General features: G+C 41.9%; 2 protein-coding genes across 8 annotated transcripts; both read right to left on the bottom strand.

The window, feature by feature from the left end:
- Nucleotides 1-69,622: 69,622 nt before the first annotated feature.
- VIP (vasoactive intestinal peptide) lies at nt 69,623-122,247 on the bottom strand. 7 transcript variants are annotated; one of them, XM_030556597.1, is made up of 7 exons: nt 122,133-122,247; nt 77,430-77,546; nt 75,156-75,299; nt 74,822-74,926; nt 72,626-72,757; nt 72,051-72,165; nt 69,623-70,460 (listed from the first exon to the last, which is right to left on the bottom strand). In XM_030556597.1, exons 1-7 carry the CDS (start codon nt 122,150-122,152, stop codon nt 70,452-70,454), a joined length of 642 nt encoding a protein of 213 aa, XP_030412457.1. In that variant the 5' UTR covers nt 122,153-122,247; the 3' UTR covers nt 69,623-70,451. The 7 variants fall into 7 exon arrangements, with proteins under 7 accessions (XP_030412457.1, XP_030412458.1, XP_030412460.1 ...); XM_030556598.1 differs by having other exon boundaries at nt 75,156-75,296; XM_030556600.1 differs by lacking the exon at nt 122,133-122,247 and adding an exon at nt 86,931-86,991.
- On the bottom strand, nt 99,790-121,234 carry MYCT1 (MYC target 1). The gene is made up of 2 exons (XM_030556604.1): nt 121,204-121,234; nt 99,790-101,869 (listed from the first exon to the last, which is right to left on the bottom strand). Exon 2 carries the CDS (start codon nt 101,862-101,864, stop codon nt 101,337-101,339), a length of 528 nt encoding a protein of 175 aa, XP_030412464.1. The 5' UTR covers nt 101,865-101,869; nt 121,204-121,234; the 3' UTR covers nt 99,790-101,336.
- Nucleotides 122,248-144,179: the final 21,932 nt, after the last annotated feature.

Below are 144,179 nucleotides of genomic sequence, written 5' to 3'. Positions count from 1 at the left end.
ATGCTAGTGAAAGACACCAGATTGACTAAAATCCTCTATTTTATGCACAGAACAACTATAATATGGAAAACATTCATATAATCTTCTCCACATTTTCACTTGCCTGGGAAAGACCACATGGACCGGTGATGGGGATTCAGTTTTCATGCCCATTCAATATTAGGTATTATGTTGACTCCGCTAACAATGGTGCCAATTAGTGGTAATTATGATGATGGAGTTTTCTGTAATATGGATGGGGAACTGGACTGAAAGGCTTTAGGACTATTACCCATTTGACTGAATGAATTATTCTGTAGCACATAATTACACAATAATTAATTATTTTTGTTCTTCTCTGTTCACGTGTGGTCTTTCAGGCTCCTTGGGCAAGCATGAATCCCTCAGTTTTATGGTCTTTCCATCAGAGATAATGATTCAGTGACCTGTTGTATGAGTTAGCTTTCTCCGAGCAAGTCTGAGAGGACATGTGGACACATGTTTCTAGCTGGCACTAATTGGCTTCACTGTTGTCAATCTCAGCAGAAAGGCCAACAGTTGAAAAGGAATGAAGAGATGGTCCTCCATGCTGTGATTTGAGATGTATTGATGGGGGAGTTTGCACTGCTGATATCCATTCTCTCCCTCTTTTTCAGACATACAGAGGGCCTCAGTTTTCAGGGCTGTCAGTATAGCAACTATGGGTATGTCTACACTACGGGATTATTCCGATTTTACATAAACCGGTTTTGTAAAACAGATTGTATAAAGTCGAGTGCATGCGGCCACACAAAGCACATTAATTTGGTGGTGTGCGTCCATGTACCGAGGCTAGCGTTGATTTCTGGAGCGTTGCACTGTGGGTAGTTATCCCATAGCTATCCCATAGTTCCCGCAGTCTCACCCGCCCATTGGAATTCTGGGCTGAGATCTCAATGCATGATGGTGCAAAAACAGTGTCACGGGTGATTCTGGGTAAATGTTGTCACTCAATCCTTCCTCGTGAAAGCAACGGCAGACAATCATTTCGCACCCTTTTTCCCCTGGTTTGCCCTGGCAGGCGCCATAGCATTGCAACCATGGAGCCTATTTTGCCTTTTGTCACTGTCACCGTATGTGTACTGGATGCTGCTGACAGAGGTGGTACTGCAGTGCTACACAGCAGCATTCATTTGCCTTTGCAAGGTAGCAGGGATGGTTACCATCCCTATTGCACTGTCTGCCATTGTAAATTGGCGATGAGATGACGGTTATCAATCATTTTGTACCGTTTGCAATTGGAAATTGGCGATGACAGTTATCAATCATTTTGTACTGTCTGCTGCTGTCATGGGTGCTCCTGGCTGGCCTCGTTGAGGTCAGCCGGGGGCGCATGGACAAAAATGGGAATGACTCCCCGGGTCATTCCCTTCTTTATGTTTTGTCTAAAAATAGACTCAGTCCTGCTTAGAATATGGGGCAAGTCTACTAGAGAGCCAGAGAGCACAACCACTTTGGGTCAGAGCCCCAGAGATCCTGAAGAAATGATGAGCTGCATGACATTCTAGGGGGTGCCCCTGCAACAACCCCACTCATTGCTTCCCTCCTCCCCCAACCTTCCTGGGCTACCATTGCAATGTCCCCCCATTTCTGTGATGAAGTAATAAAGAATGCAGGAATAAGAAACACTGACTTTTTAGCGAGATAAAACGAGGGGGAGGCAGCCTCCTGCTGCTATGATAGTCCAGGGAGTACAGAATCTTTTCTTTAGACACGAAAGGGAGCTGGGGGGGCTGATGGAGCTCAGGCTCCAGCTGCTATGATGAGGATGGTTACCTAGCATTTTGTACCGTCTGCCAGGAATGACTGGGAGTCATTCCCAATTTTACCCAGGTGCCCCCGGCTGACCTCACCGAGGCCAGCCAGGAGCACTCACGGGATGATGACGGTTTTCCACCGTTTTGTACCATCTGCCATCAGGAAAGGAAGAGGAGGGGATGCTGCTGTTCAGCGCATCAGCACCACATCTACCAGCAGCATGCAGTAGACATATGGTGACACTGAAAAATGGCAAGAAACGATTTTTTTCCCTTTTCTTTCATGAGGGGGACCGGGGAGTAAATTGACGAGCTATACCCTGAATCACCCCCGACAATGTTTTTGACCCTACAGGCATTGGGAGCTCAGCCAAGAATGCAAATGCTTTTTGGAGACTGCAGGGACTGTGGGATAGCTGGAGTCCTCAGTCCCCCCTCCCTCCCTCCATGAGCATCCATTTGATTCTTTGGCTTTCCGTTACGCTTGTCACACAGCACTATGCTGTGGACTCTGTATCATAGCCTGGAGATTTTTTTCAAATGCTTTGTCACTTCATCTTCTGTAACAGAGCTCTGATAGAACAGATTTGTCTCCCCATACAGCGATCGGATCCGGTATCTCCCGTATGGTCCATGCTGGAGCTGTTTTTGGATTTGGGACTGCAGGGCCACCCATGCTGATCAGAGCTCCACGCTGGGCAAACAGGAAATGAAATTCAAAAGTTCGCGGGGCTTTTCCTGTCTACCTGGCCAGTGCATCTGAGTCTAGATTGCTTTCCAGAGCGGTCACAATGGTGCACTGTGGGATACCGCCCAGAGGCCAATACCATCGATTTGCGGCCACACTAACCCTAATCCGACATGGCAATACTGATTTCAGCGCTACTCCTCTCGTCAGGGGGAGAGTACAGAAACAGGTTTAAAGAGCCCTTTATATCGATATAAAGGGCCTCGTTGTGTGGATGGGTGCAGGGTTAAATCAGTTTAAAGCTAAATTCGGTTTAAACACGTAGTGTAGACCACGCCTATGAACACATTCTTTTTTCTTACGTGAACTTCCTAGCCTTTCACAAGGGAGATGACTGCACAAAATGGCTCAAGGTGAGCAATTCTTGTTCCATTTCCTGCAGCACATTCCCACATACCCATTGTCGCTTTTTGTTGGCGTTTGAGATAATACATAAATGATATAAGGGAAAGCTGTTTTAAGTGTTATGCACGAAAAACTGTCTACTATCTCTCTGGTAGTTCTCCTTATTGGCCAGAGAGTTCTTACTTCCTGAACAATTTGGTCTAGATCATTTAAACTTAATTCACAAATGGCTGATAACTTAAGCATTGTTAGCACTTTAGCAGATTACCTGCAACTACACAATTTCAGTTCAGTGGTCAATATATCTATCCAGTCAATAGAACAGATTCCTTATTTTTAAACTTCAAAACTAAATTAATATGTATCTATCTCCTGTTCCACACAAGTTTGGGTGTTCTGTTTTTGGTTTGTGGGCAATTATTTGGAATTTGGATTGTTCTGGATGAGCAGCTTGTTTGAGCATGAATATAATTTGTTGTTTCAATCTTCTTTTTGTAGTTTTTCACCACAGCATGAGCAACAATGGATGATGTTTCATAAGTCTAAATACATACATTATTAGCTAATATTGTAATTACATTTTCCAGTTCTTGAGTCTCATACAATAGAATTCCAACTAATACTGAGACCGAGCAACAAAACAAAATAGACTGACACACAAGCTGCTATGAATCAATAAATGTGAAATGTAATCTATGTATTAGAACCAAAGAGCAGGGACATGAGAAAAGAAACTGTGCAGAGAGCTTCAGACACTAATAATGAGGAAATGTCATTGGCTTGTTTCCTTTGATAGTTATCAGTAGTTTTAGTTTAGGGAAGAGGCACAAAGAAAACGTATACCTGGTGAATGCAAATCCAACTAAGTCTATCTTCTCAGTTACATATGAAGTTATCCTCTCTGTCTGTTGACAGCTTTACCACCCTTTGACGGCAAAGCAGGGGTGCTGGAACTAGGGGTGCTGTTGCACTCCCTGGCTTGAAGTAGTAGCAACAAACACCAAATGTATAGTTGTTGTATCAACCAGGCAAGGTACTAACAAACTTCAACAGGACTTTATTTTTAAAGTGGAAACCTCTTTACCAAGCTGCTGCTGCACCCTCTGTAACTCTCACTCTTCCTCCTCAACTCCTCTTCCCTCCTTCCTGTTTCCTGTCTTTTCAGACTCCCAACAGCCAGTGCTCCCAGTTCTAATAATTACAAGCAACATCTAAACACCACGTTCCCTCCTCTCTTAAGAAACTCTCCTCTCCCAATTAAAATAAACATTGTTGTTCTAACCACAGGAAGAAATAGGAAACAAAACACTATACTATTGGCAGAAATATTACACTGAAAACACTGTAGATACTACATAACATAGTCTCTAGTCCAGACATGTGGTCGTCTGGGTCTAACAGGCCATCTCTCAAGCCCCAGTTCCAATGCAATGTCTTGTTCTGTTGATACTACGGTGAAGTCATCCAATGCAGACTGGGTGTTGACATAATCTCCTCTTGGTGCATAAGCAGGTGCAAGATAAGAAGCATTCCATACCCGCCCATCAGAAAGTCAATAGGTGTAAGGTCCCTTCTTCTCTATGATTTTAAGAGGAGCTGTGAATTTATGGTCCACTTTGAGTAAAATTCCAGGTTTTCATATTCTAACAAAGGAACCTCACTCAAACTGGTTCCTTAGCACCCCACCGCTTGTATGTGAAAGCCTTATACTTTGCTTGGTTCTGTTCAACTGTTTTTCTCACATCATCCTCGGTTGGGGCCTCAGGTCATGCCTTTAACAATCCAGCAATGTTCAGTTTAGTATTCATCTGTTTCCCATGCAGTAACTTTGCAGGTGATCTTTGCATTGTGGCATGTCGTGTAGCCCGATATGCTTGCAAGAAATCAGTAGTGAAGAATATCCACAATCGCCCTTCCAGTTTAGCCATTTGCAAACTCTGTTTCAAACTTCTGTTAAACCATTCTATTTCCCCTTTGGTTTGAGGGTAATATAGGGATGACCTTCTGTTTAAAATGTTCCTCACTGCTATAAAAGTTTCAAACTCCAGGGAAGTAAATTGACTACCATCATCTGAAACCAGTTCTTTGGGGTTACCTTCCCTGCTAAAAACTGAAGAGAGGAACTTAATTACTGTAGCAGAAGAAATTTGTGATGTAAACGCTACCCCAGGCCATTTACTGAAATAGTCTATTAAACTGATGGCATAATGACAGTCAATTGGAGCAGTATCAAAAGGTCCTACAATGTCAATCACCACTTTTTCCCATGCAGATTCAGGAAGAGGAATAGGCTGTAATGGAGGGGTATATGTCACTGCTGTCTTATCATGCATTTGGCAAGTGACACAGGAATTTATGAGTGCTTCAGTTTGAGAGTCCATCTCTGGCCACCAATACAGATCCCATAGTCGTTGTTTGGTTCCAAGCTGCTGCTGCACCCTCTGTAACTCTCACTGTGCCTGCTCAACTCCTCCCCTCTTCTTCCTGTTTCCTGTCCTTTCAAACTCCCTACAGCCAGTGCTCCCAGTTCTAATAATTACAAGCAGCATCTAAACGCCACAATGGTTACCATCATCAGCACCCCCATTATCAAAATTGTTCCAGCACCCCTACTTTGCCATCAAGAATAGTAGACTATTTCTTCTACTAGAATTATCCCAAGATAGAATATGAAAGAACCTTGAAGGTACACTAATATGATATAATGGAAGCTTTTCAATATCAAAGCACCTTTCTTGGGCTCCATTTTCCCTTTACAAAGTGCTGGAGAGAAGACAGTGAGCGTGGTACATGTAGATACTATTGACATAGACAGGTCAACAAATATGTGGACAAGAGTGATTCAGTAGATACAGTGTGCTTGGACTTTCCGAAAGCCTTTGACAAAGTCCTTCACCAAAGACTTTTAAGCAAAGTAAGCAGTCATGGGATAAGAGGTGCTCTCATGGATCAGCAACTGGTTAAAAGATAGGAAATGAAAAGCACAAATAAATGGTCAGCTTTCACAATGGAGAGAGGTAAAGAGTTGGTCCTCCAAGGATCTGCACTGGGACCAGTGCTGTTCAACATATTTAGAAATAATCTGGAAAAAACGTAAACAGTGAGGTGGCAAAATTTGCAGACAATACAAAATTACTCAAGATAGTTAAGTCCAAAGCACACTGCAAACTGCTGGAAAGGGATTTCACAAAATTGGGTGACTGGACAACAAAATGGCAGATGACATGCAAAGTAATGCACATTGGAAAATGTAATCCCAACTATACGTACAAAATGATGGGGTCTAAATTAGCTGTCACCACTCAAGAAAGAGATCTTGGAATCATTGTGGATAGTTCTCTAAAAACATGTGCTCAATGTGCAGTGGTAGTCAAAAAAGCTAACAGAATGTAAGGAACCTTTAGGAAATTGATAGATAATAAGACAGAAAATATGACAATGCTATAAATCCATGGTATGCCTACACTTTGAATATTGCATGTAGTTTGGTTGCACCATCTCAAAAAAGACATATTAAAATCAGAAAAGGTACACAGAAGATCAACAAAAATTATTAGGGGTGTGGAACAGCTTCCATATGAAAAAATATTAAAAAGACTGGGACTCTTCATCTTGGAAAAGAGATGAATAAGTGGGGACATGATAGAGGGCTATAAAATCATGAAAGGTATGGAGAAAGAAAATAAGCAAGTATTGTTTACCCCTTCACATAACATAAAAACCAGGGTCAGCTAATGAAATTAATAGGCAGCAGGTTTATAACAAACAAAGAGAGCACATTTTCACACAATGTACAGCCAATCTGTGGAACTCATTGCCAGGGAATGTGAATGTCAAAGTATAACTAGTTTTAAAAAAGATTTTGGAGAATAGGTCCATCAATGGTTATTAGCCAAGATGGCCAGGCACACCATTCCATGTCCTGAGTGTCCCTAAGTTTCTCACTGCCAGATACTGGCATGGGACAACAGGGGATGGAGCACTGTATGATTTCCCTGTTATGTTCATTCTCTCTGAAGGATCTGGCATTGGCCACTGTTGGAAGACAGGAGGAGACTAAACTAGCTGGACTATTGGTATAACTAGGGCCCTAGCAAATTCATGGCCATGAAAAACACGTCACGGACCATGAAATTTGGTCTTTTATATTCTTTTACCCTATACTATACAGATTTCATGGAGAAGACCAGCATTTCTCGTATTGGAAGTCCTGACCAAAAAGGGAGTTGTAGAGGGGTCACGAGGTTATTTTAGGTGGGTGGCAGTATTGCTACCTTTACTTCTGGGCTGCCTTCAGAGCTGGACAGCCAGAGAGTGGGAGCTGCTGACTGAGGGCCCAGCTCTGCAGGCAGCTGTGCAGAAGTAAAGGTGGAAATACCATACTATGCCATCCTTATTTCTGCACTGCTGCTGGTGGCAGCTCCTCCTTCAGAGCAGGGCTCCTGGCCAGCAGCTGCAACTCTCCAGCTTCCCAGCTTTGAAGGCAGCGCCGCCTCTGCCAGCAGCAGCAGCAGCACAGAAGTAAGGGTAGCAGTGCCTCAACCCCCCCTACAATAATCTTGTGAACTCCCACACAATTCTTTTTTGAGTCAGGATCCCTACAATTACAGCACCCTGAAATTTCAGATTTAAATAGCTGAAATCATGAAATTTACTATTTTTAAAATCCTGTGACTGTGAAATTGACCAAAATGTACCTTGAATTTGGTAGGACCTTAGATATGACCCAGTATGGCCATTCTTATGTTCTTTACATGTTCTAAGTTACTTCACCATGCCAACCCTTTTCATATGTCAGGCTACGTACTTCTCAGCTCCTGAAGCATACTTTCTATGGTAGTACAGGGCAGACTTGACCCTTTGGTTCAGGATGGCTCCAACAGAATTGTTCAAGTCATTTGACATTAAAATCATGTTCATTGCCTCTGTCATTTTCAAGCAATTTTCTGAATAATTTCCAATCTATTAAGACACAGGAAACTGCTACTTACCAAAGGTTGGATTCAGTGAATCCAAGAGCACCATCTAATTATTAACTTCCCTTATTAGCTAAAATGAAACCTGTTATGATACAACTACATCTTTGGTATGAGACAGTGAAGAAGATAGAAGGGTCAGTCATACGCACAGAATCAACATCTTTGCCTGAAGCACTTGTATAAAAATAAATTCTATTCTACAGAGATCAGTTATTATTTGCTTCTCAGTCATACAGTCTTTGCATGAGGGAAGAAAGGATAAAATGAGTATATAACTGTGCTGTATTGGACTTCACAGACTTTGCTCCCAAAAGTAATAGAATTATACAGAGAAATAAAAACCACATACACATAGGGCCCAAGTTTGAAGTATGCTATGTGAAACCCATTTGGCTGGATTTCCTCTATATCTGCAGCATGAAATGCATATTGATTCCATGACAGCTCCAAACACCTTTAACAACATCCATCCTGCAACCCTACAAAGCCCAACATCGATTCTATCTTCTTTCTTTGACAAACTTCTTTGCTGAATGAATACCAAAGGGTAGTCAGGTAAATCTGTAATCTCCCTTGTGAAGTATTAAAGGTGGTTAGCACTGGACTTCCTTTGTCCAATTTTAACTACCAGTACCCAGAACTGGAAAACTGAGCATCAGTCAATTTTCTTGCTCCATTCTCAAATATCATTATGTAGTCATGTTTTTTCTCGACTTCTGGTCTCATGGATTTAGGCATAGGCATGTGGAAGCTCAGAACCTCTGAAAAAAGATGCCACTCCTATTGAGGTGCCTAACTTAAGAAATTAAAGTTTAAAAATAATGGCCACAGATTTTAACTGGGATTGTGTTCTGCCAGTGTCTATCACTATTTAAATCAAGCTCAGCTTCATGACATATGAGTTTTTCATTGACTATCAGTCAATTTGTCCCAAACACTGTCTGGTTCCAAATCATTTCACCTATCTTGGTAAATACAGAGTCTTTAGGCAGCAGCTTTAGCTCAGTCACAAAAAACTGTCTTTGGGTTCATTTGGTTCTTTTACTTTGTTATAAAAGGTATGGTATGCAAACGCTTGGCCGGATATTAAGGTAGCATTTTCTTTAAAGCTATTGCAAATGTCCTCAGTTGTTGTTTTCTCTTCACTTACAATATCTTTCCAAGTATTATAAATGTAAATAAGTGTCTCTCTCCATTCAAGATTAGATGACTACATTTTTTTTTCTTCCTAATGCTTGGATTTCAGGGGATCTTTGCTGGAAATCTTCTCCTGCTCAGGAAGGTGCATGCTTGTTCAAGTTTAAGCTAGGCAGCTGGACTTCAGCCATCTCTGCAAGATTGGCCAGTTGTCCTTTCTCAGACTATTTCTGTACTTGGAGGGCTTCTGATATCATATGATGTTTTGGGTTGCTTGCATGAGTATAATCTCTAGACAGCAACTTTGCACCTAAGAAATTACTTAAAATGGTGTAGAGGCATGTATCTCTGCAATAATGGCTTTGGCTTTACCGCTGATTCCCCCGGATCTATTCTGGGCCCTGGGGAGGATTGGAATTGGACCCAGCAATCTATCTCCACTCTCTGGGGCAGAATTAAAGAAACATTCTGTGCTGTGTGGGGATGCTAGTGGAGAGTTTCTCCTCCAAAGCTCTTTCTACCAGGTTTTCCCAGCCCCTGGCAGCTGGTCTGACAGTAGCTGCCCGTGCACCCAATAGCACCCGAGACTCTTATTCCAAACACTGCAGCTCTGAAAGATGAAAGAGAGGATTCCTGTGGGTGTTAGAAGAAGTGCTACGCTTTTCTCACCTGATGTGCTTTTATGAGACCCTTACACAGGCTGAGCGACACTTACTTTAGGAGGATTGCTCACTTGCAGCTCAACTATGCCTAACGGGCACAGCCCCTGTGGTGGGGGTAGTGTGGAGTCACACTGTGACAGGAGGAGCACAAGGAAGCAGAATGTATTCCAGAGCTTCCTGGCACACACAGGTAACAGACCTGCTGCTACATTCCCTCATACTCATAGGGTGCAGCTCATTCCCAACATCCTCCACATGGTCAACCAGTGCAGCCGGCCATTGCATGGTAAAAAAGAGCCATGTCCTCCTCTTTCTTCTCTTTCTCACCCTCTCAGAGGCACTACAGAGTGAGCAGTCCCTGCACTCCCCTGAGCAAAGGCACTGCCATTGAGGCTGACTCATACACAGGCCATGCAAAGGCCCACCTTCTCTCTGGCAGGTCAGCCACAATATAGCCTTTGAGTAAGCACTGCTCATCATCAGACCATGCTGAAAAATCAGAAAAATTCCAAAGGCCTTTCTATAGCTTAGATAAATTACTCTTATGAATTTCTTTCCACATACAACTTATTTTATATACATTATTTATGTTGTTTGCTGGGACGGGCTGAAGTTTAGTGAGGATAAGCAAGTATGTAATGGGTAGGGCAGAAATGGGTAAATCGTCTCCACTGCCAGCAACATGGAAACCATTCTATTTTCTCTTTTTTTTACCTTCCTTAATATGCAGAGAAATCATGGAGAAGCCAGACAATTAGTTTGTGACATACAGCTGTAATCAGTGTATTTTTCAGTCACAGGGAGGTAAGGAGCACATTCAAACTCTGACATCTCAAAATTTGCACCCAGGTTGTTAAAGAACATACAAAATACCCTACTTTCCATTATGGCTTCAAAAAATTGTGCTTCGGAATCCTTTGGGTCTGTTCAGATAATAGGTTAAGAAATAATATAATACTAAAATTGTGTGTGTGTGTGTGTGTGTGTGTGTGTGTGTGTGTGTGTGTGTGTGTGTGTGTGTGTAAAATAAGCTCTTTGGGAGCAGTGACTATGGCTCCCTATGCATTTGCACAGAACCTAGCACATTTTAGCTCTTATTTTGTTTGGGTCTCTGGATGCTACGGTAATATGAATATTAAATAGTATGACATAGCCTGATTTTCAAGAGCGTCAGTACCATTTGCAAATCAGGACCAATACATTGTGAACTCAGGAATCCATTTTTTAGGTAGCTAAGACAATTCCAATTTTGCAATGTACACCTGATTAGCTATTTCTTGGCAGCTTGAGGTATCAGTGCTAACATATGTCTGTGTCCCAAGCTAGCTTAAGCTTGATAGAAAGATCTTTGCTTTACTGTTTATACTGTGAGCTAGTGAGAAATGGATCATTAAAGAGTTTATTTTCAGCAGCCAGACCAAGGAATGACGTTGGTGGATTGAGATATGACATACTGTAGCACCTTGATGAATCTCTAAGATTGTCTCTTAAAGAAAGATTGGAGGACCCATTTGTTCTAATGTCAAGAAGTAGATAAACCAAGGGGGAAAGGAAAGGAAATCATGAGATAAATTTAATTCAACTGTTGAAATAAGGCGAGTACAATGTGATGATTGTTATATTAGTGATTATACTGTTGTCAATTAAATTAGCAAGCGGCTCTGGCAGTGATGTTGGATGAAGTGGTGATGAGAAGTATCATTTGAACAGCAAGCAAGTAGCTTAAAGCAAATTATATAACAAGGGTTCTAGCATCTTGTCCAGGCAGTCCCATGTGAGATGAAAATTCAAGCTTTGTTTATAGATTAAAGGTGGTTTTGTTAACCATCTGAATTGTTGGGTAATTATCCAAAACAAAACAAGCCAGAGCCTGGCTCACCTTCCCTCAGAGCAATATTTGTGGGAGGTAGAAACAGCCATGAACATTCCCTGAAATCATTCTGGCAGAGGGATTAAAAAAAATGGGCACTTCCGATCCCTCCTCCATCCTCCTGGAATAGGAAGCATTTCCCAATTTATGAGAAGAGCCATGATATCTTTATTATCTATGCAAAACAAACAAGACTATGGTGTTTAAATTCTCATCTGAAAGGCCCATACACTGTAAGCTCCATGGTGTTCAATTTCTCTCTGAAGGTTATTAAAAAAATCATTACTTGTGTTCTCAGTCCCTGCATAAAGTGTGCGGTGCCGGGAGTGGGCAGGTGCTTAATTACTTCTGATCTTCATATTCAGGAACTTCTAAGAGTTACTGTTGACCTTGTGTGTGCATTATAAGAAGAACAGGTAAACAAGCAGACAGGAAAGCATATTTCATTGAACTGTACTATTAACATGTGGTCCAATCCGGCATCCATTAAGGTTAATGGAAAGACCTCAGTGACTTCAGTGGGAGCTGGAACAGGCCCTTAATGAACTACGCCCTTCGAGTTCAAGTAGTTGGTTACTAGACCTTCAAAACAAGATTTCCAAACTCTTTCCAAACTGAAAAACCGCACTTAGCAGAAAACCAGCAGGGAAGGTTGATAATCCAAGTGAGGTTTGTTAATCAAATTGTGTTGCAGCAGATAACAGAGTTGATGAAGCACAGTACATGACATAATTGTTTCAAATTACTGATATGATTGAACCAGAAAAGTAGCTATACACTTCTGCTGCTGGTCCATCCCAAATTAAAATACTGCTTCTAAAATATGTTATATTTCTAACATAAAAGACAGATTGTTTTACTTCTGCAAAACAAGCCATAGGAACACAGGGACTGACATACCATAACAGCCTCTGAATGTGGTCTATAACCACAGGGTAAGGTAGAATCCCTCCAATCTCAGTAATGCTTCTGGCATGGATAGAAAGCAAACGCTTCAGAGAGAGACTGAATGCCTACCCAGGTCTCAAAACTAGTGATATGCTGCCAGTATTTTAACCTATGGATCCCCCTGAAAGTTTCTACATAGTTGATGTTAAAGCCACTGTACCAGATACATGTGCTGCAAGTAAGGGGCTACAGAATTCATTCCATTTCCCCCTCTACCCAACAACTAGCCATCTTAAATCTAATCAAAGAGGGAGAAAATGCCACATAGGAAACAAACTTGGTAAGTTGCTCTCTCTATTTATGCTTGGCTCCTGAAAACTCTATTAAATATATTGATAGTACAGGACAAAGTTCAGCATGTACTATTTGAAGCAGGGCGTAGGAGAGAACCTGGATGTCTCTTACCCTGAGAATGTTTAGACAATGCCAGCCCTTTGGTACAATCTGGTCCATTCTGAAGGTAAAATAGTTACTCTTCAGACTTATTTTATAAGATCTAGAGATAAAAACATTTCTGCTAGGGAGATGGGGCGGACTGCACCAAAGACCCAGCCTCTCCTTCAGCTATGTGGCAGAATTTCAGTAAGGGAGCCCAGCAGGTCAGGGGGAAGGTTAGACCTCTAGATACACAGAATAAACTGATTGTTAAGTCAGTATTGAAATAACAGATTTTAATCAAATATAATAATAAAGCTGATTACAATTGTAGGAATAAATAACCTACCTATAAAATGGGGTTTAAATTGGACCCCAACTGACCCATGTTTCTACTTCATAAAAATGTTCCCTTATTAAATTGTGTTAGACGCTGGAGAGATTTCAGTGTCATGTAGTCTTGCTCACCTAAACCCAGAAGACTAGAATTATAGCTGCTGATTCCACAAGGGGCATGAGAGATGGAAGCTATATCACAAAGCGAAGAAAATGTTCCTTTGGCCTGGATTTATATAGAGTATATAAAGTAGTAAAATGCAGGAAATTTACCTCTTACTGGAAGTAATAACAAAGATTTGTTCAAAAGAGCTCCATAGTGGTAACTATGGGTTTGTTTGGTGTGCAATCAAATAAATCTGCCATAGGTTTATTCTACAAATAATTTAACTTTCCAGTTAAGATTCAGCTACATTCAGTCATTTTACCTGTTTTAGTTTACCATATCTAGAATATCAGGCTAGATGCACACTTTGGCTTTTTTGGACTGTTCCAGATATGAAAAAGGTGGCACTACCCCTATTTATCTACTTGGTTAGACTGGGCATATGTCCGCTTTTGCATCATCAAATTTTGCATGTGCAAAGTAGGCACAGTGTTCTGGTGTACTGAGCCAATTAGTTTTTAACAGCTTGATTCCTTGGTTTATCTTTAATATTCCAGGATTTAAACCTCATAGGCATTGCTGCAAGATGTCTTAAGAAAAAAGAGTATTTAAAGTAATAATTATATGTATCACTATTTGCTCTATGCTTTAGTCTTCCCTTTACAAATCCCATTTATGTACTCAGCACTGTAGACTGATTATTGCCCAAATCAAACTAATTGACCAATTAGCTGAAAGCAAAGGTAGATTAGACATTGTGAACATTGTGTAATTAGGTTTACTGTCAGTTAATCAACTAATAAAGATACAGTACATCCACCAAAGTATATCAGAGAAGGGGAATAAAATAGACTTGTCTCAAGAACAAATTGTTAAATATTGTTCCACCAAAAAGGAACTTTTTATTTTTTTTTGGAGGCGGGTGGCTTTGGTACTTGCTTTAAAGTAAAACTAATCCACAGGGCAACATAGAATTTACAGTACTTAGCTGTGGTGTAAAAACCTATTGGCTCTTTGGTTATTGAACAAAACACACAAATCTAGACTGTCTTGCTAAATTGCAGACTATTATGACAGATAATGTCTGGTGTGCTGATTGTATTCCACTCAGACTGCTCATTCCACTGTTCACCAGTTGGCAAGTATTGTGAAGGGCAGAAGGGGCATCTTTAAACCACTAATTGTTAGGATTGCTGAATGACAAGAATTGCAAGCAGTAAAGGGTGTATCTCAATAGCTTTGGAAGTTTGATTCAGTTAAGCCCTGAAAATCCTTGATGCTCATCAAAATCCTTTGAGCTTTCCTTTCCATCTCCCTCCCCCTTTCTCTCCTTCCTGTTCTTCACCTTTCCCCTGCCCTATCCCTTATAGCTTTTAGCAACTTGCAACAGCCCCCTCAAACTTTTTCTCCCCCACCTTATTTTTAGCAACAATGGTCCAAAAACTTGTTAGATCTAGTTGTCTGGCTGGGCTTGAGCCGATTGCGCCATTTGTATCATGCTCCCTCCCTCTTGGGCTTTCTTCTGCAAAGACATCACATTGTAGACCAGGTTTTTTAAAGGTATTTATGTGCCTAAAGATGTAGGTATATGCTTTTGAAAATTCTACTGGGCACCAAACTCCCACTGAAATATGGTTAATTGATGACGAAGGGTTCAGTCACTGAATAGGAGCCAAAAGGGCCCAGACCAACAGAGGATGAAATAAAAAATATTTCCCCGTGATAGGGTGCCTGAAACACCTGGGATCTTGTAATGTAGAGTTCCACAGCTGCCTGTGAGCTCATCATCAACATTCATTTCGGTGCATCAGAATTCTTTTCACTTTAGACCAGGGGTGGGCAAACTACCGCCCACATCTGGCCCGTGAGCTGTTTTAAGCCAGCCTGCAAGCTCCCACTGGGGAGCTGAGTCGGAGCCGCACTGCGCTGCTCGACCCCGCTCTGGCACTCCAGCCGGGGCACTGGGTTGGGGCAGCACCCAGAAGCCGCAGCATGGTCCCGCTCTGAGGGTCGTGGGATACTCCATGCATAGGAGCCAGAGGAGGGACATGCCACTGATTCTGGGGGGTGCTTGAGGTAAGCGCCATTTGGCGTCTGCCCCCCTGAGCCTCTCCCCACACCCCAATGCACTGCCCCAGCCCTGATCCCCCTCTCGCTCTCCAAACCCCTCAATCCCAGCATGGGCCACCCTACTGCACCCCAAACCTCTCATCCCCAGCCCCACCCCAGAGCCCGCACCCCCAGCCAGAACCCGCACCCCCTCCCAGCCCTGAGGCCCCTCCAAACCCCTTAGTCATAGCCCAGAGCACTCTCCTACACCCCAAACTCCTCATCCCCACCACCACCACCAAGCCCTCACCCCCTCCCACAGCTCTACCCCAATTGTGTGAGCATTCATGGCCCACCATACAATTTCTATTCCCCGATGTGGCCCTCAGGCCAAAAAGTTTGCCCACACCTGCTTTAGACAATGCCTATTTCATAGAATTTTCATCAGACTGGGGAAGGATGGAGTACATGCAAAGGCCAGATTGTTCCTTGGGAAAGATTTTCAAAGGCACATTTTAGTTAGGCATCCTGCTGAAAGTTGATGGGAATCTGCAGGAAGAGGTTTCAAGCATGCCTAATATAAGGGCCTAGACTCTTTCCTGTGCTCATGGGCACTTTGCACCAGCTTACTAGCACAAAGGGACTGTAAAGCCAATGGATTTTTTGATCTGTGGTGTCATCTGGGATGGGAGAATCTTCAGCTGCTCTCCAGCAGCACTCGCCAGCAATCCTGTGCAGGTGCATTACATCCTAATATATATATTGGCTGGCCAAGTGGCAGGATACCAGCCTGAGGCCCAAGTTCAAATCCCTGTTCTGCCACATACTTCTTGTGTGACCTTTGGTAAGCCACATTAGACCAGATATTTAAAGGTATTTAGGTGCTCAAGTTTGCAGATAGGTGCTTAATGGGATTTCCAAAAGCTTGTTAGGTGCCTAACTCCAATTAATGTCAATGGGATTTAGATGCCTATGCCCTTTTGAAAATCCCACTTGATGTCTAACTACTATTAAAAAGCTGGCCCCTAGTATCTCTGTACATCAGTTTTTCATCTAAAAAAAGGGGGAGGATAATACTTCTCTCCCTCCCAGGAGTGTTGTGAGGGAAAATACATTAAAGATTGTCAGGTGTTCAGATACTACAGCAGTGGGTACCATATAAGTACCTTAAATAGATCTGATCCTGAATGAACATCTATTCATTTTCTTTAGAAAGTTGGATTTTCTTAATCTACCTCCACTCAGAGTGTCATTTTGATGGACAAACCAATATCCTGACTGACTTTTGACCTCTTATCCATTTCATACCAAAGAGGAAAAAGAGAGAAAAAGATAGAAGGAAAGGAACTCTCTCATTCAATGTCATAAGAACATAAGAATGGGCCATACCTGGGTCAGACCAAAGGTTCATCTAGCCCAGTATCCTGTCTTTCAAAAGTGGCCAATGCCAGGTGCCCCAGAGGGTATGACACAACAGGTAATCATCAAATGATCCATTCCCTGTTGCTCAATCCCAGCTTCTGGCAAACAGAGGCTAGGAACACCATCCCTGCCCATCTTGGCTATTAGCCAAGATGGACCTATCCTCCATGAATTTATCTAGTTCTTTTTTTAACTCAGTTATAATCTTGGCCTACACAACATCCTCTGTCAAGTAGTTCCACAGGTTGACTGCATATTGTCTGAAAAAATACTTCCTTTGTTTGTTTTAAGTCTGCTGCTTCTTAATTTCACTTGGTGGCCCCTAGTTCTTGTGTTATGAGGAGTAAATAACACTTCCTTATTTACTTTCTCCACATCAGTCACAATTTTATAGACCTCTATCATATCCCCCCTTAGTCGTCTCTTTTCAAGCTGAAAAGTCCCAGTCTTATTAATCTCTCCTCATACGGCAGCTGTTTCATACCCTAATAATTTTTGTTGCCCTTTTCCAATTCCAATATATCTTTTTTGAGATGGGGCAATCACATCTGCATGCGGTATTCAAGATGTGCATGTACCATGGATTTATAGAGAGGCAATATGATATGTGCTACCTTATTATCTATCCTTTTCTTAATGATTCCCAACATTCTGTTTGCTTTTTTGACTGCTGCTGCACATTGGGTGGATGTTTTCAGAGAACTATCCACAATGACTCCAAGATCTCTTTCTTGAGAGGAAACAGCTAATTTAGGCCCCATCATTTTAACATCTATAGTTGGGATTATGTTTTCCCAATGTGCATTACTTTGCATTTATCAACACTGAATTTCATCTGCCATTTTGTTGCCAGGTCACCCAGTTTTGAGAGATCTTTTTGTAGCTCTTCTCAGTCTGCTTGGGACTTAACTATCTTGAATAGTTTTGTATCATCTGCAAATTTTGCCACCTCACAGTTTACCCCTTTTTCCAGATCATTTTTGAATATGTTGAACCCCAGTACAGACCCCTCGGGGACACCACTATTTACCTCTTTCCATTCTGGAAACTGATGATTTATTCCTGCCCTTTGTTTCCTATCTTTTAACCAGTTACCAACCCTTGAGAGGACCTTCCCTCTTATCCCATATCTAAATAGCCAGGTGTCACAAATCACATGGCAACACCTTGTATTGATGCTTTCAGCAACACACACTAATTGAAAAGGTTTATATTTTCCTTGCCAGTTCCATAGTCCTCACTGACTGTCAGGGCACTGTGTCTAGGGTGACCAGACAGCAAACGTGAAAAATCGGGACGGGAGTGGGGGGTAATAGGAGCCTATATAAGAAAAATACCCAAAATCAGGACTGTCATTATAAAATTGGGACATCTGGTCACCCTAGCTGTGTCCTGTATGTGAACTTCTATGTTCACACAGCTCAGCCACACACTTATATTCTGTGAATGCACAAAAGCAATCTTGGACACATCTGTGGAAGTCTGAAGTAAATTCTAAAAGTAATGTTATCTCTGTGCCAAGGCCTCTTTCCTCAAAGGTGAATTCTTGCCTATATTTAGTATCATTGGGCGATATCTGCAAATGTCACATACAGACCTTTTGATTCCACTAGACCACTTCAAATTTCATAGAAGGTAAATGATTGGCCAGACACGCCTCTCCATTTCATGACATCCAAAACAATCCATGCCCAATGCCCAGCTAGTAGTCTGAGCAAATATTTTCCAGTTTTGTTGTGCAAAGAGATTACCGGACTGTAGTTCAATAAACTCTTTACTCACCTTTTACAAATATAAAGGTCATTAGAGGGCTCACTTTTAAAGCTAAACAAAAAATTCCCAGTTCAAAGTAAAAAATTAATGCCATTGAGTGGAATTAATACATTAGCTAAAGTTATTCACCCTTTTTGGGCCCTCTCATCCCTCCTCTCTCAAACGTCCTAGATATAGGGGCAAGCTCCTCAGCTGGCACAAATTGTCACAGCTCCACTGAAGTGAATGGAACTATGTCAGCTTACAGCAGCTAAGGATCTATCCTATAATTATAGCTCACCAGGGGCCCAATCTTGTGAGGCACTGAACTCCTCAACTCCTATTGAACTCAGTGGATGTTAAGGGTGGCACAGCATGTCATAAACTCAAGCCCACAAAAAGAATAAACTTTGGATTTCTACATGAGAAACAGACTATTCCAATATTTCTGTTTTACATTTGCTAGCGCTCTCCCTGTACCACAACTCAGCACTGGTGCTCCTGTGAACCTATATCTTTCAGTGTATGAAGAATTGACATAGGAAATGTTATATCATGCTCTGGAAAGCCCAATCAACTGCAAGTCAGCTCATCATGAGGTCGTTCTTGGATTTAACAGTAGAACAAACAGTTGTTTTAAAGAAGGAAACAAACAGCACAACCAAAAAGCATGAGCTTAAATAGTTTCCTTGAGGGGGCCTGTATACAGGTGGCCTAAAGGGCAAGGAAGGAAATGGACGATTATAGAACATTGGTCTTTCTTCTCTTGTATATCTAAGCACATAAAGGTTGGGAGAATGGTAATGCTAAAGTCTGAGCTCTACTCTTCATCCGTAAGTCATGTGGGTTTCAAGTGCCTGCATTATAAACATCAGAGCCAAAACCCAGCTGGTGTAATTAATGTGCTTCATTGACTTCACAGGAACTAGTCTGAGTTCCACTCCACTAGCTAAGGCGTGCCTCACCAGTGACATATCATTGAACTGTTTCAAAAATCCCTAGCATTGATAGTCCATGTCATGTCCCCAGTTATTCAGTTGTAATGAAACATGGAAATTGTACATGAAACACAACATCCGCCTTTTGGAATATCATGCAGTGTCAACAGCACCATCAGTATCTGAGGAAATGAAATCTCCCACTGGTCTTGGGTTACTATTCTGCATTAACGCATTCTCTTGAGTCATTATTTGTGGTGATTTCTTGATTTCACTTTCCATGCAAAGGTCAGATTTTTTTAGGCTTTTGGTGCTATAAGAGAATCAAAAGGGACCCTGGGAAGCATCCATTCTCTTACTAGGTTGACCTTCGAATTTGTTATTTTAAAGTTTGCAAAAAATACCATTCGCCTTCTGATTTTATTGTTCTAGTTTTGAATGCAGTTTTGGATCTAGCCCTAGATGATGCATAAGGGAAAAGAGGGGGTGAAATGGTGACAAGAGGCTCAAAAGGGTTAATATAACTGACATTTTCACTTGAAAAAATGGGTGCACATTTTGACACCAGGAAGCAAACAACTTTCTGAACTTCCCTACACACCAAATATATTCACAAGGTGGTTTTTTCTTCCGTGAGAATCTGATAGTTAGGTGTAAAGTTGCAAATCTCACCAGGGTATATTGTCCGCTTTTCCTCTCCACATTGATCTTGGATGGTTCCTCAGACATGAAGGGTTTGGTCAAGCTCCCACTGAAGTCAATGGGAATTTTCCAATTAATTTCGATGGGATCTGGATCAGCTCATATTGAAGAGATATGATAGAGATTTAATTCTTCTCTGTTGACAGATGAAATATTTGTAGAAATGATTACAAACTGGTAGACTATTCTGAAAATAATCAGGGCATTCTCAATTCCACTATGAACTGATATGGCATGAAATTGGCTTATTCATAGATTTTAGGAACAGTAGGGACTATTAGATCATCTAGTCTGATATCCTGTATACCACAGGCCACCAGGACCAGATTAACATCTTGTGAGCCCCGATCCCCACTCCACCCATGCTCTGCCCTGAGGCCCTGCCTCCACTCAGCCTCTTTCCCCTGAGGCCCCACCCAGTGCTTGCATGGTGGGAGTGGGCAGAGAGGAGCAAGCAGCAGGTGGGGAGGAATGGGGTGGAGATGAGCAAGTGAGTGGGCTTGGTCTTGGGGCATGCAGTCAGAGTACAGAGTGGGTGGAGCTATAGTCTGGGCACTGGGACCCCTTCTGAGTGTGCGCCCAGCGTCATTGTAAACCCAGTTCTGCAGGCTATAGATTTTTACCAAGTTTACCCCTGAATTGAAACCAATAGCTTGTGTTTGACTAAAGCAGATCTTCCAGAAAGGCAATCAGTCTTGACCTGAAACATCAAAGAGATGGAGAATCCACCATTTCCTATTGTTCCAATGGTTAATCAAAATCACTGTTTAAAATTTGTGCCTAATTTCTAATTTCCTTTTGTCTAGCTTCAGCTTCCAGCCAGAGTTTAGTTAAGCCTTTCTCTGCTAGATTAAAAAGTCCTTTTGGCACCCAGTATTTTCTCCCCATAAAAGTCACTTTCCAATCCCCTTTTTGTTCAACTAAAAGGATTAAGTCTTAAGGATTTAAGGCATTTTCTCCAGCCCTCAAAGCATTTTCATGGCCCTTTTCTGAATCTTCTCCAGTTTCTCAACATCCTTGTTAAAAGTGGACACCAAAACTGCACACGGGGTTCCAGTATCAGTCTCACCAGTGCCATATACAGAGGTAAACATCACCATCTTATTCCTACTCACTAGTCCCCTGTTTAGACATATCAGGGTTCCATTAGCCCTTTTTGCCCAAACATCACACTGCAGCATTACAGTGCTAGAATATTAAGAAGAAAATAGGCAGAGTGGAAATCCAGGCATCAGAAACTCAACTCAAACTATTAAACATGAAAAGAAGCTGCCTAAACTAAATCTAATTTTGAGTGGTAATAATATCATCTTGCCCTTCTAATGCACCTTAAATCTAAGGATCTCAAAGTACTCTTTGGACAAAACATGGAAAGAAAACACTGTCAATGTTGTTCAGATCTTGTCCTTCTGTTGATAATACAACCTTACTCTTTATTATATTATTACTTGTGAACTCCTCTTTGGTTTGGTTGTTGAATTTAAATAATTTGTATTGAATAAGACTGATTTCCTAATTTACTTTTAAAACACATATTGGAAAAAATTGCATACTGAAAAATTATCTAAAAATTCCTAGTCATACTTGCGGGGGTGGCCTCCAAAGTAATAGGAACTTTGCATCTTTTCAGTTTTGCCTGAAAGTGATTTCTCAGGTATATTACAATTACTAACTATGCTATATTATGTTACACTTTATTTCTGTAGTGCTAATCACTGTGACAGCTAGTAATTTAAATTATAAAGATTAAACAAAAATACTCAGACTCGAACAGAATCTTGTTCCACAATATTTTCTAATCCATTGCATTCTAGAGTTGTCTTAAATATACATATAATTCTTTATATAGTCTATAGTGCATTGTCTTTTTTTTCTGATCTTCCTTGTAGTTTCCATAATGTAAGATTAATCTTCCCCATCAGATTAGTAGAAAAGTGAAGCAGTCACACTTTTATATAATTATAGTTTTGCCAAATCATCGTAATACCTATTTCACTTGCTAGAGCCAACAACAAATATTTGCAACCTTAAATTAAGGAGAAAAACTGGTAATATACCAAGCAAAGCTTATGTTTGCAATTTCAGCATTCATTTGGGATATCTTTTAAATGTCCTTCATCTGTAATTTATCCATCTATGTACTTATAACATTCCCATCACCATGGTACTGAGCACAGCTCTGTGGCGTTAAGAGCTGTGTGCTGCTCATGATCTTGTTGTTCATGGCTCAACTTCAGTGGGAATTGGATTAGGCCTTAAACAATTGATAATTATGTGAATGTTTTTATATGATTTTTTCTAGGATTACAGTAACATTATGAACATACATGGACCCTTCATATTTTTCTGCACTAGTCAGAAATTGTAAATGTGATTCTTTTATCTCAGATGGAATTTTCTGCTCAAGGTTTTTCAGAAGTAAGCATCTCATCCTTTCACAATAAAAGTAGAGTTCACTCTTTTTCATCCATCCCTGGATGAAGCAAGAAATTAACACTGAGCTAATATTGCCTGGGTGTTACTCAGCAGCAGAAATATCAACGAAAGTGGATTTATATTTCATTAGTCCTACTTTCTGGGCAATAACAACTCTCTGAAACAAGGATTGAAGCTATTGAATGCATAAATCAACCGCCGTTGTTACAGCTCCATTATATGAAGTAACAGCAAGAGTGTATGCAGTTCTTGAGAGCAGAACATAACAATTTCACAGAGCAAGTACACACGTTAAGAAACTATGCTCTAGGAAACCAATATGTTCGATGACACTTGAAAATGCAATGTGTGATACTGAGATCTAAATTATATCTTCCCACAGAGATACCCATGGCAGGAGTTGTGACCAGCCTCTCCAGTTCTTAGTGATCCATTGGGAAGGGAACCTCTAGTCCCCTAGTTGCACTACTTCTCTAGTCCTCACTTGTAAAAGTTTTTTTGCCAACTGGGTAGACACACTATCCATCTGCAACCTGCACCCTTCCCCCACCCCACACATCTGAAAGGGGTGTGCAGGTGTGGAGCCTGGGCTGATACAGCCCCTAGCAGCATTAACTTGAGTGCAGATATCTGCTTGAATAATCAACTGCCTCTTTAGGGAATAATTGAATGAGAGCAGCACCCTGCCTCCAGGCCCCTCTCTTCAGTTACACTCATAGAGCCCCACTGCATACAGTCACCGTGCAGCAGAAGGCAGAGTTTGCTCTGCAGCATTTTTGCCACTGGTGTTGATGCACAAGAACTCAGCTTGAGTTGCAGAACTGGCAATTAAATAAATCATCTTTCTACTTGTAACCTGAGCAAGTTAACTCTTGAAAGCAAACACAGGACTATGCTTCTCAGAATTACTCCTTGGCCTGTTCTTCTTACTCCGAGGTCATTTTCAGTGTCTCTCCTCAGTAAGAACACAGGGTGGCTGATAGCTAGAAAATGAATCAGAAGCCCTACTCTCCTCCTTCCCCATTCAAAGAGCTTGGTTTGTTTAGTCTATGCTTGCTCTTTATAAATATATCAGAGGGATTAATATTAGGGAGGGAGAGGAATTATTTAAGCTGAGTACCAGGGTAGATACAAGAACGAATGGGTATAAACTGGACACTAGGAAGTTTAGACTTGAAATTAGACAAAGGTTTCTAACCATTAGAGGAGTGAAGTTCTGGAACAGCCTCCCAAGGGGAGTAGTGGGGGCAAAAGACATATCTGGCTTTAAGATTAAGCTTGATAAATTTATGGAAGGGATGGTATGATGGGAGAGCCTAATTTTGGCAACTGATCTTTGATTATTGCCAGATAAGTATGCCCAGTGGTTGGTGATGGGATGTTGGATGGGATGGGATCTGAGTTACTGCAGATAATTCTTTTCTGAGTGCTGGCTGATGAGTCTTGCCCACATGCTCAGGGTTTAGCTGATCGCCATATTTGGGGTAGGGAGGGAATTTTCCTCCAGGGCAGATTGGCAGAGGCCCTGGAGGTTTTTCGCCTTCCCCTGCAGCGTGGGGCATGGGTCACTTGCTGGTGGATTCTCTGCAACTTGAGGTCTTAAAACCACAATTTGAAGACTTCAATAACTCAGGCATAGGTTAAGGGTTTGTTATAGAAGTGGATGGTAGGGTTCTGTGGCCTGCTTTGTGCAGGGGGTCGGAACTAGATGATCTCATTGGTCCCTTCTGACCCTAGAATCTATGATATGAATCTATGAATTATTAACTGTGTGTAAAGAGTTAAATCAGGCTCTTGTATCTAGTGGCCCACCTTCACTCACATTCTTACTTCAAGGTATCATGGGAATGTCCAGTCACCTGAAATGCCGATTTTTAGTTTGTCATTTATGGTACAAGTTTCTCCATGGATATGTAGGACAGGGATTCTCCAGTTTTGTCCTTCTGCAAAGAAAGATCCTCTCCTGGTCACTTCAGCTCTCAGCACCGCAATCTCCCACCATTTAGTTGTCAGAATATTTCACAAGCACTCCATTGTGGTCCAGAGGCTGCTAATATAAGGGAGTGTGTATCTCTTCATATATTTCACAAGCACTCCATTGTGGTCCAGAGGCTGCTAATATAAGGGAGTGTGTATCTCTTCATAAACCAAAAACTGCACATTCACTCATTTCTTTGAAGTATGCCCAATAGCCAGATCCATTTCTACACTGCAATGGCTGCTCTCATTAACAGCTATGACCTACTGTGTGACTGGTGCCTCTACTTACTGTCTCGTTGATACTATCATTTCTTAATGACTAGATTATCCTCTCATACCGCTGTAGTTCTGGTTATTTCAACAGAGTTGCACTGGTGTGAATAAGGAGAATCCAGAGGCTTTTTTGTTTCATTTTTTTACACATTTGTTCTTCTGCTTCTTATTTGGCAAGAATGTTTAGATTAAAAGCTGGTTCCAAAGCACCAACCATCTCCAAATCATATTTTCAAGGTGCAGCTTCTTTCTATTCAGTTTAGATTAGTATCGGGAGTAAGAAACACACTGATCTCCCTGTAGGGTGCTATGCCATAGGAGCAAACTATGGGAACAAAGTCAAGAGCTATGTTACCAGAAACCCTCTATCAGAATCGTTATCAACTTCACATAATGTATGCAGCAGAAACAGAAATTTCTTCATTCTACTCTCTCCAGTTAACAAAAATACAACTGCAGTGTTATGTATTAATGATAGCTAAATGGGCTATGTAGTGTAAAAGCAACTTTGAATTCTGTAGGCATAGAAAAATGCTGCTTTGGTTTCATGAAGCTGTTATTTCTACTACTTATTTCTTGTGAATACAAAATTAGTTTTAAAAGTGTTTTAATGAAAGCAATATTTAGAAGATTGATTTATTTTAAAAAGCATGCTATAAGTATAATAAAAACCTTAATCAGGAATAGAAACAACTTCACAAATTCATAACCAACTTGCTTTTGTAGATATTACATCATGGTGAGATGCAGGAGCCCAGCCTGAGTAGTCTGAGCACCTTCTTCCTCTGTACTATATACTTTGTAATATATAGTCCATGGAGAAAGACTTTTACACTAAATTATGGGAAGGGGAACCTCAATCATCTGGAGAAATGATGGTTTGATAATTATTTCTATGATAGCTCTGGCACCATCACAAGAAGAGATGAATGCTTTAGTAGGTAGGAAAGCCAGCATCCCTAATGCAAGATTAAGCCATTTGATTAAATGCTTACTGCAAGAAAGGAAATAATTAGGAGAGGAAATAGAAGCTTGTCATTTGGAGAGCATGAGAAGTTAGGGGAAGCTGTATGTTTGCTGGTAATTACAACAGATCTGAAGTCAAAGTTATGGAAGTCTAGCTTGTTTTTAACAGAGGTTGGGAAGAGCTTTGTGTGTATAAAGGATGTGTGCTTGCACCCTATGGGATTTCAGATCTAACGCTGACAACATCGAGAGCACTAGAAGCTTGCTGTTAATGGTGAACTGCAATGATAAAGTGAAAATTGAGTTAAGCATATATTTACATGGGGAATGATCCCACTCGCTAGATGGTGGGTCGGGGGCAAATGGCAAAAAAAAAATGTACAAGCTTGCCTTTTACTAAAATAATTCCCATCTTTGAAATCTTCTGGTACTTCCTGGTTTGCTGGAGCACATCCTAGAAAACAGCATTCCCTGGCATCCTAGTGAAAAGGGTTTGCAAATGAGACTTCAGCTAAGGTTGTTACAGAATAATGCATTCAGTGCCCAAATCTGGGCTTTACTCAGTTCTCCACATTAGCTTTGCCATTACCTAGTATTGCCAGTGCCTGAGATTTTAATTACAAGTCTCATAGATCTTTTGTTTTTCTTAAAGCCCCAGGTGCTGGAAACAAGAACTGCATGAGAATTTCAGCTTTTGTTTAAAAGCAAATACATTACTAGTCCTCTCAGATGTGGAGAAAAGCTTGAAATCATGAAGCAGTGCTCCCTGAGGCTCAGAAAGCAGACAGTAAAGAAAAGAAACCAACATTTACTATTGTTTTTTTAAATCTCATGATTTGTAGGGCTTGCCTTATGAAAGTTTGCAAAATCCCCAAGTGACAAATGGTATCATTTGTTGGGAAGAACTACTCTGTTTGCTGCAGCTGGTAAGAAGTGGTGACCAATGCTGCCAGAGAACCATATTAGAGAAATAAAAGGAGCATGAGAATGTTGTTACTGCTTCATTAGAAGGCAAGTAATGCAGGAAGCAGGCAGAATTGTAGGAAAGAGATTTTTATTGAGCATGCTGACAGACCTATGTCTGCCAAGAAGCAGCTTGACCAAGCTTGTACTCCTGAGTCCCTGGTGTCACACCAAACTGGGTGTCTTCTGGAATCTGACCCTTTTTCCTTCCATTTCCTACACATCGACACTACGAGTAGAGATTTCAAGAATTGCAAGGGGAACTCTTTTACAATATCAGTCAGTCCCCATTATCCATGATAGAAACTTGCTTTTGAGCTTTATCCAAATGCAATAAAAATGAATTTCCGTCTTCAAAGAGAGCAAAACTACATAGAACTGGCTGAGGGAAACGTTTGCCATTCAGAACGAGTCCACTTTTCAGTTCCTGTTCCAATGCTAATGCCATACTAGAATAATTTCTCCTCATTTTAACAAGTTTGATTCAGTTTTGATTATGCTGACCAAGGCACTGTCTGGTGGGGCAAGGGGAAATGTAATGCAGCCTCTGCTTGCATGGGATCCTACAGAGAATAGCCACAACTTGTTGCACTCTTCTAGGCCAAATCCTCAAAGGTGCAGCTGTTTCTTCTCCTAGTGAAGAGGACGGGAGGAGTATAATCAAACACGGAGGTGTAACTCATAATCCAAACAAGCTCCTCCCACTTTTGGATATAGGTAGGTTTGTACCCCAATGATTGTTCATACACTGATGGCTCAGTGCCCCAGTAAAGAAGCTGTTTATTTTAAGAGCAAAAGACAGCTATTGAGGCATTGTCTTGTGTTTGAAACTCAGTAAAGGAGTGGGTTCATTCAAGACAAGCTGTGGGCAAAATGTTGGGGTGCCAAAAGCTTAAACATGTAAGTCAGTAGATTGCAGAGACACATCAATTTGCATATATTTACACTAATTTACCTAATTTGAACAGAGATGCAGAGAGAAAAAGATAGATGAGGAGAAAGGTGTAGAAAAAGAGCAACATCAGCATTTCATTCTCTTCCTCCCATATTTTTAGAAGCCTCCTCTAGCTTGCAAGACTTGGGGATTCCTGGTGGTTTGTCCCTGTCTAGGCAGGATATTGCAGAGATGTGCCCTGCACTGTTCTCCTTGGCAAACTTGATTCCCTTTTCTGGGACGAAGGCAATGTTTGGAGTCCTCTCACTAACCCCCTACCAGTCTGGAGGTGGTGGGGATAGGGACAGGGCTTGAAGTCTCCTCATCTCCTTCCAACCCTGCAGGATTGTCTTGCACACACACACACACACACACATCTTCCTCAGACATTGTTTGAGCACTATTGTGTCTTTTTAAAAATTCATTTGTGTACAATTCTCAACATAGCTCTGCAGCTCTGGAACAATATACATTCCTTGGTGGCCAAAATAACACCCTCATATTCTTACTGATGTTAGCCAAATGTGCCCCCTGTTTCATCCAGAATTGTTAAATAGCATGAACCAAAACAGAAAAAAATAGCTCTTATTAAGCATGAAACAGGAAATGCAGAGCCAGCTCCAAAATTACTTCTGTAGCAAATATGAGGTCTTCCACCCATCTCCATACAAGATGTATAAGTACTTGAATTATGGTAAGATATAAGTGCCCCCAGAGACAGGAACTGTTCTTAAATAGTATGAGTCAGTTCAATTCTCTGCTAAACAGAGGCATCACGTTGTTTTATATTCTAATTTATACATTATACCTGTCAGACTTTCTGATATGAATATAATTATAGAGTTGTTGGCACCAATTCCAGCCCCTACAGTCATGAATAGGGGCTATCTACGGAGTTGCAAGGGCCTGCTGTAGGAGCAGTTAGAGCAAACATAAACAGCCCTGTGCCTTCCCCTCAGAAGCCCCAGCATATGGAATAAACCAGTGGTGGAAGGGGGTTGGAGTACATGTCCCTCTAGTTCTGAGTGCTCTGAGGATTTGGGACTGCTGCAAAGCACATAGACAACACTGAGAAGGCTATTGTGAGTCAGTGCAGTCCTCCGGGACCTATTTCACACACACACACACACACACACACACACACACACACACACACACACACACACACACACACACAAAATCCAGAGATAGCAAAGGTGGCATAAATAGAGCTGGTCAAATCAGGACACATTTTAATGAATATTCTTTTGAAAAATTGTCCTTTTTCTCATAAGAAAATGTTGAATTTCTCTCTAGGGTAAAGCTGTCTTTGCCCCCTATGCTACATCTCCCGGAGGCACAGCAAAAAAGATAGCCCTTGGCTTTTATCTTAACCAGTATACTCATGTAAAATATATCTTTGCTGTACTAGAAACAGCACTAAGAAAGTGGGCAGTTGTGTTATGCTGACGCTTCTGTGTGTGTTCAATGGCAGCATCTTCTAGAACACATTGCAATAATCTAATCTGGAGGTGATAAAAGACATGGATAACTGTGAGAAAGTCCATGTCTCATGGGAAATGTCCCATCTTAATGAAAAGATTGTGAAAACTTGCTCTTGGCTATTCTTGCTATTTGACTTTCAGTACCCCCAGATTTTAGACCTTCTTAAGAAAAGGCAAACAAGGTCCCTCTAGATATCAAGGACTAGAGCTGAGCAAACTCATTAGTTATTTGATTCAGTGACCAAACTGAAAAATCTGGGAGGAGGAAGGATAAATTTTAGGTTGACACAAAGTTTTTTTCAGGTCTTGGCAAAACATTCAACTGGAAATTATTTTTTTTTAAATAAGTCTAGCTAAATTTTGAAATGAAAATGCAACTTTCCTTTCAAAAATGTTGGAACTAAACATTTTGACTTTTGTGAAGAAGAGGGAAAAAAATTGGACAAAATTTGCCAAAATAGGGAGCAAATTCACAAATGGCTTCGGTCAACTTGAAACTAAATTTTTCAGCAAATAAGCCTTTTCTGAAATATTTTGTCCAGCTCTGTCAAGAACATATCCTGTTAGGTGTGACTATGCAGTACCAATGTTTTATCTTCATGCTGCCTTAAGCCAGTTTGTCTCAGGACACTGTATCTCTGCTGCTGACTGTGTGAGCTGCTGGTTTCTTATGCATACATATGATTATGTACATACATTCTAAGAGAAAGAAGGTGGGTGATGTAATATATTTTACTGTAGGATCAACTTCTGTGGAAGGGACAAGCTTGTCTCTCATATCCTGGGATCAACATATCTACAACAACAATGGTTAGTTTCACTCTATCCTTTCATGTTAATGTGTCTTCCTTTTCCATTCTATTATCCCTCAATTATCCTGTTTTCTATGCCTATCTCCTTCTGTATCTCTCTTCGCTCCTGTTCCTCTGTTTCACATTTCCCTACATATTTCTCTCAGTTCTCTGACAGCAGATCAGTCTGTTTTTCCATGTCCTCCCTCAGCCCCATTTCCTGTCAGATCAGTAATGTTATTTGACGGTGTCAATATTAACTCCATTGCCAATGGAGTTTCCAGGTGGGGAATTAAAACCAGGACAATTTGCGCATCACAACAAGATACACACTGTTAATATTATAAATATTTGCTAGGAGGTTTTCATATGAAGTTCTGACAAAAAACAATTGTCAAATCCAAACTTATCTAGTTAGAGTGCAAAAGTGAATTTACAATTAATCCCCCTCCTACACACATACCCCACTTCATTAAACACCTTCTCTTGGATTAAGGTCACCATGGTAGTCTGCTAACTTAACTGTGCTCAGGCTAGAACTATTGTTTTGTAGATTGCTTTTCTTTACTCACAGGAAGTTGGTTAGCGTGTGGGAGAGCTAATTGAAGAAGGATAGTCTGAGTGTGTCTCCTTAACAAGTATTCTGTATACACAATCTATGGTATAAAACATTCACAGACAAAACTGGATTTTAAAGCACATTCTCAAGGACTTTTACTGCTCTCAGGGGGGAAAATACCATAACAAATGGCGTCAACATTTGGCAGAGTAACAGTTAAAAATATTTGTCTGAAAGACTAACCTCAGTACCATATGTCACAGAATAGCTGATAGACTGTAGTTGTAAAGCCGTTAATAATTTCCCATTTCTCAGTGATGTAGGTACAATATATCTTTAGCAATGCTTCCTTGCAAGTCTCCAGCCTCTCCTGTAATGCTGTGCAGGTACATTAAATCTAATTATGTATTAATGTTCTCTTCCTGATCCAACATAAAGTCATTTGCTATAGAACCTTTGATTATTATTAATAGTAGCAGCATGGTAGCACTTAGGAACCCTAATTAAGGACCAGGACCGCATTGTGCAAACAGAGCAAAAAGACAGCCCCCCATCCCAAAAAGCTTACAATCTAACTTGTCTTCACTACCACGGAGATCAGTGCTGCTGCAATCGATGCAGCGGGTGTCAATTTAATGGTCTAGTGAAGACCCACTAAGTGGATGGGAGAGTGCTCTCCGGGTAATCCCGGTACTCCAGCTCCCCGAAAAGAGTAAGGGAAGTTGACTGGAGAGCGTTTCCCATCAACACAGTGTGGTGTAGACCCTGGGGTAAGTCGATCTAAGTGACACTATTATTCACGTAGCTGGAGTAGTGTAACTTAGGTCAACTTACCCCAGTAGCGAAGACAAGCCCTGAGTGTAAGAGGGGAGACAACAGAAGGAGACAGACAGGGAAGTACAAGGAAACGATTAGATATTTTGGTCAGCATGGTGTAGGCTGTGGTCTCAGCACACCAGCTTCCTAGCAGTTATCAAGTTTTGTGTATGGTCCATGGCAAAGGAGCATTTTAAGACAGAAAAAGCCATATGGGATCATTAAAGACCTGACCTGGTCAAACTCCATTATATAAATTAAAGCTTGGATAACTTCCTAGTAGAGCAGAAGAAGAAATAAAAAAAAAAAGGAGATTCTTATATATAAGGAAGGCCAGATAGTGACAGTTATATACCACCTGCCTAGAGCCATGCCTTCCCATGGGGAGCTCTGAAAGAGTCAGTGTCTTACTCTTCCTCTCATGCAACTGCACAAGGGCTAGTCATGGCTAGGCACAATGATTACAGTAAAAATTGTGGTGGCTCTGGGCTGCTGCTAAGAGACATAATCAGGAATTAGACTCAAAGACACCCACCCCTGCATGGCCTCCCTGGGTCACCACTGTAGTCACAGAGGTGAAAGCAGGGGCTATAAACCAGATACATCTGCTTTGGGATAGGGGAGGAGAGATGCAAGGAATGGGTGGAACTCCACCCCAGCACACCTCCTACAACAGTTGAATCTTTGTAGATCAGAAGTTAAATCTGCTGCTGGCCCTGGGACAAGTCGAGGAGCAGGAAAGGAATTCTTCCCAGGGCTCATCCTTGTGTGTGTAACAACCCAGAGCTTCCTCCCTGCTTCCAAGCACACTCTGCCATGTCCAGTCTTCTTTAAAACACTTATTTGCTTAAAACAGGCAAGGAAACAAACAGAGAACCATGTTTTAACTCCGTCCTTTGTCTCAGACTTCAAGTCACCTCTCCCAGGGGTCTCTAAAACTGGGAAGATCCCAGGAGCAAGAATGCCAGTAAGTTCTGCTCCCTTCCTGGAGCAGCAGCCCAGGGATGCTTCCCTGAGTACCTGGCCCCTTGTTCCAGGGACCCACCACTGGAGTCAAAACAGATCATCAGCTTCCTTTCCTCTAGCATAGCCCGTGCCCATTTTATGCCATTTATAGGCCCAGCCTAGTGCGCTTGAATTAGCTGGATTGGGCTCACCTGCTCTGACACAGGGGAGCTGGGCCTACCTTTGCTCACAGGGACCAGGTTCCCTGTGATGGGTGTATAATTACATACTGCTCCTTCTCGGCAATTTTGTTTTCCTCAGTTCAGCTGTGTTTTGTCATTTTCAATTCTAGCCCTATCTGTGCTTGAAATGGCAAACATAATTGTTTTTAATTGACCTTTGCACTTTTGATGATTAAACATCTAATCCCTTAAGGGCTAGTGCTTCAGGACAGGGCTCCAGATTTGTTGGACTAAAATCCCTGGAGGCCTGCAAACTTCACCTACCTATCTAGAAAGGTATTAGCATTATTACAATAGCACCTGGAGGACCCAACTATCTCAGGGCCCCATTGCGTCAAGATTGTACAGACACACAGTAAAAGATAGCCTTTGCCCCAGAAAGCTTCCAAATTTAGATTAAGCCAGGTTAGAACAAGTGCATGAAACAGCTAGGGCAGTAACTCTATATTTTAACCCTTCTCACCTTAACCCTTCCCTTCCTGTCCCCAGAGACTGGTAAGAGTTTACTAAGTTTACAAACATGTTTTCACTTTAACATTTTTTATTTGTTCTTTGTGCTGGAATATCTACTTTCCAAGTTATGCTTTTCTTGGTCTGTACAAAAAGAAGTCAAGGTTTAATATTGGTACTTTCATGTTTCTGACACCAAAGATTTACAGAACAAGACGAGGCATCTTTGGAGGTACAGTCAGGCCTGCAAAGATCCTGGTAAACACACCATAGGTAAAAAAGCTCCCTGAGACATCCTAAGCTCACAGTGAATGACAAATCTGAGTTTCTGTCCTTTTGGAAACCCCCAGAGCCATGATCTGACAAGTATGAGATTAGTTGTCATCTTTAAATCATGTCAGCCTGAGATCAAACAAGGCCCCTAATCTTGACAATTCCTTTAATATTTATCTCACGGTAGTTGCCAAGGTCAGTACCTGTAGCTCATGCATTTTCCTCTAACCCCTGAGACAGTAGCACAGGAAATTGCTAAATGGAAAAAAAAAATGGTTCCTTCAAACAAAGGGATGCTGGTCATAAAATATTACATTTTATATAGCATTTTCTGAGAGCTGCCCCCCATTGGAACAAAACTTAGTTGAAATTTGTGATTAAAGGAACAAAAATCTGAATCAAACTTGTCTAGAAACAGGACGTTTGAGTGACATCTAAACTCATTCTCTTCACCAGTCAAGCTCTCCCCCTCCCATCTTGTTTGAGGGGATAGATCTTTCATTCTTGTGGGTTCCACCCACTCCTCTGGGATTTAGAATAAGCCCTCCTCTTCCCTGGGGCCTCTGCCCCCTCAAAAGATCAAATAGGCCCTCCCCTTCCTAGCTAGCTAGTTAGTCAGCCAGCCAGTCAACCAGGCAATTGGAGCAAGCAGGTTCAGCTATATCATTAGAGAAATTAATGTAGAAAATAAGGGGTGAAATACTACTGGAAACCAATTCTGTTGGGGCCTACAACTGGGTCAAGCCAGTGTATGGGTGGTGGGAGGGAGAACAAAGAGTGGTAACTTCCTAATCCTCTATGGGTCACAGAGACACAAAGGATGGGGCAATATGACAATTGTGCTGGCGTAGCTTTCTGTCCCAGAAGTGCTGTCATAATGGAGATCCTTGTTCTGACTATTGGCCAGATGGTCTCCATTGCCACAGGGAGGAGTGTGCCCTAGGTGTAAAAGGCAGAGCTCCAGTGGTGACACCCAAGGCTGCCCACTGGCTGCCTAGCCACCATGACCATGATAAAGTCAGAGATGAGGCAAGAGTGAGGCCTTTTTTGCTTGCTCTACACCTGACACTTCTCCTATTTGTCCACTCACCTCTGCCATCTAGCACTGTCATTGGACAGTCAGGTTTCCCTGTGCTTTGTGCTCAGGTAGTCACAGCAGAGAAGATTTTATGAGTTTATTGACATCATGGGTGATAAAAATGTCTAAGTCATGTCACAGAGAGGTAGCCATGTTAGTCTGGAACTGTAAAAGCAGCGAAGAGTCCTGTGGCACCTTATAGACTAACAGACGTTTTGGAGCATGAGCTTTCGTGGGTGAATACCCACTTCATCAGATGCATGTAGTGGAAATTTCCAGGGGCAGGTATATATATGCAAGCAAGAAGCAGGCTAGAGATAACGAAGTTAGTTCTATCAGGGAGGATGAGGCCCTCTTCTAGCAGCTGAGATGTGAAAACCAAGGGAGGAGAAACTGGTTCTGTAGTTGGCAAGCCATTCAGAGTCTTTGTTTAATCCTGAACTGATGGTGCCATTCCTAATATCTGATTTATCTTTTTCCGTAGAGACTGTCCAGTTTGGCAGATGTACATAGCAGAGGGGCATTGCTGGCATATGATGGCGTATATTACATTGGTGGACGTGCAGGTGTCGCTGGTGTAGATATGTGGGCAGAGTTGGCATGAATTTTGCTGCTGCCCACATATCTACACCAGTGACACCATCACAGGACCTAACCAGATCAGTCACACCATCACTGGTTCATTCACTGCATGCTCACCAATGTAATATACGCCATCATATGCCAGCAATGCCCCTCTGCTATGTACATCAGCCAAACTGGACAGTCTCTACGGAAAAGGATAAATGGACACAAATCAGGTATTAGGAATGGCAATATACAAAAGCCTGTAGGAGAACACTTCAACCTCCCTGACCACACAACAGCAGATCTTAAGGTGGCCATCCTGAAGGAAAAAAACTTCAGGCCCAGACTTCAAAGAGAAACTGCTGAGCTTCAGTTCATCTGCAAATTTGACACCATCAGCTCAGAATTAAACAAAGACTGTGAATGGCTTGCCAACTACAAAACCAGTTTCTCCTCCCTTGGTTTTCACATCTCAGCTGCTAGAAGAGGTCCTCATCCTCCCTGACTGAGCTAACCTCATTATCTCTAGCCTGCTTCTTGCTTGCATATATATACCTGCCCCTGGAAATTTCCACTACATGCATCCGATGAAGTGGGTATTCACCCACAAAAGCTCATGCTCCAAAATGTCTGTTAGCCCTTAAGTTGCCACAGGACTCTTTGCTGCTTTTATAATTCACGTCACTATCAGAATGGTAGCGTCTTACACCTAATTTGTATTTATTTTCCTCAAGGGTAAGTGACAACCCAAGGTGCAAAGCAGTGGACAATGAGGCTCCTGTTCTGAAAACAGTTTGCAAGCGGGGTTTGATTCCTCCCCCACCATGCAGGGCCATGAAAATAAAAGCAACGATTGGCAGCACTTCAGCGGCAGCTCTACCGCCGATGCTTTATTCTTTGGTGGTACATCCTTCCCTCCGAGAGGGACTGAGGGACCCACCGCTGAATTGCCACAGAAGAACCAGACTTGCCGCCCCTTTCTGTTGGTCACCCCAAGCGCCTGCTTGCTGCGCTGGTGCCTGGAGTCAGCCTGCTCCCACCCTTTCAGCCTTTGACATTTGAGCTATTTTGATCAGACACACAGGTCATAATGCACATCTGCATTTCCTAATTGTGTGAGAGTGTGTCTCAGAATCAGTTCCTGGTGTGAATTCCTGAAGTGATTGATTTGAAATTTGTTTTCTACAAATAATCTGCTCAAAACTGTTTGTTTTAGTGAAAACTCCTGTCAGTAAATTCATTTGCTAGACTATGCACAGAAAGTGAACACAAACATGGGCCTGAATATGGTCAAAGTGAATTCATTTAAACATTTAAAAGGATGTTCATAGAACATCTATTTGGCAGTATTTGCCCAGCTCTACCCAAGAGTGAGGTGATGCATTATAAGAAGAAAGCAAAGAACATTAAAGGGCTCAACAGTTGAAGATAAATTCAACCAGCCAGCCAGGAGCTGCAGCTCAAAGAAGCTGTTACTCTACTTTTTCAAATTCACAAGAATTGAAGCAATGTATTTATTTAGACTTGCATTTTATTTAATGTGTTGTGCCTAACAGTTTAAATGTCCATAAATGTCTAGATTGTTGTTATTTAAATTCCTAGAGGCAAACTGTTATAGGTTCAGGGATCTTTTACTTCAATGAATGGGATCTCTGTGGGAACCGGAACAATCCCGAGGAGAATGAGGCTGGGCGAGAAAGGCGTATAATGCAGCTGCTCAGCCATCCAACCACTGGGTCTTGCATACCCTCAGAAGGGAGCAGGAATTTCATACAAATTAGTTCTCCACCAGACTGTGTGGATCCCAGTTTCTCTCTTTGTGGAGCGAGTGGCTGTACTTAGCTTCACCAATCCACGGACATGAGACAGAGAGAGGGAAATCTTGGGCTCAGCAGTGTAGCGAGAGTCCTCCAAGAATAAAGCATACTAGAAAAAGGATTTGTGGGGGGAGGGGCAATGGGGAACTCAGATGCCTCCTCTGCTTCATTTTCCAAAATGGATATGGAAGATATTTGTGCCTCATCTCAGTGCCTGGGGGGAAGGGCCACTCTGCTCTCTCACTGCTTTCCCAGCTGTGAATCAGCCAAGGACACCCTGCTACCCCCATGAAGGTATCACAGAAAAATCTATGGAAGATATTTGTGCCTCATCTCAGTGCCTGGGGGGAAGGGCCACTCTGCTCTCTCACTGCTTTCCCAGCTGTGAATCAGCCAAGGACACCCTGCTACCCCCATGAAGGTATCACAGAAAAATCTATGGAAGATATTTGTGCCTCATCTCAGTGCCTGGGGGGAAGGGCCACTCTGCTCTCTCACTGCTTTCCCAGCTGTGAATCAGCCAAGGACACCCTGCTACCCCCATGAAGGTATCACAGAAAAATCCATCTCCCTCCACAGTGAGGTCTTCACTCAGTGATATGTATGGCAGCAAGTCTAGGATTCCATGCCTGAAGGGAGAAGTGAAGTTTGGCAGTCACAGAGCAGCTCCACATTTTCAGCTACAGAAAAACAAAAGCTAGGTAGATACACAAAACACTACATTTCTTGTTGCACTAAGTTAGTATTGTATGAAACCCCCAGGCCTACTCTATGGCATGAATGGTGCATTACGTTGTCTACAAAGTCCTGTGCTTAAAACTCTCAATAGTTCTTTTTTTAGTAGAAAACTTAATTCTTCTTCTGATCTGAATTTCTGGAACATCTGCAGCTGACCTAAGTTATAGGCAGTATTCAGTTATTAGGAGGTGATGATGACCTGATTGTGGAGGTTTGTTGAATTCCTTTTGAGCAGAATAACTGTGACAAAATATGGTGGTGTTGTCATTTATCTCATTGTTTTGGAAGGATCATCAGGGAAAAAGCATGGGGGGGGGGATGAAATGAGATATTCCCAATATTGTCTTCGTTACATGAATCAGAACTGTGATCTGAAACTTCTGAGTTCTTCAACTGTTATAGTGTACTCAGTTATAAAAAAAAAAATTATCTGGCTGATTATACACCGTAGAAGGCAGTGTAGTAAGTTATATGAAAATAGCATAAATATTGTCATTATTCGAAACCTGCCTGTTTCTAATTCTATGTACAGTTTATAATTAGATTGTCCTCACAATATATTAATGTAAACTCTTGTCAAGTTTTGTGCATGTCTGATGAAGTTCAAATGTCTTTCGGGTGCAAATATTTGTCTTCAAATCTATTATTACAGTTAGCATTGTTGGACCATTGTTAACAGAAAGGCTAAGGATAGAATTGGCATTGGAGATTGGACTACCATTACATCTCTATAAGTAGTCTGCACCATGTCAGGATTATGGAATGTGGATAGAAAAATGTGAGAAAGTTTAAACTGAATTGCCACTGTCCAGAAAGGACTTCAGCCTCCAGATCAGGCCACTAAGCACTTATATGGGGATCTTGGACTGGAACGCTGGTTCTTCAGCCCCATAAATACAGGCCATGAACTACTTGAACTGAGGACTGAACTGTAAGTAGTAGTAATAATTTTTAGCTCTTACATAGCACTCTTCATCAGTAGATCTCAAAGTGTTGTACAAAGACAGTCAGTATCATTATTCCCTCTGTAAAATGGGAAAACTGAGGCAAAATGACTTGCCTAAGGCCATACAGGATGCCAGTAGCAGAAATGGAACCCAGGCCTCTAAAGTTCCAGTCTAGTGCTCTAACCACTAGAACCTCCCAGTAGTAATAGGAGAAGAAGGAGTCAGGGACTAGTGCTCTATGGCACCACCTAGAAGTGGTGAGAAGTTCTGTCCAGTCCCTAAGTATCTGTTAGCTCTAAGATTATGCCAGGAGTGGCTGATGTGAGCCACATCCAAGAACATTAAGAATAGAGGTCCAAAGGCTTCTATCAGCCACTCCTGGCACAGTCTTGGTGGAGCAAGACCAGCCACTACTGCACTAAGCTCCCTTAGGGAGCACTGTATGCAGCTACTTAACTTTAAAGTGGGACAGGGGGTCTCTGAAGAGGCTCTGGATGAAGAGAAGATCTGCAGTGTTTATTGACAGAAAAGCCAGCCCTGAATCCCATTTTTTCTTCCCTAAAAAAGCATGGAAGCAGGGTGTATAGCCCAGTAGGGAGCCCCACTAGCAGATGGCCAGATCCACACTGCGGATGAGGTAATATCTTTTATTGGACCAACTTCTTTTGGTGACAGAGACAAGCTTTTGAGCCACTCAGAGCTCTTCTTCAGATCTCCCAGCGGCACAGCGAAATGCAAGGTGGGAACATATTGTTTAGCATAAGTAGATAGTACATAGTGTAAGGGACCATTTTATAATGTACAGACCTCATATTTGCTACTACAGTGCATGGACATCTACAGATCAAGAGAAAAGGGGGAAAAACATGGACTAAGTCTCCAACTCTTTTCTGGCCCTTAGATCTGCGAAAATAGTACTTTAAACAAAAAGGGGACACTGGAATTAATGTGCCTAAGCATTTATGTATGAGCCCATGTGTTTTTGTTCCACTGATCTGACATACATAAGAATTGGGTTCAGAGTATCCACAAATATTTTTAGCCTAACCAATCAGTAATGTCATGACTACAACTTAACCGTTTGTCTCTCCCTTTTGGGGGGGAGTGTTCTGAAGTCTCGGTAATATTTTTTACTTCCATGTTTGGAGATGAAACTGTTTAGGTACTTCCTCATGTTTTTCAGTTCTTTACTCTGTTTGGCTATTGGATATGTCCACTCGAATGATTGTGGATGAGAAAGTGGACAGCTTGATTAATTGGAACAGTTTGAGCTATGGAATCTATGCAGTGAAAAAAAAACATATGCAATCATATCGTCAACCCATTCAAGGCCACTTTTTAAAAAGTAAACTAGTCTATAAACAACTTACATGTAACTGTTGTATTCATTAACCTAAACTCCATGTGGTGCACTTCTTCCTCCAACAGATTAAAAAAAGTTAGAGGGGTTGCCAAATATTAGACCTGCTTTGTAATGGCAAAACTGTCTGGCAAGTGAGTGAGTCAAATTCCTGTTTAGAAACATTGAGCTGGGATAGTCAGTTATTCATTCCTCTCTTGATTTTTACTAATGAAGTATTCACACCTGTTTCAAGTTGTTAACATAATAAGGGCCCAATCCTGCTCACACCGAAGTCAACAGCAAAGCTCCTATTAAGTTTATTGGGAGTGGAATTAGGCTCATAATCAAGCATACCGTAGAAAGGAAACAGGCATGATGACAGCTCCTAACTGATAGGATGATTAGCACATCTGTTCTGAACCATTAAAGTGATGTAAAGAAATTACCTTAGAGGCCACCTGCAGGACAGCAATTGCACACAATTACCATAGCATCATTATGAAAAGTTAATGTAGAAGAGAAGTGCTGTTGGAAACATAATCTCTGCGTTACATGATCTACTAAAGATGGGAACTGAGAAGTGTTGTCTGTGATGATTATGCAAGGGGTCCAGAGTGCATTGCCTTCATATGTCTTACATTCGTGGTGAAAGTGGGTAAGTACTGTGCAGTGGTACTGTATACCTCAGTGCTGGGTATCTAAAAATGGAAACTTTCTCACTCCACAGGCCAGGTACATTGCTGAGAAGATTCTGTGGATTGTGAGGGCTACATGGACTCCTAGTGTTGGGATTGAATGACTGCCATTTATTACAAAAGTCTCTTATCCTTTGACTCACAGCCATGGTCTACACGAGGCAGGATCGACCTAAGATACACAACTTCAGCTATGAGAAGAGAGTAGCTGAAGTTGATATATTTAGGTCTACTTACCGTGGTGTGTGCACAGTGCTGGGGGAGCGGCAGCATTGACTCATCGACTCCGCTTGTGCCTCTCGCGACGGTGGAGTACCAGAGTTGATGGGAGAATGCTCGGGGATCGATTTTATCACATCTACACTAGACACAATAAATCAATCCTTGATAGATCAATCATTACCCACTGATCTGGCAGGTAGTGTAGACGTACCCACAGTGTAGTAATGACCTGGGCTTAAGGAAAAGCCACTTGCCCAGCTACATAGACAAAGCAAAAATAAGGAAGCAAAGAGGGGGGGAAATGATGACACCCAAGAACAATTAATCCAAGAGAGCCAACAAAGAGTTTCTCCATAGCAGAGCCAGAAACTTGTATGGGCAAAAGCAAAACAGCTTTAAATATGTTTATGGAATTGGGACAGGGAGGAAAAACCTTTATTTATCCTACCCTAAGAAGAGGAACCCAACTCCATTGAGTCTTTACTTAAAGAATACTTAGATGCCATCATGAGAGGCATGTTAGAAATCTAATAGATAAGATTTGGAAACCGATCACATTAGGTGTGATATGATAAGTGGGAAAAAGATAAAACCGAAATGGTAAACAGGAACAGAGAGACCGGTTACAGGAATTAATGTGAAACTGGGGCCAATTTCCAATGGAGAGATATCAAAAAGGATTAATGTTGTAACTGTTTGATGGCCTTTGTGAAATCAAGTGGTGGTCGCAGCCCAGTTCCCAGGACAATATGGTCCACATCACTGAAAGCCACCACCACAGCTAACATCCTTACATGACTTCATTCTGGTATTTGAGGTGTCAGAAACAGTGGGAGTCCTACTGTAGACCACTCTCCAATGGCTTCCCTACTGCAGACAAGGATTAGATGGACATTAGAATGAGTTTTTAATAATCTTCTTACCCCCACAGGTGGTCTCTGCAAGTCAAGGTTCAGGCACATCATGGGACAGTGTGGTGGTGCTGTTTCCTAGGTTGTTCTTGCTATATAGCTTGAGAGGATTTCTGTCTATCTTTTGAAAGCACCAAGTTTTTAATTGCTCACTATTGAAATGAAGGCCCAAGGAGAACTAAATGCAAAAACAGAGTTCCGAGAAAGCTTAGTGTGAATGCAATACATGTTGGTGAGAAATACATATATGGGGATAATTTGTACATGGATTAGGAAGGCAATGAGCCAGAGTGTGAAATCAGTGAAGTCAATAACAAAACTCTCATTGACTTCAGTGGGACCAGGACTTCACCCTGCGTGTTAAAAGGAAAAAGAAGTGAACAGGAAATTTGTAATATTGGTCAGAAATCAGGATGCTGGACAGGAATATAGCCAGATAAAGTAGCAAATATAATAAAATAATAAAAGGAAACAGATACTTTATCAGTTATGTCATTTAGCTACACAAGCAAAAAGCCAGCCAAGAGTTCTGTGAAGCCACTGAGGGAAATACAGAAAGTGGGAAGTTGGTTAATGATGACGTTAGTATTGCTCTGAGCCTGAATAAATTCTCTGCCTTAGTCTTCATGAAAGAAGCCAAAGGTCACATTCTGGGGATTGGGATATTTTCCCAAGTGGGAGGGAAGGGAATGGAAGTGTTGAAAGACTTTGTGAGTACATCAAAGCAGAGAGGCAATTAGAGCTGATAAAAGTTCGGACAGAAGAGATACAGATAGAGATTTTATAACCTAGCAAAGGAGACTATTGTGGAGATTTAGTACCTAAAAACTAAAGAAGTATAGTACTTTCTGCACTGGAGTGCATAGGTATGGGTCAGTCATGCTGTGCAATTATTTTATTTAATTAATGTATTTATTTATTTATTGACACAGTGGGGCATGAGGAAGAGCCACTGTTATGTGAGTCAACGAGGCTAAGTGCAATATGATGAGGCAGTCTAATCAGCATAAAAGCTTATTGAAGTTGTCATCACAACATACCCTACAAAGGTTAGCACCTCTGCAGAATCAGGTGTGTTCCTGCTAAAAAATTAGCTTGCTAGCACATCATAATTCAGTGAGAGTTCTGATAGCAGTTTCTTTCTCCTTTACCATAGAATCATGACACAAATAATTGTATTATTATAATGTAAATAATTACACTAAAGATGACTTCAAAGGTAATTTGTTTACATCATTTTAGTTGTTTCATGCAGATGCAGTAAACAACATTCAATATAGTTAGATGCTGTCAGCTAAAGTGTCTACTCAAATGATTTCACCTAGATTTATCTGAATGTGAATACTATTTGTTTTTTATTAATGTAAATCAATGGCTAAGAGGATAGCCATAATGACAGCATGAAGGGGATAATGCTAGCATGTTTCAATATCGTACACTACATATTAAAATGGTCATAGACACTAAAAGACAAAGCTGAAGGAAATTAAGGGCCTGATTTAACATTCCCTGAAGTCAATGGGTGTCTTTCAGAAGGTGTTGGATCAGAATCTACACTGTTAGCAGATGCATCTGCCTCATCTGTAAAGCCTATTAATATGTGTTCCTCTTATTTTTCTGCCAGCAGCTAATATTCTTGATTCTCTTTGTAGCGAGGTGGTCACCTGCTCCTGCCCTGAAAGGGCTTGAAGCCAGCCCTGGGAGAGGGATGGGGCTGCGAGCTACCGGCTCGCTGAATGGGGAAGCAGCGGCAGTTTGGCCACACCCCAATCAGACTGCAGCTAGCCCTGTAAAAGCCAGTGAAGCTAGGCGCTGAGAGTCTCTCTCTAGCTGTTGAGGGAGATGAGCCTGGCTGCTAGGAGCTGAACAGAGCACCTAAAGTGGACCAGGGCTGGGGGAAGGCTAGAGGAGCTCCAGCCTGGAAAGGCTTCAGGCCTTGTTAAAGGTCAGAAAACAGGGGCGGCTCCAGGCCCCAGCACACCAAGCGCACGCTTGGGGCGGCAAGCCTCGGAGGGTGCTTTGCCAGCGCCACGAGGGCAGCAGGCAGGCTGCCTCCGGCAGCTTGCCTGCAGAGGATCCGCTGGTCCTGCGGCTTCAGAGAACCTCCCACAGGCAGGTCTGCCGAAGCCGCGGGACCAGCGGACCCTACGCAGGCAAACCGCCAGAGGCAGCCTACCTGCCGTGCTTGGGGCAGCAAAAGCCCTAGAGCCGCCCCTGCAGAAAAGGTACTGGGGTTGCAGAGGGGCAGTCCAAGGGTAGGCAGAGGCAGCAGGTCCAAACTCCCCCTTGCCTGTGATGAGTGGCATTTACACTGCAGTCTGCCCCAGTGAACAGGGGCTAGATTGAGACTGGAAGTAGCCATAGTCTGAGGCCAGGGAGGGGAGACCAAGATGTGGGGGGGGTACTGCCAGGGGGCAGCACCCCAGACTGAAAGGGGCACCAGGGTCCAGGAGGGACTTGGGCCCAGCAGCAAGTGGGACACTGGCCTGCAGAGGGTGCTCTGGAGACTGGTGAGCTAATTCCCTGGACGACTAGCAGGAGGCACCACAGGGATGAGTCCCACCCTATGACACTCTTGTGTTCCTTGTTCTGCATCCAGACTGGCAGGTAATTTTCAGTTAACAGAGTGCTAGCAAAGCTACAGAAGTATTGTCTTTTATTCAATAAAGAGACAAGCTTTAGTAAGCTGTCTAGAAATCTTGAGTTAAAATGTTTTGGCAGTAGGACACCTAGAACAACAGTGATCTCATAAAAACTTGAAGTAGTTATCTGAGTTTTAAAATATGATGAGATTATAAATTGGAGTGTTCAGTCTACAAAGATGATGGGAAGATATTATTGTAAAACCTAGTCTGGACTGCAAAACAAATGTTCTATTATATATTCTTCTGCATTGCCTATAAGATCACAGTAAAGGGTGGGAGGTCCCATATTCCAAACCTCTAAAAATCATGGCAATGAAAGGTAGGCTCAAGTCCAAAGAGGAAAGAAAATATATTGAATATAGAAGAATTCAATATCTGTGAAAGAAATCTTATTTGTAAATTGCAAGGAAGGTTCCAATTAGAGCTGAGCAAAATTGGTTATTTTATTTTATTTTTTGCTGTTTTGAATCAGGTGTTTTGGGGGTTGGTTTTTGTTTTGGGGGTGGATTTTGGCACAGAAAATAGCTGACTGTCAAAAGTTCCATTTCACAAAAAATATGCCTTTAAAATTTTACAAAATTGTGATCAAAATGGTAATTTAAAAAACCCAGTTTAGGAAAAATGAATGATTTATAGCAGGTTGGTTTTTTTTGTGGTTTTGAAAAGATACTTTAAAAACAATTTTGGGGGAAAAAACAAAAAATGGTTCCATTTTGAACACTTGGAAACAAAGGTCTAAATTTTTCACTTTTATTTATTTAAGCAGCTCTTATTTCATGCAATTTGTACTCCTTGGGTTTCATTGCTCTATAGAAAGGTATGTGTAGCAAAGTCGAGACTCACCAGTACGGCACCTCCTGCTGGTCATCTTGGGATTAGCTCTTTCCAGCCTTCAGAGTGCCGTGTACCAGCGGGTGTCTCACCTGCCTCAGGCCCCATGTCCCTCTTAGACCCTGGTGCCCTTTTCGTCAGGGTTCTGGCCCAGCAGTACCCCTACTCTCTGGGTCTCCCCTCCCAGGGGAACCCACCTTGCCTCTGTGGCTACTGCAGTCATCATCTAGCCGCCTTTCTCTGAGGCAGACTGCAGTCTGTAATGGCCACTCATCATTGGCAAGGGGTTATGACCAGCTGCCTCTGCCTATTCCCAAGCTACACCTCCCAGCCCCAGTACTCACATAGGCCTTTATTAAGGCCACCGCCTGGGCACTTGCCAGGCTGGAGCTCGCCAGCTCCTCTTCCCCTTCACTAGCACTGATCTGCTCCAGGTACCCTATTCCCAGCCAGCCAGATCCTTCTCTCACCACAGCTAGAGAGAGACTCCTACAGCTCCTGGCCCACAGCCCTCTTACTAGGGACAGCTGGGCCTTGACTGAGCTGGCCAGACCTGTGGTCAGCTACTCACTCAGCAGCTCTCACTACTTATCTCCTCCACAGCCCACTCCAGGGCTGTTTTTAACCCCTGTGCTGCAGAAGTGGGGGAGCCACCCCATACAGTGTGACACAGGCACATTGGTGTCAACTAGCAAAGGGTTCACTATTCTCTACAAGCAACTCACTATACCCAAGACACTACTTACATGATATTTATCCATAAAGGATAGCATGTGAGATCTCTACTGAAAACTTGTAACTTACTGATACTCAGTCAGTGAGAGACGTGTGTACAGGTAACATTTAAGGAATAATTTAACTATGCTAAAATTATTTCCTTGTGGTCTTGGATTGAAAGTGAGTCACCAGGGAATCATGTGTCTTCATGATAGCCCATACAAGCAGGAGGGAGTTGTCACCCCTTCCTGGCTATCCAGTTGCATAATGCATTGCTTAATTATCCACCGTTGCACAAACCCAGAAAAGTCAATGGAAAGACAAACTATAAACATTGAAACCACTTGCAAGTAACAGGAAGGGGATCATCGTATCTGTGAATAAACACAAAAGACTGATTAAGTATATCACAGGGTGGAGAGACAGACTCTGGATCCATTCACTGAGGAAGTATCTTGATGAGCAGAGATGCTTCATAAAAGACTGGTGTGACGTTACACCCCATATTCTTCATAGAAATATGATTATGATATTAATATGGTCTAACTAAGATACTTTGTGCGAGATGTGTCTTATAAAATATCATGGGAAAGGTTATAATTTGCTGAATGTGTTTATCCAATTTGTATGCATGTATCATTTTTGTATCTGAAGCTGGGAATATTGACCATGTCCTTGTATTTCAAATGTGCTATGTTGGATGAGGCCAAACAATGTTGGGGACTTATTGAAGAAATGCACACTAGCATAATGACCATCCCAGAAACACTGTGCAATAGAAACCTCCCAGAGACAGCTCTATACAATGGGAACTGTTTGCCCCAGATCATAGCAAAAAAACTTTCCAGCAAGTGGGGGGAAGATATAAAAGAGGGACAATGACAACATGAAGGGCCCTTACTCTCCCTACAGCAACATATCTGAAAACGCCTGAGGACCAAAGACTGAACTGTGAGAAGTGATGGTCCCAGGCTAAGATCAAAACCCAAAAGATTAATAATATGCTTAAAACTGTGCAGAATTTTGATATTTTCTGTTGGCAGATTTCATGTCAGATAATGTGGTTGTGGACCTTCACCTGCCCAGAGGCTGACTGAAGAATTTTATTACAATCTTTTTTTTAAGTGTCATGTCTAAAGCAGTTTTAATAAAAAATCTGTGTTGACTTCAGAGTTCTCCAAAGTAGTCAGATTTTTTTTTTAAATAAGTAACATTATTCATCAGTGATATGGTGGCAAAACAGAACTTACTCCCCCGCAGGAAAATTAGATGAAAAGTGAGCTTCATGATTCTCACAAAATCCCATGTCAATTAAGGCACGCATTTTTCAAAAAAGGATTTCCAGTATAGTTTTTAAATGCTAATGATTTCCAGATCCAGTATTTAATAAGTTTGAATCCAGCCCCTTTCCACAGTGACCAAAGATCATTGCCATCAAATTGTTATTCAGTGGCATACATTAAATGTTTTGATTGTCCCAGTCTAGCACTTGATGAACTGATGTGCATCACATTTACCATGAACTGCCCCTTTGATGGCACTTTCAACAGAGAAACTAGACTTGTGAATGGGCATGCAACAAACCTCGATACCGGCTCTGCCCACATATCTACACCAGTGACACCATCACAGGACCTAACCAGATCAGCCATACCATCACCGGTTAATTCACCTGCACGTCCACCAATGTAATATATGCCATCATGTGCCAGCAATGCCCCTCTGCTATGTACATCGGCCAAACTGGACAGTCCCTATCGAAAAGGATAAATGGACACAAATCAGATATTAGGAAAGTCAATATACAAAAACCTGTAGGAGAGCACTTCAACCTCCCTGGCCACACTCTAGCAGACCTTAAGGTGGCCATCCTGCAGCAAAAAAACTTCAGGACAAGACTTCAAAGAGAAACTACTGAGCTTCAGTTCATCTGCAAATTTGACACCATCAGCTCAGGATTGAACAAAGACTGTGAATGGCTTGCCAACTACAAAACCAGTTTCTCCTCCCTTGGTTTTCACACTTCAACTGCTAGAACAGGGCCTCATCCTCCCTGACTGAACTAACCTCATTATCTCTAGCTTGCCTGCATATATATACCTGCCCTTGGAAATTTCCACTACATACATCTGACGAAGTAGGTATTCACCCACGAAAGCTCATGCTCCAAAAAGTCTGTTAGTCTATAAGGTGCCACAGGATTCTTTGCTGCTTTTACAAAACTAACCTTGTTGCCCTGTAATAGAGTTTACAAACCCCACACTGAGCATAGGCAGAAGAGAGAGGAGATACTTCCCTGCTTACAGACAAACAGGGTGACCACACCCCAGCACACATGCCAGAACTGTCAGGTATGAAGGCATGGATGATGGACCCCCAGCTGAGACCAATAAGGAAAACAAGCCCAGCTATAAAAGGAAGGAGAACAGAGAGAGATGGGGAGGCAGAAAGGCCTGGGATAGTGGCAGGGAAACAGCCCTACACCAGGCTGCCTCGAAGAATCTGACAGGGAGACAAAGGAAGACTGCAAGCCCTGCAGTTGAAGGGCTGATTGATTTCTTTTAGGTTAAATTGATGGACTGGACTAATTTGTCATGAGCACAGGAAGACCAGTTATGAGGAAGCTGGGAGCTCTCTGCAGGGATTGCCTCTCAAGCAGTTAACACACCCATAAAAGACAGTCTTATATGAGGGTTGCACATTAATGAAGCCGTGCTGGGAAATAGCTGCCCACACTGTACCTCTTCTGTTGAAAAATAAGACTTCGCTCTGCAGGGATGTCTAACACTTTCTGTGAGCACTACATTTACCTAAGGGAATTAATTGATGAAATGAGCACTGACAAATGTAGCATTGATTCAGTTTCAGTTCAGTGTTGCTGCCATTATAGTTAACTTCTTGAAGTCTCACATAAGGTTTACTAACATCTGAGTCCTTTGTGTTTTTATACTTAAGTCATAATACATTTTCCCTCTATATTAACTCTCCTAAAGCATTTTATTCATGCTGTATCCAATCATAAGTCTTGTTTTTCCTAATATTTTGAGAAATCTAAGATGTCACTTATTCTTGCCCTTTTTGGCAATAGCTACATCTCACATCTGGCTTTCAACATCTACTGATAATTCCACTGTTTGCTTTTAATTAAAATTGTCAATCATTTAGCATATGCCATCAAAGTAAATGTTAAACTCTTAGCTGAAAAAAGTCCAGCTGGACTGTTAGTATGCCACAGTAAAATGGCATGTAAGTGTTGATATTTGTACAAGAAAAGGAGTGTTTTATTATTGAAGCAGACATTGTTGTTGGACCATTAATAAACAAATATTATACACTAGCATTAGATATCTGATGAAGACAGAAGGGAAGCCTGGGCTTATGGGATTTAGGAGATCTGTGTTCGATTCCTGGCTGTGCTACCAACTGCCGGAGTGTTTCAACTCAGTCACTGCACCTCAGTCCTCCATCTGTAAAATGGGGATAATATCTGCCTTACAGGGTGTAGTGAGAATACATTGAGGTTATGATACTATGTTGATGTGGACCATCTAAGTAACAGAAAGCAATGTTACCTCACCGCTTCCACAACTGAGACTATTCCCTGCACTCACTGTCATGGAGATAATCAGAGCTCCTTGTAGGATGTGGACAGTCTAGGAACCACTTCAAACAGTTTTTGCTGTAAAAATGTCACTAGTAGTCACACAGAATAGCTTTTGATTAAGATTTCATTTGGTATGAAGGAACCAAGTTACAATGTGGACCTTCCTTGGTATTAGACACATATTGGCTTAGGATTCATTCTGCATAATAATGGAGTTTCCCCAATTTACATGAATATTCTGGGCTCAAACAAGACTTTGATAAAAAGGTTTCTTCTACAAAGCAAGTTCTCTGCCTTTGAGGTGACAACTTTCTTTGTTGTTTTCTTACAATCCGAATTAACAAAACTTATTGCATAAAGTTTAATAAGCTTCTGCAAATGATTCCAGATAACACCTGGCTGGAAGGGAGTTCTATAAACTTACAAATAAACCGGTGGCACTTTTAGTTCCTTTGTACAAGCACAGCTCATGGATGAGAAGGAATTAGAGAATCCACAACAGGAAATCAGAAGTATCGCTATACCAAGTAAGATTAAAATGGAACATATTTATTACATGTCATCAATACGCCGTGCACCTCAGTTCAAAAGAAATAGCTGCAATTTCCTTATAGCTAGGACTTCCTTTTTGGACAATTTATTCATTTCATTTGGGGCAGGGTATGTACAAAAATAAGGTTTTCAGGGCTTTGCCTTTACTGTTCATGATATATATAATGTATATTAGATACATTACTCATTAAAGTACATACTACTGTAATGAGTAATATCTTTGTAATGTTCCCTGGTGTGTTTAAAGGTAGTACTGTTTCAAACAGCACAATGTTAAAGTGGACTAAGGAACCTTTAGTGCACAATAGCAGGATTTACACAGACCAATTAATGCACAACACATTAGTGTGCTTTAGAAATCATACTCACAAGCTCCACATTACAGGTCTGTCACATCTTATGCACATTTAACATGCGCAATTTCAGCTTTATGTGGTCGGCAAAAACAAACAAACAAAAAAGAGAAAAATAACAATTTTAATACTGTACTTGTAGTGCAGGCGCTTGTGCCCGCCATTCAACTCAATGCAATTTTGGCTATATGCGATTTTCGCTTTACGCACTAACCGCGGAACGGAACCCCCGTGTAAGATGAGACTCGCCTGTACTGCTTGTCCCATATAGAAAAGCCCTTTAATACAAGTAAACATACAAGTAAACATTTCCATTGGTTTTTCTATTGGACAACTCCCCCCTTCACCCCACTCCTCCACACCTTTTTGTAACAGAGTGTTTTGTCTGTATGTGTTGGTTAAAACAAAAAACAAACAGCTCTACTTATAGCTTAGGGATGCCTTCTGACTGCATAGTAACCTGTGTCCATTTGTCCTGGGTTGTATCTGGAGGGTGCCCCCTTGGGGTGAAGGTGAGCACTCCTCTGACCCCAGATATCCTCCTCTGGCTGCAGGAGCCACCGAAGTACAGAGTGCAGCCTCCAGCTGTATGCGTTAGGGAGGCAGCTCCCCTCCCGCATCTGGGGATGACTGCAGTCTAAATGAAAAGGGCAAACAAAATAATCCTGCAACCCAGGCTCACCCCACTGCTCCTCACCTGTGAACAGTCTAGGCTCCTAACCAGTGCGTGTCTGAGGGGCTCAGGCTAAGTACCCTAGGCTTTAATAAAAAGGAAGCCAAGTTTACTTATTTACATAAAGATATCAGCATCCCTAGTCCTCCAGATCAGGAGACCCAACTTTCATAGACTCAAAGGCTGCTGTATCCTATTGTCTCCTCAATGATGGGTAACAAAATGGCTTTTTGCTTCTGCTTGTATCTTCCCAAAGCTCACTGATTCTGTTTCAAGGGGCAGGCAGGCTTTCCCAGGGTGAAATCTCCATTCCCATCAAGACTGCTAAGTGGCCATCTTCCCCACTTACTCACCCCATGGCTTCATTTAACCTTACTTGTAAGTGTGCTTTTCATTGTCTTTGGTCTCACCTTGCTCAATTTACACTGGAGACACAGTCAAGCCTGCAAAACAACATTCCTTTGTCTAGCACATGCTGGGCTTTGGCACTGACTGCCAAACACATTTTAGGAACGTATTTCCAGCACACATCCATAATTGTTTATACACTGCCCACACATATATCACACAACATTAATGACTAGCATGTTAACAGTTTGTATATGACACTTTACACTACATGTTTTAGATGCAGATTATGACAACAGAGAGTTGAGGGCAATTAGTATGTCAGGTCTGAAGAGAGTTATGGTACGGTGTGCCCTCTGCCAGTTGGCAATGAGGGCTCCCTGGGTCACATAAGATAGAACCTATTTCAATAGATTCTGTACATTTATTCTCCAAATCCACTTTGACATTGGACTCCTTTGTCCCATAAAATATCAAAAGTCTAGCTACTGGCAATGCTACTCCAAATAGTATTCTCTGTTTAATGTTATTTGTTCTCATTCATCTGGCTAACTGAATCAAAAACAGCCAATGAATTCTGAATAATATGTATATAATTTTTAATCAACAGTTGGCAATTTTTCTATTTTTCCAAACCATGAGACAGCTAGCGTGAATAGTCACAGCTCCATCTACAGCTCCTGTATGCGTCAAATACCCAAACTCCATTTTACACTTAATATGAGTTGCAAAAAGAAGCATTTTATGTTTATTGGTTTTGGCATGACCAATGTGAGAGGATCAGAGGGGTAGCCGTGTTAGTCTGGATCAGTAAAAGCAGCAAAGAGTCCTGTGGCACCTTATAGACTAACAGATGTATTGGAGCATGAGCTTTCATGGGTGAATACCCACTTCGTCGAATGCATGTATGAGAGGAGTAACTCACCAGATATTATTCTGTTTTCCTTTAAAAGTAGATGCTCTCCATTACTGTGCATTGTTCAGCCCTGGAAGAACCTGTGCCCTGTAAGACTTTCGGGAAGGAGAGCTAACATTTTCTACAAAGGCCTCTGTACTTAACAACTTTTAAAATAAGAGTAAAAAGAAATTATTTCAATTTTTACCAAAAATGAGGCAGACGCTCAGCTGGTGGCATTGAAGTCAACAAAGCGATGTCAATTTACACCTGCTGAGACTCTGATGCAATAGATTACAGTACTAATTTAGAATCTGCATGGTCTTACCTATAATAACCCTAACTCACCACTGCATTACTCCTGGTGTAACTCCCTGAAATCAAAAGAATTACACCAGCATGAAACTGGAGTAACACAGTAGTAAATTAGACACGATGGTGACATTTATTTCAAAGATCAAGAGCTAAATTTAATGCTAGAGTGTCAGTTTGCCGAAGTGAGAGAGTGATAGGAAAGCAGCCCATGGCAATCCAACAGCTGGAAAGATAGCTCATCAAACATGGTCTAAAACTCCATTGTCTTTAGTAGTCTAAAAGTTATGATTTTTCTGTAAGTCACTGCACCCCTTCATTACTGCACTTGCTTATTTAATCCCCCTCACTTCAAGAAGCAATTGCAGCTTTATTAGGCAGATTAGTTTTTCTTTCTGTATATTCCTCACAAGTGCTTACCAATTAACATCGGACATCAACAGCCTGACGTTTGGAGCAGCTGCTGAGCTAAAAATGTATCTGAGTTGTGAAAATTGCCATGCTCCTTCTAGGAATATAACCCAGTGAAGTTACTTCCCTATAGTACATAATGAACTAGAGCAATATCCTCCCAGAATGAAAGAGAGTACAGCAGGCTTTTCACAAAGGTCCAGTTTAATATACACATTTAATGCATATGCCTATTTAACTCCTTAAGGGTGTGGTCTTACTTAATGCAAGTTTTGTCTGAGTAAAAAGTTCAGGCTGGGCCCTATGCATCTTATAAAATATTAAATTATTTTAACATTCACTTCTTATGCCTAGGCAGTTAACTATTTTATGAAAGCATATGGCTGCATTCAGCGGGGGGAAAAAAGAAAGAAAGAAAAATCTGTGGCCACAGAGATTACAGAGATTTTGAGGACTCTGTTTCCATGGAGCCTAATAATGGTTATTAGGGACCAAAAGTATATATTTTCCTTTTCCCCACTGAGTTTAGATGCCTGAATTTTGGCTTTATCTTTCCTCCCACAGACTACAGCAGCACATGAGAACATATCACCCTCGAGCCCAAGATATGGGTGACGCACCAGTAATTGAACTGGGCATGGATTGAGAGAGTGGTGAGATGCACAAATGACAGAGAGGCCAGTCACCAGTGAAAGGAAGCAAACAATTTTCTGCCGATTCCTATGAAGTTCTGCTAGCAGGAATTTCAACACTATGGAGTAAAATGTTCATTGGGAATATCTTTAAGTTCCTTCAGTCCATTTGCTACATAGTACTAGGAGCAAGAAGACACATTTTCTCTCTTTCTACCTTACTGACAGTTGCTTCAACAGCCAGGGAATAAGGGGATTTAAATTCTTGTATGGAGCTCATTTGTGCCATTTTCATATATGCTTGCATTATGTGAAAGAGGATTGACCCGTAGCCGGAGCATAATGAGGAGATTTCAGAGAGAGTCTGGGGACTGCAACATCAAGGGCTTCAAAAATTAAAAGTCAACCTGCTACTTTCTAGGCAGGCAGTGTAAAGAATATAGAGCAGGCTTTAACAGGCTTTAAAAGCTCAAGCCAGCAAGCAAATGTGCTGCTGCCTTTTGGTCAGTTTCCAAATGCTGGAGAAACCTTGCTGAGAACCCTCTCACATAGGAATTGCAGAGACAAAGTATCATTGTCATAAGAGCATGTGCTGCTGTAACAATATTGCAATGGAGTAAATGTCATATGTACAAACTAAGCTCTTGTTATTTCTGCTGTTCCCTGGATGAGTATGTGGAGTATATTTTATAATCTCAAAGGAGTCAAGACATAGAATCATAGATTATTAGGGTTGGAAGGGACCTCAAAAGATCATCTAGTCCACCCCCTGCTCAAAGCAGGACCAATCCCCAAATGGCTCCCTCAAGGACTGAACTTACAACCCTGGGTTTAACAGGATAATGCTCAAACTGCTGATCTATCCCTCCCCCCTCCTTGTGATTTAGTCAGTCCTGAAGGTCTTCCATGAACTGACTGCAATGAGTGCTAACAGGCTGATCTCTTAAATACTGGATAAAAAAAGCATACTTATTGTGATCTCATTGGGTTTCCCAGGTGCTTGCTGTAACCTTTCTGACAGTTTCCAGTGTCTATTAATTCCATCTCTTCTCTTAATGTCTCTCTATTTCTTTTCTTTTCTCTTGAAGGATAAGGAAAGCAGTGTAGCTAATAAACTGTGAATTAATGCAGCTGAATCATCCCATAAATATGTGGTTTGGATCCTTGTGTAGGAGGCCAACAGGTCATTTTAGTTCAGAATAATTTTTCACTTTGGGGCAGACATTTGTTCTGAGCCTCAATGCAATGGAGTTTTACTTAACTTCTCCTTCTCTTTCTATACTCACTGATGTGCCCTAAATCATTGGGAATTAAAAATAATTTGAGATGAGTGACTCACCTGATAATTTTTCTACTTTCTATTAAAAGTATTGTACCTCGCTGAGAGTTTTATAAAATGGACTGGAATTAGCATAGCACCTAGAGTTCTATGATTAAATACTACTTTGGGGGATTTTGCCTGTACTGTATCAAATTATATTAATAAAGAGGTCTCTCATTTCATTTTAAATATGATAATTGCTGCCTCAGGTCCATGTTATGTATATATGTTGCAACTTGTAATGGGGGTGTAACATGTAAATGACATCAGAATTAGGACCAGAAAGGCAATCACAACAACAAACCTATTTATAACAATTCTATATGACATACAGTATGTCACCAGCTTTTGACTGAAGAAACAATTGGAGCAAATTTTGATGGAAACTTATGTGGCAGAAATAGAAAAAATACACAACAACTTATAAGTAAACTCTATCAGAGATGGAGAGAAATCTCTCATCCAAAGGGCTTGAAATCACTACAGAAGAAATAAATATCCCCAATAAATATCACATTAAGGACACGTTAAGATAATGCTGTCTTGAGGGAATTAAGTAGCAGCATCTGAACTAATGGGTTAAATTCATCTCCAGTATAATTCCTTTAACTTCAATTACATGCTTATGAGTGGGTTTGCAAGAATGGACACACCCCCACACACTCATTTTTAGCAGTTCTGTGAATATTGCCAATGTTTATTTCCAAGTAGTTAATTTTAACTTTGATTGACTTAGGGCTCTATACTATAAGTGACTCCAAACGGAGTGACTCTATTAAAGTTAAAGGGGCTTCATGTGGGACTGCCTGCAGTGCCCCCCCTCCAGTTTTATTTTTACACTACAGTGGAGTCACATGTTACATGGGGATTAGGTTCTAAGGTCAGCGCATAAGAGAAAACCGGCAGACGGAACCCTGAGTGAACGGAATCCCAGAGCGTTCACCTAGGCCGGCAGCAGGCTGAATGGGGCCAGTGACTGGAACCCGGCTGGCAGCGGGCTGAGTGGGGCTGGCGGCTGGGACCCTGACTGGCAGAAGCCAGCAGCCAGAACCCCAGACCGCTGCCGGTCTGGGGTTCTGTCCGCTGGCTCCTGCTAGCTGGGGTCCTGACCGCCTGCCCACTCAGCCCGCTGCTGACCCCGCTCAGTCTGCTGCCAGCTCAGTGAATGGAACCTCAGGCTGGCAGAGGGCTCAGCAGTGGCCGGGACCCGCAGCCTGCCATTAAAAAAAATATTGGCTCACATGCCACCTTTGACACGTGTGCCGTAGGTTGAGAACCCCTCTTCTAGCGTAGACTGTGTGTACTGTACTTTATGGTAATTTTCACTAAATGTAATTTTCCTCTTATGCACTGACCTTAGAACCAAACCCCCACGTAAGATGTGACTTCACTGTATTCATTTTTAAAAGTTTATAATAAACGATGCTCCAGGGGGAGGGGAGGGAGAGGTGGCGCAAGGTTGAAGTTTTGCCTAGGGCGCAAGATATCCTTGCACCAGCCCTGATGGCAGGAGTGGGGTCTCACACATTTTCATACTTGTATCCAAGTTTGTTTGAGTTTTTTGTTGTTTGTTTAGTTTGGGGTTTGGTTTGTGTGTTTTAATCAGTTTTATTTTTTTCATTTGTAAAACATAAAGAAAAAAATGGAAATTGCAACTTAGTCAAAATGTACTGACTGTACAAGTTCAGATTCATTTAATACGTTCAGATACAGGAATATAATATAGGATGATAAACTACGGCATTATCATTGCTTAGTATTTCCCTAAGGCTCAGATCTTGCCACTGACTCCATGCAAGCAAATTGGCACTACCAGCCAACTGTACAGGCTCAGGCCTGAGCTTTCTGTTTCATTTACCTGCAAGCATCATGTAGGTTCTAAGGCACAGCCACATTTAAAGTTTTCTTTTTCAGACAATTCAGTTAATAATTGACATAATTATTTTCTGTCAGGTTCTGGCTTGAAGGGGAAATTGATAGATGCCAACATTCACCCCAGGATTCTACAGGGTGTTAGAAGTTTTCAGTTCCCATTGAGTTCAATTATTTCAGTGGCAGCTGAAGTTCACCAGCACCTAGCAGAATGGTGCATTTAGGACCTGATCCAAGGCACTTTCCATTGTCTTCAATAGGCTTTGACTCAAACTCATTTTCTAAAGCCTATTTATAAAAATCTTGTCTAAGTCCTGTCTCTCTCCCAGTCCCAGTTTCTAATTATAGTACTTGTATTTTGTTTGTCAACAGCAATATTCTTCTTGAAAGCCGCATACTTCCGGGGTTTCTAGTTCAATAGGATCCAACCCTGCATACCTCTCATTGACTTCAGTAAGGATTTTGGGTGCATAAAGAATGCAGAAGGGCCATGCCACTGGCAGTGTTTTCTGCAGCATGCTTTCTTTCTCTTCTAACATAGATTGCGGCTTTTGTTTAAGCTTAAATGCTGCATCAAAAGACCAGTCCCTGGAAAATATGTATTTCCTTGCATAATATGCTTCCTCCCCCCGAGCCCAGGAGCATTAAGTCAAAGAAAATATATGTTTCTTTATTCTTGGTTATGAAAAGTGAACTTCAGCAACCTACGGTAACCTTCAGGATACTGAAAAATAACCTTCAGATTAACAAGGCTTTCATTTCACTGTCATTTCTCTTGGGAATTACAAGCCAACAGTTTCCTAGAGCCAGAAAAATAGCTGAGTATTAAAGCAAAATGTGACATCAAGACTATTTATAAACAAGTAAAAAAGTACACGTTCTCAGAAGGTTTGTGCATTTGCAAGGCAAAAAGGGTGAAAATAAGTGCAATCTGTTCCTGTTTCATGGTTCTGCAGCAGGTTTCTCTTGAAGGCCAACAAGACTAGTGTGCAGGCTGTGTCTCAACGGTCTTTCCCACCAATTTGTAGTGGGTTCTGCTCAGAGGCCAGCAGGCATAATGGACAGATGGTGGCTTGACAGTCTTTCCAAAGTCCTTGAATAGACTTACCTGACAGGCAGCAGGCTCACTGGTCAAGGAACAGCCCGTTGTTCCCCAGATAGATGTAGGGAATAGCTAGGGTGACTGGCCCTCCCTGTCAGCCAGGTCCCAGCCCAGGGCCCAAGGGAGAGAGGCACTCGGTCACTTCATTCTGGCATACCTAACTAGCCTTCGCTGGGCCGCTTCCTACCTTTCCTTTGCCTTGGGGCCTGGTCACAGTCCCTATCTACCTCAGTGTTTCAGTTGGTCAAAGAAGTGTTTCCCAGCTCTCTTCTCGATGATCCATTATTCTCCCTCAGAAGAGAAGGGGAAAGGATGGGGATGCTGTTGGGGTCTAACCCTCCAGTCCAGACACTTCTTTGGTGGATTACTCTGTCACCGGAAGCTGCAAACTGACTTTTACCTTTCAGAAAGAACAGGAGTACTTGTGGCACCTTAGAGACTAACAAATTTATTTCAGCATGAGCTTTCATGAGCTACAGCTCACTTCTTCGGATGCATAGAATGGCACACTCAGACAGGAGATATTTATACATACAGAGAACATGAAAAGGTGGAAGTATGCATACCAACAGGAAGAGTCTCATCAATTGAGATGAGCTATCATCAGCAGGAGAAAAAAAAAACTTTTGAAGTGATAATTAAGATGACCCATAGAAGGTGTGAGAACTTAATTTAGGGAAATAGATTCAATTAGTGTAATGACCCAACCATTCCCAGTTTCTGTTTAAACCTGAGTTAATTGTATCTAATTTGCATATTAATTCGAGTTCAGCAGTCTATCTTTGGAGTCTGTTTCTGAAGTTTTTTTGTTGCACAATTGCCACCTTCAAGTCTGTCACTGAGTGGTTAGAGAGGTTGAAGTGTTCTCCCACTGATTTTTGAATGTTATGATTCCTGATATCAGATTTGTGTCCATTTATTCTTTTGCATAGAGACTGTCTGGTTTGGCCAATGTACATTGCAGGCATATGATGGCATCTATCACGTTGGTAGATGTGCAGGTGAATGAGTCCCTGATGGCGTGGTTGATGTGATTAGGTCCTATGATGGTGTCACTTGAATAGATATGTTCTATTCCAGCGCATCATCAAAGATCTACAACCTATCTTTAAAGATGGTCCCTCACTCTGACATATCTTGGAAGACAGGCCAGTCCTTGCTTATAGCCAACCTCCCAACCTGAAGCAAATACTCACCAGCAACTGCACACCATACAACATAAACACTAACCCAGGAACCTATCCTTGAAACAAAGCCTGATGCCAGCTCTGTCCACATATCTATTCAAGTGACACCATCATAGGACCTAGATCCCTAAGTGGCTCCCTCAAGGATTGAGCTCACAACCCTGGGTTTAGCAGGCCAATGCTCAAACCACTGAGCTATCCCTCCCCCCTGAAACATGAGGTTTGTGCCTGCTTACACCCGTGTTGTATGTGGCATACTAAGTAAAAGAGAGCAGCCAGATAGGTGTGTGACAGAGGCCAGATAGTCTCTTAAATTGGATAAAAGGACATATTTTTATGACTGAGGGTCAAAGCATCCGCTATGCAGATTTTCAACCTGCTGAGTTTCTAATCATGGGAGAAAGTAGGGGGGTTGTCCCAAACCCCTTCACTCCCTGAATGCTCAAAAGGTATGGCCTTAAGAGACCATTGTGGGGATGAGGAAATACTCAGCAGACCCTTGGCCTCCACCACAGATAGAGGGATTTAAAAAATCCATGTGTACACAGCACATAATTAGCAAAAAGAAACAGGAGTAAGTGCAAAAACACTTTCCTTCTGCCAGAATGTGAACATGTTCTTTACTTGTAGTAGTATTTAGTTCTAGTATTTCATACTACTACTTTATCCGTTATCACAGTAGAAAGGTAATGAATTAACTGGAGAATACTTTGATTGCAACACATTCTCCTGATATTGTCTAGACTGAAAAGGGGAAGCTTATTAATTAAATGAATTACATCCTAACTGAATCAAGTTCTTCCAAGCACTTTGTTTAAAATCCAAGTCTGGTGGAGTCTCATTCACTGACTGCCAATATCAACAAAAGGAAAACAAGATTAAAAGCATTAATTTGCCTGTGTGTCAGCACCACTAGATTTAGGGAGTCTAAATGAACGTTCTGCATATGCACTTGAAGGGTTCAGTATAAAATGTTCCACTACTACTGAACATAAATTGGAGAGACACTACTTGTGGAGAAATTGCCACTTTTCTTTTATTTTAATATTTACTTTTGTTTTTTGTGTGGAATATTAGCAATTTCACTTCTTCATTACAAGATATATTTGCATCAAAGCTACAGAATGCAAAAGAAAAATGACAGGAGGACAGTCTGCCAATAATAACTTAATATGCTGTATGATAATTGACCAGGGACTATTGCCTGGATGAAGTTCTATAATCAATATGAAGTTTGAAAAGCAGTAATTGAAGAAAATAACTCAAAAAGCAATTGAAGAAATATGGATTGCTTTGATGGTTACACTTATTATTCTTTGTGTTGGGGGGGGGGGGGAGACTCTGAAATGTTCTGAGTTTAAGTTTATTTCAAATTAGCACCCGAAAGTTCAAAAGCTTTCAAAACAAGATTTCAAGCAGCGGCACTTCTGGTGCTGGCCTGAACTGCTGTTTAAAAAAAAAAAAGGGGGGGTTCCTCCCATTATTTTGGCACTCCAGTTTCTGATGACAGGACGAAAGTGGAGGTGGAAAAACAGAACAGAATGTTTCAGAATTCTGCAGTAAGGTGAGGGTCAAGCAAAGATTTGGAATTGTCCTTTTTTTTTTAGCAACAGATGCACTGTGATGGGATGTTCGCCCCCACGCAAGTCTCGAGAGGGTTAATGTGGGCCAGAAGAGGCCAATTAACCTAATATGTCGCACCTGGAGAGGACCCTGGGCTTCAAAAGGCCTAATGGCAGATGAAGCCCTGCTGGGGGAGAAGCAGAAATAGTAGTAGGAAACCAAGATGTTAACAGCAGAAGACTGTAGAGAGAGATTCTGCAATCTCTCTATAGGAAAAGAGAGGTGGTAGGGAGGACATGTGAGAGGTGAATAAGCTCTGGACAGGGGCATCAGATGCAGTGAGAGCTAATTTCCAGAGCCAATCTCACGTAGGCACACCTGCAGTGATTGGAACCCCCTTTTACATTCACCATTACTAATATTCATACAAAGCATCCATCTGACTAAGATTTTCTAATGTGTCTTAGCTTGAAATATCTGGACTGAGATGCTATTTGATATAATAGGTTAGAATGTCTCTTTGGTGCTGACCAGCCCTCCTAAGAAGCCAGAAAGCTAATGGATCTCCCCAGCTGGGGATTCCTACGGCACAAGGGAGTCCTCAGCTGGTTCAGAGTTAGCTCGTATGCCAGCCCTCTGCAACAACTAGGGTAGTGGTGATGCTGGAGTTGAGTTTGGCATGGGAGGGTCCATGAGCAGTACACAGGTTATGCTGATCACCTTCAGCTGATGGACAGCTCTTGTGAGCTATAACCAGACAGTGTACATTTGAACAGCTCTGAGACTGTTCAAAATTTTGCCAGGACCAATGTAGAACTGGACAAAGGCTTATGGAACCATAACTGGCTCCTTTTTGGCCCTCCACTGCTGCAGCCATTAAATAATAGGGGAAGTGAAGAATCTGGAACCAGGATTTATTCAGATTTAATCAGTTTTTAATTTAGTCAGAAAAATAGCACTTCTGCTGGCTTGTTGTTTTTACACTCAAGTTTACCACGCAACACGGTACCTCTCCAAAGCAAGATTTCAGATAGATGGATTTCTTTTAGGAAACAATTAAGTAGTAACATAATTAGACATGAAAAATAAAACATTCATTTGGATTAAGTATCTTTAGTACAGACAGTAAGATACCTGCTGGCCAGGCACTTCTTATTAATAAGGTCATGTAAAACAAGTTTTAAAAGAATAGAAAAGAAAGACTTTTATTGAAATGCTGTTCTGACTTTATTAAGTGATGTTCTGTATGTTCTGCCATCAAAAAGCAACTTAAATATTTCATGTGTTGCACTGACACCCTTCAGAATACCAAAAACGTTCAAAAGCTATTCAGCTGAATTGAAGCAAGAGAAATGAAATTTTGAATTACCCACTTCTGCAGGAAAATATATTCAAATAGGGCCAGAGTGCTATAGAACCTGCTGCAACCAATTAAATCCAGTCTTTACAGAGCTGGGGCTTTTTTCTGTGGGAGAAGGGCACATTAAGCACTTGTGTGCTCACCTCCATGGAACAGAGAATGAATCATTAATCAAAGAGCAAGCATCAAATGACCCAAGCAGTTCTCTCAGCTGGATTTCTTTATTCCTGCACAGCAGCAGACTAATGATCCAGTAGGTAATCCCTCTGGTAATCCCTTTAGCTGTGGATAAAAAGAGACCCCCACCCACTACTAGTCATTGGCACTACACTTTTGCATAATATTTTAATATACACAAAATATGTCAGCAAGTGAGTGCTGTAGTAGCTGCTTTCGCTCTTTCTTTTACGTTTTCACCTCATTGCACTCTTACTGCGAGCAACCTACACTTGCACTGAATTGCCTCTATAAGCCTGGTGGTCCATCACTAGTGTGCAGTGGATTGACCCTCAGGTTTCCCTTCCTCAGAGTGGTAGAAAGTTGCAGAGGCGATGTTCACAACAGATGATGGGTTCAGATGACATTACATCACTCTCCAATATTCCTTCGCAGATGACTGAAGAGCAGCATTAGAAATGGAGCTCTCAGCTGCCTTGGCCTCAGGATAAAGGGGAAGGGTAAAATTCAAGGATCAAGATCAGACCACCCAATATGCAGAGTCTCAGCTATTCTACAAAGTCAGAGTTTCCCTGTGTGTGCACCCTTGGTTGGTGTGGATGAGTGCAGACTCTTATCAAAATACACAGGCATAACTTTTTTCGAGTGACTCATGATTTTTGTGCCTCGATTTTTGGATGTCCAACTGGAAACACTTTAAAGTTGTCTGAATGCTGATCATCCTGTCTCTGAAAATCAGTACCCTTCAAGGCATCTGGAGTTGGCACTAGTCACTTTTGAAAATATAGGCCACAATTATACAACAGAATAAAACCCATAATAGCTATGTCTGGATGTATCACTTATCGCTGACTACTGTTACAAGGAGATTCTTCCTTGCTCACTTGCACTCTCTCTACATATCTCTATTTCTCTTTCTCGCTCTCTAACCATATGTTATTGTCCTCAGGAATGGGGCCCAGACCTTCTCAGTTACAACATGCTGTAGAAGAGCAGCACATTTTGATGTCTCCACGACATAGTGTGCAGTGTAGTGTTATGGCTGGAATCATCAGGTGGCATTGGTATATTTGGGCTATGTCTACAATACAAGCCAGGGTGCAATACACATCCTTGTGCCAGCTCTCATCTGTGCTAGCTCTTTACAGATAGTAGTGTAGTCATGGTAGTATGTGCAAGGGTCGCGTGGGCAGGCTACCCCAACCATGGAGTTTAGGGAGGTTTGTACTTGGGCCAGCTAGCGCATTCCGTCTCTGCCTGAGTTATGGCAGCTGCATTACTTTTATAGAGTGTTAGCTCAGACAAGAGCTAGTACAAGTATGTCTATGAGCTGGGAATAATGCCCCCAGCTCAGAGTGTAGACTTAGCCTTCCAAGGTCTTAGTGTGTGAGCAGGGTTCAGTCTTCAAAGAAATGCTGTATTGTTTTGTTACGGAGGGTTGCACCCTGCCTTAGTCTCTCTAAGGAGAGTCAATTCTTGAGGCAGAGCTGCTCCTTTGGACCTGGGCATTGTTTTTTGACTGTGACTCTGAAAAGAAGGGATAGTCTGCATGTTCTGTGTGACACCTTGCATCAAAGGCCTGGGGTATATAGTGTAGAATAAACAAGTGCTATTGATATTGTAGCCACTCTCCACATCACTGATTTCTCCTCCATCAGGAAGCTGATGGGAAAGTCCCTGGCTCAGCATGGGGGGCAACAATACCATAGAATTTGACATGCCACATTCTAATGTTCTGTTCTCTTTGTCACTGTCAGCAGCCCAGCTTCATCATAAGATATTTGTAAGAATTACTGATTTCTGTATGTTTCCAGTCTGGAAGGTTATCATTGATTAAAATAAACCAGCAGGGGAAGAGTATGACTCAAATAGTCAGCAATCAGGTTTTCCTTCTGTTTTTTTCCAAGTAGAAAGGATGCAATGTGGATCAAAGTAAATGTTTATACTAGGGGTAAAATTTTCCAAAGTCCTATTTTCAAAAGTGACTGAGCCATTTAAGAGCCTAGTTCTCATTGAAAGTATATGGGACTTAGTCTCCTAAGTCCTAGATCATTTTTGAAAATAGGACTTAGGCTCTTAAATCACTCACATGCTTTGGAAAATTTGGCCCTAGGTCCCTACGTCTTGCATCTAGAAGTCAATAACTCACATATTTGAGGGGAGGGGATTGTTCCTGAAATTTAGCCTGTTCTTTTTCCTCCAGGATACCACTCCTTCAAATATACTTTGGTCACAGAGTGAATCTTTCTAAAGATCATATTTAGATAACAGAACTGTTTTGTTTGATATATCACACTGTATTCATTCTCCGAGCTTAACAGAGAGGATCATTTTTTAAATTCACATATTTTTGATCTCTTAAAATTATTGTTCATCAAATACTGGCTTTTGGTGTTCCTCCCATAAAGGAGTAGAAATTTTTTCCTTCCTCATAAGTTTATGTACTGATGCACTTTTACTACTAGTACAGCCATCGTGTCTGTATATGAAAGAGAGAAATAAAGTGAAATAAAACTTTTCTATTCAGTAATAGGGTTCATATTCTGCATCTCAAAAGTGAAAGTCATATCTAATTATTCCAAGTAATTTTGGCAACCAATTTGTTTTTGTACGTTCCAAAGCAGAATTGAGCAGAGCTGAAAATATCTGTGGCCAGCTGAGCCATACAGGCCCCAGAAGACCACACATGCAGAATCCACAGAAGGTGGATTTATCCAAGGGAAAGGTCAGCATGCTGCAGTAGTCACAAACCAAACTAAAACTCGAACTGTGTGGCAGGGAGTTGGAAAGCTGTGTGGGAGCAGGAGAGGGAGCTTTTGCAAATGACATCTCCACCTCCTGTACTCTGTTTGTGCCAGCGCTCTGGAAAATTAATTCCCTCTCCAGGGCTGGCATAAGCATTTTGTGCATTGCCTACAAGACATTCTCTGTTGCACCCAAAAGTTACCTACTTCTGTCCCAGCCTTTCCTTACTGCAAAAAATATGATCAATCCTTGCTCACCATGCTGGCATCTCACACTGCATGCACGGGCATGAGCAGCACAATCTATTTTCTTACATGACTAGGGTAACAATGAAAACAAGGATGTCCCTCTTCTCAGGGTCTGGACCTGCCATCTTCACAGGAAATAGTATTATGTGCTGGCTTGTTTGTCTTTTAAACCATATCAGACTGGCCACATGGAAGTACAGCCTGACAACTAACTGGGGAAACAGACATGAGGGCTGAGTGAGCACATATACACTGAAGGAGATAACCTGCCAGCCCTACAGTGCATGGCACAGCACAATGGGGAAGTGTGTGGAAAGGTGGCCAGGTCCATGCCCCCTACACCAGCAGCGAGCAGGGGAGGCGGCACAAAGCCAGTAGTATACCAGTAGTAGGGTTGGAAGCAGATGCAAGTGCAAAAGCTGCACTTAAGCATCCGCTTGCAATTGATGAGATTATAGACAATGCCCCGGGCCATCACTGTATTCATGGTGGCTTGGGACACTAACTGGGATAAGACATCCGTGCTGCTGCTCGTTGTCCCTGCACCACAAGTAAACACCATGCTCAGGCAGAGTATTGAGCAAAGGGGACAACATAAGGGAAGAAGGGGAAACCTAGAGGACTGATAGTAGATGTGATAGGGAGAATGATTGTGTACTGAGGACAGGCCTCCCAGCCTAGCACATGGCTGCTTCTATTCTCTCCCAATTTGAGCAAGGCACAGAGAAAGGTCACAGAAAGGTCAGGCTTTGAAAGACAGAGACATGCCAAACAGAATAAACAAATAGCTTTTTGCTATGGATACAATGGTGACAGAGCTAGGGAGGGAGGAGGAAAAGAGGAGACCGCTGGAAGCAAGGGGAAAGTGGAGAAATCAAGGGGGAGTGAGGGAAAGGGTGGGGGAAAGACAGAGGAAAGCATTGGAAATATCAGAGGGACGATTGGGCAGCCTTTTCTCTTACATTCTCTAGCCCCTGCTCCAGTAAGCAGAACCCTCCTATCATATCTCACTGACCCTGCTAAGTGATAGCCTCCTCCCATAAAGTTTTTTCACCTTGAAAATCTGGTCATTCTCTAGATAAAGTGAGTCAGATCCTCAGCTGATATTAATCTATTATGTGAATCTGTCCTAGTATTTCTGTTTAAAAATAGAAGAATAATATCTCAAACTATCCAGTTACAGCAAACATTTGCAGTCACTCAAACTCAGGCAGCTCGAAGTTTCAGAGGAAGTCTCCCAGTTGCTAACATTGTCAACTTTTTTGAGCGTCACTGTTTTCAGAGAACTATTCACAGTGACTCCAAGATCTCTTTCTTGAGTGGTAACAGCCAGGACCGGCGATAGGGGTTTAAGCGCCCCAGGCGGACGGCAATTTCGCCATCCCGCGCACTGGTCCCGCGGCTCCGCTGGAGCTGCCGCAGTGGTGCCTGCGGAGGGTCTGGTGCTCCGTGGCTCCAATGGAGCTGCCGCAGTGATGCCTGCTGGAGGTGCACTGGAGCCGCGCAAGCAGGCTGCAGGCAAGACTGTGGCAGCTCCACTGGAGCCGTGGACCAGCGGACCCTCCGCAGGCACCACTGCGGCAGCTCCACCAGAGCCGCCTGCCACCCCCTCTGGCAAAACAGCACCCACCATTTATTCTGGCGCCCTAGGCGATTGCCTACTTTTATAGAGTGCCTAAATGGTAGCGCTGGCCCTGGTAACAGCTAATTTAGACCCCATCATTTTGTATGTATAGTTAGGATTATTCTTTCCAATAACTTTGTACTTATCACATTGACTTTCATCTGCCATTATGTTGCCTAATCACCCAGTTTTGTGAGATCCCTTTTAACTCTTCACAGTCAGATTTTGACTTAAATCTCTTGAGTAATTTTGTATCATTTACAAACTTTGCCACCTCACTGTTTGCCCTCTTTTCTAGATCATTTATGAATATGTTGAACCACACTCGTCTCAGTACAGATCCTTGAAAGACCTTTCTATTTACCTCTCTCCACTGTGAAAACTGATCATTTATTCCTACCCTTTGCTTTCAGTCTTTTAACCAGTTACTGATCCATGAGAGGACCTTCCCTCTTATCCAATGACCACTTATTTTGTTTAAAAGCCTTTGGTGTGGGACCTTGTCAAAAGCTTTCTGAAAGTCCAAATACTTCTTCTTCTACTACTTCAACTGGTAAGTCACTCTTGTCCACATGCTTACTGAGATGCTCAAAGGACTCTAATAGATTGGAGAGGAGTGATTTCCTTTTACAAAAGCTGTGTTGATTCTTCCAATATATTATTTTTATCTGTTGATAATTCTGTTCTTTACTATAGTTTCAGCCAATTTTCCTGCAATAACAGGCTTTCTGACTTGTTATTACCAGAATCACCTCAGAAGCCTTTTTGAAAAATAAGCATTAGCTATCCTCTAGTCATCTAGCACAGAGGCTGACTTAAGCAATAGGTTATATACCTCAGTTAGTAGTTCTGCAGTTTCATATTTGAGTTCCTCCAGAACTCTGGGGTGAATACCATGTAGTCCTTGTGACTTATTGCTGTTTAATTTTTCAGTTTGTTCCAAAACCTCCTTTATTGACACCTCAATCTGGGATTGTTCCTCAGATTTCTCCCCTAAAAAGAATGGTTCAGGTGTGGAAATCTCCCTCAAATCTTCTGCAGTGAAGACTGATATAAAAAATGCATTTATATTCTCCACAACGGCTTTGTCTTCCTTGAGTGCTCCTTTAACACCTCAATTGTTCTGTGGCCCCACTGATTGTTTGGCAAGTTTCCTGCTTCTGATGTACTGAAAAAAAGTCATTGTTTAGTTTTTGTGACTTTAAATCAAATAAACCATTCCAGATTATGAAATCCAAACTGCAAATATCTAAAGATAATTTGACCTGTTAGAACTATACAATTTTAATTTCTCAAAATGTGCTTTTTTTTTAAGAGTTAAAAACTTTTGGAAACTTCTGTCCTCTACATTATTTTCCTATTTTGTGTACTTTAAAATGGTTGAATGAACTTTTCCTATTTTAAAACAAAAAATATGGTGTGTTGAGACCACATGTATACCAATTTTTATTTCTGAAGGAGTATTTTTCCAATCTATTATCTTTTTAAAAAAGGTTTTCTCATGGAAATGCTGAGTGAATTCAACTACATTGTATAAAACATCACAAAGTAAAAAGTTATAATGTGTCAGCAATGTTCAATAACTGTTTGTTCATTCATATTCTCATAATCAGTTTAGGTAGGAATTGCCAATGGAACACAATATTCATTGTGTGTCCAATTGCAAAACTGAAATTATGTGTGCAATTTTTGCATATACATGTACTAGCTTATGCCAAAAAGAATTTGAAAATCCAAGACAGGTAACTAGAAAATCAGTTACTTGATTTATGGAAGCTGATTTCCATTTAGGTACATAAATGGATGTGTTCAGAAAAAAACCGGCAGCCTGCATGTTGTATGAACCTTTTTCCGTAAGTCTCGGGTCAATCTACACTCAAAAGTTATGTTCACCCAGTATGTTGCTCAGGAGTGTGAAAAATCCACAGCCCCTGAGCAATACAGGGAAGCCAGCCTAACCTATAATTTAGACAGCACTAGGTTGACAGAAGAATTCTGTGGACCTAGCTACCTCCTCTCAGAAAGGTACATTAACTATGCCAATGGGATAATCCCTCCCATCGCTGTAGGTAGCGTCTACACTGAACCACGACAGTTGCACCTATGTTGCTTTTCAAATGTTGACACGCCCTTAGGCTTAGCATGCACAAGCAACTTTGAGACATTTTCTTTTGAAACACATTAACATTTCCCAGCATGAATAAAAGAAAAGCAAGCTTTTTCTGTGCACACTTAACTCAACAATAATTTAAAGACCAGTCCCACACTCATAGAAGTCAATAAAGTTTTGCAGTTAACATCAATGGAAGCAAGATTAAGTCTGTAATACATACATTTAAGTAAAATTCCAAATGGAAATATGCATATTGCTAAGCAGCCTCTACATACTTTCTTCACCCTTTCCAAACTTAAAAATATTTTAAATTATGAATGGGTTTTCTTAGCTTTAGGCCTGGTATTCCATACAAATTTGTACTGAGGTGTTCTTACTACATAAGTAGTACATACAGTAGGTCTTTTTCATACTGTACTGGAATTATCAAGCGCTATAAACAGCCTCTGAAAAGGTCCTTCTTGAGCAAATGATTATGTAGCTTATATTAAAATACACAGTGGGGCTGATTCACAGCAACATTCTTCCAGTTTTACATCAGAGTTACACTGACATTAAACTGGAATAACACAATCAGGAATCAGGCTCATTGTGTCTTTTAATACAATGAGAAAGATATATAGTATATCCCAGAGGAAGAATGTGTTTATTTTGTCTCTATTATTAATAGAGGGTCTTGTCTGTTCAGACAATTGCAGCATTGAAGCGAACCAATAATAGTTGCAGTGATAATAAAATGTCTTTTATTGTCTGTGTATTTCATAAGTTACATTCATTTTGAAAAAATAGTAAACTGTCTTCAGATCTACTTTATATATAAGGAATGTGCTCATCAGCAAAGTTATACACAACCAAATGTAGAATAAACTTACTGCTATGACTTTAGCACATCAAACGTTAAGCGGCAGCTTTTTTTCCCTTCTCCTCCTTTGTGTTTTGGCAACATTGGATTAAAAAGTGTTTAACATTAAAAATAAAGGAAATATTACTGGCTTCAGCTTAATGAAAACATTCAAAATGGAGGAGGACAAAAATAAGGTTCCATGAAAGATCCAATCATTTTAAATGCCTTTTTATTTATTTAAGTCGGTGAATTGTTAGAAAAGCATATATTTTTGTACAGATCCTACCCCCGACATTTTTTCTTACACAGTTTGAACATACTGAACATAGTTCCTTTCTATGGTCTTTTGTATTTATTAAGTTGTCTGCAAATGTATCTTTTGCATCATGCAATTTTACCTGAAGTGTTCCCATAGTTAAAATAAGCCATTTAATCAGTAATTTGGTGCTGTCTTCTGATGTGCATTCCTCTTTTTCAAATGCATTTATTGAAGTAAAGGGTTTACATCATATGAAATCACAGGGTTTTCATGAGTTAGACTAGCATACATATGTACAGCTTTAGGTAGAGATCTCTAAAGTAATATTTACAGTGTAAACATCAACTTTTATTATATCAGAAACAAATATATCACAACTGTCACTTCACAACATATTTGTTTTGGTTTGAATACTGAAGTCATTTCTTTGAAATACTATGTGGAACTCAAAAAATAGTTTGTTCTTGTCATAGATTTTACCAGCTCTCCTTCAGAGACTCTGAAAAACAAGAAGAATGTGTGTTTCAAAATCAATGTTATAAGTGATTGCAACATCAGATAACTTTATCTAAAGCATATACAACTGACCCAAATCCTGCAAACATCAATTACTGGGTGCAAGTGTCCCTACTGGGAGTAGTAACTTTGATATCTCTGGAACCCCTATTCATGGCAAGAAGCACTGTGCCTGGTAGGAAGTGTTTGTAGAATCAAGCCCAACTAACAAGAGTGTTGTTGAATATCATCGTAGGAGGCAAGGGATGATACTGAAAGCAGTTGTATCCTTTAAGTCAATAAGTGCAGATTACCAAGCTGACATGGCACCAATGAATACTGATAGAATAATGGACAATGCTGACCAGATTCTCCCTCTTCAGGGAAATATGTAGCATGGTTACAGTCCCCTAATCTGGGAGGGAGGAAGGAAGGAACAAATTTAAGAATTGCTAGGATCAGATCAATGGTCTAGTCCAAGTTCCTGACTCTGACAGTGGCCAGCACCAGATACTATAGAAAAAGGTGTAAGAAACCTTGCAGGAGGAAATGATGGAAAAATCTTCCCATAGGGAACATTTCTTCCTAAACCCATCATTTAGAAGTTGTCTTATACCCTGAAGTGTGATCTTTTGGATTTTTGCTTATGTTTGGAAACATGCATTTTCTTCTATTATCTAAAGGAAATGAAAAACTGAAGAAAAACATTTTCTTACTTGTATTAGGCTATAGTGTCCATCAAATGATAGGATGGGTAAATAATTACTTTTTGTTTATTTGTAGTCCATTTTTTGCCCAACTGCATTAACAGCACCACTGATATGAAAAATCCTCTAACAGAGATTAATATATATTCAAGAAGATCAGGCCTGATTCACCACTGTGTTATCACTCCAATGTAAGGTCCGTGTAATACATTGAAATCTCTGAAGTAGAGTAACACAGTTCTGAATGAGGTGCATTGTCTCCAAAAATTCTGACACACAACTAAATAGGAAGTAGTAACACAGATATTAAGTAGTAATTCAGATATTAAGCATATCAGAACAGAGGAAAAAAGGATCTTCCCCGCTTGATACTCAGTTTCAGATAGGAATCAGCTGTCACATAGGTTGGGATGGTGGTGCACATGTTTCTCATTCTACAGTTCTAGGGGGAGCTTGGATTTCAATTAGAAAGAATGATGTACGGCAAAAAGGGGGGAACTTTATTTTTTAATTACAGAAAACCAGTGTATTTATTCTCAGAAGCCAGAATATTCTTCCTAATTAAAATAAAAGTCAATTACACTTTTTTGCCTCAGTGCATGTGGTTTGAAACACCAAAGTGAGCTAGGTGCATTACCAACAGTGCCAGACTGCTCATTTAATTAAGAAGTTAGAGTGAAAGTAATCATGGGGATCATTAATTAATCTTATTAAAGAGGTCATTACGCTGAGACACTTTCCCTGTAGAGACATAAAATATGTAATGGAATGTGGCTTATGCCAGAGGGGTGCACTTTACCGGGAGGCCATCTTTTGTGTAAGATTAATATCTTAAGGGTGGGGTGACTACTGCTGAACTGGAAGGGTAAAAGTAAATTTGCACCTACCAATGGGAGGCGGTTCAGCAGCTCATCTACTGTAACATCATCATAGGTTTCGGAAAAGGAGGGTTCAAGCAATTCTGCTTCATCTCGAAGGCTGGCAGGGTTTAGCTCTTCTTGGCTGTTGCAGAAAAGAAACATGGATTTTGTTGTACTCAGAAACATAAGATAGAACTAAGCATAGTAACTTTCTGTTTCGTTAAACTTTATTAAACTTTTTTTTCATTCAGTGAAGTAACATGTCTAGCACTTCCCTAGATATCTGCAAATTTCAAACATTGTGCATTTTCATTGTAAAATTGTTACCTGATTGCAAGTCCTGTGCATAAGCCCTAGCTCTTTAGTTCTTCCTTTACTAGGATGTTTGTTCTAAATAAAAGCACTTTAAGGATATTTCAATAGCATTTTCTCTTATTTTAAGACTCCCAAATTCTGTGTGTTATTCTTATTCTTTCATTCAAATTTGACTGCGAAGTGTGCTGTAAATAAATCACTAGAAGAAAATGTCACTAATACTTGTCTATATATTAAGATTACATTCCAAGATCGTTAATGTTCATTGTATTTTATTTTATTAATACCTTCTTTTTCCAGTTAAAACTGAGTTTAAATATTTCTTCACAGCCATTTGCTTTCTAAATCGGCTGTAATTGTCAGTGAAGACGGCATCAGAGTGACGTTTGACAGGCATCTGTTCGTCCATGAGGTTGTTGCTATGTAAACACAAAAACAGTGGAAATTATCACAGATATACTAAACTAGAAAAGATAAATACTTTGAACTATATGCAGTAAGTCTTTCAATTGCTGACTGGCTGAGTAAAAATTCATTTCTATTCCAATTTTCTTTTACTACTTCAAAAGTCACTCTGATCATATGGGTAAAATCCTGAAATGTTTATTCAGTCTTTACTTAGGCAGATCTCCTGTTGACTTCCTCCCATCTCAGTGTAATTAGAATTCACGTTGATGTCTCTGGAAGTTTTGTATGAGCAAGGGTTGAGCACAGACTTTTTAGGATTTGGCCCATTCTGTTTTCTAATAATTAAAATCACAAACCCTTATGTGCCAATTCTTGTAACTTAGGAAACCCTTTTAAACAAACTGGAATCATCCTGATTTACACTAGAAAGATATTTTAGTAAATTATCAAATTATAGTATATACTCAATCATAAGCCAGTTCATTTATAAGCCGACCCCCGCAAGATGGATAAGTAAAAATGGAAATTTGTTATGACCCATTAATAAGCCAACCCTATAATTAAGAGGTCGGCAAACTTTGGCTCCCAGGCCATCAGGAGAAGTCGCTGGCAAGCCGAGATGGTTTGTTTACCTCGAGGTAAACCTAAGAAAGCAAAGTGTCCTGGCCCACTAGTGGCTTACCCTGACAGGCCGAGACAGCAACTGGTGGGGAAATTTGTAGGGGGAGAAGCTGGGAGGTGTCAGGGGAGTAACCCCTGTGACCACCCCCCACATGACCCTTCCCCTAGCCTCCTTCCCCTATACCTTCCACATCCAATCCTTTCCCACTTTATCTGGGTTGGGGCAGGTCGGGGAGGATGTCTCTGGCCTGGCCAGAGCTGCTCCGGTGGGCCGATTGGCATGGCTGCAGCCAACCAGCCCTGGAGCGGCAGCTGCTTCAGAGGCTGGGGAAAGAGCAGCGTGGCCAGAAGCGAAGACACTCTGTCCCCGCCTCTTCCCTTCTGGCTCTGTTGGCTGTGCTGCCTCTCCTTGATCCCTCTGTTGTGGGGAAGGACTGTGTACCACCTCTTCACCTCTCTATACCCGTTCATAAGCCAACCCCCGTCTCTGGTGCTTCCCTTTTTTACAAAAAAAATTCAGCTTATGAACGAGTATATATAGTATATAGGCTGACTGAAATATAAATAACCTCTTAAAGGGCCTAGTCTTGTTCCCATTGAAGTCAGTGGGAATTTTGCTTTTTACTTCAATGGGAGCAGGCTCCAAGTATTACAGCATGTTTATATATAGCTTTAAAATGTTTGCTCTGAGCAGTAGTGAAATCAAGAATAAACGTGGGTAAATGGAGTTTACCCACTTCTCACCTGAGGAATGAGGAATTTAGGTTAATTTACCCACTTCTTTTTTTTTTTTTTTTTAAATCCACTGCACCACTGGCTTTAAGTAAATTTGGGAAAGCCAAAGTTGAAGTCAGAAATTTCCTGCCTCATAGTATAAAGGCAGAGCTTCAGATGGTGTATCTGCCATCACTCTGCTGAAGGAACTACACCAGCTCAGAATCCAGTTCTTTGTATTTAGGGACAAAGTAGCCTGGGTAGAAATAAGTGCCGATTCAGTGCCCAATTTCTAATCACCTTCTGGGCATGTAAAATGGGAATTTATGTACCTAAGTGTAAGTTTGAATGTCAAAGCATGGACTGCAAAGGGAAAAATATTACAAAATTCACCCAATAATTGTCATATCACTGAGAGTATTTATCATTAGTCTGAACAGCATATAGTCTGATTTTTTTCAGAGCTGTGTTTAGTGTGTCATGTGACTCCTCGCAGGTATTACACTATAATTCAAAAAGTCACTTTTGGACAAAAATTACAGTACATATAATACAAATACATAATAATGTATTATTGTTACTGAATTATATTTAATTACTTAGCTCTTATATCTGAAGATCTCAAAAAACTTTTTAAAGCATGGTAAATATCATTGCCCCAATTTGCAGATGGGGAAACTTATGCACAGAACTGTTAGTGAAGCAAGTTGAATAAAAGCTCTATTTAAGTGTAACCTCACCTAACCCGTTTTCCAATAAGTGATTCCAGATATCTCCTTGCAGAAAGTTGACCCAAAAGTTTGCTGTAGCCACTGGTGAAAAGTCCATCAGCATGTCTTGCATTCCTAATATGGATGAAAAAATAACTCCACAATAAATCTGGGCTTCATGTATTACAAGTAAATACAGTTTTTATTTTCGATTTCATAAGCACTTATTTTGAAAGTCATTATCAGTCATTGCCTTAAGCAGTTTGAAAAGTTCATTTAAATAAATGCAGGAAAAGCACTTTCTACCGTGGTATCATTTAAGCAATGCATCAAAACTTATATTTATGGCAACAAAAATTCTCACCTATCCAAAGCTCTGGACATGTCAAGATAAAATTTGTCATTTTCTGGTAGTATATTTTGCAAACTGTCAGTTTCAGGTTTTAATGAACCTTGGGCTTGATTAGGTTCACTTGCTCCATCAAATGGCATTCTGTTTCCCAACCTACTGGAGAAGAAAATCTCGTAAAGTATTGCAAAATGAGGATATTTAATACTGTCTCTTTCAATGCAATTTGCATGCAGTCTCATATGTGTCAAACAATATACATGTGTCTAATGCCCAAGACATTTTAATGCAAACTGGATAAAGCACAAGAAAATACTCTGCAAGTACTAATCCTCCATTGGCAAGATGATAGAGTACCTGGTGTAATAGATTTTCTCCATCTTTAACCATATATTTATATGAATCTACATAATGGGTCAGCATTCACATTTTTATAATTTTATCTTTGCAAATAATTGACTTAAGGGAATACCATGCAATCCCTGGTCATTATAATTACTTGCAAATGGCAATTGTAAAAATATTAATGGCAACCATTGCAACATACAGGAATATGTATATGATATAAACTATGGATTAAATTCACTTCTGTGTAAAGGGCCAGAAGATCTATGTGCAACTTGAGTTCCAGTCAAGACCTTAAAATGGTACATAAGTGGAACTAAGTGGTTCTTAGGCCTTTGTTCAGGTTCTCTGAAGATGGATGAATTTTACCACATAAGATATAAACATATAGCTATATACTGTTTTTTATTATCTTTTAAGACTGATTTGCTAGAAACTCATCAGAATATCTCACTGCTAATTAATGTGTTTTTCATTATAACCATAATTCTCTTCAAGTAGTGTTAATATCACAAACATTGACTGATAAACTTTTTGTTAGCTTATTTGTTAATGTTGCCCACTCCCACAGTTTGATGCATGATCTCATGTATTATTAAGGATAAGATGACTATGTTGCAGTGGTATGGCCACAGATATTCCTTTGGGTCACTGTTATATTCTATGGAAAATGGTAGCTTCCTGTCAGAGTGGTAGATGCAGCATGTGATGATGTACCAAATCACACACTGAGGCTGGGAAGAGATTTCATACTAACATGGAAGGCATATACTTCCTGCGGACAAATTATCCCTATTGGAGTAAGACATGCAGGATTTAGCTCTTACAAGTATTCCTTCAGCTACAGCTATATTATGAAACAAGTACAATTACTGTTGTGTGAAATAAACCAACCCAAGTGGAAAATTTTAAAATTATATAACTATAGTTATATTCATTTGTTCTTTTCAGCATGTACATTTGTTTCAACTTAATACTGAAAAATGCATTGTAACATTTGACTTTACCAATTGGTCCTGCTTTGAGCAGGAGGTTGGACTAGATGACCTCCTGAGGTCCCTTCCAACCCTGATATTCTATGAAATCTATGAAATAAACAACAACAAAAATTCAAAATATCAAACTACAATGTGTTCTTAATGCCAAAGTTATGCATAGATGTAGGCAAGTCACTTTCTCACAATCTACTGTAATACAGTCTACAGCCATAATCTGAGGCACATTGAATCTGCTATATATTTGAAAAGAATTACAGGATACCAGTCCAGCTACAATGGTAGGGTTGAGGTGAAATGGAGGTTTTGCCATAAGAAGAGCCGATACTTATTATTTGTGAGAGGCCAATGCAACCCCAGAAACACAATTCAGCATGTTTACTATTTGTCATATTCTTCATGTAAATAGTAATCATTACGAAAGGGCATTTCGAGTGGAAATGGTACTTAGTTAGGACCTTTAAAATAAGAAGAAGCCATTTAATTGCTATCCACCAGTGATGCTGGCACTGGCTAAATGAAAGGATCACATCACTTCCTGGTGTTCTTGGGGAACAGATGGAGAAGGGAGCGTCACTTCCTAAAACCCTTTTAACGTTTACGTTATTTACAGAAAGGGAAGGTAGACCAGCCCATACCATCCATGCTACTGCCAAAAGGGGAAATCTTGACTGACGCTATTGCAAAGATTACCAGCGTACCCAATAATTATTAGTCCCTTCCTGCAATGTTGATGTGAGAATGTAATAAACCACGTTTGCTAAAGAGAAGCCTTGCATTCAAGCGTTGGATTAGAGTTTCCAAGATAACAAGTACAGTAGGACGCCGCTGATGCTAACTAACTAGCCCATTTGCTGCAATCTCGCCTTTCGCAGATCGTGTTGTGTCATTAGCGAGCAGCGGGGTGCTTTAGCTCTAGGTCGCATGAGTTGGAACAGCACTTACTTACCTCATAGCCGAATATGTCCCCAAAGGGGGTAATGCCAGTGCTGGCGAGCAGAGAACACTGAAGAGTGTGAAGGACAGAAGAAGCTGGGAGCTGCTTCTATGTTCCATCATGCTGGACCTGAGTTAATGAATAGGAGACAATAATTATCTCCCATCGCACGGGTTTCCGACTGCATAGACAGAGGGCCATTTCTAAGATGCTTTTGTTGCTCTCTGAAGGAAAGGGGGCGGAAGATTTCGGATCCCACGTGGAAAAGTGAGGATCCCTGCTGCGGGCTACACCTCATCCCTCAAATATGGCATGCCAGGGTACTGCTGTTTAAAATTTGCTGCGAGCTATAATCTTTTGCTTTTGCTTTAAAAGCCGGGGGCACTCACTCGGTAATACAGATCTGGTTGACAATAAACTATTTTTTTCTAAATTTACCTGGAAGGAAACTATTGCTTCTGCTTTGTAATTCCCAGTATCTGCTGAAGGCCAAAGGCAGGGAGAGGGTGAAAGGGAGAAGTTCTATCCAAAACGTAAACCTCCTTGAAACTCAGACATTAGTGAAAAATAAACCCGTTTGAATTTGAAGAACGAAGTAATAGTGTGAACTAACACTGTGCGTCCTCTACGCTGTGCTCCGCTGGGGAAGCCACGTACACTTACTTCTCTGCAGTAGTTTAATAACTTAAATCTAATTAAATACAGAACGGTGGTTCTCACGCTGCACTGTACATGCTGCCGTAGAAAGCGGAACTGCACTTCGTTTCAAGCTACCAAAAGGCAGGAGCAGGCAGTGAGGAACTTGAGTTGAACATTCTAAACAGGAATGTTCATGTTCGCTCAAAACCAGCCTGCATCCCTCTGAGCTCGAAACAGAAACTTTGTGTAGAGTATCAACACCTCTTCTAGTTCCTCCACCCACCCACCCCCACATACACACACCCCAGGCAGGAAAGAAAAGTGCAGGTAACGCGAGAAAAGAACGATCGGCTTGATTTGGTTAATTCGGTGAATTTAAATTGAGGATATAAAATCATAAAAGCGCTATGAGGGAGCCCAAGTAACCAAACGCGTGATAACTATCCATAAGGGAGAAATCGGCACTGGAGGAGGGGCAGCTAACATGCCGCAGTAAGGAGACGTACAGGGGAAGGAGCTCCCTCCCCGAGCAAAGCAGACACCCTAAACTGGTTAATCTGAGCTAAAGTCCATAGGAATTGATAAAGGATTAAGAAGGAGACGGTAGCGTCAGAGAAGGCAGGACTGTTCTATACATTCCCATTTGCTGGTTGGTCAGCAACTCCTTAGCGTTAAGACTGTTTACATTGCTCTTACAATCGGGGGGTCCTTTCTTCTCTCTACTCGCTAGGAAGTTCCAGTGGGTTTATTGAGACCGGGGCTAGCTGGCGGTACTCACGAGGCAAGGAGACTCTCTTTTCTCCTGGGAAGTCCGCGCGGCGCTGGGAGTTCTCCTAGGTGCTGAATTCCTCGGCAGCTCGACCCGCACTCTGTCCTGGGTCCTGAAAGGGAATGTGTAGGGGCTGGGTCCGTGTTTCGTGGTGTTCCCCAGCACTCCTCCTCAGGCTGATGCCGTCTCTCCCCTTCAGTAGCACTCTGCTCAGCCCTCCAAACAGCCTCGTTTTATAGGGTTTATACATAGGACCACGTTTCTGCTTCAGAAAAAGCAATCACGTTACTTGGGAGACGTCACTATTCCCAAGGGGATGAATGGAAGTCAGTGATCGTTTTGTTCAGGATGCTCTGAGCCGGGGAAGAAGTTCATACTTAATTCATGAGCAGCCTGAGTACCCTATTTTTATTGATTTATATTAATGAATGGCTTATCCAGTGAGTAAGACTTGGCTGACAACATAATTCAGCTTAAAACAACAGAAGATAGTTGGGCAGGTCCTGCCACTCGGTGAGCTGCAACAGGGAGCCCCGTTGTATGTTTAGCGTGTGTATGATTAACCGGGAACTGTTAGCAGCCTGGTTCTCCTTCTGTACATTAAAGACAACGAGGGATGGGGGAGAGAGCGAACATGTGGGTAGCAGCTGGACGTATGGCCAAGCATGAGTTCTGACCAGAGCTTCTGTCTAGAACAGTCGCAAGGACCTTAGCAGCCTCACATCCACTCCCAGAAAAAGTGTTGGTGTCTTGTAAACGGTTAAGTATCCCGCTGAGGTTGCGTGGAAAGAAGAGTTTGTTAAAGCTCTTTTCCCCTATCACAGTGCACAGCATTCAGGTGGCTGCTTCCGCTCTTTGATAGATAGATATATAGAGAAACATCTTTGTTTTTCTGGGTGTATGTTACAAGTCTTTATTCACGGTTTACTTATGAAGTGTAAGGACTTTGCCAAGCTCCGCTTTCCAAGAGCTCCCGCTCTCTGCACATACACAGCTATGCTACAGATATACCCTAGCTGCTCAGGAGGAGCGTTATCTGCCGTCCTCGGGGAACAGCGGTGAAATATCACCATACTGGACACAGTTAGAAAGCGCTATACCGCGAGAGGGCTTTCCCGTGTAATCTCTAACGAGGAGATTTGGGGCAGTATAGCTGGATGAGAAGAGGTGTCGTTTTTTAACTCTCTGTTTGCCGACAGATATGATTTTTGTGAATTCAGTTACTCTTCTTTGTTTTCTCGTTTAAAGCGTATTTGCTCACTCAGATTATTCGAGGGAAATAAAGCAGTAGTAGGTGCGTGGAAACTAAACCAAAGCCTGGAAGACACTAGGCTTCCAGAACAGATAATAGGTGACGCCCTGGCATTGGGCAAGTGAATGGCAAGGGGACCTGCGCTTGCAAGGAGAGCCCACTCGTGTTCCGAATTTGAATCATGCCCCGAGCACCAGAGGTGGAATCACTACCACGGCATGTGGCGAGTCATTTAGTTTTAATACAGCCCCCAATTGTTGCCTGAGAAGTTGTTTTGCGGGGAAGCGGATTGGTAGGCACGTGGTAGTCAGACACGGTATCCTGCCTAGCGCTAGTCTGATTTCTACAGCCTAGGAAGTTTTCGCACGTTCCTCTTTTGTTTGCCGAAATTACTTTTTGTATCTAAAACTCATACATCAAAAGAGCCCCGCCAAGTAATCATTCCAGTAAAGGCTCAATATCCAGTTCTGCTTTAGCTTTCTTGCGTATGTGATGTACACCTAGTCCTCCTAACCCAAGATACCCGATGTACAAAACCAATGCAGGCGATTTCCTCTGACTTATAATACGTTTTCTGTGCTTCTCCGTTTCATGTATCCATAAGGTTAGACAGGCTCGACGGTGAATATTCTGCGAGCCTTAATCGCATTCTCTAATTCGGTTACATAACAATTAAGTGAATTAAACTCAAAAATGCCTGGAAATTTGTTTCTCGGATGTCAGCTGTGACTCAAACCAGAGTTCCTGCAATGGCCTAATTCCAGGAAATTTTCCCTTGTTACTACATAACTGGAGGTCGAATAAGCAGTTCTGTTCTGGAATGGCATGATGAGCATTAATAGCTCTTCTTCACCTGACTTCTGGTGAAGTTTTTCCTCTTAAATGTTCTACGTGGAGTTTACAAGGTGTTGCACTGCTGGCTAGTGATGATAAACAGAGGCTTAAATAAAGTGCTTCAAACGATTGGTAAATGGCATTTTTGAAAGTTCAGGTAGTGGAAGGGGCCTGTGGAAGAACACAGGTAAAAGTTTTAGGGAGGATACTCCTAATTTTGAAAGACGAGTTATCTGTGTGGGAGCGTGTGACTTTGGCAACGTTAGAGCGTTCGCACACGTAGAACTGAAGCTGTGCTTGCAAAGGTTATTCCCGAGCAGGGTTCTTTGTCCAGCCAATTCCCTGGAAAAGTTTCACAACAAACAGCTGGCAAAAAGCATGTGGGTGAGTTTCATGAAAGCGTGAAACCTCAAGATCTACATGTGGCGCGAGCGCCACCTACACGCTAAAGCGCTGACATTCTTGGCTTGTGGTGGCTTGATAGAAAAGGAATTCGCCTGCGTCTAGCCTAATAAACCGAGTACAGGAGTGAATGTCAAACATGGATATTCTTGGTCTAGGATGGGAAAAATCAGGTACCTCCTGATATAGGAAGCATATAGAACTCCCTGTTTTGCCACGACCTTGTTGCTAATCTCACAAGGCATGTATGTGGCTAGTAGAGAATTAGACGAGGCAAAGCACTAACAGATGTTTTGTGGAGCTCAGTTCTGAGCTGTGTGGATGAGGTTACACAGCAGGCTCTGTCTAGATGTGACACCCTTCCTGAAAGAGCTGTCTGTCTTATATTGCTCCCATAGACCCAGTATCTGAGCAGCTCCTAATCCCCTGGAAGGTAGGGCATTATCCCCATTCACAAATAAGAAATGAAGGCCCAGAAAGACTAAGTGACTTGCCCAAGGTCATAGATTAAGTCAATGGCGGAGCTGGGAACTGAATCTACCTCTCTTAAAGTATGTCTAACCTGCAATTAAACATACACAGCAACTCTGGCTCATGAGGCCTGGGCTAAGGTGCAGTTTAACTGCAGTGCAGATATGTGGCCTCATGTTGGAGCCTGAGCTCTGGGACCCTCCCCACTCAGGAGGTCCCAGAACCCTGGCTCTAGCACAAGTCTCAACACATATACCTCAATTAAACAGCCCCACAAGCCCAAGTCAGTTGACATGGGCCAGCTGTGGGTGTTCAATTGCAGCGTAGATGTACCCTTACACAGCAGACTCCTCATGGCAACATGTAGAATACATACTCTGTGCACACCTCTAGAACAGGTATAAGTAGCAGTGTAGATGGTGAGGCACTGCTTAGGCAAGTAAAGACATGCCAACTCCCTCTTTCCAGACTGGATTATCTTTCTTCTCCAATGACCCCATGCCACCCTCTATTTCCTCCTGTGAAACCAGGCTAAGTGGTGCAGAAGGGGATTATGTCACTTCCGTAGCACGCTTCCTCTTTTTCTCTTGACTCTCTCTCCCCCTGCCACAGAGTCTCTCTGTAGGGTAGATATCTGCAGGATGAGCAAGGAGGAGACTGGGGTGGCAAGTAGAGTTCCCTACCAAACTCTCCTCTCCTTCAAAATCTTCTGGGGAAGCTACTACAAATGACTACTTCCTCTTCTGGGTTTTGGAATCTCCTCTTGAAATAATAATATTATTGTGTTGTATTTCCATAATGCCAACACTTGGGTAGGCACAAGCCATGCATACAAGAAAACATGACTGCCTAAGGAGACATAGGAGAGACAAACAGTCCCTACATGAATGCTGGTTGCCACTTGCTGATCCCTTGAGATCTAGGTGGATCCACAGGCCTGAGGCATTTTCCACTGATGGGAAAACCTTTTTCCACAAGGAAAAAGTTATCAGGAAACAATATGAGATAACACTTGTGGAGTTTCCACTGAGTAAGAACTGGGCACAGATAATTTTCAGGAAGATAAGAACATAAGAATGGCCATACTGTGTCAGACCAATAGTCCATCTAGCCCAGTATCCTGTCTTCTAATAGAGGCCAATGCCAGGTGCTTCAGAGGGAATGAACAGAACAGGAATCATCAAATGATCCATCCCCTGCCACTCAAGATAGTATTTTGCTGCTGACAGCCCATGAAATGCCAACGTTTTCAACAGGAATATCTCTGCGTAGTACTCCACTTCTATACTCACTCAACAAAGAGCCCACATTAGCTGGGGTCCTTTGGTTTATTTTTATTCATCTTACCTAACCACATCTTACCTTCTTTTAGGCAAGCAAAAGAATAAGAATATAGCTGTCCAAAAGTATTTGAAGGGTGTAATCACCAAAGAATTTAAAGATCTGTTTTGGGTTCTAGAGTGTGGTATAACTAGTAGTGGGATGAAATTAAATTAAGGAAACTTTAGTTTGAATATCAGAAAAAGTTTCTCAAAAATGGAATTGTAGAACACTGAATAATCACAGAAACCTTGTCATTTGAGATATTTCAGGAAAGACTGCAGAATTTGGAAAAAATTGCAGGAAAAGTGTGTGGGGATGTGTGCATGCCTGCGCATGTGGTCGTATACATAGCTGTGTATGTACACACAACATACTCAACCATATACTGTGAACTAAAATGGCCACAAACTTTCTGGAGGAGGCTGGATATTTGTCGGCTGGCTATGAATTTCTGGCTAATATAACTTTTGTGTATACAGCTATTTATTATGTCTGAAATGTGCTGAAACTGATGTATTAAAAAAATTCTTAAGTCAATACTCTTCAGCTGCTGAAAATCAGTATGGTTTCATTGAAGTCACATCAGTGCTTACCACATCAGTGCTTTATAACTTCTTCATATCAAGTAAATGAAATTAAATTGGCAGACATGACAAATGACTTATCGTAGTATTGGTTTTTTAAACAAATGTATAAAGAGACAATGGTTTCAGTGGCTTGCATGCTCTAAAAGAAAAGTAAAAACATCTAGCACTTCACAAGCCCTGCCTCAGGAAATACTATGGTGTGCTGTCATCTCTTGCATGTTATAGGTTGTGTTCCAATGGACCTGTTTAGAATTTCCACCATTCACACTGTGCCCTTGCTTTTTGTTACCAATTCAGATGTTTCTTGGGGAAGGGATTCTGGATTCCAATGGATAGAGACCCCATTCCAGCACCAGCTCATCCTTCCCCCTGACAATCAACCTTCTCTCTTACCCACACAACGCATGAGCTGGCACCACCAGGAGTTGAGTTCTCAGTGGACTCCCCTGCGCTCTGCCATACAAAAGCAGACTCCCCACGTGCCAGGTCACAACACCCTTTGGCCCGGCCACCCCTCCACCCCACATTTCCTGTTTACTAAACTCCACAAGGCAGCAATTAAAAAGTGATTGTGGAAATTAATTAGAAGATGCTTCAGTCTCAAGCAAATTATTCCTATTGTTTTCATTTTAAATCAGCCTAAAGATGTTTTCTAAAATTGCATGTATGTATAAAGAGTGCAGAGGGCATAGTATGATATGCTGATGAGTCTTTCTGTGTACCTTAAACTACCCCTAATGTACACTACTCTGGCTGAGAAAAAACACAATCAACATAATTAATTTACTTAAATAAACTACAGAGAAGAAATCATCAATCTGTTAGTTTCTTCTTTCATAAATTTCAGTTTTGATCTTATTTTTAATATTAATTGTGAAACCATTTCTACAGTGATCATGAACAAGAGAGAGACAGTTCTAATACAGTGTTAGGGCTTGTCTACATCACAAAGTTGCAGCGCTGGTGAGGGGGTTACAGCACTGCAACTTAGGAGGTGTACGCATCTGCAGGGCATCACCAGCGCTGCAACTCCCTGTTTGCAGCGCTGGCCCTACTCCCGTTTTGTCTCGGGTGTAGAGGATCCAGCGCTGGTGATCCAGCGCTGGTAATCAAGTGTAGACACTTACCAGCGCTTTTCTTGCCCTCCGTGCAATAAGCAGGTATCCCAGCATACCTGAGGAAGCCTCTGGTAATCAAGCAGGTCTCCTTCCCCGGTTTGCTCTCGCGTTCCCCGAACCCCCGTGCAAGCAGGTCTCCTTCCCTGCGGTTTGCAGGGGCGTTCGGGGAACGCGAGAGCAAACCGCGGCGAAGCTGGTCTCCTTCCCCGGTTTGCTCTCGCGTTCCCCGAACCCCCATGCAAGCAGGTCTCCTTCCCTGCGGTTTGCAGGGGGGTTCGAGGAACGCGAGAGCAAACCGCGGCGAAGCTGGTCTCCTTCCCCGGTTTGCTCTCGCGTTCCCCGAACCCCTCTTGAAGCCGCCCAACAGCGCTGCAGTGTGGCCACATCTAACACCACTTGCAGCGCTGGTTGCTGTAAGTGTGGCCACTCTGCAGCGCTGGCCCTATACAGCTGTACTAATACAGCTGTAACAACCAGCGCTGCAAAATTGTAGATGTAGACATACCCTTAGTTCAACTCCACAAGTCACTGGAACAAATAAACAATAAAACCCTACATCTAGTTTAATTTGTCTCTTGGCTGATAAATCAATGGCTTATTATACTTTTTTACCCCACATGAAGCATTAAAAAATGTTCCAGTGAACATGGTAGTGCAATCAATGTATTCCACATTATTAACTCATTATTAACACATAAATAAACTTACTCCTAATTGGATTCCTAACAATTTTGGAAGGAGGATGAGAGAAGTAAAAGATAGATTCAGTGGCAACAGACAAAAAGAGACATTAATCAACACAGCAATAATTACGACAACTATCACATGTACATCATTGTATGCCCTGGTTTCTTAAGTGAAGAAGTGCAAAAGAATTAAAAGGTCTTTAAGAGATACGAATGAAACATTCAGTGCAGGAACATTCTAAAATTTTGTTAACTACTCTTTAGACATGAGCTGAACCGCAAGCCTTAGATTTTGGATACTGACAAACTTTAGGAAGGGCCAGGTTGTAATTGTACTGAAGCTTGATTTCAAATTTCATCGACCCAGATCTGATCTTAGGGATCCAGATGAATGATCCAGCTACAGTAGTAGCTGTATTCATGCTACTCCCTTCTTCCAGAATGTAGCAAAGATATTTTCAAGGCACTGGACTGATCCCAGGGCCATAGCTAAGTATAAGAAATAGAAGCAACTGCAAGGGGATCCATGATTAGAAGGACCCTATGCAACTCAGTAGCAGACCTGAACACCCCAATCCAGCAGCAAGGACAAAGGCAGATGATTCTAATTGTCCAATCTTGCCAGAAGTGGGACCTGAAAAGGAGAAAACTCATGATCTGATCTACAACCACTTGCAATTTGGAATCTTGTAAATTATAAGGCAGACCCTGGTGGCTTCCTATAGGAGAAAGGTAAAAAGCAGTTGGCACCAGAGTGAGAAACTATTATAATCAGCAACTTTTGTATGTCACAGTATCAATAGCTAAGTTATTTGGCAAATCAAAGTATTATGACACTTGGGAAGCTCTACAAGTAGGTGCATGTGCAAACCCAGAGATCATGCATTACAGTTTCTTGTTGAAAAGGAGGGGAAAATTAAAATGCAGGGGAAAGATTATTAGCCGGAACTTGAAACCAGTTGATGGGGAATGATATCACCCAAACTCTGGCTGTCTGTCCTTCAATAACAGCACGAGGCACAGAGGACTCAGACCCAGAAATTACACAAGTGTAAATGTTGCCATTCTTACACCCAAAGGATTATATAATATGTGCTAAAATTGTGGCAAGAGTATAAATTACCCCTGGATTCAATCTAAATTAACACCTGGTACCTTCACCTGGCAATCTCCAGAAAACAAACAAATATTACTTAATGCCGAGCTTCTGCAGAAACAGCAAAACACTGTAGGAAACCAGACTGAGATTTAGACACAAGGTTGTCTATTCATTAGATAAGGGGGGACAAGGAACTTGGGTCAGTGGTTAGATAGGATTATAGCTAGTGAAATAGAAATAAACTACAATAAATGCACTCCATTTGTCCCTCCCACAAGATATAATCACAGATACTTCCGCACACTAGTAATAGTGAATAACAGAGTAACTTACACTGTGTTTGCTGGTTATGCTGTTGGATTCCTCAGGTTGTTATAATGTAACAAAATGAAGGAGATGAGTTTAGTTGGGGTTTCTCAAGCTCAGTTTTAACTGGCTTTTCTCCCTTTGGCACAATTCATTGGAACATGCCTCTTGCAGGGCATGTCTGCTCTGTAGTGCCCCCTCCTGACCTATTGTGGCACTGCAGGCACTCTACATCTTTTTCTCTTTTCTCAAGACCCACTCAGCACAGTCCAAAAGTGCATAAGACAAAATTCTGCTGTTGGGGTTCTACTTTATTATGTACAAATACACTTGAAATAAATTATTTCCCCTTGGTGTTAGGGGTTGCACAGCCCTTCTGCTTAGGGCCTGTGTTCCTCTGAGAGCTCCACTCCCTTAGGAGAGCTTCTCTGTCTGTGCCCACCTCCCTGTAACTGAGCCCTGATGGCCTTTTAATTGGTCCAGGTGCTCATTATTTAATTACAGAGGTGACCCATGCCTGCCTATAGTGGAAGGGGTGGTGAGTGAAGGCAGCTCTCTTCAGCAGTGTTATTGAGCATACTCAGTCCATGTAAGCATGCTCAGTTCAAGCCAAGCTGTAAATCTGGGGGGGGGGGTTGACCCTGGCCACCCCCTATGCATCCCCACTGTTTAATTAGCTGTCTAGATGGGCATGTTCCCTTTAAATTAGCTCATCAATCATAGCCTGGACTTGGACTCCCTTTAAAGGGGCCAGCGACCCATGACAACATCCCTCTGGTGTCCAGGATTTCTGGTGCCGTTAGTCACTGCTGAGGCCTCACATTGCTAGAGTTAGTTCAGTGCTGTGCTGTGCAGTCTCTGGGGCAGATCAGGTGGTGAAAGTGGACTGTTTGTGCTGGAACTGGCATTGTGCAGCTTTGCTCTCCAACTGCCCTCAGTAACTTCAGGACTCCCAGCTGAGAGGCCTCTCTCCCAAATGGACACCCAGGAATGACCTTGTTCCCCTCCCTGATGCTGTGCCTTCCCCTGGCAGAGGCCTCTAGCAGTGAGAGGCAATGACCCTAAAGAAGTTCAACAGAGCCCTTATTGCTGTCAGTCCCCATGTCACTGATACGTATAGGTGCCATCCAGAGGTTTGAGATGATGTGGCATTCAGAGGAAACCAGGTTTAAATAAACAACTCAACCTACATTGCCTCTGAGGAGGTTGTGACTCAGGAGTTCTCCTCTTTGATCTTATATCACACAAAATGCCTTACAAATACTGCAGTGAAGAAAAGGTCCTCTTCAAGGTCAAGCAGGACATTGATTACTGATTAGTCACTAAGAGCTCATTCATGAGCCCTCTTATATGCCTACACAGTGGGTGTAAGGAGCTCCTTTATGTCCATCAACAGGCAATCCATGGTGGGGATACCATGCCTCATTCATACCTAAACAAGAATGAAAGATGAATAGAGAGGCCTGGTAGTGTAGCCATTAATTTAACACGCAAGTGTGACATTGCACTCTAAGAACATAAGAACGGCCGTACCAGGTCAGACCAAAGGTCCATCTAGCCCAGTATCTGTCTACCGACAGTGGCCAATGCCAGGTGCCCCACAGGGAGTGAAGCTAACAGGCAATGATCAAGTGATCTCTCTCCTGCCATCCATCTCCATCCTCTGATGAACAGAGGCTAGGGACACCATTCTTTACCCTTCCTGGCTAATAGCCATTTATGGACTTAGCCACCATGAATTTATCCAGTTCCCTTTTAAACATTGTTATAGTCCCAGCCTTCACAACCTCCTCATGTAAGGAGTTCCACAAGTTGACTGTGCGCTGTCTGAAGAAGAACTTTCTTTTATTTGTTTTAAACCTGCTACCTATTAATTTCATTTGGTGACCTCTAGTTCTTGTATTATGGGAATAAGTAAATAACTTTTCCTTATCCACTTTCTTCACATCACTCATGATTTTATATACCTCTATCATATCCCCCCTTAGTCTCCTCTTATCCAAGCTGAAGAGGCCTAGCCTCTTTAATCTATCCTCATATGGGACACTCTCCAAACCCTTAATCATTTTAGTTGCCCTTTTCTGAACTTTTTCTAGTGCTAGAATATCTTTTTTGAGGTGAGGATACCACATCTGTACACAGTATTTGAGATGTGGGAGTACCATGGATTTATATAAGGGCAATAATTTATTCTCTATCCCCTTTTTAGTGATTCCTAACATCTTGTTTGCTTTTTTGACCGCCTCTGCACACTGCGTGGACATCTTCACAGAACTATCCACAATGATGCCAAGATCTTTTTCCTGACTCGTTGTAGCTAAATTAGCCCCCAGCATATTGTGTGTATAGTTGGGGTTATTTTTTCCAATGTGCATTACTTTACATTTATCGACATTAAATTTCTGTGATTTTTATGAAACTATGCTGATAAGTATGAATATAATGTAACTGGAATATGCTTCATGCAAAAGGTCTCTTGTAAAGTGTCCTTACAAAGCTTATAATCTACTGAGTGTGATCATCCTATTTGTATAAACGCATCACTCTTGTATCTGAAACTAGAAATATAAAATATAACTCTGAGGGCCTATTGTAATTATGCAAAGTGTGGGCCATTAATGATGATTTGGAATCTTGATGGCTCCCATTAACCAGGACAATTGTCTGTAGATGGCTCTGTTTTACTTGTAAGTCTTCCTGTATATGTGTGTGCTGGTAAGTGGATAATGAAGTCTTACAGTGACATGTGATCATGTCACCTGAACTGGAATCCGTCTTTAACCTGGTGCTTTTCCATTTAGAAGGAGGAGTGAGAACCCAGAGAGAGACAAAGGATTCCCCCCTTATGCAAAAGATATATAAGTGAATGGAACAGAACAATGGAGGAGCCATCATGAGAAATCCCCTAGCTACCACTTGAGCTGGAACAAGGGCTGTACCAGGTGAAAGGATTGTGCCCAGACTAGGAAGGCATCTAGTCTGTGAAAGAAAATTATTGAAAGATCTCTGAGGGTGAGATTTTATCTGTATTCAGTTTTATTACCGTATTAGGCTTAGATTTGCGTGTTTTATTTTATTTTACTTGGTAATTCACTTTGTTCTGTCCGTTACTACTTGGAACCACTTAAATCCTACTTTCTGTATTTAATAAAATCACTTTTTACTCATTAATTAATCCAGAGTATGTATTAATACCTCGGGGAGGGTGGGGGAGGAAACAGCTGTGCATATCTCTCTATCAGTGTTCTAGAGGATGAGCAATTTATGAATTTACCCTGAATAAGCTTTATACGGGGTAAAACGGATTTATTTGGGGTTTAGATCTCATTGGGAGTTGGGCATCTGAGTGTTAAAGACAGGAACACTTCTTAAGTTACTTTCAGTTATGTCTGCAGCGTTGGGGCACATGGTTCAGACCCTGGGTCCGTGTTGGAGCAGACTGGCATGTCTGGCTCAACAAGACAGGATGCTGGAGTCCCAGGCTGGCCAGGAAAGCAGGGGCAGAAGTAGTCTTGGCACATCAGTTGGCAGCTCCAAGGGGGTTTCTGTGATCCAACCCATCACAGCAAGAAGCATTTTAATAAGCAGCATTCAGTAGTTAGGGCATAAATTATGCTCCTAAATTTAGTCACTGGAATTACATAGTTTAAGAAATTAGGCTTTGAGTCAGCAAAGGACTTAAATCCATGAGTAGTCCCACTGAAGTCAATAACAGAGAAAATCCTAATCCAGTCAACCATCAATGTGACTATTCACAGGCTTAAAGTTAAGCATGTGCCTAAATGCTTTGCTGGACACGCTATTTTCCACACCTTAGTCATCAACCATGCAGTTAACATGCACTATTTGCAAATCTATCCCCAGTACAGTAATATTTAAAGAACCATGTTACTTTTCTTTTCTTTTGGTATCAATGCTATAGCTGACCCTGAAAGGAGAATGGATTTGCCATCCAGATGTAAATTAAAAATGGCTAAACAGCTAGCCTGAAAAGTTTCCTTCAGCATTGATTTAGTCTGAGTTTCCTGTCAAGAAATAAAACAAAATAAATAAATACATGTATAGATATGTAATATCTACACTCCGTTTCCAAATCTTTTGTAACGTGGGCAGTAGCGTTTAAATCAACTGGCAGTTCAGTGTCATCCAGGAGCTCTGGAGGAAGCAAGAGCACCTATTTATATCTCTTGTGATCCCAGTAAATGCATTTAAATGCACTCGATGACATCAAGGACTATGAGTTGTGTGACATCTTCACTTCACCAGTAAATTTATCAAGCAATATATGGCCCTTGTGAATTGTTTTCAGACATGGATTTGTTATTGCCCTGGTGATTGACATCCCTGTCACTGTATTTTAAGACTTTACACAAATATCTGTAGACCAAAAAACACTCAGACTGAGAGAGAGAAAATATTTAACAGGCTGTGTGAGCCGAAATGCTCTTTAACGCTTTATGGAAGAAAATAAAATGAGTGCATTTTATGCATTAGTCACAGACCAGAACTGAGTTCATTTGCTGTTAACAAGAGATGTACCATGCTCCTCATATCATTCACAGACTTATGCCTTCTTGAGCCTACTTCTTAAACTGCAAGTGGCTCTGCCAGTTCAAATTCACTGACTGCCTGAACTAATAATGATGCTCCCAAGCTGCAAGGATGCAGAGTGATGCAGTGAACAAACCCTGGAAGGATGGCACATAGTTAATTTGATGCTTGATGACTGCCTACCCTTGCTCTCTGCCTCCCTCCCTGACTGTGATTCCATGGAGATCAGGATCTTCAGATGACAAGTAAAGATCCTCTTACCTCCTTCTGGACCTCTGTGGATTCAGACTGTAGAGTGGTAGAGTAACTTTTCAGAACCCCTATTGTACTAGCTTGACCATTTTCAAATCAGTCAGGCTCACATGCAGCTAGCCTCAGTGGGTACATCTACACAGTGGGCTTCCAAGCCTGTCAAGGCTGATTCCCCACTCTGGCACTTCAAGTGCAGAAGGTGGGGGCCAGCAAGGATTCTAAAAATTAATACTGGCCTCTCCAGGCTTGTATTAAACTCCCAAGGTTACAGCTTCTCTCTGACCTTGGATGGGTAGATGCTGCCATCACCCAAATACAAACCCCCCCTTTGAACCCAGGAAGGAATACTTGGGAATTACTCCCTTTGGGGTACCCTTAAGCTCTTTCACCCCTGCTCTGGAGAAGAGCTGAGGAAATCAAGGGAAATCAGCTGTTAACACCAGCTAATTAAACTACGTATGTACAAACCTCTTAGGACACAAAAAACCAATCCTGTTCTTTAAAAAGGTAAATTTTATTAAAAACAAAAGGAAAGAAAATACATCTAAAAACTCAGACTATTGCTAGGTTTTAAAAAGAAACACTTATAAGGATTAAGCATTAAAATAACTTTCTTGAGGTCCAGTGTAAAGGTTACAAGCAAACAAAAGCACCTGGTATTAGCACAGAGGAGTCCACAAGCCTTACAGAAATAAAAGAGATAAACCTAATTGTGTCTTCCTAGTCATTTCCTGAGCCACTTACATATCTGGGGTTTCAAATAAGTAGTTTCTAGGTATGATTTGATGATTTTTCATATCTGGCGCAAGCTTCTTACAGCACTGCTGCTCTGTGTCTCCTCTCTAGAGAAAACAACTGCAACCAGACAAAGGGAAAGTTTTTTCCCAATTTTAAAAAGTTCGAGCCCTCCCATTGGCTCTTACAGTCACGTGTCCACTTCCTTCCTTTTACCTATGGGCTTTTTTTAACCCTTTACAGGTAAAGTGAGTAAAGAACAGCTACTAACAGGGATTTTGTAGCTAAGTGGCTGGCTGGGTGTCCATAAAAGGGAGCTATCCCTCCATTCCTCCCTCCCTTCATTTGTCACAGAGACCAAGCTACAATATCTACACAGCTATTTTTAGTCCAGTAGAGCAAGCCCTGCTAGCTTGAATCTGTCAACCGGAGCTCAGAGTCTTGCTGCTGAGGGCTGTGCAGGCATACCCATGGGATTAGGAGGCCTTAATGGTCTTTAGGATTTGGTGCAAATAAGCTAAAATTACAAAAAGAGAAATGTAAAGGAAGATGGTTGTGTGATTTTAGTAGAACCAAGAAATCTGTGAATTTAATGCATAACAAGAAGCAGTACTAAATTATTATTAATTTAATACAAATTATCGATATTTTTACTAATTTATTCATGTTCTGTGAAGATATTGCAACATGAGACCTTTTCAATTCCAGTTAAACCAGTAGAGTGGTCCAATCAAAGGCCCTGAACCCACAATTCACTGTGTGTAGGCATACTACTGTTTCTGTAGAGAGCTTGAGGAGTCCTGTTTCAAAATAGTTAGTGATCATGTTATTAAAGGCTATATAATGAATGTGTGCCCTGACATCCTGCCATTTCTTAATTTCTGAGTGCTTGACTTTTCAACCTTTAACATTTTAAGCTTTTTAAAAAAACGTATTTGTAAAATTTACAAGGGTGCCTACATTACTAAGGAGCCTAAGTTCCATCTTCAGAAGCGACAGAAGCCAAATTCCCAGAGAACATCAATGGGACTTAGGATCCTAAGCCACCTGGGCACTTTTTGAAAAATTTACCGAATATATAAGTAAAATATGCAAAACTGTTTGTTCAGTGCACAAGGATTTCTGCAAGAGACATCTTGTTTTATTCAGGATGCTCATAAATATCTGAATGATGAATTATTATATTATGGATTTACCAGAATTTTGCAAGGCACTTCAAAGCTTTACAGAGTGACTGTCCATACCATTTTATGACACGTGCCCAAAGCCTTACAGAAAAAAAAAATACAGCACTTCAATACTGGCAAGCTAATTCATAAGGCTTTATCAAATAATGCAAGCCAATACATTTCACAAACTGATTCTTTGGTGTCACCTTTTCTATTGCTTGCCAAAGCAACAAAATAATTAGGTCTGAGGAAGACCTCTGAATTTTTACCAACATTTTGACTGAATCCACAGAAAGAGGGATAGATGTTTCTTACTGAACCGCCTAGTGTCATGAGAAATATCAGTTATTAAATCACTCTAAAAATAGTCTCTATTAAAGGGTATACTTGAAATTCTTTCCTTTCGCCCACAATGAAAATAGCATAGTTAATATAATGGAGGATAATATTTAGTTTTCAGTGAATTTTGTGCTTTTGAGAACACTTACAGAAGTCCACAAAACACATCAGCATGGAGAGAGAAAACTTCCTCACTCTGACTCACCAGTGTGCATCAGCCCAGTTCTAGAAGGACCATATGCAGAGTTAAGGCAGTAGAGTAGTCTTAAATTTCCTTTAATCATTGATGGCTTCACTGATCTTATCCAAAAGGCTGTACATTATTGTCAGGGGCGGCTCCAGGCACCAGCATGCCAAACGTGTGCTTGGGGTGGCAAGCCATGGGGGGCGCTCTGCTGGTCACTGCGAGGGTGGCAGGCAGGTTGCCTTCGGCAGCATGCCTGCAGAGGGTCTGCTGGTCTCGCAGCTTCGGCAGACCTCCCGCAGGCATGCCACCGAATCTGCGGGACCGGGGACCTCCCACAGGCAAGCCACCGAGGGCAGCCTGCCTGCAGTGCTTGGGGTGGCAAAATACCTAAAGCCACCCCTGATTATTGCCAGTTGTGATTTTCACACCTGTCCACTAGGAACAAATTGGATATCATTCCCTTTTTTCCACATAAGTCACCAAAGTGCTGTCATCTGGCCATGACTTTGAGTAACTACAGACCTGAGTCTGGATTTGACCTGGTGGCCTAGATGTGAAAGGTTTGTCTAATTATCAATAGTCTGAGCCATCCTATCCCCCCAGTAAAGACTTACTTAAGCCAAATGGCTACTCAGCACCACTATTTCTATCGTTTAGTGTCCATAAGGGCAAAATCGGCCTGTTTTTGCTGCTGAACGAAGAAAATCTTGTTTTCAGTGCCTGTTGCCATTTCATCAGGTCTGTACAACAGAAGACATAAAACTGGCTTACAGCAGTACCTCAGCAGAATTTGTTTCATGCTCGTCATGCGTCTGCCCCCTTCCCGTAGCAGCAAGTGGCAATGTGACCAGCATGGAACCTTTCCAGATGAGATACAAGGAGGAGTGTGCTCAGTGAACCTGCTGAACCTTTGTAGGCGATTTGTTTCATTAATTTCTGCTTGCACTGGACTAGTTAGTGGCCCATAGAACATTGTGAGCTCTCATTCAAGCTGTTTACTTGGACTGTATGCTCTTTGGGGCAGGAATGGTCTTTAATTAGGATGACCAGATTATAAGGACAGTCCTGATATTTGGGGCTTTTGCTTACATAGATGCCTATTACCCCCCACCGCCTGTCCCAATTTTTCACACTTGCTATCTGGTCACTCTAGGTCTTTTCCTTCTAACACCTAGCACAACAGGGCCGCAGTCCTTGACTATTTATAATACCACCAGCAGTGATAGTCAACTGCTGAAGTAATAATTCCTAGATTTTAGAGAGACTAGGGGAACAGTAGATGATGGGGAGATTACTGAGGGGATGATGGAATGAGGATGGGATGGGGTTGCTCTCTGAGGTTCAAGAAAAGCTGCTGGCAGCCCCTTCCAGTCCTGAGGTGAAAGGGTTTAATCATCCTGCTGGATGAAAAGTGCTACAGAAATAAAAGTCTATGTCGTCATTACACTGAATTGTAGCCCACATATAATTAGGATTTTGTCCTTGTCACCATTTTTTAAAAAGGTAAATAAGCACTGAAGTCAGCCCCTCTGCAAATCAGGTCACTTTTGTCAAGGTGCCAAAAAAAAAAAAAAAAGATGTAGGCACCTACGTTTGAAAAGGTTGGACAAAGTTGATTTATGGGCCTCCTCTCTATAAAGTACATCAACACTCTTTTCTTTAATCTGTTTTGGACATGGTAGAGGTAAATTTCCTATTAGTGTTTTCTTTCTTTTCTCCGTAAGCTGCAGTGTATCACAGACATTGTCTAATTTTATAAAGTACCTATAGGTCAGGGATCTGGCATGTGTCATTTTGTTTCTGAGTGGACATTTCCAGTAAATGTAGTTTTCAGTTTACACTTAAGACGAGATGTCAAGATGACTAAAAAACTTCATGGTAAATTGCAAGTGAACTTTAAAAATTTGATTTGGCAAAGACATACCATGGTCAGAGAAGTAGTATTATAATCCAGTAGATGTCTGAATAAGCAATCAGAAATTCTTCAGTAAGGAAAGATCAAGGAATATAGTGGAAACCATTTGTGTTAATACCTTGGAATGGCAGTAATCTGTTCTCTGCATGAAACATGGGCAATAGCTTGTGCGTGTGATTTAAGGTATGGACAGTATTTCATTTTAAGAAGAGAAGAGGAAGCACTGTCTAGTGCTTAAAAAGTGTCAAGATATTGAAGTTCTGATCATAGCTCTGCCAGTGACTTCTTGTGTGACTGTGGGCAAGTCTCTTAATCTCTCTGTGCTTCACTTGGTGGAAGTAGTGATTACCTACTGTCCAGAATTGTTATGAGGCTTATTAATTCATTATGTGAGGGTGCACTGAGATTTTCCTGTAGAAAATGCTGTTGTATAAGGTCAGTAAAATATCTCTGAAAAGAATGACCCCCTCCAAAAGCCTTCCTGCAGCATGACAGAAGGTGAAAAGCACTAAAAATTTCACTTGCGAAAAAAATAGAATGCATTTTTTTAAAACATAAACCATCTCATTAAACATTGACTTGATAGAGACTACTCATGCTTAACTGTATGCTTACCCACTTTCCCGCATCAAGGACATACTGCTCAAAACCCTGCCAGTTTGAACCTCTTTGAGCATATTTCTTAGAAAGATATCCAATCCTGATTTAAAGACTTAAAGTGACAGAGAATCTACCGCATCCTGTGGTTCTAGTTGTTAATTACTCACTGTTAAACATTTGAGTCTTGTTTCCCATTAGAATTTTTCTAATATCAGCTTCTAGCCATTGGATCTTATTATCATAGAATAAAGGCTGAACTTGACATTATTTATATAACTTTTCCAGCTCTTTATGTCTGATTTCTTCAGCAAGGATTTTACATATAAATTAGTTTTTTCAAATGTAAAATGTAGCATAAGGAAAATCATGCAGCATAGATTATAATTTCTACCTTTATTTCACATTTCAGAGTCTTCACAATGCTAACAAAATATTTATATCCATTATTGTTTAAGCTGTTAGTTAAGCAGCTGACTTCCAAAATGGTTATGCACAAAATATTTCATATTTTTAACTTCCCTAATGCAGGGAATGTAAAACAGTTTTTGTGTCCAATGCAGATTTCAAGAGGAAAAAAAATACAGTACATTATAGCTTTTCTTCCTATATTACTTATTAAATATAGTGTAATACAAGGAATAATATATCATGTAAAGCTCTATTGCAAATCCTGCTTTTATAACCCACAAGTATGTATTCAGTTTTTTAAAATAATTTTTCTGTGAAGGAATGATCGTTTCTAACACCTTGGTTACACACTGTGGACCAAATCCTCCTTGCTGTTCTCATTCAAGTAGACCACTAAAGTCAATGAGCAAGGATGGCAGGATTAGATGCAATTTTTCATGGGAATGTTACGACAGATGACATTATCTGCAAGAGAGAATTTAGACACTATAAGCCTTTAGAGTACAGTGAAGCCTACTGAAAAGCTAAATAAAAACAATAAGATCTAATACATTAATAGAAGCCTGCTCTCATAAAAGAGTATACTTTTACATAGGAACATAAGAGCAGCCATACTGGATCAGATCAATGGTCCATCTAGCCCAGTATTTTTACTCCAACAGTATCTAGTATCAGACCTTCAGGGAGTGTGGACAGAACAGGAGACTTTAGAGCAATCCACCCCATCTTCCCCTCCTAGTTTCTGTCAGTCAAACATTTATGGTGGCCCTAAGCATAGTGTTGCATCCATGACCATCTTGGCTAATAGCAGTTGTTGGACCAATTGACCATGAACTTATGTAATTTTTTTCTGAACCCAGTAATACTTTTGGCTTCACAACATCCACAGCAATGAGTTCCACAAGTTAGTTGAACATTGTGTGAAAAAGTACTTCCTCTTGTTTCATTAAACCTGTTGTCTATTAATTTCATTGGGTGAGTTCGGATTGCTGTATTATGGGAAAGGGTAAACAATACATCTGTATTCACTATTTTGGGACCATATCCTGCCATCACTGGAGTCAGATGGCATTTTCCAACATAGTAGTGTTCTTAGTTTACAATAAAAATAAAATGCTGTATGCAATCTGTATGGACAATGTGCATCTCTAGCAATCAGGTTTAACTTCTTAAAATGAAAAAAAATGCACATAAAAAGAACAAAAGCCAGTCAGTCTGATTAAAGGCAAATTAATTTGCCTTTAAAGTTAGAGAGCAGGACAGGTTGTTTAGCATTAGTAGTAATGGTTGCAATGAGAAAATAGCAGGGTTAGAGACTGCAGCGATAAGAGCAGTTATGGTTACTCTGGGCCCATTCATGAGAGGTGCTGAGCAATGCAATGCAATGCAGTCCCTCAGCTGCTGCTGACCATATAGGAAGTTTAAGGTGTTATCCACTTTGTCTGTTCCTGAGAACTGCTCCTGTTAACTACAACTGTGATTGCAGGTCCTCGGTACATGCACAAGATCAGGCCCTCTAAGGATCAGGCCCACTGTAACTAATACCTCTTCCCATAATCCTCCATAAGAACCAAAGAGTTCTTAATAAGCCAGGAATGGTGGTGTTGCACAGCAGCAAGGCGAGATTAAGGCAGGGGCTTTAGGGGGAAGCAATCTCCAGGCCACTAAAAGGGGTGCTCAGGCGGGCTGCCTGCCTGCCATAGTCCACGCCTCTCCCAGAAGGGGTTAGCTACTGGCATGTCTCTGTGGTCCTTGAGGTGGCGGTGGAGGCAGCTCCATGTGCTGCCCGTGCCCCCAGCACTGTCTCCACAACTCTGGTTCCCAGATAACGGGAGCTAAGGGGTGGCGCTTGTGGGCACAGGAAGCATACAGAAACCCGCTTCCCCTTCCCCCCCAAGGGGCATGCAGAGATGTGCTAGCAGCCAGCCCCTTCCGGGAGTGGCACTGGGCTATGACAGGCAGCCTGAGCCCTGCTGCACCGCCGGCCGGGAGCTGCCTGTGGTAAGCACCTTCCGGATGGAGCCTGCACTTCGCAACCTCACCTCCACCCGATCCCCCTGCCCCAGATCAGAATCCCCTCCTGCACCCAAACTCCCTCTCAGACCCCACACCTCCTCTGGCACCTGTAGCAGAGTGGGTCTCTGCTCCTGCCCGAAAGGGGTTAAAACAGCCCTGAATAAGGGCTGGGGGCTGGAGAAAGCAGCCTTTTAGGCTGGGCTGATTGGGGAAGTGGCAGCTGCAGGGGCCACGCCTCAAACTGAGCAACAGGCCCTTGCATAAGGGCAGAGAAGCCAGGAGTCCAGAAGTCTTCCTCTGCCTGTAGAGGGAGAAGGGCCTGGCTGCTGAGAACCAGAGCAGGTACCTAGGGTGAAGCAGTGCTGGGGAAAGGCTGGGGAGCTCCTGCCTGGAAAACCCCAGGCTGTGGCCTAGAATTAGGCCAGGAGGTACTGGGGTTGTAGGGTGCAACCCAGGGGTAGGCCAAGGCAGCAGGTCCAATCCCCTTTGCTAATGATGAGTGGCTGATACTGCAGTCTGCTCCAGGCCGTGGGGCTAGACAATGACTGGCAGTAGCCTACACTGAGGCATAGTGGGGATAGAGGGTGGGGTGTTCCCAGGGAGGGGAACCCCTAAGGAAAAGGGGTTGCTGCCAGGGGGCAGAACCTCACATAAAAGGGGCACCGAGGTCCAGGGAGGGACCCGGGGCTTGTAACAGGAACCAAGGCAGATCACTGGCCTGCAGCAGAGGAGGGCGCTCTGGAGCTGGAAGAGCTAATTCCCAGAAGTAACCAGCAGGAGGTGCCGCGGGGGTGAGTGATGCCCGGTTACACACCCCAATCCCCTGCTCCAGCCCCCTCCTGCACCAAACTCCTTCCCAGGAAAAAGACTTGTATACAGGGGCCCCACAAAATCTATTAGCCCCAGACCCACAGGAGCCTTAATCTGGCCTGGCACAGCAGGTGGTACTCTCTAAACTGAAATGCCCTTCTTTGTGTTCAAATGCACCACCTTAGAAATGAACCAGCTCCCATTGCAGATCCATGTGTCTGTGCTATCTCTGTTGCTTCAAAGCTTTGACTTCTCACATTTGAGTGTAATTGGTCACCTCTGAGCCAGTTGGCCAGTATGTTATTATAGCTCTACAGGTCTGACAGTCCAAAATGGGCATTAATCTGTCCTAAGCATCTTCATACTCAAAAGCAGTGTCATAATTATAGATGAAAGGGTTGAAATCCTGGAGTCAATGGGAATTTTGATATTAAATTTGGTCAGGCCAGGATTTCACCCTAGATGTCTAAGAAATTTTCGTTTAGCAAAATGCAGGATTTCACTGTACTACACACCAGGAAGGATAAAACCCTGGTACAAACTGAGAAACAATTTAAAGAAAGGAAATGAGTGTTCCCATACAGAAACAGGAAGCTCAAATAAAAAATAGTTGCCATTCATGTTGTTTATCTTGGGGACCAAGACTAGTATCCTTGTAACCTTATAGGGTAATAAAATGTGATCCCTGCTAGGTTGCAGGATGAAGTCCTTTTATAGAGTTATTCTTTTTTCAGTTGGTTAGACATTTCTCCCATTGCACACATTTTGGGATACTTCTTTTTTGCTATATTTTTGGGAATTTGTTGTAAACAGGACTGGCAGTGGTCATTTGGAGCCCCCTACGAATATCAAAACAGGGGCCCTGGTACCTGCCACAAGACTGTGACACTAAAATCACTTTAAACTCTACTTCTGCCAAGGGATTCCTGAGCTATAGGAAACCCTGTGGTTCAGGAGGCATAGAAGCAACCCAGAATGAAGATGAAGGAAAGTATCTAATGAAAATGCAAGACTCACAGACAAATGTTCAAAAACAGGATTTCTAACAAACACAATGAATGAGTGAACTTTGCAGGAAAATAGTAAGCAATTATCAACAGACGGTTCCTAATGTGGTTTGTTTCTTCATTTAAGTTGCCAGTTTTGTAGACTGCAGAAGTTTCTCTTTCTTCTAAACTAAAAGCCTTACAGTGATTACAAATTAAAGGTATAATATAGATACAGAATTACACTGCAGACCAGTTAAGTTGGGGGTGGGGGAGGGTAAGATCCTTGCGGCTGCAGGATACCACACCTTGCCCTAGCAAATCAACGTCATCTGCACATGTCTCTTTTGTTTGCCTGCGGCATGCCGCAGCACCAGGGAGCTTCCCAGAGGCCTTCAGAGCATACAGAAAATCTGCTTCAGACAACAGAGTCCTCCTTTTAAAGAAATAAAGGAAGACTCCAGTTCAAGAGTCTGGAAAAGCTTTAATGATGGTTTCATAGGCAGGAGGAGGTGTTTGTGTTGAATGACAGATGCGGAGGCTGTTGTTGGACCAGTGGAATTCAGGACGAGTTAAGCTGTTGGTGGTGTTCCCCACAAGGGTAGTGGTGGTGCTGGTGGGAGACAGAGTAATCAGCTGACTGTTAGTTTCCACAGGGAGCGGAGGGCATTGCAAAAAGGGGTGGAAGGTGGAGGCTCGGAAGCTTGACTTTCTTGGGAAGGAGTTGGCTTGCTCCAGGGAGGCTTGCCGCTGGAAGGTGAGGCTGGCCAGGCTGAGATTGCTACGGCGTTCGCAGCTGTTGTTCCGGTAGAATCCAGTCCTGTTGGCAGCATGGCCCTGAGAAGAAGGTCTGGAACGGCGGCTAGAGATTGACGAGCTCCACTGTGAAATGTGTGCGCTGGCTCTGCGACGGGACAGGCAAGTAAACAAAGCCCAGATTATCCCTCCAATCACCAATCCAATCACCATGGACACTGAGAAGGCTATTATCATCTGACCTAAAACACAGAAAATAAACAGCAAGGTTGCTTTATTTACCATACAGACTATTCAGTCTAGAAAATGAATTTGATATGGCAATATCAATAAGGATTAAAGATACTGAAGTTGCATATCTAAGATCGATTTCCTCCCGTAGTGTGGACCAGCCCTAAGATGGGATGAGTTGTGCCTCTCTGTTTGGGGAGCAGCCTGTTTTGTGTTTCTGTTTTTGGTTCCTCTGTTGATAGGGCTCTAGATTCTAAGAAATAAAATAGTTGCAGTGCAACCTTTCAAAAATATGTTTTTATTTAACCTTTCTATGTGCATGCCATGAACATAACATGTACCACACCAAGAGGATGAACAAAGGTTTCATTTGAAAGGCTTCAGTTTCAAATAGTAAATTTTAAAAGTAACTATAAGTTATTGGTGATTGACATACATGGGTAGCCTTGACAGTGAATTTCCAAATTTTCAGTTAAGGACTAGAGATTATCCCTATCCACCTCTCAACATCTACCCTTTGCTTTATGTCTCATTCAAGATCCAAGGCAGAATTCCATTCCCTGGGCTCAGAGGACTGTGGGGTTTGCTCCATCCCTTTACTTCCAGGTAAAACACTGCTCTGCCAAGGGTGGCACAGTAGAGCTGGGCCCATGACTAACCCCACTCTGCTAGCAAGTTGAACTGACCCTCTAAATGGGAGAATACGTAGTACCCTACAAAAAGATGTAGTAGCAGGTGTGCAAGATGCTTCTCAGTGTAGCAGCCTGCAGGGAACTTGGAAGTTGGAGCATGGGCCACAGGAGGAAAGAGTTTGGAAAGGAACAAATTAATCAGTCAGTGTGCACATGCTGCAAATACTTGCAGCACCTTTGTAAACAGTAGCTTTAATAAAGACGGGGTGCTAGAACACTTTGTATAGTGAGCGTGCGGAGAGCCATTGAACCAAACTGTAAACCCAGGGTAGTCAATAGACAGATTGTGGGCCAACTCTGGCCTGCCAGATGTTTTTTAATAGACCCCAAAATATTTTTATATATTTATTAGCATTATTATAATTTAATTGTTTTCTCTGAAGTCTGGACCTTAACTATACTTTGATCAAGAAATCTGGACCTTGACAAAAATAACTGACTTAACCCTATATATAATGAAAACCTTTGCCAGCCAGCCAGCCTCCTCCCCGCAACCACAAACACCCTGTGTTCCAGCACCTATGAATAAAGAGCCAGGTTAGCTTTTCAAACTTGGAGTCCACTCACATTATTACCTGGCAACGTGAAACATCCAGAACTCCCCCCGGGATGAGACAACTCCTTACTGTGGACTATGACTAAAGCACCTTATTAAAGACCATTGAAGTCAGTTGAAAGATCCCTACTGATTTCAATGGCGTTTGGATCGGTCCCCGATACTGCAATCTACTCTAAGATTTTGGGACACCACACTCTTTTATTACTGTTTTATTAAAAAGGAGAATGATTTAGTAACCTATTTGAAATTTGACAAAGGGTTTTGTTTGGGAACATTAACTTAGCATCAGACAGGAGAGTCCTTGCTCTGAATTCAAGTGCACAGCCTCCTGTGGAGAAGGATTTATTCATGCTAGGGCAAGCCTCTATTTCTCCACAATAATTGGGAGTGATTCCCTTCCCCCACTGAAATCTCACAGCAGCTGCATAGAACATATAACAAATAAATGAAGTGCTATGTATCAGACAAGCAAATTCTGCTTTCTGGAGGCTCTAGCAGATTCATGCACAGAACATGACATATTCAAGGTGCCTGACTTTGGTTGGGTTAAAGGAGGATGCATCGCAAGCATCTGTTGTACAATGAAGAAGGATCATTTTTGTCCCTTCCCTTTTTCACATCTCTCCCTTTCATGTTCCTGCAAGCATTTCCTCCCTTGTGCTGGGACAGTAGATCAGCATGTGCTGATGAGACAAAACTTGATTCAACCCAACGCATGAATGCTATTTGGAGATTCATTTTTTCCCAACTGCCCAATCCACAAAATACAGTGTTTTAAAGCTGGAAACAATGGTTGATCAGGTGTTTTCCATCTCAGGCATGCAGACTTCCAGACTGCAAGCCAGCCAAATGGTTTTCTTCATCACAATTTTGCCTTAATGCTAAATGAAATAATCTGTGATATGGAAAGCCATATTTGAGCAGGTGATGGAAATTTAAGTAGAATATGGACTAGTGGACAAAAGATGAATTGCACCTCCATCCAATCAGCAAACTCTTAAATAATTGGAATAGAGAAACTGTGAGGATTGTGATTATTCTGCCACGATAAACCAGTCTCTTCTCAAGTCATCAGCTGTAGTTCATTCTGCAGTCTGATTCATGCAAGATCACAAGCAAATAAACTAAATAAAATTTCCTAGCACTTATGAGATAAGGAGTTGAACCTGCTAGGGTTTGGACTTTGCTTCTAAAAAGCCCAGCAAGATTCTTGAGCTCAGATCAATAAGCCAACCCATGTGGCACACAGTATTGTTGTTGTGTGTAGTTTGCCAAAACAACATCTCTATAACTGACAAGTGTTTAGAATTATTCTATTCCCTCATCTTTATCACTGATTGCCAGGACCAAACAACCCTCTGACTGTTTGTAACAAATCCCTGATTCAGTAGCCTGGGTGAATCAGTGGGTTGACAGAATGAACCAGCTGTGATCTTTGTCATGGCAAATGTTGGGAAAGGTCACAGTGTGGTAATGGTGAAAAGAACAGAAGTGATTGTCTGCAGCACAGACTGATTCAGGTAATTGGGACATTGGGAAAACAAACAGATGTTGTGGAGGCTTACACAGCAGGCCTGGCTGGTGCTGGGTTAAGTAGGCAGCTATTTAACACTCTTCTACCTGAAGGGTTTCTAGAAGCTTCTGGAAATAATTAGCCAAACTGAATCAATAATAGGAAAATCATGAGTCTCTGAGGTGTAGTTATTATGTTTGCCATCAAGAGAACAGTGCTCATGAACAGAAAGTACAGTGGTTTAAATTTCATAACCAAGCTACCTACCTAGAAACAAGATTGCCCTCTGCTGGCAATCTACACTGATGAAAATAGAGCAATAGATAAAAGTTTAGATGTTGTTGTGCTAGAAGTACTCACAGCAAACATTCAGAAGATGGAGAGCACCATGGCCAATGCTCTGTTTGGTAATTGCTAGAAACTCAGGAGGATTCTGACCTCTCTGGTGCAGACTCTTGGGTTAGTATTCTGCTCAGAGTTTGGAATGGTCATGTGAAGGGGAATGTTCAAACAAACTTTGTGAAGTATTGTTTACAAGGGATTTGTGAATGTTTGCATTAAACTCTATTTTAGGATTGGAGCAGTAAACTTGCTTTGTGTCTACATTACCAGCCTTTGTTCTTGATAAAAAGCTGAAAAGAAAAGTTTAAGATGCCATATGAAAATCATAAAAACCAAGTGAGAGCTCACTTGATTTCACTAGTGACCAGCATTGAAAGAGATAATAACGACAGAGTAATTCTAATGACCAAGAGGAAACATCTAAGATCAACGTGTTTATTTCCTGACATCAGCACAGTCATGTAAAGAATTAAGCAAAGCAGTAACTGGCTCTTCTAAAGAATCCTGTGTGAAGGCAGTTGTAGAAACTGTTACTTCAGGGCTTCTGCCTATTTTCCTAAATACTGCTGAAATAGCAACATATGGTTTTCATCTGCTCATATGTGCAGCGCACGAGCCTCTAGCACAGCATTACTGTCTATCTTGTTAAAACAGAGTTGGAGTAGCATGCACTTCTAAAGAACTTAAACCAATTGAATGTACTGATACAGTGAACATAATTCCACAGTGCAATATTGCATAACCTTTTATTGTAGTAACTACTTAGCTAATAAGAATATCATATAAAACCTGACAGTAAAATTATTCACAATTTTGATATTTAATATTGTGGTTAAAATGGAGACTTCACAAATGAAGAGGGATTTCTTTAATGGAATACATTGTAGTTAGCAGCACATTACAATAAAGAAAATGTACAGTATTGGATCAAAGATGCAGATCTTCAGCTTAATGTAAGGACTTGAGTGTATGTGATACTTTTAAAAAGGTCCTCAATATTAACACATGCAATTCTATAATATTTTTATTGTCTGCCTGATGCTGAAGGACATCCTGTTGGAACCTAAAGCATTAGAAAAATTTCTCAAAAACAGTCCCTCATTAAGTAGAAATCTGTTACCACTGAAATGCTGCCAAGGTCAGTGGAGAGAATTCTGCTGATGGATTTAACTTCTGCATCACCAGTTCAAAAATATCCCATGTGTTTCCTTAATGAATCAACTTATATTCTCTATTACTTGTTCAGATTGTCCCATTTCCCTCCATTCTTTCCCCTCTCTGTATTTCTTGTTTTCACTTGGAGATTGCCTCATTTTTTTAGCAGTTAGTGCATTTTGTTGAATATTGATTTCAGGCTGGTAACATGGAGAGAACCCTAGTCTAATCTATACAGATTCTCATAACACTCTCATCACCATCATAATATCTGATTTCCAGCCACTAGTGTTAAATTTAGTGTAGCAGGGAAATTAAAAATTACATCTTCTTTTTTTGTGCATGCCATTTTGAGAATATAATGCTAAGTTTTTATCCAGTAGTAATTGGCAAGGCATCTTCTCAGATTTTCAGAAGTAAGAGTTAGCTTTTTGCATTTAGAAATGGTAAAGGTGGTTGTTTGTTTTTGAAGAGTCAATAGGAGGCTGATTGTGGATCTTATAATGGAGCACTGGTTGCAACCTTAGCTATAATATGGCTACCAGAATCTCTATAGTCAATAGTTTAAATTAGACTCATGCAAGAAGTTAAAATTCTGCTATATAGAGTGAGGAAAATACAATGAGTCAGTACTAAATCTTGTTCCGTATGACACTGAACTTCTTTCACTTCCTCCCTCCACCCCTAGTTACGGGGCATAAGACTGAGTTATGTGTGGAAGGATAGTCTTGTAAAGCACAAGACTGTGACCCAAGCAACTTAGTTCTATTTAGGGCTCTTACACATTTCTTTTGTAATTGTGGGCAAGTCCCCCTGCCTCTCCATGCTGCAGCTTATTCATCTGGAAAATGAGGACAATAACACTTGTAATAATAATACATAGCTCACAGGAAGACTGACGCTACATTTGTGACTATAGGAGGAACACTTTGTTTCGTGCACTTTAACATTAAAGTACCCCGAGGTAATCAGATGGAAGCCACTTGGTAACAAAGTATTATTCTTCAAAAGGCTTTAAAATGAGGGCTCAGTAACAAGACTAGCTGAAGAACAGTTCTTGGCCCCATGACATGCTGGTCAGATCTGATACTGGGTCCTGCTGGATTTTGACATGTGATCCCTAAATCTAGAATTCACTTGCATGTAATTTATCCTCCAGAGAAGAGAGCACAAAGAAAGATTGTTTCCTTGTGTTGCTACTGGTGCAGACACATTCAAACACTGACTGAGTCCTTGACCTTCTCCTAAAACTACTTCCAGGGTTTGGAATCTTTTCTCAAATGAGAAAAATCCATGATCCTTTGGGGAGCTATCAGTTGTGGGACTAAGCAGCACAGTAACTGGTGCACACTTTTTTTGGCAAATATAGTATAAAATATATTTGATTAACTTAAGTAATATTATTAAGCAATTTTTCTTGGCCTTTCTCCCCCCTACCACTACACTTGCTCTGTGTTCCTCCAGTGGAATGGTTGAGCCATGAGAGCAAAAGAATCAGGAAGGTAGCAGTTAGCAGAAGGCAACATACATAGCCTGCAGGGACAGCACACAGGCATAAGATCATGCCCCATCACCATTACAGGGTGTGTTGTTTTCACCCAGCTACAGCCACTGTAATGTTTACCTCAGGTTTAGCAGAAGAATGACAAAGGGAAACTAAGTTCCCAGTAAAATGTACACAATTTCTCTCTCCAGTGGGTTTGCACCTGTGTAGCTTGTGATTTGTTTTATCTGCTTGCCTGTGTGGATCCCAACATTCATCAGTGACTTCATCTGAATTATACCAAGGATCCATTTGGTGTCTTCTCTGCAAAATCTCCATCCTCAGCAGCCCTCTGATAATGACATCAGTGCAGTTACACCAGTCTAAAACTGGTCTAAATAAGACTCATCAGAAGCGAGTGCATTAGTGTTTTAGTTTTATATTTACTGAAGTTCATATAAATGATAATAGTCTATATTTGACATACAGTAATGAAGGAGCTAGCTAGAAAACAAAACACAATAACAGCTGACACACCACTGTCCCTCCCAAGGAAATGGTGCCTCCTTTCAAATTATGACCTCTACTCATACTCATGATCAAATTGGGAGGAAGTCTCAGCTTCCTGCAGTTGTTGGGTGGGTTGCAAAATTGGCACACACAGTGCATGGGTGAATACCAAACTGCTTCAGGTGCTCCTTAGTAACATAGAAAGACAACAAAAACAGCAGCCAGAGAGACATCCTGCAGCAATGCTGTCAAAGACATAAGATATCTGATTGACAAACTACTTACAAATCCCTCACTCTCAAATATTGCAGGTGAGTACAGACACTTGACATGCTGGAAAAGTGGCTGGGAAGAGGAACAATGGCTCCCTTTTAAAATATATCATAAAAATAAATCCCATCTTTTAGTCTTCAGGTACATGAATATTTCTAATAAATTTGTGGGAGGAAAAAAACCTCAGGCTCTACAGAGAGATGAGAATCACTGCTGTTGGTTTGCCAAAGGAATGGCACTATATATAGCTGCCATCACCACAAATATTGTAGGAGCAGGGGACCAAAAAGTTCAGCACTGCAATACCTAACTGTAGGCCCCTTGCCAGCAGAGGAATCCTCAGCCCTAAATTAGGCATCCAGGCTCCCTATATAGATTTAATCATAGAATATCAGGGTTGGAAGGGACCACAGGAGGCCTTCTAGTCCAACCCCCTGCTTAAAGCAGGGCCAATCCCCAGACAGATTTTTGCCTCAGATCCCTAAATAACTACCTCAGGGATTGAGCTCACAACCCTGGGTTTAGCAGGCCAATGTTCAAACCACTGAGCTATCCCTCTCCCTCTGGGAACAGGTAGGTGGCTAAACAAGGGATTCACAAAAACTAATGTAATAAGTGAGGAGTCACCTAATCTAGATAGTTGGAAATGCCAAGGGGGCAGGAAGTCCAGGCCAGAAAGGAGGCACCTATCTTCACTTGGAATTCACAGCTGTGAACCCACGCCTGGAACTCAGCACCTAAGCCAAGTCAGTCCTTTCTTGCAAAAAAGGTTAGGAGGAGGTGTGCTGCTGTTGCCCCACTTATAGCCTGCTGGTCAGGGCCTTCACTGCTGTTGTGTATGACCTAGGTTCAAGTCCTCCCTCTGCCTAATTTGGAGCAGCAACTAAATGCCTGGGCCCTTTTAATTGCTGCCAGAACCCCCGGGTAGCAGAGGTGGCCAGGAGGCATAGGCAGTGATTTAAAGGGCTGTGGGCTCTGCTGCATTTGTGGCAGCTGGAGCCCCAGGCCCTTTAAATCTCAGTTTAAAGTGCCTGGGGCTCTAAAGACACCACCCCTTCTGGTTGAGGCCCCATCCCCTGCTCAGGAGTCCGGCATACTGGTAAATCCTTTAAATTACTTTCATCCCTGACTATAGCCCAGTGGTTAGAGCTATGGAGTCATTCCAGTCCTCTAAAGAACAGTTAAACATTTCCTGCAAAGTGAAACAGCTTAAACAAAAGGCCCACTCCTGAATGCCCAATATCCCAATAGGTAGGGCACTCATCTGGGAGCTGGGAAATGTAGGTTTAAGTCCCTGCACTGAATCACACGAAGTGAGGACTTGAACTCACATCTCTTACGTCCTGGGTTATAAAGAAGAAGAAGCAGATTTACTAGCAGCTGTATTTTGTGTAAAGCCCAATCTGATAAGCCTGCTCTTAGGCAGCCTGTGAGCATGCCTACTGGATTAGGCCCCATAGGTGAGATCGGCAAGGGAATGCTTAGTTTGAGGATCTCACCAGGGCTTAAGCGCTCAGTAATGACAGAATTTAGTTGGCTTTGTGCATCCCACTAGCAGAAATGTAGGCATCTATCAGACTTTACAGGCATAAATGTAGGTGACTAGGGAATTTAGGGACCTACAGGGTTAGGCAGCTGCTGGGCAGAGTTTTTGAGGGTCTAAATTTTGGATGTGGGCACTAATCTGGCAGTTAGGCATCTAAATCCCTTTGCAGATCAAGCTCTGACTGAGCACTATTTCCGTTTTCGAACTGCCTTTCATTTACATCTAGTAGTGTCAGCCTAAACAAGAACAAATGTTTGAAATGAAAGCAGTGTCTCAAAGAGTTTAGTGTGGGGGCAATTATAACAGTGCTATACCTTGTGTCACTTGTACTCCATTATAATATGGCCATTGCCCTAATCCCCTCTGATTTAAAGCTAAGGTCCCTGGCCCAGTCTGTCCTGTAGCCACTCTATGTCATACTACCAGTCAGCGGTGGTGGCAAGCCCTTGAGGTCAAGGATGAGCTCCTTCACAGGTTTAATTCTTCATGGGTCCTTTGGTGACTGAAGAGGCTTATTGGCAGACATTGCAGGTGGTGTTGGAAGCAAAGGCGCTTACCTTTGTTTTTACCAGTGGTTGCTATGGAAGAGATGTGTGTTGGGGGGGGCACTCTGTCAGTTTTGGGGGGAGATTATTTTCAGCATATTTATACACTTCTTTCATATTCTAGTTATTGAATGTGTTTATTGTTGGTGTCTTTACTATTTTAATAATGATTCAATTGTTATGAACTACAACATTACATTATCATGAATTACAGTATATTAAGATCATTGCAATCACCTACAAGCTGTCTTCACTAACATCCCAGTTAAAGACATTATGTCTCACTGTAGCTTTCTGGATGAAACTGTCAGCAATCTTATTTACATCTAGGTTCCCTGGTATTATTTTGATGCACATTAAGGGCTGCTACATTATTCAGTTGCATCTATCCCATTGACGGCTGGAGATAATTTTTAAGTCTTCTGAAAAAGGCCAATGAGTATTCCACAGTTCAGGATGATACAGGCACAGTGAGAAGGATTCTTATGAATTTGCAGTACTTTGGAAACATAGTGCTTCCAGACCACCGCAAATGACTCCAGGATATCTTTATTGATGGGTAACAGCTAATTTAGGCACCATTATTTTGTATGTATAGTTAGGATTATATTTTGCCATGTGTATTACTTTGCATTTAACATTGAATTTCATCTGCCATTTTGTTGCCAAGTCACCCAGTTTTGTGAGATCCCTTTATAACTCTTTGCAGCCTGTTTTGGACTTAACTATCTTGAGTAGTTTTGTATCATCTGCAAACTTTGCTACCTCGCTGTTTACCCCTTTTTGCAGATCATTTATAAATATGTTGAACAGCACTGGGCCCAGATAGGCCCCTTGGGGGACACCTCTATTTACTTCTCTCCATTCTGAAAATGGACCATTTATTCCTACTCTTTATTTCCTATCTTTTAACTGGAGTGCCTGGGAATCCTTTCAGGATCATCTAATGATCCTTAATTTAATTTAATGACAAGCCTTTTGTTATCTTAATCACCCTGTCTCTGTTTATAAACAAACTTCCTGCCCCAAGTGAAGAAGTTTTTAGCAGCACAGAAAACACCACATTCCACACCCAAGTTCTGACTGTTGGGCACTGGGCACCCACTATTTTTTTCTGTGGGTGCTTGAGCCCCAGAGCATCCACGGAGTCAGTGCCTATGGTTGAAAGACAGGGTTGGGCCGCGATTGCTGCGTGACTGTTGTCTTTCCTTTCTTTTCTGGCATTTTCCTGCGACCAGAGGCAGGTGATTTTCCTCGAAGATGGAGGTTCCCTCTCTGACAAGTCTTTGCCAATTATCCTTATCCTGGGATACTGTCTCCCAGTGTGTGGTGTCGATGCCACGTCTCTTGATGTTTATCTTGAAGGTGTCTTTAAAGTGTTTCTTTTGACCGCCTAGTTTCCTTTCTCCTTTGCTGAGTTGGGCATACACCAGTTGTTGCGGTATGCGTACATCAGGCATGCTCACACAGTGCACACTGTAGAGCCACTGCACAGGATGGAGGCAATCATCTGGTCATGGAGGAGTCTTACAATGATGATAAATTTGCTTGGGCAGACAAACTTTGACATGATTTTCCACAGAGCCTCATGGTTGACAGAGTCGAAGGTTTTGGTCAGATCGATAAAGGCCATATAGAGCTCCTGGTGTTCTTTACATTTTTCATGGATCTGCTAGCTGCAAAAATCATGTCGATGGTGCCTCGTGATGGTCTGAAGCAGCACTGGGACTCTGGAAGTACTTCCTCTGCAAGAAGGAGCAGGCGATTCAGTCAGATTCTAGCAAGAATCTTCCCAGCGATGGAGAGAGGGCAATGCCTCAATTGTTGCCACAATCAGCCCTGTCCCCCTTTTTGAAAATGACGACAATGTTAGCATTATATAAGTCGGCAGGGATTTCTTCAGTGTGCCAGATTTTGAGGAGCAGCAAGTGAAGCTTGTTAGTCAGTGTTTCTCCCCCACTTTCAGCTGTTATGCCATCAGGACCTGGTGCTTTATTCTTCTTCATTTGTTTAATAGCTCTGCAGACCTCCTCAGCTGTTTTTGGGTTGGCAAGAGTTTCCCAGATTGGGAGCTGATGGATGGAGTCTATGGTGTCATCAGTCATAGTTGATTATTGATTTAGAAGCTTTTGGTAGTGTTCCTTCCAGTGCTTTTTGATGGATTTGTTATCTTTTAGAAAGGTGCTACATCTTCAGATCTCAGAGGTGTGAGGCCACATGAGCTAGGTCTGTACAGGGTCTTTGTCTCACAAAAAAAGCTCTGCATATCATGTTTGTCAGCGAATGTTTGGAATTCTTTTGCTTTGTCCTCCCACCACTTGTTTTTGATTTTTCAGATCCTCCTTTGAACTTCAGCTTAGAACTGATGGAAAATGTTCTGCTTCTAACTGGATAGTGGTTGGTTTTGCCAGTCACAGAAAGCTTCTTTCTCTGGTCCAAAGGGGCTATAATCTCAATGTTGTTGTTGTCAAACCAGTCGTATTGGAGGCAGGTAGCAAGGCCAATGGATTCCTCCCAAACCTCATGGATGGTCTGTTTTAGGGCTTCCCAGTCTTCAATACTTGTATTGTCATTTCCAGGTGTGCACATGGCCAGTTTTTCACTGAGATGTGTTTGGAAGTTCTCTTGGTGCACTGAGGATTGAAGTCTTTGAATGTTATATTGCCATCTGTGTGATTTGGATTGCTTTCTATGTTTTGGTGCAATCCTGATGGACATGACTGACCCCACCATACCACCAGTACAGATCACCCTAAAGTCAATGTAGATGGGAAGAGGAAGACCCTCAAGTGGTGTAGAGCTGGTATAATAGCTAGAACACCAACCCGCCTCACTTTCACCAGTGTGAGAGAGGTAGCCAGTGTACGAGGGGATGCCAGGATATCAGAATCTTTAGGCAGCCCTCAGGCTGTTAGCTTATGCCTGATCAGATCAGCAGCCAGCCAGCCCAGCACTTGGGGAGTGCAATGGTGAATAGCTGTACTGTGCGCTCCTCAGCTGTACCTGAGGATAAGGGCCTCAATACTTTAAGGGTTTGCATTGAATTATATCAGCTCCAATAAAGAAAGCAGGAAATTGGCGTTTCATCCAGAGAGACCCATCTTGCCCAGAAGCCATCTTGCAAATGTTACACTGAGACCACTGGGAATACACACATTCTAGATCCTTCCTCAGGAAAAAAAAAACCCTTTCCAGTGCTTTCAGTCTCCATTAGACAAGGTTTATATTGATTACAATTACTATATTCATTTATATTGCAGTAGTGCCAAGAGACCCAAAGGAGGCCCCATTGTGCTCGCACTGTATGCACACTTCCTAACCAAAAGGGCTTACAATCAAAACCCAGTTTGCAATCAGAGTCATCCCAATTGCCACAAATGCACCATGTAAACACATTGTCACTATGCTCCAGTAATAAGAAAAACAGAATTACTCATACAAATTAAATCTTTTGCTAAGTAAAAGGAGAATTTTTATCACTATCAAATGCATGTCACGGTGCAACATTTCCCTGTGGAATTGGAGGAAGGTCTTGGAGGCACATTGTATCTGAGATTGCTGATAAGGTGGAGAAAAAAAATATAAGGAGTTATCTAATCACGCTCTAGGATTCCTTCATAATGCTGTTTAAGTGTTTCAGTTTTGGTGATATACAGGTTTTCTTTCTGTCCCTAAAATAAATTTATTGTTAAGCAATTACACAATTTTTGTGTATTTCCAGGGGATCACACCAAAAAAACACATCAGTCTGCCTCTTTGTCTATCAGTTCTGTGTTCTGTTGTAGGTATCCCCAATTAGCATAGTATTTGAGCATCTCAGAGTCTGTAATGTATCTATCTGCACAACACCTCTGTGTGGTAGGGCACTGCTACTATCCCCATTTTACAGAAAGAGACCTGAGGCACAAGGAGACTAAGTAACTTGCCCAAGGTCACACAGGAGGTCTGTGCAAGAGCAGGTCTCCCAAGTCTCAGGCTTGGCTCTAACCATCGCATCATCCTTCATCTTTATTCTACAGCACTCTGAATTGCCACAACTTTCAGTGCCCCAAATGCCACCCATGGCTATTAACGAAACACTGTCTGACAGTGTAATTCTTTCCATAGAAAGTCTCTACCGGCTGCAGCCAAATAGAACCAAGTTCTGGTTATTCCCAAGAGAAGACAGCACTTCTAATCTCTCATTGGGTATGATAAGAATTAACACTTCACCCTAAAATGGGCTCCTTAACCCAGGAATCTGAATACATTTCAGAGTATTCAATCAGTGAATAAAATCCTGTCCTCTATTGCACAGGTTCACTCTGAGGAAGAAGGAGTGTCTCCTCATCACCCTCTCCAAGTACAGCTACATAGTAGCTGACACGGTACACTTTTAGCCATCTGTTGTTTGATAGAACTGGCGGGCTGGCTAACTCACATGCTTGTGATCCATAGCTCCAAAAGGGCAGAGTCTGCCAGTTGGGAGGGTGTGATCAGTGTGGGGGGTTATACGCTCCTATTGGCAGTTTATGAGAGATGCAGACACATTGTTCTAGGAAGAATTTAGGGATATTCTGACTCCTGGTCTTACAAGCTCACTAAATCTCTCCCTTCCATTCCCTTCCCTGCTCCACCACCCCCGCACCATGTTGCTTAGAAGTACCACCCTTTGCTTTGCCACCTTTACTCCTCCACATCCAGTTGCTAAATTTGGCTTGATATTTACATAAACACTTTACTGAGTTGATCTATATTTTATATATGGTAATTACTTAAAAAAAAACCACAGTGAGGTTGACAATTAAAGATGGCAAAACAATTAATATAAATAATTTTAAGACAAAGACAGCAACATCAATTCATCCACATTGCACACAATGTACTATATATTGATAACCTGCTTACCCAGGCATCAGAATTACTGCATATGTGCCTTTTGTACCATCAGTATCTTTGTATCTTCAGTTGCACACAAAAGGCTCCATCATGGCTCCTAGCTAGTAGTTCATGATGGGAGAGGTGGAGAGCCCTACTGCCCCAGGGAGAGCTCTGGAAGGGATTGTACTTTGGGATGATACAACATGGTTGGATAGTTCTGCCGAAAGGCTACAGCCCTTCTCCTCTCTACTTTGGTCCCATGGAGTTGCTACCACCTACAAGAGTTTGTAAAGATTGCAGGAGTCTCATGCCTGCCCAGGAGGTGCAAGGCCAGAAGAGGCTCTTTACACTCTTTTCCCACATCCCAGTTGTAAATCTAGGCAGGAGTCAGTCTTAATCCAGCCCAAAGATTCTGCAGAAGGAGGCCGCAACTGCAGGGGGAAAAAGAGGTGCTTAGAGTTAAGTTACCCCTCTGCGGTAAGTGGGGTGATATGTCAAACTGCTGAAACATCTTTTAATTTTTGGGTTTTACACATTATAATAAGGGTCCTAGAAAAGAGACAGAAAGAAAATGATTGCAGGGAAAGTTGCAATTGAGGTATTAACCCATCCTTCCCAGAGACAGGTTTGGCTCATCCCTACTGATTAAAACACCATTTAAAAAAAACAGCCGTTCCAGCATGGAATGATTAAAAAAGGAAAACCAGTAATATTGTTTCAGGAAACAAGGCTACTAAGGGTGACGCAGCACATGGAGTCTGAGGCCCTGATTGTGGGGTGTGTTGCAGCTGCTTTGTTCCACTCCAGCTATGCAAGGCTGCCCTAAAGCTGGCTTAGGTGGCCTCTTGGGGAGTGCCCCTGCATAACAGAACTTCAGGTGGTGGGGAGTTTTTGTGCTTTGCCCTCCCACCTCCAATCTGCTGGCACAGGAATTGTGTCTGGCCCATCATACACCCTAGTGATCATGGGCTGCCAGAACAATGGCCCTTTCAGGTTGTGCCAGCGATCTGGCCCAGCACAGAACAGCCCTGGGACTAGGTAAGAAAACGATGTGTTAAAGCCACCATTACCCTCCCACCCCATGTGCACCACACATGGACCCAAGGTTCTGGTTTTCAATGTCCGTAACTATAGCAAGATAGTAAGGCAGCTGTGACATTCTCCAGGGTACAATCTGGATTCTTGGACAGCTGTACACCCTCAATTATTCAACCTGGGGTGCCATTTACAATGCTTCGCTGTGAGAGCAACCACTCCTGGCCTACTCATACACAGCCTTCACCAGGTAAATTACCCCCAGCTATACTGCAAGAGTGCCTCAGCCAGCCAGCCTGCCACCCCTGAATTATACTGCAGCGCAACACCAGCAAATTCCCAGTCCCAGACTTTCCCCCAGAAATGTGTATCTTGTACTGCCCAGCACCCTCCTGGACAATACAAGTTCATATAAAGTCCATCATTTCATTAATAGAAAATGATATGCACAAAACTTGTTATCTCAAGTGGAGTTTCCCAAACACTTCAATCCAAACACACTGACTTAGATAAAACACTAGAACAAGTTTATTAACTACAGAAAGACTAAGAAATTAAAGTAATGATGCTTAAAACTCAGAATTTGGTTATAAGAAAATTAAAGGTAAAATACAATTAATAGCTAAATGAACAAGCTAAAGTGAATTAAAAGCAAAGGCTCTCTCTCACCACAAGTTTACAGCAGTCTGCCTGGAATCCTTTCAGCCAGGACCCTTCCCCCAAGTTCTATGAGGCTTCTTTTGTCTTTCAAGTATTGTTGATGCCATGAATAAAGACAAGGGAAAAGAGGTAATCAGGGGAGTTTGATCCCCATTTTTGTAACAATTCTCTTCTTTGTGAATCATCTCCAGCTGGGGTTCAGGTGACAGCCAGTCTGTTTTCACAGGAACTTCCATCTGTTCCATTGCCAAGATGTAAAATTACTGCTCACACCCTTCTTCCTGCCAAAGAATGGCTGCTTATCCAGGTGATAGTCCATTTGATTTTGTTGACACCTGGCTGAGGCATCAATTTGCCTTTTGTCTCTGAGGAACTGGCCTGCTTTTCTAAACTTGGAGCCTGTCTTCGTCAAGCCATACAGTAAATAATATGTTGCCACACATATTTTACTAGGACAGTAATGATCACCACATTATGAGTTTTCAAATGATACCTCACAAGGCATAGTTTGTACAAAATCCATCATAGTCTTGTAAAAAGGGTGGACATAGGGATATAGACTGTCACAGCAGTTGTTGGAACTGTTATGCTGTACTGCTAAGGGTAGAATGGAGGAGTGCAAAGAGTGTAGGAGGAGCATGGGGGAAGTGAAAGTGTGCCTAAAAGGCAGTGACAATGAAAAGAGAAGTGAGAGACACAGTAGGAAGAGTGGGAGACTCACTCAGAAAGTGGGGAATGGGAGACAAACAACTATTCGCTTTCAGAGCGAGTTTCTAAAAGAGTTCTGGAGGAAGATGCCCCAGACCCTGTTCCCAAGATGCCATATTTAGTGAGCACACTAGAAATGCACAGATACATTAGATTATCCTACAACATTTCATGCCAGCACTCTTCTCCATCAGTAGTATGTCAGTGAAATCTATGAGGCCGTAGCCACCATTCTGACGAGACTGGCAGTCTGATCCTTCTTTACACAAACTGGTACTACTGTATCTTCACACCTAACTCCCATTTCCCCTTAGAGAGAGTATATTGGCAACAAAAAATCTTGGCAGGGGGTAGACTACATGCAGGGTCGGCTCCAGACCCCAGCACGCCAAGCGTGTGCTTGGGGCGGCATGCCGTGGGGGGCATTCTGCTGGTCACCGGGAGGGCGGCAGATGGCTCCGGTGGACCTCCCACAGGCGTCCCTGTGGAGGGTTCGCTGGTCCCACGCAGCTTCAATGGAGCCGCGGGACCAGCGGACCCTCCGCAGACACGCCTGCAGGAGGTCCACCGAAGCCGCGGGACCAGCGACCGGCAGAGCGCCTCTTGCGGCATGCCGCCCTGCTTGGGGCTGCGAAATGTCTAGAGCTGCCCTTGACTACATGACCCTTTCAGTCCCTTCTAACCCTATGATTCTATAAACAGATGGGATCAAAAAGAGATAAGTGGCTACAGGGGGAGGTTTCTTCTTTGCCAGATTAGTCCAGCCAAGTTGTCCGAGACAGGCATATGCTTGCTTTCCAAGTGGGAAAAATAATTCCTCCTTGCAACCAGGAAGCACCTCTTGAGATCTCTTGAATTGGCTAGGGAAGGAGCAGAGCTGCCAGAGGCTACAACAACCTTGCTAAGTACCTCTAGGTGACAGAAAGAGAAGGTATCACATCCTATCACATGTTTGCTATGGTTTCCCTATTAAATAGAGGAAGTTTAGTGACAAGGCCATGACATCTATTACAAAACTCATGGAAGTGTACACTAGGAAAGGAGGATAAAATAAATCTTTCTATACTTAATAGAAAAACTCATGATTTTTATTCCCACAAAATTATTCCGTTTACAGTTTATTCATGTATTTGTGCTGTATATTGGGTTTTGGGAGTCATTTCTCAAGGGTTTTTTTTTTTATGTGGACAGCTGTCTAATCAGAAGTGGACTGAGACCACTAATTCAATTTGCATAACATGACTCAAACCAAGCTGTGCATATATGCTGCTTCTATCATATATATCTATACAACTTTGCTTAGCTGGTGTGATGCGGTGCTCATTCCGCACCCCACCTGAAGAGTTTAAGATAACTGGAAAGGGGCTAATTAAACTAAGACGCTGCACCTGGGGAAGAATTAGTCTGGACAGGCAAACCCTAACAGAAGATGAAGCTCAGCTGAGCAGGTATAGGCTGGCCCTGTGCAAAGCCAGCAAGCTGAGGCCAGAAGGGGGCTGTAGGGGAAGTCATCTGTATTTAGTTCCTGGGAGAAGGGAGGATGTTTGGGGTTAGACAGTTAAATAGCACACTTGCTTCCTGGAAGAAGAGTGTTTAGGCTGGAAAAATGGGGGTGGAAATAGAGCAGAGAGGTAGAAAGGTGTCCTGGAAGCAAGCAGACCATAGTTGCTAGATATAGGGTCCCTGGATTGGAGCCTGGAGTACTGGGTTGGCCTGAGTTTATCTTACAGCCACTGGGAAAGAGGCCCAGGACCTAGCCTTAGATTGGAAAACTGTCTGGAGTGGCATAAAGATAGCTGATCTAGTGGGACTTTAATACCCCAAAGGGGAAACACCAATAGTGACTTGCCTGGAGGGCCAAGTCATGAAAAGAGAATGTGCTGAGTCCCAGAAAGCAAAAAGAGCAGCAGTGAGAGCAAATGACAGAAAGAGGCATCAGATCTGGATGAAGCTTATCCCCTGAATAACCAGAAGGAGGTAACCTAGTGGGGAGTGAACATGTGGGCTTTTAATAATATACTGTGGCATGGACTGGTTTGGAAAAGAATAATGTGTGCTCAAATATAAACAAACAGTAAGTCTCGCAGTGGAGACTTGACTTTGTTCATTGTTTTAAAATTCTTAAAATCACTTCTAAAAGAGCTATAGTCTCAAGTTAACAGTGGTAACTTCAAGAGTTCCAGAAAACAGGATTCCTGTAGATAATTTCCAGAGTATGATACTAGCTATTGGACAATAGATTAATGAGGATGGTGAATTGTTCTAACAGTTTTTACAGCACTTAATTTTGTCCACCTCTAGTAAGTCCCTGATCAGCAAACAATTACACACACACTTAAGTCTATCCATTTATTATCCCATTGAAACCAACTGGATGACTCTCAAGAGTAAATTTAAGACTGTGTGTAAACTACTGCAGGATTGGGTCCAAGTAATTTGTTAGTGCCCACAATCCTATATGCTTCTTTGAAAAGAGAGTGTGAAATGTATTCTTAAAGACAGACTTTGCTGAAAGCAGCTATGCTATACCCTCAGTTTAACTGACATCTCCTGAAAATCAGTGTCATTTGATCTCCTCTCCTATTCCACCCGTTCCCACGTGATATGGCAGAAAAGAAGAAGTGCCAATCCCACTGCTATGTCCCAAAACTATTGAGGAGAGAAGCACTGAGCCAGAGGCATCTCTATCTTCTCTCTGTAACCATGGAAGCCCTTCAATGGGAACACTGGCTGGTTCACAGAGAAGTTGATCTACTGTGTGGGTGTCACCAAGTGGAGGGAATTGTGGTGCTATGCAATATCAATTCCTTAGCAACAACACAAGAAATTTTTTATGGAAGTGAATGCTGACTCTCTCAGCATTATAGCAACTTCTGCAGGTGCTTCTCTGTACAGTCAGCCAGGAGCACGGAACAATCAGAGGTTTGGCAAGCCCTGGGAGGCACCCAAAAGTGAGCAGAAAAGTAATAGCAATACAGCTACTAAGGGGGCCATAGTGCCAGCACTAGTCCCCAGGAGTAGAGCCGATGCCCAGCCCCTATTGCAGATGAAGGACCTTGTCCACAGACTCCTCTGGCTGGAAAACCACAGTGCCTGTTGAGTTAGAAACTCTTGATTATGAATTCACTATGTCTCATGTAACTTTGCCTTTCTGATGGATTTTTCCATTAGAGAGAAAATATAGTGCTCTGGATACTTGGCTAAGAACGGAATAAAAATTGGGGTTTACGGTAGGTAGTGCCTCTTACTCAAGGATTCTCAAAGTATCGGCTATATGAAAGCACTCTTTCATTCCTGTTCTGAAATAGCTACTTTACAAAAATATGCAGTTTCACTCTAAAAACTGGCAGTCATCTTTGCTTCAGATACCAGAGGACAGTACCCGAAACAAGGAGAGCACATCCTATAAAGTGCACGTATCAATTCAAGAATCAGAGAATGGCACTCAAAGGTCTGTTACTCACACAAGGTGACACAAAGGAACTCCAGCAAATGTGTCCCATAAACTTATCTCCCACTTTACTCCCAATGCATCCTCATAGTAAAGCAGGCCTCTGTTGTTTTTAGCATATATAATTTTGTAGGTTTACATATTGCAAGGACTCCTGAAAAGATCACAAGGGATGGTAAGACTAAAATAGGCAAATAAACAGTATGTGACTTGTGTAATGCAAATCAGGGCAAGTTTTAGGACTTTTTGGAGTGAAGGGCTCTCCATGGTTGCTGCTGGTGGTTTGTTTTTTTTTGCGCGTGACTCTACCTACTGAATTTTGATATTACTAATACCCCTGTCTTATACCCAATATATTTTGGTTAAGAAACCTTTCCCAGGTTTTAACAATAGCACATTAGAGTCAATGGACAAAGAACAGGTCAGATTCTGAGAGACAGTGAAGACGAGTTGATTTTGTGAGGCTCTCAGCTTATTTCACAGCTTGGAAAGACAACCCGATTATTCAAAAAATTGCACTTCCTTTAGTCTTTGCTACATCCCTTTCATCTGAAAATGGGCCAAATCGTGCTTGCTTTCCTTATACGAGCAGTTTCATTAAATTACTGAGATTAGGTGCTTAACAAGCCATTGAAATCAATTGACAAAGTCTCATTGACTTCAATAATGGATTTTAGATCCGACCATGGGTGAGAGTTGATCCAAAAATCCACTTGCTAGATCTCAACTGTTTGGATTTTTCAAGAAACTATCCTGACACTTCATTAAGGAGCATTTGGAAAATATTGGCACCACAAGAATAAGTAATCCATTAATTATTTCAGTGGTAATAATTCTAGAAATCTGCCCCGGTGATAACATGACATTTTACAAAGTAATTGGTGGCATACTTGTGTTATAATTGCTACTAATAATACTCTAGTAAAAAAAAAAAAATCTTACCCCAAAAGTTTGGCGGCCATGAACTATCCAGATGAGTACTGTTTTTATCCATAACATCCAAAATAATAAATGCAAAATTGGTATGTCCGTGATGAAGCACTAGATTTTGATATGTCTGCAGTTCAGCAGGAGAAGAAATGGGTTCACGCAGCCAGTCACATTGTTTTCCTTGCATAGAAGGAAATAAAAAGTATCACATTTCCTGCTTTTAGACTCAAATTAGCAACTGTTTGTCTTATCTTGGAGTGCCACATGGTTCCTGAGACGGGGACAATTTCCCTCTCGTCATTTCCTCAGCTAAGGAGTGAATTGACTTAAAACAATACCAAATCTCCTCTTTTTCTGAAGCTTGCCACTGTATCCAAAGTCATCTGAGAGAGATGAGGGTTCCTTCCTCTGCCCCACATCAATCCCCCTCATCCTGCCTACTTTAAGCATTTCAAAACACCTATTGACTTCAGTGGGGAATTGTCAAGAAACCAAGAAGGCAGGACTGGTGTCTTATTAAATATCCTTTCCTTAAATGTCTCATAAGAGTATATTTTTATTTGTTCAACTAGAACGAAAGCTTAGGCCTGACAATCTCACCATTCATATGAATATTGTTTTAATTACTATACTTCACAGTTCCTCTGTTAATCTAAGGATGTGTGTGGGGAGGAAAGAGAGAGCCCATGTTCCAGAAAGCAATTTTGTGGTTTGAATGCTGCCTAGTGCTGTGACGCCCTAATCCCTGCTTGGAGTTTCTACTTACCACTGCAAAAGAAGTAATAAATAGTAGGGCTGTCTATTTAAACACAGTTAACTCGCACGATTAACTCAAAAAATAATCGTGACTAATATTTTTAATAGCAATTAATCGTTTTAATCGCACTGTTAAACAATAGAATACCAACTGAAATTTATTAAATTTTTGGATGTTTTTCTACATTTTCATATATATTGTATTTTGTGTTGTAATTTAAATCAAACTGTATATTTTTATTACAAATATTTGCACTGTTAAAATGATAAACAAAAGAAATAGTATTTTTCAATTCATCTAATTCAAGTACAATCTCTTTATAATGAAAGTTGAACTTACAAATGTAGAACTATGTACCAAAAACCTTCATTCAAAAATAAAACTTCAGCGCCTACTCAGTCCACTCAGTCCTACTTTTTGTTCAGCCAATTATTAAGATAAACAAGTTTGTTTACATTTACAGGAGATACTGCTGCCCTCTTCTTATTTACAATATCACCAGAAAGTGAGAACAGGCATTTATTTGCATGGCACTTTGGTAGCTGGCCAAATATGCTATGTGCCAGATAAGCTAAACATTTGTATGCCCCTTCAGGCTTCAGCCACCATTCCAGAGGACATGTTCCTTGCTGATGACACTAGTTAAAAAAATGCATTAATTAAATTTGTGACTGAACTCCTGAGGGGAGAATAGTATGTCTCCTGCTCTGTTTTACCCACATTCTGCCATGTTATAGCAGCTTTGGATGATGACTCAGCATATGTTCATTTTAAGAACAGTTTCACTGCAGATTTCACAGAACAGAAACAAGGTACCAATGTGAGCTTTCTAAAGATAGCTACACTACTCGACCCCAGGTTTAAGAACCTGAAGTGCCTTCCAAAATTTGAGAGGGATGAGATGCGGAGCATGTTTTCAAGGTCTTAAAAGAGCAACACTCTGATGTGGAAACTACAAAACCCGAACCACCAAAAAAGAAAATCAACCTTCTGATGGTGGCATATGACTCAGATAATGAAAATAAACATGCATTGGTCCAAACTGCTTTGGATTGTTATCAAGCAGAACCCATCATCAGCATGGACGCATGTCCCCTGGAATGCTGGTTGAAGCATGAAGGGACATATGAATCTTTAGCGCATCTGGCACATAAATATCTTGTGACATCGGCTACAACAGCCATGCAAATGCCTGTTATCACTTTCAGGTAGGGTGACTAGATGTGTCAATTTTATAGGGACAGTCCCAATTTTGGGGACTTTTTCTTGCATAGGCACCTATTACTCTTCTCCCTCCCACCCGGTCCTGATTTTTTACTCTTGCTATCTGGTCACTCTACTTTCAGGTGACATTGTAAACAAGAAGCGGGCAGCATCATCTCCTGCAATGTAAACAAAATTATTTGTCTGAGCGATTAGGTAAACAAGAAGTAGGACTGAGTGGATTTGCAGGCTCTAAAATTTTACATAATTTTATTTTTGAATGAAAGTTTTTTGTACATAATTCTACATTTGTAAGTCCAACTTTCATTATAAAGAGATTAAACTATAGTACCTGTATTTTTCAATTCACCTAACGCTATTTCTTTTGGGATTTTTTACAGTAGAAGTTCTTGTAGTAAAAAATAAATATGAAGTGAGCACTGTACACTTTGTATTCTGTGTTTTAATTGAAATAAACATATTTGAAAATGTAGAAAACATCCAAAAATATTTAAATAAATGGTATTCTATTATTGTTTAATAGTGTGATTAATCATGATTAATTTTTTCAATTGTTTGACAGCCCTAATAGTAATAATGATACACACTTTATGCCTCAAAAATATAATCAAGAGACTTAATGGTATGTACATTGTTTATATGCTATATTTCTGTGAAAATGCAGAAGGATCAGTAGAATACAGATGACCATGTATTCTTGAAAAGCTCTTACTTCTTAAATGCACCTGCTAATTAATTAGTGATAAGTCTATAAGATCTATAAAATTCTGATACATATTTCAAACCTCTTTTCTCTTCCAGAGTTTTTGTAGGGTGCAGTTCAGCCTTTCATAGACAATGGGATCAGTTACATCATCCATGTCTGGCTTTGAATTCCAAAACCCCAAAGTTCAGGCATATTTAGATATGAGGATTTCGTTCTAGACCAATATTACTGATTCTAAACTCTGATGTTACACCAAGCTAAAATGTATTAAAGAAAGAAACACGACTTGTTAGTGAAAACTCAATGACCAACATTTTCAAACCAGGGGCCAAGTATTAGACACCTAAGTGAAAGAGGCATGACTTTCAGAAGTATGAATTATTTTGAAAATTATTAATAGGGAAGAAATCTTCTCTCTCCTAAACAAGTCTAAGGTCTAAATAATCAGTTTTGAAGTATGTTTAAAAGAAATAATAAATACAGTGGCCAGAACTTTCAAAGCTGGTGCCTACATCCATGTCTAGACTTCTAACCAAAAGAGGCCTGTTTTTCAGGGATGTTAAACATATAGAGATGAGTAAACAGAAGGGCAATCAAGGTCAATACAAAGAACATAAGAAAATTTGCTGATTTTGGAAATGCTCTGCAGATCTAGTTGAAATGACATTATAGTGATGCCTTTCACACCATGTTGCCAAAATGAATGAATCGACTATAGTAATAATCCAATTTCCAATTATCAGTGAATAGAAAGGTAACAGAGATGGGTGATGAAACAGATTAGAAGTATGAAATCCATTTCTTTGAAAAGACTAGGACTGTTTATTTTAGAGAGGAAACAAATAAGAGGGCACATGATAAAGATATGCTGTGAATGGTATAGATGGTCATATAGTCACTGTTCTGCCTTACCCTCTCATAATATAAGATCAAAAGGATATTCAATGAGATTGTAATGTAACACATTTTAAAATCATAGAAGTAAATATTTTTTACACAGTGGATAATTAGTCTATGGAAATGATTACTACTACTAAGTATCATTCAGAAATAGAGCTTAGCAAGATTCAAAATGAACTGGACATCTATATGGCTAATGCAAACATCCACTGTAAAATATAAACCTCTCCCCACCAGGTTTCTACATGTGGTTGTTAAAACGGGCAACTGTGAGAGAAAGACATCAATCATACGAGCATGTAAGACATCCAGATACAATATAAATGAAATACCGGAGAGAAGCTCAAGCTGAGTAATTAGTATCATACTGGAGTTGGCGGGTTGACCAGTGAACCTTTTTCCCCTCTCTGTGTCTCATTCTTCAGCCCCACATTTGACTGATGTAAATTAAGCACTAACAGGTGATGGCTAGGAAGAAAGTTTCAATATGGGCAGGTTATTCCATCATTGAAGTTCATTTACCTTCCTCTGAAGCATCATGTATTGGCCACAGTCAGACAGAATACCAGACTATTTAGACCACTAATTTGACCAATATGACAATTCCTATTTTATCTCTACATGTTAAGCACTACTAAAAATATGACAGTGGTGAAAGTTTTGAATGTCCTGGTTATATGTTTTTAGAAATGCTGCCACATTTCTTCAATGGGCCAATTCTGCCATACTCTTTCATATTGAAAACTACCTTACTCTGCAAATGGTATTATTGTAAACAAGACTACTAAAATACTACTCAGCTTGAGTAAGGATGGGTTAAATCTGGCCCACTGACTTCAGACAGACATGAGATGGTGAATAAGTGGACGACAAGTTGTCAAATTCATTGCTGGTAGATGTGGACATAACTCCACTGAAATTAATTAAATCATCCACTCCTCCATAAAAAGGAACTAAATTTTGTGCTTAAACATTGTCAGCAAAGTCAAAAGAGTTACCTTGATTCACACCAGAGTAATTAGAAGCAGAAATTGACATATCTCCGTTTATAAATTAGCAATGTACGTCTGCCCTGAGATATTAACTGTTCTTGAAAACTAGGCCCCATTTTATTAGCACTTTTCAGGGTTTAAGGCACTGTATGTATTTATGTTGAACTCTTTTGAGAGAATTTGAAATCCTTTGTTTGCCGTTCAAGAGCATATAAAGCTCACTGAAAGGAAAGAGTGAGACAGACTACAGTTGAGTATGTGCAGTAATTTATTCTACTCTTTCCATCTGGAGGCTCTGATTTAGACTGGGATTTCCTTTAATTGTTTCACTTTTCAGCCATCTCAGATTTGTCCTTGGTTCATTTACAGCTGTCCAGAGGCATGAAGAACAACCAAGGAATAGTTGTTTTTCTTAACTAGAGATGGAAAAATGCTCCCATCTCATAGTGGGCTATCTATTTAAAGGGATAGTCATAATATGATAAATGACAAAGAAATTATCACTGAAAGGTACACTCAATAATGAGCCATTTGTGCATGAACAAAGCCATAGATTCAATGCAGGATTTTGCAGTTTAGTTGCTGTGGAGCTTAATCTTCACTGAGAAGATTAAATTGTCTACTTAACCTATCTTGAAAATGATGTGTCTAGCATGTTGCTTCTTTGAGCCTGCCTCTCCCTCAGTGGATGCTAAAAGAATATGGCTTTTAGAGACGCATCAGCATGTCAAGAGAGGAAGAGGGTTCTTGGTTTCCAGTAAAGGCAAAGACTTAACTACTTTTCATCATACTTCCAGAAAAATTCTTCCCTGGGCTGAGAACAAGCATTAGGAATTTCAGTGACATAGCTTTCCCAAGAAAGTACAGTAAGCACCAGGTTTGTGTGTGTGTGTGTAGCTTGGAAGGAAAGCAATTTCGTGACCATTTCTGTAGCACTACACTAGTGAAGGACAATGCAACATTGTTGGATGTGAATATGCCTGATTTAAAGAGACACTTTTTCAAGGTTTTTAGGTCCAAAATTCAACACAAGACCATGCAATCTTGAATATCACTGAATGTGATAACCATGTGGAATTTAATTGAGGACACTGAGAGGAGAGGATGCAGAGAAGATGAGTCCTCTCTCTTCCTGCCAGCCCAGAACTGCAGAGTGATGTTTCTGTTATCTAGAAAAACAAATCTCTGTGGGCCACTGACTTCAGTGTGGGGCTGAAGAATGAGACACAGAGAGAGGGAAAAGGTTCACTGGTCCACCTGCCAACTCTAGTATGATACTAATTACTCAGTTTGAGCTTCTCTCTGGTATTTCATTTATATTGCATTGATCTGTATCTGGATGTCTTACATGCTCGTATGATTGATGTCTTTCTCTCACAGTTGCCTGCTTTAACAACCACATGTAGAAACCTGGTGGGGAGAGGCTTTGTTAGCTCTCTCCTTCTGATGTTGTTGTGTGTACATACGAATTCACTGCACTTTTATTAACTATTTCTTTGTATTACCCCACCCTCCACCCCCTTAGCCTACGACACAGAAGGAAAAACTATGTTCCCGTGTGGAAAAATGAAAAATCATTCAATAGAAAATAACATTGCTGTAGCCATCATTTGCAGACTTCAGTAACTCAGCCAGAAGTTATGGATCTATTGCAGGAGTGGTTTGGCAATGTTCTTGGCCTGCAATGTGCAGGAGGTAAGATTAGATGATCATGATGGTCCCTTCTGGCCTTAAAGTCTATGAGCATTTTAAAACCAACCTATATGAGGGATATATAAATTGTGCATCCAGCTACTCTGTCTTGGCAAAACCATTTTTGATCTATTGGGTTCTTACACACCTGCTGTTTTTTTTAAAAACAATAAAAGAAAATCATACCAATTTTGCTCACCCTGAAGGAGGCCTGAAATTTCAAAGGACAGTGAAAAATAACTTTCATAGATCTGCCTATGTTTATTCATGCTGGATAATGCTTCTGCTGCTTAACCTAGAGAGATTAATTTTTTTGAAAGACATGGAGTCCACTTTACCTATTAAACTGCATGACATATATCATAGCAGAATGACATGTGTCCTAAGTTGTCAAACGGCTTTTAAAGGACCTGACATCTTACTTAACCATAAACATATTGCTGAGTAATATTGTTTTCACATGGACTTGCATAATAGCTGATGTGCAAACATAATGACCATATTGAGTCAAACCAACGGTTCATCTAGCCCTGTATCCTTTTGCTGACAGTGGCCAGAGCCAGATTCTTCAGAAGAAATGAATAGAACAGGGTAATTTCAAGTGATCCATCACATGTCCTCCAGTCCCAGCTTCTGGCAGTTGAAGATTTAGGGACATTTTGAGCATGGGGTTGCATTCCTGACCATCTTGGCTAATAGCCATTGATGGACCTATCCTCCATGAACTTGTCCAATTCTTTTTTTAACCCAGTTGTGTTTTTGGCCTTCATGACATCTCTGGCAATGAGTTGCACCGGTTGACCGTGTATTGTGTGAAGTACTTACTTATGTTAGTTTTAAACCTGCTGCCTATTCATTTCATCAGATGGTCCTAGTTCTTGTTATGTGAAGGAATAAATGCCATTTCCCTGTTCACTTTCTCCATACCATTCATGATTTTATACACTTCTATCATATGTCACCTTAGTCGTCTCTTTTCTAAGTTGAACAGTCCCAGCCTTTTTAATCTTTCTCCTCGTATGGAAGATGTTCCATACCCCTAATCATTTTTGTTGCCCTTCTCTGTACCTTTTCAAATTCTAATATATTTTTGAGTTGAAGTAACCAGAACTGCATGCAGTAGTCAAGGTGTGGACGTACTGTGGATTTGTATAGTGGCACTATATTTTCTGTCTTATCTGTTCTTTTCCTAATGGTTCTTGTGGTTAGATGTTTGGCTGCATGTGTGTGTTCTCCCTGTGTGCTGCCCCAGCTCTGTGCAGACAGTTGGCACAGCAGACCTTGAGTGAACCGTCCAATGACCAGAGGATCCATTAAGGTATGAAGGCACCAGGCCAGGTTTATTGTCGACAAAGCACAGTAATAGGACTTGTGAGACTCTTCAAGGATACTAAGACATGTATGCCTGCGACAATGGACACAGCTCAGTGAATGGCAGGACTTTCCATTCCCCCCTCGGCTGAACCAAGACACTCTCTGAGATACCTCTTTATACCCTGATACAAATAAGTTCCGTACTGTCCGCTGACGTGAATAGTTATTACCCATCTCCTCATACATGTTGGTTCAATCAAAACATCTCTATTCATCACACTGTCATCCTGACCTTATGTTTTAGGAGCGGTCAGTGTGTTCCTGTTATCCTTAGGGAATGTTTTTGTACCATCCTTTCTATCAGGATGTTCTGGTACCACTCTTCTGGAATGTGTTTGTATGAGTACTCTGTGCCTAGCACTTCTTCAGAATGTGTGTTTCTGCAATATCAGCCCTATTCTTGCCAGATTCTGTGAACTTGCAAGTTTGTTTACAGCCTAACTTTTTGCTAACTTTCCTTTATCAGCAAAGCTTGCCCACTACTTTAGCTCAGGCCTCATACCAGGCCTCTGATACAAGGGCTTATATCTCAGGCTCTCTTCCTACTACAGTTCTTATATTCTGTTTGCCTTTTTTAATTTTTGCTGTATGTTGACCGGATGTTTTCAGAAAACTACCAACAATGGCTCCAAGATCTTTCTTGTGTGATAACAGCGAATTTAGACCCCCATCATCTGTATGTACAGTTGGGGTTATGTTTTCCAGTGTGCATTACTTTGCATTTGCATAACTTTGCAACACTGAATTTAGTCTATTTGGTCACCCAGTGACCCTGTGTAATTAGGTCCCTTTGTAATTTTTCACTGTCAGCTTTGCACATAACTGTCTTGAGTAATTTTGTATCATCTGCAAATGTTGCCACCTCACTGTTCACCTACTTTTCCAGGTAGTTTAGGAATATCTTGGACAACACAGGTCCCTGTTCAGATCCTTGGGGGACGGCACTGTTTAAATCTCTCCATTGTGAAAACTGACCATTTATTCTTACCCTTTGTTTCCTTTTAACCAGTTACTGATCCACGAGAGGAACTTCCCTCTTATCCCATGACTGCTTAGTTGGCTTAAGAATCTTTGCTGAGGGTCCTTATCAAAGGCTTTCTGTATGGAGCTATACACAGGTTGGTTAGTGCCACGGCACAGTTAGTGGCACAGGCCTGTGTGAATTGTCTAGTGCCAGTGATCAATGTAATGATTCAACTACTATCATCATTGGCGGACAACAAGCCTCGTTTAGGTGTAGAATACATAAGCCCTTCCTGCTGGTACATTGCCTCTCTGACCTTTGCAGTATCTCCTGAGTGATAACCCAATTATTGGTTGGTATTGCGTGCCCAGACAAATTGTGCAAGGGATTTCTGAGCAGCATGGATCCTCAGAGGTGTAGTGAACAGGCCCGCTGGTGTATGGACTGCACCCTGATGGTCATTAACCTAGGCCCCTAGCTACTGGATCAGAAGCAAAGACCTCCACAGTTTCCGTGGCAGACAAGCGTTACACTCTATAATGGCGTAGCAAGTGGATGCAGACATAGCAGTTGCCTACCATAGAGGGTGCATGGAATGATTCCACATTGACAGCCATAGACTGCACCCTAACTCCTGCCAGTTGTCTTATGAAGGCATGCCACTGGAGAAGAGCTGAACAGGCAAGAGTGTAGATGGGACAATACAAGCCATCACCACTGAAAACAACAATTCATGCATGTCTCCAATGATGGACAGGTTTTTTGTTGTTGTTTATACACTGGTGGGTGAGTGGCGCCTTGACAGATGATGTGACACTGGCAGTTGTAGTTGCAGATCTGCATGTAGATAGCTCATAATTGCTTTGTGGAATGTTAGGACTTTGTGACAATCCTGCCACCAGTAGACCTGAGCAGCACGGCACTTGTTGCAAGAGAACTGGCCAGATATAGAGTGGACATTGCTGCACTCAGTGAAACCAGACTCGCTGACGAAGGGCAACTCTCAGAGACTGGTGCATGGTATGCATTCTTCTGGCAAGGTTAGTCATGTTTCTGAGGATGGGCATCAGGTGTTAGCTTTGCCATTAGCAACTTGATTTCTACCAAGTTTGAAAGTCTACCTAAAGGCATAAGTGATTAGCTTATGGTTCTACAGTTGCTACTGAAACGTAAGTCGTATGTTTCCACCATCAGTGCTTAGGCTACATGCCTATTGTGACAAATGTCAACGATGAGAAACTCATTTCTACATGAGCATCAGATAAAGTGATTACCATGGAGTACTTTAATGCAAGGGTTGAAAGGAATGTAGTAAGCAGGTGGCATACCATGGAAATAGGAAAGAAAATAGCAATGGAACTCTGCTAGTGAGTGATAATTGCCATTTGATGCAATCATGAATATCTTTTTCCACCTACCAGATAAATAAAATGTCATGGATGCTCCCAAAATCCAGACAATGGCATCTTATCAACTACATCTTCCAGCAGCATGGTCTACAGGATGTACAAATCACTGCAGCTATGCCTGGGCCAGACTGGTGGACAGACCATCACATGATCCACTCGAAACTGTTGTTTGTAGTTGAACCAGTGTGTCACAAGCCCTCATCTAAACCAATGAGACTGCTTAATGTAAAGTGATTACCAGATGAAACTACACAAGTACGTATATATCTGCCCCTGGAAATTTCCACTACATGCATCCGACGAAGTGGGTATTCACCCACGAAAGCTCATGCTCTAAAACGTCTGTTAGTCTATAAAGTGCCACAGGACTCTTTGCTGCTTTTACACAAGTACAGTTCTGTAAAAACATTACAGCATCTTTTCCTGACTCTGCTGACTTGACTACTAGTGATAATTTAAACAGTGAGGTGGGTGAGTTTTTGTGACATACTATATCAAGTGGTTCTTGGCATGTTGGGTGTAACAAAATGATATAATCAAATATGATCTAGACATGTAACAGGTACTCACTAAACATGAGATGCATTGTCAAAGGCACAGTTATAACATACCAGAATCTGCCATGACGTCCAATCTAAGCTTAGAGACACGCAGGATCAAAGGTCAAATGCCAAGGAAGATGAAATCCAGGGCTATGCTGACCATCATGAGACCAAAGGTTCCTATGCTGCTTTGAAAGATGTACACGGTCCTACGCATACCACTATAATGCCATTGAAGAGTGCTGACCACTTAATACGGATCACTGACAAAGGAGAGATCCTTCAGAGATGGCAATAGCATTTCAGGTTTGCATGGGTTTTTTAAAATCTCTAATAGCACAGATGAGACACTAATCAGGGTAGAGGACCAGCCTACATGGAATGACAACATGGACACAGCCCTGTCCCTTGACAAAGCACTGCAGTCAGTGCCAGGAAGAGCAGCAGGGCTCCCAGATCTGATAGTATTCCTGCAAAAATATTTAAGTATGGAGATGAAATCCTGCTGAGGCGATTGCAAGGACTATTCCTCAATTCATAGAGTATTGGAGATGTACCACACGACTTCCAGGATACCACTACTGTCACCATATACAAGAGGAACAGTGAAAAGTCTGATTGTGGTAACTATCACAGTGTCTCCTTATTCTCCATAGCTAGAAACATTCTGACTAGCATACTCTTCAGTTATCTGCTACTCAACATTTGTTAATCAAATGCTACTGGAGTCACACCCTGGTTTTAGGCCAACACACAGAATGGCAGACATGATATTTGCAGCCCATCAGATGCAGGAAAAATGCAAAGTACAGAAACAGGGCATTTAAACTGTCTCTATTCACCTGGCTAAAGCATTTGACACAGTCAGTAGACCCAGGCTTTAACAGTTACTACATAAGTTCAGTTGTCCAGAAAAATTCACCAGCATTCGGAGGCTATTTCATAATGGGATGCTTAGATGGTGTTCTGTCTGACTCACTTCCTATTACTAATGGTATTAAGCAGGGCTTCATAATTGTTCCATTCTTGTTTAATCTCTCCTATTCAGTAATGCTCAAAGATGCTACGAGAGACTTGAATGTCAGTATCAGGATACATTTCCTGTCCTCTAGAAAATGATTTAATCTGAACAGGCTGCAATCTTCCACAAAGGTCTTCATGGCAACTGTTCATGATCTGCTATGTGCCAATGACTGTGCTGTAGAAGTACATACTCTAGAAGATATACAATTGATTATTAACAGATTTGCAGAGTCTATAGAAAGGTACAGACTGACAATCACTCTGAAAAAGACAGAGATCATATATCAACCTGTGCCAAGGAAAACCTACTGTAAAGAGGTTAGCCGGGACTCGTCCCTTTGTGGAGCAGCAGGGAGCCGCAGCAGGGAGCCACACCACCTCCCTATACACTGTTGATGTCTTGGAGGAATTAGTCCAGCCACGGGAGTCTCCCTCAGCGGTCCTTGTGGCACCTGAAATAAGGACAGTAAGCCCGGGTCCTAGGTCAGGGTGAAGCAACAGTGAATTAGGTGCTCAGGCCTTCAGGCAGGGGCTGAGCAGTAGCAATACAAACAGTAACAATAAGCCCAGGCCTTGGGTCAGGGTGGGGCAACAATGAGTCAGGCACTCGGGCCCTCAGGCAGGGCTGAGCAGTAGCAATGCCTTCAAAGGACCTGAGAAGCCCAGGCCTTCAAAGGACCTGAGAAGGGGGGAGACTGCCACCCGCAAGTTGGGTGGCGGGGGGGGGGAACGCAGACCCTCTCAGTCCACTGCATCCCAGCCCGGGGCCCTAGCAGCAGCAGAAGACCCACTACTTTGTCAGTGGGGATCCTGGCCGCAACACACTGACATAGGCTCTGGCAGTGCTGCAGCCAGACTACGGTCAGCTGCCCCCGGGCTACTTCCAGACTCCCCCTCTGGTGGTACCTGAATCACGGTGGTGTCCTCGGGAGCAGGGCTGACCTTAGGACGGGCGGGGCCCAATTTGAAAGAGCTGCCACCGAAATGCCGCCAAAGACAGCGGCAGCTCAATCGCTGCCACTGTTTCCAGTGGAACTTCAGCAGAGAGTCCTTCCTCGGCAGCAGTTGTCTTCTGGGGCCTGACCTTGTGGGGCCCCTTTTCCAGACACTGTGGGGCCTGATTCATGGGAATAGGCCTAAATCCAGCCCTGTTTGGGGGGTGGGAGGGTCCAACATCATGGGTTCCTCGGGCTGGATGGCGAGATGCAGATATGGCAACTCCTCCGGGTAGCGGGTGAGGGGCAAGTCAGGCCAGTCCTTGGATGCACCTAGGGCCGCAGGGGCTTCCCAGCCGCGGGCCAGCCCACAGGTATCTGGCCTCCCCAGCGGCTGTCTCTCCAGTGAGCTCTGAGGTTGAGCCTTTCTACTTCTGAGTCGCCACTTGACCCTCTGAGGGGCGGGCTCGGAGCTCCCTAGCTCTCCCTACTCTGGTGTCCGGAAGGGCTCGTCCCTCTCTGGGGTGGTGTGGAGCCATACCACCTCACTACACCTACACAAAACAAATGTCACCATTAGAAACACACAGCTGAATGCTGTTACAGATTTCTGCTCTCTTGGTAGTGTATTGTTATGACTTATCAGCTCCTGGTCTATAGTCTGCCAAATAATGAACTTTGTTGATACTATCTGACAGAGTCTGGCAGCAATATGTATTAAGCATCAAACTAAGTTAAGTCTATAAAGTGGTTGTGCTACTCAACTTGTATGAGTGTGAGACCTGAACTTGTTACAGGCATCACACAAAGCTGCTAGATAAATTCCACATATGACATCGGTGTGCTATACTTACATTGTATGACAGGATAAAGTTACCAATAATGAGGTTCTGGAACATAATCACTCCGCAGGTATTGAAGCCATACTTAGTGCATCATAGGCTGGGCTGGTCATGTGTTGAGGATGGATGACACCAGAATACCAAAGCAGTTGCTGTACAGTGAACTGAAAGTGGGCAACCGCATATGAGGCTAGAAGAAACACTTCAAAGAGACACTGAAGCACAACTTGAAACAGTGCAACATTGAGGCTGACAGCTGGGAGTTATCAGCAACAGACAGATCACTCTGGCAAGCAGCAGTCAATGATGGGCTTACCCAGTCTGAGATTAACTGCTGTATGGATTTTGAGGCACAAAGGATGTGTCAAACTCAGCAGATGCAGATTGTAATCCCTTCCCCAGCACCGAACTACCTATGTACTTCATGTGGAAAGGACTGCCACTCACATCAGTCATTTTAGCCACAACCATATTCACAAGACTTAAAATTGTTGTCAGTGTCATCTTTGATCACAAAGGACATCATCATCACACATAGCTCCATAACTGGTTTGTTATTGAACAGGTGGATCCTGCTGTCTATAGCCTATATTCTACCATGGTCTAGAATATATAGGCTTCATTTTTTTACCTGAGCTGTGAGCAGAATCTGAATGTATGGAGCAATGCATAAAAAACCTCTCTTTGGGACCAAATTTTACATTGCATTTTTCAGAAATGCTTCCCAGCTGTGGATGCAGTACACATTATGTAAGAGCCTAATTCAAGAGGCACTAAAGTTAATAAAAAGACAGCTGTAGACATCAATCGTCTTTGGATAAAATTCAAAATACTAATGGAAAGATAAATACTTCTGTAGTGATGTTAATATTTATTGCTGCTGTGTATCTGAAATCTGTCCCAGAGAGCTAATGGGAGGATTCCATGAGCAAAACCATTGCTGTTGCTGCTTCTAGTATTACTGTTTCCAATACTAATAAGTTACCTCCAAACATTTTTTTTCAGAACTGATTTAACATGGGTTTGCTCACAGTCTAATTTCAGATACTGGGTCCAATTAACCCCCCAGCTGGTGGATTTGGCTTGTGGAGACACAAAAGGGTCCCACATCGGATGATCTGCCACAACACCTGCATTATACCCTGGTTTGGTTTTCATTAATGTAGGTCTCATGTAGGAGTCAAAGCTGTTTAATTTTTCAGGACTGCTTTTCTTTAGATGCTGATCTAGGCTGAAAATCCTTTTTTCATCTTATTACCCAAATGACTTATAATAGTAAAAGTTTGTTTTCTGAGCCAGACCATTTATAAGCACACAATGCTGAAGGAAACAATGGTAAACTTTTGATCATGATGGCTTTTTACATCAGAGGAGATCCATTGGTTTACTAACACTATGAAGATATTGTTTACTGGAAAAATAAAGCCTTGCTGAAATTTAGAACAAAAGGAAATCAGGGAGGAAAGGGTAAGAGTGGAGGTAAGACCAACAATTGAGGGAAATGCCTTTCAGCAATCACTGAATGCTTAATTTTCTTGGGCCTCATTTACTGATTTAGGTAGGGGCGGGTTATTGGTTTTTTTTGTTTGTTTCTTTGTTTTGTTTTTTGACCACTCACTAATAGCAGAATATCCATTTTTATCTTAAATCAAGCAATTCTTGGATAGAAATGATAAACAATTTATTTTTGTTGCTTTATGTATCACTCGTCTATATTATCAGTGATCTGATGGAAAAATGATATAATACAGAAGGGTATGATATGATAACCAAGTATATTTTAAGGGCCTGAACTTGCATCCTTGCAAAGTTTTACACAGGGTGTGAGGAATACAGGTCTGAACCCCATGCACTGAAAGTTTGAGTCAGGAAGGTACTTACTCATATACTTACAATCAGACACATGGTTAACCCCCTTGCTTTCAATGTGCTTAGTTTGACATGTGAATCAGGACTATAATGTCCAGGTATAGCTTATTTTCTATTATTTATATTGTAGTTGCCCTAAGACTTATTGCCCATTGTACCAGGCAATGTACAAACAACTAACAAAAGCAGTTTAGGAATTTTGTTTTTCTTCTGTGCCACATAAGTGATTTCCTTCTTGGTGGTGCTAGGGAAATCATATTATAGATTTTTTTTAAGTCCCCCGTCAAACACTCCCCCTCTCACCTCCCCATCCTCCTGAAGGAGCATTCTAGGTTTACAAGGCAGGGCTTTTCCAGTGTTACACATCTTACATGACAGTCTCAGTTGCCAGCCCTGTCATTCCTGCCCACAGCTTAGCCTGTACGTCATGCATTCAGCTGCAGTTCCACCTATAGGTGGTCTAGAGGCTGCTGTGGAGCCCAGCTGCCTGAAGCTGGGCCTCATTACTCCTGGGGACATTCTGCACCAAAAAATTAAAAATTCTGTGAACAGTATTTTAAAATTCTCCAAAACTCTGCAAGCTTTATTTGTCAAAATAACACTACATAATCACACCAGTTTCAATTATTTTGGTAATTTATTTCAAAATATCTGTCAGCAAGTATGTTTGCAACAATACAGACAAACACAAAAGTCCCCCAGGGGAAACCCCTATAGAAACCTTTATGACAACCCAGTTCGTGTTTCTCTGCCCCCTCCCCAGAGTGCAGCCAGGGGGCCAGACCTCCATAACCCCTCCCCTCCCCTCCAGAGCCCAACTACCCACCCACCCCCACCTTGCTCAGACACCTATCTCCCTCCCCGCCAGAGAGCCCAGAGGGAGAAACAGCCTGATGCTTGGTCCCAGGTTTGCACAGCATTTTCTGCGTGCTGCCCTCTCCTTCCCTTAGGGCATGCTGGGAACTACAGGTGCCAGGAACCCTCTAGCACTCTTTCCCAGCAATATCTTCTGTGTGCAAGCTGGGCTCTGCTAAATCCAGTAGCCCCTAGTGGTGGCTAGCAGCACTGCAGTCCATTTCTGTGGTGTGTGTGGGGGGGGAATTCTGCATACACAACATTAATTTCTGCAAAATTGTGCATTGCACAGTGCTGCAGAATTCTCCCAGGAGTAGCCCCATGTCTCTCTTCCCTCTGGTTGCTCCCACTGCTGGATCTAAGCAGGGAAAGAGCAGCAGCAGGTGTTTGCTCAGCGGGTGGCGACAGAAGACGAAGGGGCTCCACGCTAGTCCTCAACTCTCTCTCTCAGCCAGACCCCAGACTTTCATTCTCTTCTACCCCCTGAGTGACAGACCTCCCACTACTCCTGGGTTTCATGAGACTGTCCTGCTTTGTCCCATCCCCAACCCTGAAGCCCTCCGTCCCAGTTGAAGTGGCTCCTGTCCCATAGGGCTGGCTGGGCTCAACTCCCTGCTCTGGGCACTGTGACCTGGCCCCTGCAGTACAAGGTTTGAATGTCACTCACTCAGATTTGGCTGGCTGCCCCATCATCAAGGAGTCAGGCCAAACCAAGCAAGGCTGCAACTCCCTCAGGCTTCCCATCCCCAGGGACAGGACCCATCCCCCTTTTACCACTTTAAATGTTGGAAGGTAGGCAGTCAGACTCAAATGTTTTCTTTGCCATCTTAAAATAAGTGTTGATAGCTTGTGGGAGGTTTTCTGTGAGAATCCTAGCGGCGTCATAGAGAAATCAGAAATGTAAATCAGAGACTTTAAATGGAATTAGGGCTTGAGGGCAAGACATTTCTAAACCAGCAGTAAAAAGAACTATTTGATTTCTGGTACGTTCGTAACAGTTAAGTAAAATAATTCCCAATAGGCAAGCTGATTCCAACTTGTATAATATGATGGGACAAAGGATTCCACCATGTTGGTAATATATGATCAAAGATATAGGCTCCAATTCTGAGCTGTACTCAGTCTGCTTTTACAGCACCCCACTTGTGCAAAATGGCCCTAAACCCAGTAGACTGATTCCAGAAGATGTTCCCTGCATCCTTAAGTAGCATAGAGCCATCACAGGAGGCATGTCGGGAGCAGAGGATGTGGCCAGGGTTCCCTTATGCTGGTGATCCCTGGCTGTCTCATGGCAGATGACAAAAAAAAAATTTTCAGGGAATAGCAAACACTGAAGAGGACAAGTCGCTGGTACAGAGCAATCTGGATCACTACGAATGCATTTCACTACAACCAAATGTAAAGTCCTGCATCTAGGATCAAAGAACACAGGCCACACTTGCAGGATGGCGCATTCTATCCTGGGAAGCAGTGACTCTGAAAGAGACTCGAAGGTCCTGGTGGATAATCAGCTGAATATGAGCTCCCAGTGTGAGGCTATGGCCAAGAGCACTAATGTGATCTTTGGATGCATAAACTGGGTAATCTTGAGTAAGAATAGAGAGCTATGAGATAGTGCTATCTGCAGCACCCTGGTCACTGAGGTTGCTGCAGCACAGAGAAGACCTGATTCCAGTTCAGCCCACAATCAACCTGTTACTGGTGGGGATTGCTGACAGTTGTTGCGCTAATGAGTAACTGGCTTAGTCATGGGGAGGCCATGCAATCGGAGGAAAAGAAAGTAAGTGGAGAGGAAGGAAACGTAGAAAGTGAGCTGAATGGAGGAGAGAAGTTGCGTGAGAGGCTCCTGCTGCTCCTCTATGCTATGTCCTGCTATATTTGGAAATGGAGGACTAAAGGTACATGTGGGTGAAAAGAAACATTGTGTGTGTCTGTGACTAGGAGACTATAAAAACAGGTTCAGCAGCGCTATTCACTGAGCAACTGCAGAAGCACCCTGTGACAAGAGGTTATTTTACCTCTGCACTTGGCAGTGATGTGACTACTACTGGAATGCTATGTCTACTTCTGGTGTCCACCATTCAAAAAAGATGTTGCAAAATTGAAGAGGGCTCAGAGAAGAGCCATGAAAATGATTAAAGCATTGGAAAACATGCCTTATAAGTGAAAGACACAAGGGACTAGATTTACAAAAGGATGTAAGCCCCTAACTGCCACTTTAGGTGCCTCAGTCTCAGAATCAGACCCAACTGGGATTCAAAAGACTCCTGCTCAGCTGCCCCGAACCCTGTAGGCATCTATAATTGCTCCACACCTAAATTTTTGCAGTTAAAGTTCTGCACTGCAGCCCCATGCTGTGTCTGGATGCCTAAGCCCTCACGTGGTACACAGACTGAGGGAAAATGGGTATCCCTCTGCCTGATTCACCTGCAGGGCCTGAGCCAGTTGGTAAGCTCTACGTATGCTTATCGCATTACGCCTTTAGAGGCAAGTTTATACAGAACAGCCTGGGGGTGGCAGAGGAAAAGAAAGATTTCCCGCCTAATGATCAGCCCAGTGCTTAGGGCTCTCATCTGCAGTGGGGAAAACCCTCATTCTCGTCTCTTTCCCTCAACATGAGGGAAAGAAGGGACTTGAACAGGGATTTGCTACCTCTTAGATAAGATAGCCACTAGAGGGCTATAAGATATTCTGATGTGGTGCTCTCTCAGTCTCTCCTGTTGAAGCTGTTCCACTGCTGATAAATATTTAAAAAAATAAGTGGTGCTGGGTCTCCTACCTCTCTGGGGAGTGCTCTAGCCACTAGTCTACAGCATCACATAGAACAGTTTTAACAGAAGAGATTCAGGGAGTACTACATCAAACTATCCCATATAACCCAGTAGTTAGGCACTCACCTGAGCAATGGCAGATCCCTGGTCAAATCCCTTTTTCTTGGGTGGGAGGGGGGACTTCAGTCAGGGGTCTCCTACATCCCAGGTGAGACCCTTTTTAGCCCATGGGTTAGGGTAATGAGGAGAGTCCTCCTCTGTCCCTGCTTCTTGCAAAAACAGCATAAGATCCTAACACTAAGAGAGGGCTTGCAGCTGAGAATCTCAGCCATAGAGTGGTGCTGAGCTCCCTCAGAAGGTGTAGGGTTTAGGTCACACCTCTCTCCCTGGGCTCTCTCATTGCTTAGCATAGGTAGCTCCCCATCTAGCTGGCTGGCTTTTGCAGATCCCAGTCTCATGGGCTTATCTCTTCCTATTGTACAGGGAGCCAAGGCACCTAACTCAGGGTTTATGAATCCCAGTGACTTTCTAAGCACCTAAGTTTCCTTGAATGTGGTCCAAAGAGCTCAATTAACTTAGTTTAAAGGGAGGAGGGGAGGAATTTGATAATGAAGGGCTCTTTAGTGTAGCAGACAATGGAATAAAAAATCCTCTGACTGACTGAAAGTTGAAGCTAGACAATTTTGACTAAAAATAATGAGCACGTTTTTAACAGCAAAGATAAATAATTATTGGAACAATTTACCAAGGGTTGTGGTAGGCTTTCCATCACTGGCAACTTTTAAAACAAGATTGGATGTTTTCTCAAAGATCTGCTCTAGTTCAAAGAAAATTTAATTCAGGGAAGTCCAATGGCTGGTGTTACAGAGGAGGTCAGACTAGATGATCACAATGGCCACTTCTGAATGTGTAATCAGTGAATGAACCTGCACTGGGAACCAGACTGCCACAAAGCACAACTTTTTGTCCCACCCCACCCACTTCTTGCTAGTTGCACCAAGCAGTGCTGTAGCTGAGGATCTGGCCCATTGTATTTAATTCACAATGAACACCCTCTCTGATGCCTTTAGCAGAAACTCTGCAGGTTTCTCTGGGATGGTAACATTAATCTGAGCAGGTATTCCCTTCTAGATAGGAGCTGTGTAATGCCATTTTAGACATTATGCAGCATCCCCAAACCTCCCAGCCTCATTGCTCAGCACCTCTTCCAAGGTCCTGGTGTGAATGAGAGTTCTCCCCTGCTAATGATACATGCCATCGCCCTGATTGTTTTAAACAACTTTAAGCTTGAGAATTTAATTGTACAAAAATCAGAAAATTCAGATTTTAGATTCCAGCTATAACTTTTTATATGAATCTCTAGAAACAGAGGGGAGAAGAAGACAGCAAAGGAGGAAGTTGAGGTTCTAGCAGTGGTCCCCAAATTGTGGGGTGTGCCCTCTCAGAAAGCTGTGGAGGAAATTTTTCTGGAGGGCGGGTGCATGGCAGGGAGGGAGCAGTGCCCAACCCAGCTCCGCTCTGCCCCCGTCCCAGCTCTGGCCCCAGCCATAGCTCCACCCTGTCTCCTTCTCTGCCCCCAGCCCAGCTCTGCCTCTAGCCCCAGCTCATCCTTCATTCTGTCTCCAGCTCCACTATCAGCCCAAACTCCTCTGCTGAGACAACTGTGCAGTAATTGAAGATGGGGTGTAGACAGATTCCATTACTGGTAAGGGGGATGTGACAGGAAAAAGTTTGGGCACCACTGGGCTAGAGGCATTTTTCACCCTCTGAGTTGCACTTTGGAATTGGAGCTTGAATAAACCCCAAAGCAAGTCTCAGCCAAATCTGCCAACATTCCAGTCAAATTCTGTTTGTCACCTGAGCTAATTATAAGAAGGCTGCAAAGACCCCTCTCCCTCACACAGCACATAGCTTGTGAGAGGTCAGCAATGCCTTTTCTCTCCATTTTTTGACTGACTGTGAAAGGAGGGAGCAGAAAGGAGAGTCTGGTGCTGCTCTGTTCAGCGGTTCTAGCAGAGTATCTCCTCTCCCCTCCTTGCTGTTGTCAATCAGCTGGTTAGCAGTTTAGGCACAATAAACAAGCAGTAGCTGCACTTGCTGTGCCCTGTCAGTAGGGGATGCTATGTCCCTCCACCTTGGGAGGCAGGCGCCTGAGCGATGGCTCCAGCCTGAAGGCCTCAGACCCAAACAGGGCATGAGGGAGCAGCACTGATGGGGCAACAGCTATGGAGAATGGGCATAATAGGGACACCACTTGCAGAAGTGGGGAACAACATAGGCCAAAGGGGGCAGCTATGGGCTGAGTTTGGGGAAAGGGTAAAGGAGATGGAAAGACTTTGGAGAGAGGAAAATAACTGAGACAAGAGGCAATTTTCAGAAGAGAGAATGAGGGGAGTTAGGGGCTATATTAACTGAGACAATGTAGATGGTGGCTGAGAGAGGAGACACAATGTTACCAACTCTGTGTTCAAAAATCATGAGTCAGGCACAAAATATAATATGCCTTTTGTTTTTAACAATATATTGGTTTCCTTTTATTTACCCTCTGGTTAGTGAGTCTTTAGGATGCACTCTCTTCATGTTTTCAAGCTTTTCTCTGCAATCATGAGGGCCAAACACTTAATTTTTTTTTAACATGGAAGCTACGATTCTCTTGGCTTTGCTGGATTCTAACACTTGAGGGTTTAAGAATAATACCAAATATTATGAGACTTGTATTAAAATCATGAGAGTTGGCAATATGGGGCTTTTGAGAGAAGAGACTGGGATTTAGTGAGAGGAAAGTCTTGGGAGAAAGAGAAGAGAGATTTGGGCCAGGGGAAAGGGAAGAGACATTGGAGGACTTAGCGGATGTAGGAGTGTTTGGGATGATTTCATATGGAGAGACATCTGGAAGTGGAAGAGGAGAGACTAGGGAATTTAGGAGGATGTTGGAACGTCAGCATGTTGTCTGAAGATTTCTGCAGCACCCAACAGGAGCCAGTCAAAGACTTCACCATTACAAGACAGGAAGGAGGAGGCCAAAATAAATGCTGCAGGTCTTGTTTATTTCTAAGGGAGGGGAGAGAAACAATAGCTTTTGTTGGTACCTGTTTGATTTACAGTGAAAGACAGTGACGTTATGATGCTACAGGGAAGTGTCTCTGTCTTGTCCTCTCATCATTTTGGGGAAAATTATTCCACTGCTCATGTGAATAATTCCAT

The sequence above is a fragment of the Gopherus evgoodei genome, chromosome 3 (genome assembly GCF_007399415.2).
Source record: "Gopherus evgoodei ecotype Sinaloan lineage chromosome 3, rGopEvg1_v1.p, whole genome shotgun sequence".
Classification (NCBI taxonomy): domain Eukaryota; kingdom Metazoa; phylum Chordata; order Testudines; family Testudinidae; genus Gopherus; species Gopherus evgoodei.
Note: the sequence above shows the minus strand (reverse complement) of the source record. Positions and strands in the feature narration are given on the sequence as shown.

Bases quoted from the DNA above. Each gene is read 5' to 3' on its own strand.
- VIP (XM_030556597.1), bottom strand. From the start codon at position 122,152: ATGGCCGCCAAACTTTTGGG. The intron at 77,547-122,132 runs GTAAGATTTTTT...TCATTAACTCAG, and splicing joins ATGGCCGCCAAACTTTTGGG to GTCCAGCATGATGGAACATA. The intron at 72,758-74,821 runs GTGAGGTTACAC...GTGTTTACATAG, and splicing joins CTTATTGGAAAACGGGTTAG to CAACAACCTCATGGACGAAC.
- MYCT1 (XM_030556604.1), bottom strand. From the start codon at position 101,864: ATGATAATAGCCTTCTCAGTGTCCATGGTGATTGGATTGGTGATTGGA.